At 45.4% G+C, this 144179-nt stretch overlaps 1 protein-coding gene across 1 annotated transcript; it reads right to left on the reverse strand.

Moving 5' to 3' along the window:
• Positions 1 to 21745: 21745 nt before the first annotated feature.
• Positions 21746 to 118013, reverse strand: C10H1orf21 (chromosome 10 C1orf21 homolog). Its single transcript, XM_032914843.1, has 3 exons — positions 117793 to 118013; positions 88586 to 88680; positions 21746 to 22017 (listed from the first exon to the last, which is right to left on the reverse strand). The coding sequence occupies exons 1-3, from the start codon at positions 117884 to 117886 to the stop codon at positions 21937 to 21939; spliced, it is 270 nt and encodes an 89-aa protein (XP_032770734.1). The 5' UTR covers positions 117887 to 118013; the 3' UTR covers positions 21746 to 21936.
• Between the last annotated feature and the right edge of the window lie 26166 nt (positions 118014 to 144179).

Below are 144179 nucleotides of genomic sequence, written 5' to 3' on the forward strand. Positions count from 1 at the left end.
GCACAACCGGGCGGGGCCTGGAGAGAGCAGCCTCTGGGACTGGGGTCCTGGCAGGGGTGTGGGCTGGAAGCAGATGCCTTCCCCAGGGCTGGAAATGTCACACGTCACTTTCAGCCCCGTTTTCATTTACAGTCCAGTGACAGCTCACAACAACGTTTTAAAACACGGAAGAAAAGCTGAAGAAAACAAAAAATAATAGGCTGCCCCGTTAAAGTCTCCTCCCTCCCCCGGCTTATTTCATTAGAAAAATCAGTGGAGGCATTAATGGCTGTCTCTGTCTCTAATGAGCTTTATTCTAATTAGGCCCAGACATTATTATTTCAGTGGGGAAAAAAGGCCTGGTTGGTGAGAAGCAGCAGAGCGTGACCGCCTCTGACTGCTGCTCGGGCCACATTCAGGAAGATCCCGAGACAAGAGAAACGATGACAGTCCTGGTATACGGGACTTTTCATTCTCCAGACAGAGTGTGCCCTGCCCCCCTGCCCCTCCTCCCCCAGGCACCAGATTCATCGTAGCCACACCACCATCCACCAACAGCCGAGGGCAGTTCAGACCCTTGGAAAAACTCCCATTTCCCAAGCTTCGTCTGCCTTTGGTACTTACATCACTTCGGTGATGCTCTTCCCCACAAGACAGGGATGAGCAGAGACAGGATAGAGAACCTGGGATACCTCTATCTCCAGGCCATACCAAACCCGCGCCCCAGAGGAAAGAGTGGCAACTTCCTCTGAGGCTCTGTCCATCTGCCTCCTGCTTCAGTTTAACGAGTGCAGCTAAGCCCCCATAAGACAGCAGTTCTCAACCTGTGGACTGTGACCCCTCTGCAGGGGTTGGGGGGTTCAATGAATGTTCCTCAGGGTTGTCTAAGGCCATTGGAAAGCATAGATATTTACAGTATGATTCATAACACCAGCAAAATTACAGTTATGAAGTAGCAATGAAAGTAATTTTATGGTTGGGGGTCACCACACTGAGGGACTGGATCAAAGGGTTGAAGCATTAGGAAGGTTGAGACCCACGACCATAAAACAGCCATAAGGCAGAGAATGTGGTGCCAACTATCCCAGCACTCAGGAGGCAGAGGCAGGAAGATATGAGTTTGAGGCAAGCTGGGCTATGCAGTATGACACGTTTTAAAACACCTTCATCCATGACCCCTCAGGAAACTACCTGTGGCTACCAAAAAGTCACTTTCATGTCACTTGTCAAATAGTGCAAAATGTTCTTGTCCCTTCATCGGTCAGCTCTTAAATACGTGAAGATGATTCCCTTCATGTGGACCAGAAGTGTTTCAGTTTGTTTCGGGCCTAAAAAGCACAATGATCCGTCCCTACACTGAGAGGCCAACATGGTGGCCTTTTCTCTAAGGATCAGACACCAGAGCCAATGGCAACCTTGAGAGCTTTGCCATTTCTTCCAGGACAAACCGAATTCTGCTGGACACCCAACTCAGAAAATATCCAGGAGGTGGCGACTTATAAAAAAACACTGATCCCAATCCACCACGGAGAAAACGGCAAACAAAATTAAACTTAACAATCCGGCTACAGCCTTCAGTTTGGAATTTCACGGTTCATCTGTTTCTTCGCCATCTACACAACAACATCCTCCTGCGGTTTCTATCCTCTGAAAGCATACTTTTTTACTCCGTTCTCTCTCTACCGGGCATCATCTTTCTTAACATTTCCCTGTTCAGATTTTTCTTTTTCTTTTGGTGATAGACAGATGTGCAGTAATTTTTTTTGGGAAACCTGGATGAACTTGATTCTAAGAGATTCTTAATTTTAGTGTCCTGTCAGTTTCTCAGTCCAAGACAGGAACGCTAATATAACCCACTTGGTGGGTGGGGGCTCTGTGGGTCTCCCCGAGGCCCATTTTGTACATTGGCAAATCTAGATTTGAATTCGTTTGCCTCGTGAAGAGAGATGTGACTCCACATTTTGTAAAATCTTTATAACCCGAAGAGACTGTGTTTAGGATTTAAAGTGAGGGTGGACGTTTGGGACAACAAGTCACACCCCTTTGTCTTGATTGACAGCAAAAGTCTTGGGACCATCAGCTTGTCTGTTGGATTACAGATGCTTCCCCACTTCCCCCAAAGGACAGTGATTGGTCTCACTAGTCACAGTGGAGAAGGACACTGCTTCCCACTCTTAACTGCCCCACAGACTAGGCCCACTGAAGACAGAGCGGACGGGTCACTTTTTAACATGGTGGTTTGTCGTCCCGTCCCCCCCCCCGCCCCCCAGGGCTGTGTCACTGCCTGCTGGATTACGAGGCTCACCTTCCTTTCCTTCCTGGCTCTCAGAACAGGAAGCACAAGGGGCAACTGTTAAGAACAGTGAAGGTAGAACATGGGCGAACCAAGTAGGAAGTAGAAAGGCCTCTTGAATACGTGTTCTGAGTCAGAACACTTCCACTTGGCTTCCCTCTTCTTCCAGGGAATGGTAATGGTGGCAAACTTGTCTGAATTGCAGAAAGGAAAGTGGGTGAGGTCCATTGGATTTCATTGTGTCTGGAGTTGTCTGCTGGTTAGCCTGACCCAGAGGATGTCCCGAGAAAGCATGCAGGGAGGATGGCTACCCCGTGGACTTCAGACAAACGTAAGGGGCCGAGGTGGCAGCATCAACTGTATGTAGAGACTGTTTGGCTCGATGGGTTATGAAACGCTGATTAAATTAAGATTTGTCACACATCTGACCAGCACTTCCTGGGGTCCGGCAATGCAGTTCTATCTGTGGCTAGGACTGTGGGAGCCTTGGGACTAGGAGTTTCAAGTGAAATCTAAAATAGGAATGTTTCAGGTGACCTGGTGCATGGCCCCCTGACAGGATGTTAGTGCTTCCTGGAGACTTCCTTCCGGACAGCTGCACATGCTGGATGCAGTGGGACACGTGAACAAGGCCACTGACCGCTCTGTAATCTGGTCTTTTGCCACTTGACATTTTGTTAGGAACGCATTCTCGTTTTCACGGTCTTCTCTTCACTCTGAGAAAGTTTCAGCGTAGACAAGGAGCAGAGCAGACATTATCTAGCTACCACTCAGACACAAGAACACCTCGCAACACGCTTCCATCAAATCTCCCAAACTAGGAAATGGAACTACAATGGCTCTGGCTTGGTATTCGTCGCTCCAGCTTCTTTTCTAGTTCTGATGCTGCAGTTTGAACTCAGGCAAAGGTATACACTCTATCACTGAGCTGTGCTCCCACCCCCAAGCCTTTCAGAGACTTCGATATTCCTGTAATATTGATAACATTCGATACACTATATCAACTAAATTATCCTTTTATGTGTGTCTGCACATTTAAATACCTAGCATATAATTACCTGCCACCTGTAAATATTTCATATAGAATATACCATACTAATGTGGATATGTGCACATGCATTTGTCATATGCCTGTCAGTACCTGGTATTGACCAGAACCTGGTGTCTACTTGTTGAATGTTAAGTATAAAAACGTATCATAGTATTTCTTTACAACATACACCTTTAATACAATTATTCTGTTCATTTAATAATATTATTTGAAAAATGGAACTGTGCTTATCTATTCATCTGGCTCAGTTCTTTTAACTGCCGCACAACGCTGGGATATAGAAGATTTAATTTGTTCCTTGTGGCTTCCAGCTTCTTAAATCTTCATTTTTGCTATTAACACAGACTGCTGTGGTGAAAAATATATAATATATATTATATATATTTATGTGTGTGTGTAAGAGAATTTTAATCACAAATCCTTTTATGTTTTAAAGTTACAAGTGTACTCCACACTAGTTCTGGATCTGTACTGGGAATTACTGAACTCATTAAGAAGGTGGGTGTTGGGTCAGGATCTTCTGCGGCTCCTCTGTCAGCCGTCACTCACTGGGTACCCACAGAGGAGGCAGCTGTGATTGGCCAGCTCCAAACTTCCAAAAATCAAGATTGAAGATATGAGTGTAGGACCTTTTAGTTCCCCTCTTACAGAGAGGGGACTGTCCACAGGAGGCAGAGTCCTCTGGGAATGAGCAGACTACGTCTCCACGCGGCAGATTTCTCCAGGAATAACAAGAGGCCCCAGAATAAATACTATAAGAATTATGCAAGCACAGTGGGCCTCCCAATTCTCCACGACTGACAGACACCAGGCAGCTCCACTCTTTGCGGCAGAGGAAGATGAAGCGGGAAGAATGGGGTCGGACATTCTCCACAGGTCCTCACAACTCAACACTCTGGATTAGAAGTGTCCGAAAGCAGTCCTCTGTTCTAATACTTCATCTTGTGCCCGCCCCCCGGTGCTTCTATTCTGCTCCAGAGAACCCAGTAACTGTGCCTAACTGAAGCTTATTAAAGGAACCAACGAAGCCAGCCTCACCACCTCTGTGATGCTGATGGTGCTTTTCTTAACCTTTTTTTTTTTTTGTCATTATTATTGTTACAAGCATGCTGAGGCTGACAGTAATATACAATTTAAAAGTCTCATAAAAGCAAGTTGTAAAAACCTACAGGAGTTTAACCAAGCCTCAAATAGGAAAAGAATCTAGATGAGGATAGGTCTGTACCCTGTCACCAATGGACTGACTCAACGTGTAGGTGATGTCACAAAACATGAAGATGGCCAGGCTGCTGGGGACGCCCCTTCTAACATTCTCTCTCTATCTGAGTAGAGATGCCTGCCACTGGGAGGACTGGCTTAGGCAAGGTCTGAGTTAACTCTTCATTTTCAGCTCCTATCACAGACCTCTCAAATGTTCAGTGGTGCACAGAAAATCACTGAACACAGGACATCTAGGCCACAACCCTAGCTCTGAGTATAGATTTTAATTCCCCAAGTTGGCGTCATCATCCAATCTTCTTGGTGGGAACTAAGGATCAGAGAGTTTAAGTGATCAGCCTCCGTCATGCAGCGGGAGCCTGGTCCTGCATTTGGCTCAGGTTTGAAGCTCTCTCGTGTGTTGTGATCCCCCTCTAGGCCCAGTGGATTGAATTTCCTAGCAATGTACCTGCTGTGTGCGCCCGTGTTGGTCCAAGCTGTTAAAAGTATCTCCTATCTATGGGAAGCCACAGATCTTCCCATCCACATGTCCATCTCTTGTAAAGTTTGCCCGCTGAAGCCCAGTGGTCTTGTCAGTACAGCCCACTTAACCAACAGATGGCTTATATTCTAAGCTGTGTTCTAGAAAAACAAACACAAGTGAGACTCAGTTTTTAAGGGCAGAGATTTGCTCAATGCTTCCAATATTTTTTGACTTCTTAATTCCAGTTCTGGAGTTGACCCCAGGGCCTGGAAAACGCTAGGCAAGTGTGCTCTAACCACTGGACTACACTTCTAGCCCCGTTTTTACTTTTGATTTTGAGTCGGGGTCTCACTAAATTGCCCAAGATGGTGTTTGCCTCCTGCTGTAGTCCATGCTGGCCTTGAAATTATGATCATGTTTGTCCTTATGAAAAGCTGAGATTTTAGGGTGTGTGTTACCACACTTAGCTAGGTATTTTGGCCAGGGGTAAGATGAAGCCATTCACTGATGGCTTTACTGCGTTGAGCCCACGGGGTTTTTTGGCCATGCCTTCCTCACAGCAATGGTGTAGCTTTTGTTTCATTCATCTCTCCATTGCTTCAGAACCCGAATACTTCTCCTGCTGATCTCCAATGAACCTGGCTGGCAGAACCTCATGGATTCTCTGGGACTTGAGCTCTGCCCAGGAAAGTGAGCGGACGCTTGAGGTTTTCTAGGCCCACTCATTCCCCTTGAATGCATTAACAATTCCTACGAGCCAGAGGGGAACACTGGGGCTCTTAAAGGCTGGACTGTGTTCACACTTCACTAGGAACCACTACACCAGGGTCACGATTATTAAGTCATCTGCGCAAGGCTATCAGCAGGAATAAAAACAAACCAGGCATGAGTCATATCCTTGCTCTTTGTGATCAAAGCTTTACTTTGGCTCTACAAGCTGGAGAGAGCTGGCGAGGCAAGGCGAGAGGTGAAGGGAGCAATGTGGCTGCAGTCTGATGACATGCTCGCCACGGAGCAAGAAGGGGTGCTGTGTGCGTGAGCTCGTGCACGAGTTTCCATACCCCCATGTGTGTGCGTGTGTAGGCCAGAGGCTGATGCCACTGTTTTAGCTAAACTTGCTGGTCAGAGACCCCCAGAATGCTCCCTGTGTCCCCTCCATCAGGGCTGGGTTACAGATGTGCACCACTGTGACCAGCTTTTATCACCCACTGCGGACCTAACTCAGTTCTTCATGCTTGAGCAAGCACTTCACTGATGGCGGCCCTGCAGGAGACCGTTCTATATAATGATCATGGCAGCCAAGCCCATTTCCAATTAACACACGCCACGACTTCTTTTGCAGGCCATGTGGCTTTTTTTAAGGCTTGTACACAATAGTCCCATGTTTTCTCATTAGTCAGAGACATGGGAGGAGCCTTTAAATACATTGTCAGAAAGGAAAGCATTTCTCATAAGCTGCATGTGTCGAACGTTATACTTGGTTCTCCAGCAACTCAGAGACTACGTGTCCCTAAAAGAGTTATTCACCCCAAGCTCAGCACCATCCTCATAAGCACGTCAGGTAAACAGTGTGGTTCTTCTGACGCCTGATGCAGTGCCCTGGGCTTGGGCCAGACCGACCCAACTCCATAGAACAGACAAAGGTCCTTGAAATAACTTCACATGCATGGAGCTGCCATATTCTTCTTACCAATCAGTATAGCTTTGACCATGGAAATCCCCCTTCAGGGATTCTCCTAGTTTCTAAGGGTAAGTAAACAGCTGTTCCCCGGGAAGAGGTCCCTACATAAACAAGTGTGCATCTTAGAACATTTCAAGTTCACACGGGGCTCTTCTTTAGATATTTACTTAAACAATAGCACCCCGAGTAATTCCAACCAAGAGAGTCACCATCTCAAAGTCATGCTGGGTGTGGGGGATTTTAGAAGGAAACTTTTAGGCAGAAGGAGGAAGGAAAGCGAGAAAGGAAGGAGAGATGGGAAGGGAGGACTTCCCGTTGCTTCCTAACTCTCCTGTACTGGTTACTTTTCTATTGCTGTGATAAAATACCAGGATCAAAAACAACCGAGGACATAAGGTTCATTCTGGCTTATGCTTCCAGAGGGGAATCATTCACCACGGCAGAGACAGTGTGACATCAGCCAGGTGCGAGAAGTCGGATGATCTCTCTCTCTCTCTCTCTCTCTCTCTCTCTCTCTCTCTCTCTCTCACACACACACACACACACACACACTCTTCTCACACACACACATTCTCTCTCACACACACACTCTCACACATACACACTCACTCTCACACACACACACTCTCTCACATATACACTCTCTCTCACACACACACTCTCTCACATATACACTCTCTCTCACACACACACACTCTCTCACACACACACACTCTCACTCACACACACACACTCACACTCTCTCTCACACACACACTCTCTCTCTCACACACACACTCACACACACTCTCTCTCACACACACACACACACTCACACACACACTCACACACTCTCTCTCTCTCTCTCTCTCACACACACACACACTCTCACACATTCTCTCTCTCTCACACACACACACACTCACACACTCTCACACATTCTCTCTCTCACACACACACACACTCACACACACTCACACACACTCTCACACATTCTCTCTCTCTCTCTCTCTCTCTCTCTCTCACACACACACACACACACACACACACACACACACACACGAAGCAGAGAGACAGAACAGGGAGAGAAAGGCGGCTACAGAGCCAGCCCTGGTGACATATTTCCTCCAGCCATACTCTGCCTCTTAAAGGCTCTACAATCTCCCCAGACAGTTCCACCCACTGAAGACAAAGGGTTTAACACATGAGCCTAGAGTGGACATTTCTCACTCAAAGGACACACACATATCAGTGCCTGGGTCCTGTGTGCTCACGGGTACTCTATAAGATTCACAGCAGTGAATCGCAGCAGCAGGAGCTGGGGCCCACGGACAGATTCCGTGGAGTCTACATTGGATAGGATGCATATTTTAATAGGGACGGTCTTTATAAACACTTTCACATAATATATTTTGATGCTTTTCTCCTCTTCCCCAATTCCTCCTCACCACCTTACCCACCCAACCTAATGACCTAAAACAAGGTCGGGTGCGGTAGTGTGCACCTGCAACCCCAGTATTGGGGAGGCTGAGGCAGGAGAATTGCTGTGAGTTTGATGCTACCCTGGGCCACACAGTGAGTTCTAGACCAGCCTGGATTACATCCTGGAGTCCCATCTCAACAACCGAAGCAAGACTAATCCCGAATGAGTCTGTGGTGCCCTTTAGCTCCGTTTATTAATCACCCAAGGGACGAACACAGGGAAGCAGAACGGATTACAAAGTGCCTTTAAGTCCATCGTCTTCACGTAGCAGTAGGGCGGGGCCAGAACCTCTCTGAGCTGGCATAGTGAGATGGTACCCAGGGTCTCCAAAACTCTCCCAAGTGAGGAGACTGTTTTAAGGTCTCAGGATCTGACTTACGGAGCAAATCCTGTGTTCAGTACAGGGAGTGTAGCCCAGGACAACAGGGGCCTAATGGAACGGAGAGTCTGCCATTTGCAAAGAGCGCCATGTTAAACTCACATTGTGTCCCCGGACTCCTCGTGTGTGCGTGCATGTGTGTGCTGTGGGTACGTGCATGTTTGTATGTGTGTGTGTGTGTGAGTGGGTTCACCTGTGTGTGTGCAGGTGTGCATTGCCATGCATGGCTTCTTATACGGGGACTGGGGATCTGAACTCAGGTCCTCACGTGTGTGCAGCTTGTGGACCGTCTGCCCTGCCCTAAGAAACTCACTTTAAAATGAACTCCTGGGAAAGGGAGGGGGACGTCTGTTCGTAAGTGTGTAATGTCATAAGGAAACCATTATTCTGAAGAGCAACTATATAAATAATCTTAAAAGAATTGAAGATAAACCTCCAAATCAGCCTCTCAACGCTTGGGAGTTGGGATGCTATACAGAGTAAGGAAGCCAAGGGCTAAGCTGAGGTAATGGGGTGGGGGAGGGATTTAGAAGCTGAAGCTGGCAGATGTGTGTATTAAGTATACGGGATTGGGGGCACTAGGGAGTTCTTAGAAGACCATGTTCCTAACTGTGTATGAAGGTCAGCTGCAGTCCAGATGAACTACCCCAGGTGAGAGCAGTTCAGCTACACACGGAGAGCTTTCCTATACAGACAAACTGACAGTCCCGGCCTGGCACCCTAGTGTGCTTTTACACTTGTTTTGAGGAGTGAAACTTCTATCCAGAGAGGTATCTATCCAGAGAGGAGGACAGAAAGGTCAATTGCAACCCATGCTCTATACAATCTAGAGAATGTGATGGACGAGTTAAAGGAAGCCAGGGCTTTACCCACAGGGCTGGCTCTGTAAAATTTAGGAAGAGAAAAGGAGTTCTTGGACATTTCTGGAAGAGACAAATTTTCACTGGCTCAAAACTTCTCAGCATGATTCTTAGCGCAAAGCTCCAGGTGAAAACGGCTTAAATAAAAACTAAAAAAAACCCAAAGATGACTTGAGCTGTGTTTGTAGTTGTCTTCATGCTTGTATTGACCAAAGAAATGCTTGGCAATGTTTTAAAAGCCCAGGGAAATTACCCGTGAGAACTCGACCTTAATTTTGGCTGTGTGAATGATATCTAGGACTTCGCTGAGTCAAACAGGTGCCCTGAGATGGGGGATTTTGAGTTTTGAATGCTTAGTGCTTCAGTAGTACTTACAATAGCACACGCGAAAGGATGGGTTTTAGAGAAGACAGGAGGACCACAGGGCAGGGCGTCATCTGTGGGAACCAAGGGAGTGCAGAGCTGATGGAGTGACAGCTTTCTTTCACACAGGCATCTGCTTGGGCTTGGGGCATAGCACAGAAGCAGAACACTTGCCCAGTGGGCACCATGTATGAGGGAGGCTCTGGGTTTGATTATCAGTGCCAAACACAAAAGAAGAAGAAAAAAAAAGAGAGAGAAAAGGTCCCTAATGGTGGGAACGTTGTTCATGTTGAACTTTTAAATTCTCCTTGTTTAGGAAAGGTTTGACCCAGCACATGGTCAAGTCCAAACAGTGCTTCTGTTGTGCCAAAGACGTCATGTTCTCTCCTAGGCGCTCAGATAGGAGCAGTGAGTAAAAGTTTCAGTCTCGGGAACTTGCTGAGAAGGGACGAGATCATCCTCATGCCTTGTCAGGGCTCATGAATGTTTGAAAAACATAACTTAAAAATCCAGCTTTCCGTTTTTCTAGTCTACACTGACCACAACGTTTTTAAATTTTTTAACTGGAAAAAAAAAACAAACCAAAAAGCAAAACCCAAAAAACCAACAATTAAAAAACAAACAAACAGGGACAGGGGCTGGGGATTTAGCTCAGCGGTAGAGCGCTTACCTAGGAAGCGCAAGGCCCTGGGTTCGGTCCCCAGCTCCGAAAAAAAGAACCAAAAAACAAACAAACAAACAAACAAACAAACAAACAAACAAAACTAGTAGTGGGAAAATCCAAATAAACAGAAAAAGAGAAGATCTTTATCATAGTGGGAACAAAATATTTCTTTTTTTTGCTTCTTCTCTCTACTAAACAAATTGATATCAGCATGCTGAACATCTTTGAACCAATATGGGAAGTTGGGTAATTGATCTGAAATGAAGTTTTCAATGTCAAGCCAGACATACGCCAATATTTTACTGAAAACAAACAAACACCCGCCCCCCACCACCATCATTTAAAATATTTCTACCCGGACAGGGAACTCCATGGAGCGCCGTTTAAGTTCTTTATCCACTTCTTGCTTCGCACTGGTGCTTTTTCCATGAGAGACAAGACTATGAGCTTACTCTTTCCCGAGCTCACTTTTGAAACCGGGTCTACTCTGAAATAACTACAAATCTGAGAGCATCTCTGTCGTGCATTAAACAGTGTGGCTGCAAGGGAGGGTTCTCAGCGAGAGATGTCCAGATGAAATGGCCACAGAAATTAACGCCACATATCCTCTCTCCTGTGAGTATCCTTACTTCAAATACAGGGAGGGGAAAGAGTAAACGCTAGGAGCAATGAGGTAGATGGGGGATATTGGAGGAAGAATGGCTCACGCGGGTAGTGGAGGGGAGGGGAAAGAAGGGGTCAGGAGAAGGCTTAGCCAAAACGACGTCTGCGCGGGGACTCGTGGCCCTGTGATGCAAGTGGGGGAGACAGTAGGGGAGACAGTAGGACATATGTGTTCTGAGCGAACAGGGGAGAATCCTGGAAGCTCCAGGTCTGAGTGGGTGTGGGCACGTGGGTGGGTAAAGTCGATGTACGGGTGTGTTAACTATAATTAAGCATTACAGTTCTTCAGAAGCCTTAGGAAACTCCACTGGTCTGTAAACAAATGAAAACATTTTTAAAGGAGATTGAACAGAAGTTCCCCACGTTTTCAAATAACGTTGGTCTCCAAAGACACCAGTTTTTAAGTGAAAATTTCAATGGCAGGTATGGGATGTCTCCGTACAAGTTACTCCTCAGAGAACACCCAGGGGCACCCAAAATAACACAGGCTCTCGCCATTGCTCTTGCTTGCCCACCGTAAGTAGATGGCAACATCCTACTGCTGGAGACACCACACTTTGGTTGCTGGACTGGGGAGTTAGCTCAGTGGTAGAGCGCTTACCTAGGAAGCGCAAGGCCCTGGGTTCGGTCCCCAGTCTTGAGCTGATCAGAAAGCTCCCCGCTGGCTGGCTTTCACAGAGGTGGAAGGTGCGACGAAGGCTGCCAGAGCATGAACGATATCAATGGTTTTGCCCATCACGGACTCTGCATGCTACAGTACCGATCTTCCAGGCAACATGCACCCACAGCTGCCATGGTGGCAGTCAATGGGGTAACCAACTACTCTTTCTCTTGGATTTGAGGTCTGCTCCCCGGGAGGAAATTCATGCCTGATATTGCAAACATGGCCAAAAACCCACGACCAGGGAAGTCACAGAGGAAAATCTGTCGACGTGCTTCTAAATGGTCATGTTGTCAAACTGCCTCCCATGTGTGTTTAGCTCCAGGGAACTGGGCTGTTTCCAGCCTTGCTCGGAGAAGCTCTGACTGCAGTGGGCACTGGTTAGTGCAGAGAGGCATTAGTGGCTGAGAGGAAGAGACCATGAGTGCTTAGCCACAGATGGGACGTCCATATCACCCCTGCCTCTGTCCAACACCCAGGGACCGTCATGTCGAGTGGGGACAGAAGATTGTAGGAGCCAGAGGATCGGGGGAGTGCTGTGAATTGTTACCCCCAGACATGACGTGGCCTTTGTACACAGAAGCTCACAGCAGCTGTGGTTACCCAAGATCAAGTCAGTCAATTCCAGCCCAGAAGGGATGAGGGCTTTACAAGACCCCACCCGTGGCTGAGGAGTTACTGACGGTTGATGGTTACTGGACAGGAGAGTCACTTCTTTTTAGGAGTGTGGGTCCAGGTAGGTTCCTTATGTCCCCCCATGTCCACACACTTATGAAGAACACTAAGGCTCATCAGACTTAGTGGATCAGAAATAAATAAAATCACAAAAGAGAACATGAAGTTAGGAGGGAGATGTGGTGGTGGTGGGGTCCAGAGAGGAGCTGGAGTGGGGAGCGAGAGGCATATATGATCAAGGTACAGTATATACGTGTTTGAAGTTTGCAAAAAATAAGTTAAAACACCTGCCTAACAGCACTCAATCTAGAAAAGGGGAGGGGTCTAAAGAGAGAGTGCTCCATCCATGAAATAATTAACTCGAAAAAACAGGACCAGAGTTCCATCCCCGTAAACCGCATAAAAAAGTCAGGCATGATGGTACATGGTTGTATCTCAGAGCTGGGGAGGTGGAAGAGCGGATTCCTGGAGCTCACTGGCTAGAAAGGCTAGCTTCTCCGACAAACTCTAGGTCCCACTGAGAGACTTTGTCTCAAAAAACAAAGCAGAGAGATTCTGAGGAATGATGCCTAGGATTGACGTCTGGCTTCCATATGCATGTACATGCATGTGCACCTCAACAAACATGTGCACTTGCAGATAGACAGATGGACAGACAGATGGACGGACGGGGACACACACACACACACACACACACACACACACTCGCATGGTAAAATAACAAGAAATGAAACCCAAAGACTGCCCTGTGATGCTTTAATTATAGCACATTATGTTTCAATTATTTTGCTCCTCTTTAGAATAGTGTTGGTAAGTTATGTCAGATTTGTAAGTTAGCATTGTCATTTGTTTCCATATTCCACTCAGGACATGGGGTTTCGCACTTTCCTGTCGATGCAAATCAATACACAGGCAGAAAAACAACTTGGAGACTCTGATGAGACAGGACTACGGAATTCCAGTCAGGACTGTTATAGGTACCCCTATTATCTGTTGGGAATAGGTCTCCAAGGCTCCCAAAGATCCCTAAAGCTGGGGATAGTAGCAGATCTTATACGCTCACATGTGATGTCATGCTGAAGACACATTTAGAGAAATACATCACTAGGCAATCCTGAGGTGCAAACGAGAGAGAGAGAGAGAGAGAGAGAGAGAGAGAGAGAGAGAGAGAGAGAGAGAGAACGAGCGCTCCCACAGAACTAGATGGCATGGGTCAATCACAATGCATGAGACAGATGTCAATGTGGCAAGGCCACCACTTCTTAATAACTTATATTTTGTTATAAGTAGAAGGCATACATTTAAAACAGCTACAAGTAACGTAGGCAGTGGTGTATAGCCCTTTGTTACCCAGCATCATGCACCATAAGTGTACGTGCTGTCCTTCCATGCAGTTGGTAGTGGAGTATGGTTTGCACGGTGTCATCACCGCAAACTTGCAAGCAATGCTGTGGTGTAATAGCACAGCTCCGACAGAACTGAGTGTGAGGAATTTCCAGATCTGTCACCTTAGGGGATCACCCTCGTGTATGCACACTGACTGGACGATAGTTAGGCTGTGTGTGAAAATACGTGCACACACACTTATGTATGTATAGTAAAGTTGAATGTATGAATCTGGCTGGGTAAGAGGTTAACGACAACGATTAATAATTATGACAATAGCTATGAGTTACTTAAGAGCTATGAATTCTTGGTTGCCCTTTTCACTAGTGTTTCTGGACCTCCCTTGACTCTTGAGTAATTGAAACTGTAGAAAGTGAAGCTGTAGGAGCACTGGATTAGCCAGGCAACTGTGGGAGAGTGACTCAAGCATTGGGAGTCTCGGCAAAATGCAGACAATAGCCCTCTGTGTTACGGTAAGAGCTGGTGTGCTCTGGAGGCAAAAAAGGTCACTGCCTAGAGGAGGGCAAGAATACAAACAAGTACAGGATGTCTGTAAAGAACTCAGAGGTGGCAGGCGCATGGGGGTGCTCGATGGACTCTTGCAGGCAGTGGCACCCCTTGCAGTGTGAGGTTTGAGCTTTTCAACGGGCTCTCCCTGATTGACCTACTAGAATGAGCTAGAGAAGCCTACGGCACTGGGGGCCTCTATCATCCCATCATCTCTGTATATACTCTGTTACGTTCTGGTCCAATCCTTTGCCAGAAGATTTAGAACACAGGGTTAAAAGCATCATTCTCCGAACTTGCGGTTAGTGCATTCATCTTGAAGTAATTCATTTGCCTCCTTACCTTTTCGATTTTTTCATCCAGCATTCTGAAGAATTCCTGTTGGCTTTCAGAGATGTGCATGCTGGGAAACAAAGAAGAGAAGAGTGCTTATTCCAACGCTTCCTTAAACCACACCCTCTGGAGTACACCACGGTGGACCTTGAAACTCTGGGACCCACAGCTCCTTACTGCAGACTTTCCCACTCAAACCCCCAAAGCTACTTTAGAATAGATGTCACGGCACTGGACTTGCAAACGTCTTTCCTAAGTCTACGTACGAGTGCTCATGACGTGAGGAATACAACTTTATTTATACTGTTATGACTGGGCACGGTTGGTTTGCCAGTTATTTTTTTTTCTTTAAAAACACATTTGGGATTCTAGAAGAAGAAAGTCAGGACATGCAACGTGTGGCATTTTCAGCCCTGTGTGTGGAATACGGATCTTACAGAGGCTGCAGCACCAGCACATTCAACTGGGAGCACCGGCTGGCGACACACGAGCAGCCTGACGCTGCACTGCCCCTGACCAGTTTCTGCACCTTTAAATGGCTGAAACTCCACTGGGATACAAGTTAAGCAGAGCCTTTGAATGGCCCTTAGTCGTGTGCTTGTTTGCTCTGTTGTATCTGCTTAGTTAGATGGAGGGTGTTGGGAAGAACACAAAGACACAGGGGTCACGGGTGGGAAAGGCGTGGCACAATGTTCTCTACTCATGAGGTCCTTTCAGCCTGTCAAAACCTGCAGATATTCCGCGGAGGCGAAGGGCCCTGGGTGAGAGACCCACACTACACTGGTTGCAGTGTCTAGGGATGAGGGTGGAGGGCAGGCCTAGGATGGTGTCTTTGCTTTAAGTTGAGTGTAGGGAGAAGCCCAGGCGATGTGCCATTAGACTGACACTTCACCCTTCAGAGGTCCCAGGAAGGGGTAAGCGTCCTGAAGCCGTGCAGGTTTTCCATGAACAGGACCCCCACGAGAAGCTCTCCTCTAGGTGTAAGGCCAAGACTTAAAAATCTGTGAGCACCTGACATCGGCTGTGCTATGGAAGGCAAACACCGTACACCGGTGACACCACTAATCAGTTCACAGTTTACAAAGCACGTTCACACCCAGCGTGTGATTTTGCCATCCTTTTATGAAATCGCTCAAATAAAGGAAAAGCTCTATTTGGGAACTGGGTCCTCTTTCCCATGCTGGTTTAAAAGACACGGCAGACATCTGGGATGAAGAGAACACAGTCAGCAGCCTCTCGGTGGAATCCCGAGCAGAAAAGCCCGTGTGTGCGCCACGGCGAGTTTTCCTAGCTCGCTCACGGCTTTACCTGCTTAAACGTCAAAACGTGCTGCTTATTTGAGCGATTCTGGAGGCAAACCTGCCCAACTGCACACTCTAAGGGTTCGCTGTAAGTTGACCAGAGGCCATGCTGGCAGCCTTAAATCACCATACTTTCCTGCAACACTGATACCCAGGGCCACCAGCATGAACGGGGCGGCTGTCAGCCAATCACCTGCAGCCCGAGTGCTTTAGTTCTGTGCCTGACCCTAAGACTGTTCTCTGTCTCTTGTGAGGGCGCTGGTCCTCTGTCAGCTCCATTCCTTTTCAGCTGCGTCTGCAGTGAAGGCGAGACTCTGAGGCTCCGTGAGGGCGCAGAACATGAACCGTCTGGCGCCCCGGTTTGCTGCCTGGGCATACTTTGGATTTTGTTCTTGGCCAGGCTCTGAGCAGTTGTGGGTCACAGGTAGCAAAGATGTTAAAAAACAGGTGTGTGTCTTCATATAGAACACTGAGGAGACACATGTCTATGTGGACGAATGTCCAGGAGACTCCATGAAAATGGCGTTTTAGGTTTTGGTGTTCATGGTGCAAACTTTCTGGTTGCCTGCCTGCCTGCCTGCCTGCCTGCCTTCCTTCCTTCCTTCCTTCCTTCCTTCCTTCCTTCCTTCCTTCCTTCCTTCCTTCCTTCCTTCCTTCCTAAGAACTATTTATTCAATGTACACGAGTACACTGCAGCTGTCTTCAGACACACCAGAAGAGGTCATCGGATCCCATTACAGATGGCTGTGAGCCACCATGTGGTTGCTGGGAATTGAACTCAGGACCTCTGGAAGAGCAGTCAGTGCTCTTAACCTCTGATCCAGCTCTAGCGCCCTGGTTGTTTTTCTTAGCATTGTAACAGCAAGGCAATTAATATCTAGTTGACTGATGGAATGCTATTTAGATTCATGTGACTCCTGACCCCTCACAGAGGCAGTGTGGTTTGTCACATGGGTGAGATTGGTGCCTGACCTCACGCTTCTCTTCATACATAAGCAGGCTTTCCGCTAACCATCGGCGGCCCTTGCCAACCTCCACTTACATCCTTATTTAATGATTACAACACGAAAACAGCAATGCCTGGTGGGCAGTCGTCCCTAGGCATGGGGGACAGAGGGTGAAGTGGGAAACCTTGACTCTGCAAGTGTGTCCGCCATTGCTGTGATTACAGGGAGCTCATGGGTTCTGTGTCAGGAACTTAGGCTGAAGGTGAAGGCTGTTGACACGGACGTGTGTGGAGACACAAGCACAAAAACCTCAGTGCCTTTAGTTTGCCCACTGACAAGGAAGTGCTGCCTCTGCCTTGACAAACCAGGCAGATTCACTCTCGAAATGCAGTCCGCTCCCTGCAGTCGGTGGAACTGAGGGAACAGAGAGGGGGCTTCTCATCGTCAAAACCTCATGCAGGACAGAGCTCTTTCAGACACATGCTTCTGCCAGAGGGCTGTGGCACACTGCCAGAGGAACAAGGTCCTAGCTACCTGTCCGTCATCTTACTTTTAGCAAGGTAGAAACAGGAAGGCTTACTCTGTTTTCCATGGGTTCATTCCGGAAGGAATTCTACAGAGATTCCTTTAGAGAATAAAATCCCATAGAATTTTTGCTCTGATGAGACAGGCTGCCTGGATACACATGGACTCTCCCCTTAACCACGAAGAGATCCTACCAATGCAGCAGTGTGATACCATAATTTACCTGATTTAAGAGACAAACTGCTCTGTGAGGACCAGGTCCCTGGGTACCACCTCTATTCTAAGCATCTTCTTTTCCTGAGACACAACTGATGACTGGGAGTTGGGTAGAGAGGCACAATCCACTGATTTTCTTAACCTTCCTCTCTACATACTAGGAAGGGACTGCTCTGCTGCAGGCAAGTTTATATAGCATGAATATGTGGGGTAATACTGACCAGACCCAACTCTTATACAAAGCTATATTCTGGTATCCGCACTCACCATCAAAGCTCAGTGAATACCCCAGGCACTGCAAAGCTCTGGAAAACCACTCAGAGGTTTTTCTTTCTGTTGCTTCTCAGATAAGTGACTATGGAATCTTAATGCAAAGCAATCCAGTGAAGGGATGACAGGCAAAATGGCCTCCGGAGCTTAAGGCATTCGGCTTCCATTTCTGTGACATATGCAATTTCCAAAGATGGGAAACTTCAGCCCATAATATATAGCTATAATATGGTTTAGATCTGATAATGACCTCCTAAAGGCACTGCCTCGGAGGCTTAGGATTCAGAGGGAAGGGTCTTGGGAGTGGGGACCATTAAGCTCATCACTGACTGAGGGTTACTGAGGAGGCTGGAGGCCAGTGGGGGAAGCTCCTGAAGGATGCCCTTTGTCTCTCTTTACATGCTCACGCTATCTCTCTGTCTCTGTCTCTGTCTCCTGCCTCCACTTTCCTGGCTGCCATGGGGTAAGCAGCTTTTTTGTACCACATGCTCCTGGCCGGGATGGTTTTGCTTCCTCAGAGGCCAAGGAACAGCAGAGCAGAAGACTATGAAGGAAATGAAGCTTCCTCTCTTCAGGTGTCTTCTCGGAAGTTTGTCTTAGTGATGGAGATCGGACTTACAAGGTGTCCCTGTCGCTGTGGTGCTTTTCGTTTGTTCTAATTCTAATAGTTCTGACACACTCCCAGCGGTGGTTCATACAAAGCTTCATTCATTCATTCATCCATTCATTCATTCAGAAAATAAACAAACAAATCAAAAACCCAATGTCAGTGCCCATGAAACTCAAACCCAAACTCATGACCAGAGCCTTGATTACACGCCACAGCCGATGGCTCAGGCTTAGTTCCCAGCCGTGTGTCTCTCTGCCCAGAGGAACCCTCTCTTGCCTTTTACCTGGCAGTGCCTCAGACTGTGCTAAAAAGCCAATTATTGCCTTGGGTTGTAGTTTTAAAATTTATAGTGCAGCATGCTCTGTGTAGGATGAATAGCAAGCTGCTGGGACCCGTGTGGTACTGCGCATTGCTGCAGAGCTCTGGGCTACACGGCAGACCCATCTTTCATTGGGCAAGCATCTTGTATTCCATGTATGCGGCCTCCATTTAAGGGCATTTGTCCTTTTATCCCTCACTCACAAGGCATTCCAAGCACACGAGATTGCACTTGCAACTTAAAACACACACACACACACACACACACACACACACACACACACACACACACTGGTGTGCAGAAAATGCGATTTCTCAAGACAGCACATGAGTTCATTTAATACGCATCTCTGAAAGCTGCAGTCTGGTCTGCCCCTGCACACCATGCAGTTTCCAGGTATCCACACTGACGGTGTTCTCTCTAGCAGTATGGAGCAGTTCCCATCCCTGCGGCTATCTCCTAGAACTCAGATCCAAGGGACACGTCTTAAAAACCAGCCCACTTCAGGGTGCTTGCATGGGAAGTGAGTGGCTGTGTGACTAGGTGTCTTGTGGTCTCCAAAGACAGACGGAGTACACAGCAGTGTCAGGCATCAGAGAGGCTGCCTGGGGACGGCCTGGTGACAAGAAGCATGGGTCTCAGGGGGAGACAGTCAGCTGTGCCATCACTCTAACACAGTGAATCCTATGTACATTTACACTGTTCATTTTTCGTTGAAGTGTACATCAAATCTCTGAGTCCTTCCCTAACCCGCTGAGGAAACTCACTGCCATGTGGGTCAAGGGCTTAGTCACTCACAGATACTGGCCTGTGTTAGTCAGGGTTCTCTAAAGGAACAGAACTTAGAGACTGAATGTGTGTGTGTGTGTGCGTGTGTGCATGCATGTATGTATGTATATGTATAGTGTATGTATATATGTGTACACACACACACACACACACACACACACACACACAAAGGAACAAAGGAAGAGGAGATTACAGGCTGTGGTCCAGCTAACTCAACAATAGCTACCTATGAATGAAAAGCTGAAGAACCCAGTAGTTGTTGAGTCCAAGAGCATAGATGCTTGAGCTGGTCTTCAGTATATGCTAGAATCTGGAAAAGTAGGTTCGAATGCCAGCGAGGGAACGGAGAGCAAGCAAAAGCTTCCTTCTGTTATGTCCTTCATACAGGCATTCAGCAGAAGACGTGGCCCACATCAAAAGACCTGAATTAAAAGTTTATCTTCCCACCTCAAGGATCTGGGTTAGAAGTGGATCCTCCCACTTCAAATGATTTAAGAGAGAGAGAGCGAGAGAGCGAGAGAGCGAGAGAGCGAGAGAGCGAGAGAGCGAGAGAGCGAGAGAGCGAGAGAGCGAGAGAGAGAGAGCGAGAACACCCTTCCCAGGTATGCCATTTAGGCTTTAGTTAATTCCAGATGTAGGCAAGCTGAAGACCAGAACAGCCACCACACAAAGCAGTCTGTTTTAATCTCAGGTTTTCAAGGAAGGCTCAACAATGACTTCTGCTATGGGCTTGATACAGCAGTCAGAATGTGGAGGAGGTGACTGTTAAACGTACTTGCATTCCCGGGAATTAACTTGGCCTTAAGTAGATACTACAGCGAAGATTAACAGCCTCTCAAGAAATATAACAAGAGTCTCGTGTGACAAAGTGATTTCGTCGCCAGCATGGAGTGAGCCCTGGGACAGTCTGCGAATGAATCAAAATCTATTTTCTAGTGCACTATTTTGCTAACTCCTTTTAAGACAGCTTCTTTGTCTTTGTAGTTTGGTTTGCCGGGAACTCAGTGAGCAGACCAGCCAGAAACATGTGGCAATCCTCCTGCCTCTGTTCCTAAGTGCTAGAGGATTGCAGTCATGGATGACCATGGCCAGGACATGACTGATTTTAGTAAAATGAGAGTGTCCGTATGTTGGTAAGCCATACTTGATAAACCAACTTGGTTTATCTTCACGTACCTTTGCCTGTGCAGTTGAGGAAATGCACAACTTAACTTTTCAAGTCAAAGATCTCTTAAAATTACATATTATTAGCAGCAATTCTGTAATTAGCACCCGGATTAGGAGAGAGCCTCTGGCTCAATTGTGTCTCTCCCAGTCAGGAGCCACCACTTCAACATAATGCTTTTTTATTACTTGGCTTTTTTTTTATTATTACTTTGCCATATACTTGTAGGCAAAACATTGATTTTATGTCTCTGAGTTTGAAGGAACATCGTGCCTTACCGTTCTGAGCACGGCCCACCCTGATGTGTGTAACACGTACCCTCCCTCATTCATTTTCACGGATGTGCAGCATCCCCATCCAAAGAGTACACCACAGCACGTTACCCATGGCACCGGTGAGGGACACTGGGTTTATCTTCTAAACTGCGATGGACACGTCCCCAGCCCGATGGGAAATGCTTCTCAAGGGCATATACTGGACACCAGCGGTGCTAGAGGGTGAAGTTTGCCTGGTTTCAACTTTACTAGACAGGAAACTGGCTTCCCGGACGTCACGCTGCCCAGTAACCCACAGCAGGGGTTGAGAGCATTAGCTACTCATATTTTGGCTAACTTTTGTATTGTCAGACTTACACTTTTTTTTTTTTTAAATCTAATGCAATGAAATAACTCGATTTTTGAACAGATCAGCCACTCAGGATTCCTCTTCAGGCAAGCGGCTGTTCACATGTGTTAGCCTACTCTCTGGGTTTTGCCATTTTATTTGCAGAATTATTTTCTATATTCTGGAAAACCTACCCAGCCATTTGTGTGTCATTCTCGGCTTTGTGACCGCTATAGTATATTCTGATGGACATATGCTCACAAGCTTAATGCGCCCATGGATTAGAACATTTCTGTAAGATTTGTGCGTTTTTTGTATCTTAATGAACTGCCCCCTCCCCACCTATATGAGAGCCACAAGGCTATCCCTCTGTTTTATTTATTTTACTAACTGGCCTGGAACTGTCAGGTTTGATATGCACTGAGGATGCTCTGAGACCATTTTCTTTGTTTTGTTTTTAACCATCTCAATAACTAAAGCTTTATAATAAGCCCCGATTACCCGAGAGGCAACTGGGGTTTTAGAGACAATCCGGGGAAAGCAGAAAGAGAACTTACTTTGCTCTGGGTTGATGGACGAAGCCAGGGATTTCTTTATTAGTTTTGAGCCTTGTGTTCGAGCTGGCACTTTTTTCCTGAAATGCAAGCACAAGGGTAAGAGGGAAGATAAGAACCTGCGGCCAGGCCATAGCAAGCGTTTTCCTCACGACCTCTGATCTACTAAAGCCCCTCCATCGAAGCTGTGTCCCTCACAAAGACAAAGGTCCTTGCAAAGGTGCTACACAGCACAGGCAGAACCCGCCAGACATTTGAACAAGGAAGGGCTGGAATGAAAGGAGGCGTTGTCTTGGCAACCACTCTGTGTAGAAAACAGCATGCAGCTAGGCTTTAATTACTGGTTTCTAATAGGGAGAGAATGGACAAAAGGTTCCAGTGTCAGGAAGAGGGGACCGGGACAACTGCAGGCACTGTCTACCTGTCCAGGTGAACTGGCTGTCCTGTAAGACAGTAAGATGCAGAGTGTGGGTAGGACGCTAGCTGGGACAAGGACGTCACTGCAAAGGGCTAATAATAGCTTTACTTACAGTAAATGTTGGGACTAGATTCTACTGGATCAATAAAAGTCTTTGGCTTTTAGCTTGACAAGATTATGTACTTCCAGCAGAGCAGGCACATGAGGAAGAGATATTCAAGTATTAAAGTGCTGGTGTACCAGTACCTATACTGTCTCAAAAAGACATCCGTCCTGTGCTTCAGAGACACATGCGACGTGCTTTACACACAGCTCGAAAAACATACCCTTAAAGTGGAAGGAAAGAACATTCTAGACCTCATTAACAGGAGGCTATTCATCCTTAAAGAACTTGAAATGTGGCCAAAATCGAAGAGACCATTATTTAATTTAGGAGCTAAAAAACCACAGTGGGCTAGCTCACCGGCTTCACCTCATGTGGTGTAACCCGAATGTCGTGAAACCCATGGACCCCAAATGGATTCTTCTGTGTCCCCATTTTTCTGAAGAGATGCCATTTCAGTCAGTGATGTTCCAGCAACCTTTATACCAGTTGTTATTTACCATCAAACACAAATGGGCTAACATAATATTACCAACTCTGAAAATAATGGTAATTTCATGTTCTGGAAAAAGGAGAACAATTACCGTTTCCCTACAGGTCACCTTACCTTCTTTACAGTAAAATAGTGTATTATGAACACTGAAGAAGAATAAAATAAGGTTGGTACGATGGTTCAGTGAGTCACAGTCCTCAGTGTACAGGCCTGATGACTTCGTCCCATCCCCAGAAACTACATGCAAGGTGGGAACTAACTCCCAAAGCTCCCTCCACGTACATGCTGTGTTGGCCATGCCCGCTAATGATCAACAGAATAAATTTAAAAACATGTATGAGCTATACACTATTTCCTCTGCTGGGGAACACAGGGAACAACACATAGTTTTGGGTCTTGCACACAGCAGCTACAGTAGCCCAGGCCACGTCCACTGCTACCACTGGGGCTGCGCTGCCTGATAAGGGTCTCAAGTGTCATGCACGGTGCTCAGGACGGAACAGCAGTGTGAAGAAACAGTCCCATCAAGAGACCTGCCTCTCTGTACCTCTTAGAGAAGAGCTGAGAGGAAACCTCCCTCCTGGGAGGGTGGAAAACACAGACTTCTTCCAAGTCGGATACTTTGTCCTTGAAGCTGTGTGTTTTCTTAAACACTGATAAGTAGGCAGGTGTGGTCTGCCACTTCCCCCTCATCGTACAATCTCCTAAATTCCTAGAGCTCAAATGATAACATCATCACTTTCCACATCACAGAGGCAGGGAGCTGGCAAGTCACACGACTGTAACCTGTTTATATTTCACTTACCAAACTACCCAACATAATTATATACCTCTTCAACTCTCCCTTAAAAGCCTATTATACACACTTATATCTGCTATTCATAATATATGTTAAATATATAATTGCTATGTTACGAACAAACTCCCAAATGGCAGGCTCAATGGCAAAACTTTCTACTATGCATTTAAGCTTTTATTTTATAAATTACAACTTATCAAGATCAGTAGTAACAAGTTATCGAGGATTTATTTTGAGGAAGACAGTATTCTAAGGAATTTACATATATGGACATATATGTCATTCATAAGTATTTACATACATTAACTCCTTTTTCATACCCACAACACCTCCCCAAGCTATGAGGCATTTTGTCACTCTTCCTTTTTACCCTCGAGATAGTGAGCCTTCCTTTCCTCACCTCCAGCACAATGAGATTACAGCATATAACACTATTCCTGATCACTTCGTCCCCATTTTATAGATTAGCAAACTGAGGCACCGAGAGATGAAGAACTTAACTGAGTTACATAAGTAACGAGTGGTGAGACTGGAATTTGAACCCCGGCAGCCTGACAGTGAGCTCACACTGTTGGTCACTAGGCCACAAGTTCTCAAATGTCTAGAATCACCACTTCTATCTATAATCTCCAAGTTCTGACACTTCGTTCATATTATTCTGAAATATGCATTGGTTGAAATCTCTGCCCACTCCAAGTTCATAATGGTAGACAGAAAGCCTTTCAACATTACAGATTGTGGTTAACGTCTGAATTTTATCACCAGCAAAACCCAAAACAGACTCCTGTCAATTATTTTCCTCAAAGTGGGAATCTCTCTTCAATCATTTTTTGAGAAAAAGGCATGGCAGATTCCCAGGTTTGAGCATCAGTGGTTTGCCCGCCAGGCGTCTCTGTTGCAAAGGAGCACTGCTCTTCCAGTAGAAGGAGGAGCTGCTAATTCAGCTAACAACTCCATCAACCGTGCTGCTCTTCTTCACGAGGACGCTGTTCTTGGGTAGGCAGAGGAAATGCTTTATGCAGATCTCTTACTGCACTGCGAGGCTGTTAAAAAGAGATGCCTCCAAGCACAGGATTTAATAAAATTAAATTTATATTGCTTCATTGAGCGCATTCTTGAGTGAAAATGGAAATTAGCTGTCTACTGTGAGTCATGATGGGGCGGCCGATACACACTACTGTTAGTGCTCGCTGTTGCTATGATGAAATACCGGAAGCGGTAATTTGTTATAAAAAGAAAAGGGGCTTAATTAGCTCAGTTTGGAAGGTGAAAATCCAAGGTCAGGTAGTCTCATCTGTGTGTTCCTGGTGAGGGTGCCCATCCTGGGCTGGGGAACCCAAGGGCTGTGCACACCACCCTTGGCCTTGGTTCCTTCCTTTCTCACAGAAAAAAGCTTACCGAGTATCTGGTCACGGTGCACACTTCATGTAAATAAAATTACCAGCCTTGTGGGGTCAATTCGCATTTCATAAAACTTCTATAGTATAACTGTAGTTCGGTATATAGATTGCTATAGTCATTTTAATGGTTCCATTGTTTCGAAAATATCTCCCGAACCATTTGGATGTACACAATCCTCATTTTCATCTGTAGATCCCAACCACCATGGCTGTCCCTATGAACCTGCATTTTCTATATTCATATAAGTGACATCACACGGGTGTGGGGGTGGCCATTGGTCTTGGCATCCTTCACCTGGCCTGTTTTTAAGATTTACTCACATGCAACACACATCGGAACTTCGTCTAATTTAAGAGTAACATCCCAGTGTATGAATAGATCATATTTCGCTCACCTAGTCATCACTCGATGGGCAGTTTAGACTGTTTTCAGTTTGGGGCTTTATAAAGAACGATGCCGTGAGCATTCTTGTGTACCCGCGAGTACGCTTTAATCTCTCCTGGGGAGACTCCTGCGAGTGGGACTGTTGGGCTGTACGGTGGTAAGTTTCGTCCCCCGAGGGAACATATTCTCATCCGCAATGCATTATGGGTCCAGGTTCTCCACGTTCCCCCTTCCACACCCACCAACTTCTGAATCACTCCTCCTATTCCCCTGGAAACTGTACCGTTAAAGTTTGACTTTTAAGAATTTGTTCTCATTCTTCCCTATGCTCTCCCAGGACATCCATGCCTTGCCACACACTGGCCCGATATATATACCGGTTGCCTGCACTTATCAAAGAAGGCCAGCTTCACGTTTGTTTAGACACACAATCCACTTGTACACCAGGGTTTGTCTGTCAGGGGACGTGAGGTGCTTTGCCCTTTTGTAGAGGGGAGGGGACAGGAAACAAAACAGGCTGAAGGGGTTGGGAGGGATGGAGACTCATGATCACCGCTGGAGGTGTTAACCCCACAGTGTGCTGGGAGCCATGGGACACCGGCACCAGGAATGAAACTGGGAGGAGCAAGAGACGACCAAGATGTTCTCTTCCTTAGAAGATAAAAAAGGGTTCATTGCTACCTCGCTGTTAAAAACTAAGTACCCTCCCTCCTACCTCAGCTGGGGACAACAGGGTCGGGCGGAAGCCACGGGTCTTCCTCTGTCCACACCCCAACCCTCTGGGATGCTTGCTAGAACACAGACTCTGGGCCCAGGCAGAGCACCCTGAAGAGAGGCTCCGCAGGCCCCGAGAAGTCTGCAGCCGGAAAAGGAGCCCTCGGGCAAATTCTTCAAACATCTGCGCATTCCACTTCAGGGTACAGACGCCTTCATCCTTCGGATTTCCCCCACCTGCCCTCCACAGTTCCTAGGGCTCTGCACAGATACCTCAGCCTGGCCATAGCGACTTGCAAGGGCAGCCACGCCCTAACAACGCTCAATGGCTCCCTCAGCTGGAAGAAGCATCCATTTCCCAGAAGATGCTTGCAAACTACTGTCAGGTAGTGACAAGCTTATTTAAATAACTTAGATTTTCTTTGCCTGGAATAATTTCTTTCTTTAGGAACAGAGCATACTGTCCTGTCAGAGTAAACTTATCATTCCTTTCTCAGTGGCAGAAGACAGCCGAAGCAACTGTAGTAAGGTAGCCGCCAAGAGCTCTTCCTCCCCACTGGCAACGCCCAGAGGGGGAGGGGTGGGGGGGTAGAAAATACCCAGAAGGGCCAATGACTCTCCTAACGTTCTCTCTCACCTCACCTCCTCCATGCGGAAGGAGGCAGCATCTGCTCAGGATGCTCACAGAAATTCACCTGCCAAGGGCTTTAATGCAGAAGAATGGGCATATTTTTCTCTGTCACTTCTTTGTCTCATTCATCTTGCGTGGGTTGACAGAGGTAGCTGTGAGGGTCTCTTTTCCAGTTGGGCTTAAAGTGTAGAGAGGAACCCTCATGGCTTCGAATGCCCAGCCTCAGGGGTTTCTCTCTTCCTTAGAAGTCCCAGTGGTCAGACCGTGAGGTCTGGAGCAAAGTAACAGTTCCTGGAACTGCTACAGCTTTCTGTGGGAGAAATGACACCTGACAAGAAAGGTTTATCCTGTAGATGGTGTCTCTCCCACACCCTGCCTGCCTGTCTGTCTGTCTGTCTGTCTACCTCCATATCTGAATCACTTCATTTCAGAAAGCCCATGGAAACTATGAAAAAACAAAACAAAACAAAACACTTTGCCAAGTCAAGAAAATTTGGGGCACATATGCACATTTGAAAAACAGGAATATATTCAGATACAAAATAATTTCACCCCAGGAGGGTGTATTTCATAGAATGCCAAGTCTGTAAAACACCTCCTGTGACATCACATATTTGATTTCTCACATAATATTAAAATGGAAAAGGACACTCTCTCTTTTTAGATAGCTTGTCTTCTGCATGCTTGTGATGAGCTGAGCCACTCCAGTTCCCCAGAATTACCGCATGTTGGGGTATCGAGATGTCCACTCCATCAGCCGCAGCTATTAAATGTGGTCCAATCAGCATCAGAACAATAGCACGAAGCCCCAAACGTCACTGTCATTGCTTAGGAACAGAGCTTTCTAGACTTCTCAGTATTTTGTTAAAGTCATTTACTGGTGATGAAGTTAAAATGTGAAGTCTCAGCTTTTTTGCAATTCTTTCCCCATAAATGAAGAATTCGGCCATGCATCCCACCTCACAGCAAACAAATGTGAAGGGGGGAAAAGCGATTTTCAGGCATCCCAATGCTCTCCCTGCAGTTGCTTTTTAAGGCAGACCGGAAACATCTAAAACAATCTTGTAAGTTAAACAGCCACAGGAAATAGCTCGGAACAGATTTAATTGTATATCAACAAATTTAGAACAAAGTCATTAAGTCACTATGTTGGTAATTAAAAGAAACAAGCTACAGTGTTACCAAATCCTACTGACAATTCTAAGTTAAGGATATTTTTAAAGGACGCTTCTTCTGCAGGTTTTTTTCAAAGTGTACACATATATTGGATCTATGTTCAGTTTTTTCCCCATGATGTTTTTATCAGCTAGGGAGAGGTAGCTTGTGCTGTGTAACAAATGGCCTCTAATATCAGGAGATTAACAGAAGAAAGTTTACCTCCTGTCCCGCTCCTTAGTCCGCGCAGGGCACTCAGGCTGAGGCTCCTCCCATCAATAGGACTTCAAACTTACTCTGCTGGAGGTCATCAAAGTTAAATCCTCATTTTCCTTGGCCATAATATGTTACAGAACATATACAGTCATAAGTAGGTGAAACATGAGATCAGACAGGTCTACAATGTGAGTCATAAGTCAGATCGATATGAAACACAAGTATTCTGTTGCTTTGGTTTCATAACCTTTTGGAGAGGTCACAGATGCTGCTTGCTGGCTCACTCCTCATGGCTTACTCAGCCTGCTCTCTTATAGAACTCAGGACCACCAGCCCAGGGATGGATTAGGCCTCCTCCATTGGTCACAGCTGGATCTCATGGAGGCATTTCCTTAACTGAGGCTTAACACGCACGCACGCACGCACGCACGCACGCACGGGATCGAGCACAGTCTTACAACACAGTGTAGCCCAGAGATGCTTCGAGGAGAACTGGATTAACTGCCACATTTCTAGTTTTTATAAGTGTATGCATATTACTACCTAACACAAATGATAGAATTTTCCCTTTCTGAACAGTCTGATGCATAATGTAACAAATACCATTAGTTGTATTAAAATGTGAAATTTTAAAGAAATACAGAAAAATGTCACTGCAAATTTGAACTGAATCAAAATACCATCCAAAATTCAGAACGGACTAAAGCACTTGGATGTGCGACCAGGGTGGCTAGCTAAATTGTGTCAAATGCAATCTGGACATAACATGTGTAGTTCATGCATTCCAGAAAAGTTCATAGAAAGCATGGACAGTCACACTCCATTGCTCCTTTTCCTTGAAACAAAACAAAATACACAGGAATGAGGGTCCCATTCACTGTGATCTTCATCAACAGGGTCAAAGGTCTTAGGAATTCAACCGTCTACTCTGCCTGTGTCCCTGTTCACAGCTGGTGTAGCATAAGTACCACCTGAGAGTCTGCTACATGCCTCCAGGCTTGGAAGAGAAATGAAAGATTCTGGATTTTATTCTACAGACATAATGGGGACTTCTGAAGTGTTTTAAGCAGGGACGTTAGATGACTAGATATGAGTTCCAGAAGCATCTCAGTAGAGCAGGAGAAGCAGAGGCAGGTTGCTTCCTGAGGACTCTGATGCAGGAATCCTGGTGCGGTCTTTTGACCAACTGTACAGAATGAGCCTCATCGTAGAGAAGACGCTAGACTGTGAAGTGAGAAGACCGCGGTATGTAGGCGTGGATGGAAAGAGTAGAGGGGAAGGAGTGGGGCCCGGAGATGCTGAGAGAACTAGGACTCCTTCAGAGACAAGAGTCAGAAAGTCCATTTGATCCCCTCAAGCCAGTAAGGAATGTATTGGATTACACCTAAGGGGAATGGATCTGATCGCACCTGGCTTCATGCAGGTAGTAAAGTCTGTCTGTCGGTCTGTCCGTCTGTCTTTGCTTATCATCGTGGTTTAATTTATTCCCTGACCCCACCAGTTCCAGATTCAATCCTTCCAACTCCATGGCCCATAAGGCAAATCTCTCCTGTGGTCCCAGTTACAAGAACAGTCGGAAAGCATTGAGATTGGCCACTTCCGTGATGGTGGTGATGTCATAGAAGGACAGAGGACTTTGCTGGGAAAAGAGAATGCAATGGTCAGCACAGCATTTGCTCTTCTGCTTACGGTCTCTCTGTAATACAAATCCTTTCTATTAAGATGCACGTAAATGTTTATGTAAAATATACTATTAAAAGACAATCTATGCAACACAGCCCTTACAGTGAGTGTATGCTATACACATATGAGAGGTCTGAGTTTAGAACTGGGAGAACAAAGATTTCTTTTTTTCCCCCTTTCTCCCCATAACTCTTAAATTTATTTTAACAGATATAAAAATGCACACCTTTGGGAGGCCCTGTTTTCTAGTTCTTTTTAGAGATTTAGCTCTTTTCAATTTAGTTCCCTCTTCCCACATTTCCCCCCTCGGAAGTCTGAGCCCACAAGAAACCCTTTCTCATAGCACCCTCCTTTTCTGGCTCTCTAGCTCATAGAAACGTCAGATCTGCTGTGCTATAATTATCTTACAGAGTGGATGAAGTTTGTCACTGGATTCCCAACAGTCGTGCGCTCGATAATCAAATCTGGCAGCGTTCCATTACATAAGGACCCACAGCCAAGGCTTTAGGTGAAGTCTGGTTGTAGGTATTGACTAGGCTGAAAAAGCTCTTCATGACGAACATTCACAGTGCTTAGGCTGTACAGAGCAAGCATGCCTCTTCCCTCCCCCACTTCGTTTAGAGAAGCGCAGAGCCAGAAATTAGTGGCGCTCACCTTGACATGCTTAAAAGGTATGCTGAGCCTTGTTTCTTCATTAGTTTAGTTACCCAGCCTTCCAGAAGCTTCCAGCAAAGCTCCTGTATTGTCTTTTTCTACAGTGGCCCCCAAATTTGGTGCACACCCCGGAAAGAAACCCGAGGGGAGGATTTACAGAGGGTGGAATGGACAGTGGTGGGTCTGTGCAGTATGGCATAGTGGCCGGTTGGGGAGGAGGCGTGTAACGCGTCCGGCCTAACTGAGGATCAATGTTAGGAGACTTTCCGATTAGGACTTCGTCCCTGAAAATGGAGTCAAGGCTTGCTAAACTGACCCCTGCGCTAAGGCTGCTGATCACACTGTTCTCCGCTTTCTGCATGCCCTTGAGGTCCAGCTGAGGTAAGCCAGGTAAGCAGGGAAGCTAATAGGCTGAAATGAATAGTGTTAGATGGTCTATGAGCTCCAGGGTACACTACAGCTGCAACCAATGTGACCGACCGACACGGACGATGGCTTACAGCCCTTTGCCATAAAGGCACCTTCGAATGGTTAGCCTCGCTAAGTTGCCTGCTCCCATCATGCATCTGGCTCATGACATGCTTAGAAACCTCAGGTAAGAATTCCTCTATTCTTGGAAATCCTGACTTTCCTGGACTGTTGCCTAAAGCCCATGAATGTCTTCCTCCATTAGAATGTGAACATAAATAAGCTATCCACAATCCCACCCACGCCCCCTGGGTGACGTCACTGTCTGTGCAAAACCACATTCTCCTGGAGTGCGTACGATCTTCTGTCATTTGTTCAGGTGACGGACACCTCTCTCTCAGGGCTGGTGCTTAAATGTACATCATCCTCTTCCTTTCTTCTCTTGAGTGCATGTGCACACACGCACTCACACATACACAGGCCTGTGTGTGCATTTATGCTAGAAGTCATTTGTGCTAGAAGCCCAAGGTTGACTTGGGAGTGTTCTTTAATCTTTTCTCACTTTATTTATTAAGGCACGGTCTCTCCTCTGAACCCAGAGCTGACCAATATGGCTACCTACCCAGCTTGCTCCAGGGAGCCTTCCTCTCTACCTTCCAAGTGCTGAAATTATAAGACCTCCGTTTATGTTTACGTGGGCTCTGGAGTACATTTTGGTTCTCATACTTCTGTGGCAAGCACTAAACTATCTCCCCCAGGGCTCTTATCTTAAAAGAGGAACAGCAACATAACCCCCCTTGCTTCACACGGCCTTGTCTTCTCCCATGAGGCATAAGTCAAGACTACGGCTGCTTGCAGGAGAGGTGCCTGGGCGACAGACTCATCAGGCTGAAACCCCTCCTACCCAGGACACTAGAGAAAGATTAGTTTTCCGAGAGTCCGTCTGCTGAATCCCTCATTCCTTATCTCTAGAACTCAGCAAGAATCTTCCTCTCTTTGAGTAAAAAAGTAAAAATAAAACAAAATGAAAGTGCAGGCTTATGGGCGTCAATCGACTACTGGGACACAAAGATAAGGTTGCTTGGTTCACCAAGGCATCTCTTGGCAGGCTTAACTATGATGATCTTTGCTGTGACCTTTAGATTTCAATATAGATTATTAGTTCAGATGTAGCTGCACGTATTTACAGTGACACGGCATGAGAGAGGCAATATTAATTTGCAACATTCATGACATAATTTAAACTTTTCTGGCGCTCTGACATTGATGTTTTCAATCACGAAGTCTCACCGGTATTTTCAATGCTGTTGAAATGCTGTCTCGCTGTTTTCGGGCGTATCATCCTCCCCTTGAGCATGTGCAGTAAGATGCACTTTGACCCTTTAAGGCTAAGTCCCTAGTACGGTACACCCTGCCACTCACTGTGCTCTCCTTTCAAAGTAACTGTTGGAAGCTGCCTATGCCAGTGTGCTGGCTCATGCCTACAATCTTAGCACATGGGGAGGCAGGAGGATCAGATGTTCAAGATCATTCTTAACTGTATCTCAACTTCAAGGCCAGCCTGTCTTACACGAGACCTTACAACACTGCCAATCTCTTCCCAGCAAGGACTGTTTCTGAGGTCCCACCAAGGGTCATGACTAAACTAGGTATTTTTTTCTTTTAGGAAAAACCAACACATGAAAAACTATGACCTGCTGGAAAGGATTTAAAACGTCCAAAGGAACCACACAAAACACGTCACTGTTTTAGGCTGCATCCCCCGCCCCCAACCCCCAAGTCTCTTCAAAACAAATGTGTGCTTGTTCCTCTGAGACTCAAAGAGAAGACAGCCTCCGCTTTTCCAAACAGACACAAACCATAATGTAAGAGGAACTTACCATGTAAGTGGCTGAAAGAACAGCTTCTGATTAAAACCCAAAGTTTCACGGTATAATTTAATTGATATGTTGGAGACCTCACGCCACTCTGCAAAATCTCGACAGTATGTTGCCGACACGAAGGCTCACACAGAGCACCACGTCTGTGGTCTAATCGTCTTTGGGGGGCACCAAAAGACAACATGTACGTTGGGTCTTCGTGCCTAATGCATGGTCTCACTTTCCCCTCCTGTGCTCGCTGCTCTCTGATTTCAGGCTACCAAAGATAAACTTCTAGACAATGCTTCATTTGCTTCTGACATGAGAGCATGCGTATTTAACTGATGTTCCCAGGGAAATTCAACAAAGGAAAGCCAGAGACACTGACTCTGCCTTACTGAAGGTTTCTCAACGCCAGAAAGGCAGTAACAAGGATAAAAATAATGGCTAGCATTGACGACGTCTTTCCCTTGTCAAGCATCACATTAACCCCTAGGCTCTAACTGATTTAGATACAGATGAAATCCAATCACAGGACTCAGTGGGCTCAGTAAATGTCGGCCATTATTCTTACTATTACTGTTTATTTAATTTGTATCAGTTCTTCTGACAACTACATAAGGTGAGGATAAGACAGAGGCCATTAAAGAACTGGATTCTAAGATAACAGGAATCCACGGTGAAGGAGTGGCCCCGAATGGACATCTCCTTCAATCCATACTTGGCGTTACTTGGAGGATGAGGGAAGGAGGAGTCCTCTCCTTTTCAAAGCTCCCTTTTATGTTCTAATATCCAAAGGTGAGACCAAGGCCTGGATGACAGGCTCATTTTTAAGGACAGAGTCCTTAGGTCACTGCTTAGAAGCTGTAACTGCCTTTCCAGGCCCAAACAAGTCAAGGCCCAGAACACGAAGGGTCAATGAGCTCTGAGGAACAAGGAGGAGAGACCAGAGACAACTTAAAGAGCACACCCCCTCTGAAGAGTGCAACTCATGACGCATACCTATCCTGCCATATAGTAGAACTACTTCCTAAATATTTAGGCATTTTGTGAGCCAACTACAACACAGAAATTGACATCATAATCAAAGCCTGCCCCTCCCTCCTTTAAGCTGTTTCATCAACTCTCGTTCTGTAGAGGCATAATTTAATACATAGTATCTGTTTGCTCTAGCCACCTAGGCTGCTGTTTTATAATCACCAGGCTAGAGTGACTTTAAATAATTATGTGGCAATGTTTCCCTCAAGTATCCTTTATCTGTGCTGAACAGGAAATGGGAGAAGTGTCAACTGGCACTGCCTGCTCTTACCCAAGTAAGGACCCACCCACTACGCTGCTTCAGAGCCACCTGATGGCTCCTCAATGACCTCCACAGATTGTGAGCACGTTACTGTGTAAGCAAGACACAGTAGTCCAGCCCAACGCCCCAGACTACGAAAAAAGGTAAGGAAGACGCCAAGATGACACTGACACCCTCTGGGGTGGAACCTCTCCTTCCGTTTTTGTCCTAAGAGACAGTCATCACTCTTGATCCATCTGCCTCTTCTTAAAGCCTCGGTTAAATGCCTCCATCCAAGTCCTTTAAAACCAGCAGTCATACTCTGTGTTTATATACAGATGTGATAGACTTGTTGCTGTGACAAATATCTGAAAGAAAGAACTTAAAAGGGAAAAGATTTATTTTTGGTCCACAGCCCTGGAACCTTTAGAGCAAGGTCAGCTGAATTCATTGCTTTGGTCTTGGGGGGAGACGGCACCGTGGCAACTGAAATTTATACAGAGAAAGCCACTCATTTCATAGTGTCCAGAAAGCAGACAGGCAGGCAGGGGCCAGGGACAAGGTACCCCTTAAAGACACGCTCCTGGTGACGACTTCCTCCCACCAGTTCCTATCACCCACCATTAATACCATAAAATCAGAATCCATCCTGAGCTAATCTACTGATCAGCTCAGAGCCTTCGGGAGACAGGTCATATCCAAGCCACAACAGCAGACAGCAACAGCAGTCACTCCATGTCTGCCGAGTGGATTCGTGATCGTTCGCTTTTCTTGTTTGCTACACTGTTCGGTAACAATAATTCCATTTGAAATAAATCTGGGCCCAGAAAAGGATGGAGAATCTTGAGGGTGATCCTTAGAACAGAGACGCAGGGTTGGTCTCTTTACTGTACCCTTGACTAACGCTCTGAGTACAGGAGAGCGGGAGAGAAAAGAAAAGCAAGCCGGAAAGAGATAGCATTTACCAAAGTTCATGGCACCATCCCTCCTCCCCTTTAAGCTAGGCTATGAGAGGTTCGTGGTGGGGTTTTCTCCTCAAAAAAACATGTTTCGAGTTATTTCAAGGTGCTGTTACCCGTTTCACAGAGGAACACAGCCTGTCCCACGGCAGCAAGGAACTTCCTTGAGATCACAACATCCAGAGACAGTGGCTTCGGAGACTGAATCTTGGTCATTCTCCAAAGAAGGTTATGTATGAAGATTTCCCTAGCCCACGTTAGGAAGCTTTCGCTGCCTGGTTACTTCTCTTTCCTAAACGGATGACCAAGTGGAGGGGGGATTCTCTCTCTGCAGTCAACCAAAGTAGAAGCGAGGAATAGAGGATACCCAGGGTTGCAGAAATATCATTTTGGACATATCTTAACAGGAAGCAATTTTGCTAGGTTATACAATAATCCCCTGCTGGTAGCTATCTGTGACATGCAGATTGGGAATAATGCCCACAATTGCCCATTTAATTTGACATGTAAAAACAACACGTTTCAAAGAAAATAAAAGAAGCCAGGATTGGCTTCATGGTTCGCCTGTCTAAAATTAGACATGCTAGGGGGCACTGCTGAACAAGTGTACAGGTTTTGTTCATTTGCTTTGAATTGTGCAGTGTGTTAGTTCATTCTTTTTTTTTTTTTTTTTAATTGAAATTTGCTTGGCTCCAGTCTGGTAAGTGTTAATTAACAAGATATTTTGCAACAGAAGACATTTAAGAAAATAGTCTCATTCATCCTATTTCCAGGGACTTTCTTATTTGTGCAGAAGCATCAGTCACTGTGTCTTTCTCCTCACATGTCCGGGAACTTAATGAGAAGACAATGGCATACAGGTGGTAAACCGAGGGTGTGAGGCTTGCCTTGTGCAGTAGGTAACAGAATGTGTGACATAAAAGACGAACAGAGTCAAGCTTAGTGGCCCCAAAGTATTATCGGTCAGGAGACCTTGTCCTGACCTCTTGCACACTTGTCCCTAAGTCACGATGTGGGAAACACACAGGGAAAGAAGGAGAGAATGGTGTGGTGTGTATGCTGGGCTTCTAGCAGGCTGTTCAACACCACTCTTGCCAAGGAACTAAATAAACAAGGCAGGATAAAACCTGGTGGTGTCACTGCCTTCATCGTTCATGTCTCCCGAGCTTTGGGGCACCTCCTTACCTCTGGAAGTACAGTTGATAATCACCCAAGGAGTATCTAGCTAAGGATTGGCATTGCCTAACCTTCCGAATCCCTCTTTAGGGCTGAAGACCCCAGGATCAGAGTAATCCAGGTGTCTTACTATCAGTTGTTTACAATATTCTTGTCGCCATTCCCAAGATGCCAATGATTTCTTCTAAATCTCAGGAGCAACACAGCCTGGAGAGAAAGCCCTCTCCTGCAGATGAGGACACTTACCCACCAGAGGATATCCCTGGTAAGGAACGTGATTAGTTGTTTCCTGAGAGCCATCTTGTCCCCTCCAGCAATAAGGAGTTCTTTGGACTACCTCACAGGACTAGAATAGAAGCAAGGATGGACCAGACCATATCTTAGGCTTCACTACAGAGGCTCTTCTGTCTGCGTTCTTCAGGAGGAAACCTGAGGCTCATGTCAGTATCCTGAAGATGAGTTTCGACACATCTATGCCCTCTCTCTGTTTCTCCTGCCAGGCACACTGATTAAATCCCTACTCATGTTATCTGAGTGGCTACCAAGTCTAGTCCTACAAGACCCCTAAAGCTGGGTTTGCCCTAAAACTGATTACGAATGACACAAATTTAATTACACTGGCTCATTCTTAATTGGAAACCTCCCCAACACATCAGAGGCTAAGTGACAAGCGGGACTAACTTCGAAGACCAAATAATTAGGAACTAAGCACACATCCACCACATTCCTGTCTCTGAACTCTCACTGGTGGTGTAAGAAATTATTTACTGTAGAACGCTAAGCTCCAATATAAAGTAATTTTAGCAGCACATGGCTAGTGGGCTTTTTTTCCCTTAACTGGTAAAGATACCTGATTCCATAATCAGTTTTCAGTACCTCCTCAAAAGTAAGAGAGGGACGGTCATTTGTATGGGCTAGAAGGCTCTGCGTAGATAAAAGGCAGCATACTAAGGTACCATCAGATCCACAGGAAACTCCATTTCCCCAAATTCAAGAAGTCAGAAAGGACTAATGACGATCTGTGCTCCCTATGAACAAACTAAAGCCCATGCTGGCCCCCAGGTTCAGTATCTCAAGTGCCTGCGACACATTTCAGAGTCCATGCCAGCACCCGAAGAGCTTTTCTTACCTCCTCCCTGCCCTCAACTTTCTCAGCTCACTGGCTTCCCTCCAGTTAGCCACTCATTCTCCTTACAGCCCTGCTATTTCTCTGTTTTAATGCTTTCTCTCCTGGTCTTTCTCTGTCTCTCCCTTTCCCTCCCCTACCGTGCTCTACTCTCTCTGACTCCAACACCCCTTTGCTCCTGCTTCTTTCCTAAGCAGGTCCAGTCTGCTCCTTTCTCTCTCTGCTCTAGAACCTTCCAGATGCCTCCAGCTGTTCTTTCTTCTCCCAGATCTACAGAAACAACCTTCCTCTTAACTATACCACGGGAGCAGTCACGCCATCAGTTTATAAAGGCATCAGTACCATACCTTAGGGGAAGTAACGTCTTTCTGCATAGCACTGATATCTTAAGACAGCCTCCAAAGTAGTGTTAAGCAGAAGGATCCCAGGGAACATGTGCTGGTCGACCCCTGACCAGAGGAATCAGATCTAGCCAGGGTCACAGAGGCACTCCTCTGTAGTGCAGGGGAGATACCATTACATCACTCTTGAAGCTGAGAGTGAACAGCAAAGCTTCGCCTCCTTTTCTTTGTGTAATTGCTGCTGTGACCTGACAGTTTTTGGAACACGGGGGCCCAGTGGCTTTTCTCCCTACGCCCCACCACACCATAGGAGTCCCTTCCTTTGCTGCTTTGTCTGGAACTCTTTAATTTGTTCTTGGAAATAGTTTCCCCCAGCGTACACAACATAGCTCTTTTCAGCTGGCAATAATAAAACTTCTATTTTGATGAGTATACTAAAAAAGGGTTTTGGTGGGTGAAAGCTACTCCTAGATGATCAAAAATAAAGAAAGAAAAGGCAAGCCATAGAGGGAATCCACCCCTAGAGGGTCAGATTTCAAGAAATTGTGAAAAGTATAGCCACTCACCAGACTAAGTTAGACTCCTTAGAACCTAAAGTGACATTTAGGGAGCCACTGAGAAAATTCAGGCGAGAAGTGATTGGGTGGGGACTGGAGAGAAGGTCTGTGATCAGATTATGCCTGTGACCAAATCATAACAGTTGAAACTACAATGCCAAGCATGGTCTCCATGCTGCCACTGGGAGTATTTGCCAACCAGATTAGAGCTGAACAGAAATTTGGTGTTCTCTCACTTGGAGGCAGGGCAGTGCTCATGGCTATGCCTCTGTTCTGGGTACAGGGATGGTTGTTAGAAGTCCTCAGGCTAGGCAAACCCAATGTTTCACAGTTCATTCTATTCTATAAGTAGCAATGATTAATGTTGTTATTTGTGAGTGGGGTGTGTGTGTGTGTGTGTGTGTGTGTGTGTGTGTGTGTGTACGCACTTGTATGTATGAATGCTAGTGCATGTGTGTCACAGCACATGTGTGAGGGACACAAGACAACTTTTCGTGTTGGCCCATGTCTGTGTCTTCTACCTTGCCTGAGACAGGGTCTGGAGAGTACACGTGTGAAGATTCTCCTATGTCCACCTCCTACCTCCTCACAGGAGGGATGTGATTAAAGACGCCTCATTGCAGTTCCAGCTTTTCCATGGACTCCAGAGATTTGAACTCAGGACCTCGTGCTTACATGGCAAGTACTTTTCTCCACAGAGCGAGCCATCTCCTTAGCCTCCTGATTTAGTCTAAATCTGGAAGATGCCTTTGTCAAAGTGACCTCCATTAAAATCAGAGGTTTCTACAAAAGCTGTACGTGGACCCCTACTGAGCAAGAGTGTTCACGGGGAGCACTGGAAACACGAGTGCTTAGAAAATGGTTGCTTAGCTAAAGTAAGGGGGGAAAAAGAGCATTTTCAAAAGGCCCGTAAGCACGTCAGAGGTTGACATTTACAAACAGACAACTGGCGAGCACTAATTAAAAATAATTTCCATCTATTCTTTAAAACAGGCAATTTAGGAGCTGCCATTAGTCACCAGCTCCTCGATCCATGATCAAAGGATCATTCAAGGTGAAGTAAAGGATTCATTTCGTGGTGGCTCTGTGCCAGCTAGAGGCTGCCTCTGTTTCGGGGACTGGCGTCTTCTGAAGGAGACAATGCTGGTTCCATGAGGGCATCTGGAAAGTAGGGACTTTGTGCTAAGAGTGTTTGGAGTCACAGGCTGTAAGGAAGCAGTGAACCCTCACCCCCACTCTCCACCTTCTTCATCTGAAGGGAAGACATCACACTAGGATTCTTTGAGCCCACTGGAAACATTGACATTGCATGAATTTTTTTTTTCTTTTCTTTTTTGGAGCTGGGAACTGAACCCAGGGCCTTGTGCTTGCTAGGCAAGCGCTCTACCACTGAGCTAAATCCCCAACCCCGACATTGCATGAATTTATCTGAAATAATTCTGACCTTTTTTTCTTCCTCCTCTTCCTCTTCTTCCTCCCCATTCCCCCTTCTCTTTCTTTCCTTTTCCTCTTGGGTCAACAGACCCAGAAGTTTGCTATTACTGAAATTCATTCGTTCATTCACTCTTTATTCTTACAAGGCCAGTATGAAACACTCTCTCCAGACTTTCCGAAAGTGCACTGTGCCGTTGTCTTTGGTTCCTAGAAATCCCAAATGTGAAATAACTCCCGAAGTAACGCACTAAGGATGTCATGTGTAGAGAGCCGAGCTATGACGAACATCAAAGCGAAGCCAGTAGACCCTTCTGGTTTTGCCCTTTCTACTGAACCAAGAGCAACATGTCCCATGCCTACTTGCCGGCCAGGCGTCGTCCATGAATTCTTGCTAGCCCAAAGGACAGGGCATCATACTGACTGCCTTCCCCAACAAACGCTCACTGAGAGCACAATCTTTACCCATGTTTTATGGGAAGTGAAACCCAAACGCAGACAAGGGTAAGTAACCCACTCAATTTTCATGTTTGCAGTGTGGCTCCTGGCATGTCGTAGACTCTTACTGAGTAGGTCCCACTTAGCCCTAGCCTCCTATACTCTGCAATCCCACCCACAGAGCCTGAGGAATTTCCGAGCAGCTCTCAAACGATTGGCTCTTGTCAGGTATAGTGCAAAGGATTTGATACGTCATAGATGAACTGATTTAACACTGGTAACTATTCTCTGAATAAGTAATGACATGCTGTTGCCAACATCATTTAGCCGGCCTCTCCTTTTCTCTTCTTTTCTTTTCTTTTCTCTTCTCTTTTTTTCTTTTCTTTTTTTTTTCCGGAGCTGGAGACTGAACCCAGGGCCTTGGGCTTGCTAGGCAAGCGCTCTACTGCTGAACTAAATTCCCAACCCCCGCCAACATCATTTAGGAGGAAGAAACAGAGCCTAACTCCATATTAAGGATTTGCCTCTTGATGTGAGCTGGCTGACTGGAGAACTTGGGGATGTAGGAGATCCCTTTTCTTATTAAAGAAATATCAGCACGTCACTGGATCCTGTATGAGAGAGGCTGGAGGAGGGCAGACAGTTGTACTCGGCCATCTTACTTTACTCTTAAAGATTTCTTAATAATTTTTGTTCGTAACTCAAGGGTATATACATATATTGACTCTGGAACCTGTTATAAAAGTCGGATATTGAAAACATAAAGTCCTAGGACCGGTTACTCTAGGAAACAAAAGAGACGCACGGTTTGCCAAGGCAAAGTTCTGGAAGCTTTGCGAGTGAAACTAACAGTTGTGACTCACACAGACCGGGGGGTGGAGGGGTGCTATTTACTGATGCACACTGACGACTTTTATACACTGTAGCACACTTGGTAAGATGTTCTCATGAGTGAGTGTTGGGATGGAGGAGATGAGAGGGAGCGGGTGGAGTTGGAGCCTTAGCTGAGGCCACTTTAACAGCTGCTAATGAATTAAGGAGAAGAAGAAATGAGTTAAGGGGGAAAGAGAGCCAGGATTGTAACCCTGCCCTTGGAAAGCTGGCTGTGGCCTCCGTAGCAGCTGCCCCCTTTCCTCTTATCACTTGGAAGGCTGAGCAGATAAGGCAGGGTGCACATGTGGCTTTGTAAGCAGACGCTTGCCTGCATTAATATTAAACAAAGGGCTCATCTCAAGGAAGCCTGAGGAAGACTGCACTCTGGTGAGGTCCCCTCAAGTCCCCACATCCTAACAGGTACGTCCAATCAGTCATCTGATCTAGAAAGCAAGGCCCTACTTATAGTTAGCCTGAGGTAGTGCTACGAGGCTATTTCAAGTTAAAGCAAAAATTGAAACATTCTCAAAAAAGCACCAAGATAATCTAAATACTTTAAAAAGCACAATGAAGTCACAAAGGGAGTAGTTCGAATCTGGTTTCTCGGACCAACCCAACACTTTAAGGACAGTAATGATTAATTCATGATGCCCTCATTGCTATTCATGAGTCGGGAGGGTTCGCTGTGTACACTGGTTTCCAATCTGAGAGTGAGGGAATGGGAGGAGAGGGCAGTGGACACACATGCAAACAAATCAGAGATAATTTCTAAGTCCCTGTGATGCCAGCCAGTGTGGAGAAGCTACATATTGTTTAGAGCGAGATAAAAACCAAGAGGGGAAGAAAAAAGCCATTTCTGGAGCCGAGTGGGAGGGGAGATGACTTAAAGGTTAGTAAGTCTTGTGATGCCCAGGGCTGCTTTTATCACGGAGTGATTCAGTTGGACAAAAAATAGAAATAGATTCTTTAAGCCAAGACAGCCTTCCATTCATCTTTTCCTTTCTAAAATTATAACGACCTTCTGTAACAATAAGGCTCAGGCATTTAAGAAGCAAGTGTGGCCTGGGTTCCTCCCCTAGCCTGATGGTACGGGGCCCACACACTGCAGGGATCACCTTTCCCCGATCTGTAAATCCAAGTCCGTTTTCCTTTGTGTATTTTCTTTTCACACCTTGAGCTATTCCAAAATAAAAGGTAGCGGGTTTTTTTTTTTAAAGAATTTCTGACTCAAATCATTCCATGGCCACATAAACCTGAGAAAACAATGGGCAGCCATTACAGGGGCCGTGTCCTGAAGCAGAGCCTTCCTTCCTAGTGTGTTTATAAACACCAAAGGGGCTGTTTCAGGGGCCTCTCCTGCCCAGACCCAGAAACAAAGGTTCCTTTGCCACCGAGGGTTGCTGGGTATAACGTTATTGTATCAGAAGCATGCAGTGAGTGAGCAGGCCTGGGGGGGCGCTGTTCTTAAGTGGGAGCCTCCACTGGGTCGTTGACTCCCCCACCCTGAAGCAAGTAGCATTTACTTCTGCAGTGTACTTGGCCAACGCTCCAAAGTGAGAGGCGATACCCTGAACACTATGAAAATGTGTGCGTGCGTGCACGCGTGCGTGCGTTCTTGCGGTAGGGAGCGCAGGAACCCTGGGGAAGAAAAGAGGCAATTACTGATTAGGATAATACTTCTTACAGATCTACAAGAGTACAGTTGGGAGCAAAGCCAAAGGGAACAGCTAAGCTTTATCTGTTCTTAGCAGGAGTCCACCCTGGGTCCATAGAGTTCGCCCCAGGGGTCCACTGTGTCTGCCAGCATGGAAGGCCTGTGGGCTGCTCTACACAGCGCTGATTTGCATGAGGTTCCAGTTGCTCAGCTGCAAGATGAAAATTATTTTTCCTGCCTGAGGCACGTTTAGCTAACACAGAATGCCTCTGTGTTGGGAGGAAGCCTTCCTTACTCTGACTTCTTACTTGGGTCAAGCCTCCCCCAACAACCTCACAGCACCCTCATTTCTGAATGTCACCCTCTGAATTGAGGGTGAAACCAGAAAGTGTGGTTTTAGTGAGAAGAATAATTTAGGAGCAATGGAGGGCTGACCAGGAAGCTACCAGGGGTGTTTGCACATGCTTGTGTGTGTACATGCTTATGTGTACGCACATGTGTGCACACTGGCCTGCCAATGCCAAAACTCAGCTCTCAATTCAAAGAAGAACAGAGATAGTTTGTTTTGGAGGCAAAGCTGAGTGACCATGGTCTGGGAACAACGACTTAGGTTACCCCAGGCTCCACTGCTCCAACATGGAAGTTGTTATGGTAACAGAACAAAGAAAGCTTGTAATGAGAATTTTGGTTTCTTAAAAAAAAACATTTATATCACGTGAGTATGTTTTGTCTAATCCGAGGTGTGGGATAGGGGGCTGCCATTAACTATAGTTGTCTTGTGCTCTAGGAGGGGAACAGTCTTTGCCAGCTGCAGGTAGTTTAATTCTGGGGACTCTGGAGAGTGTATAAATGCCAGAGCCCCCCACCCCCTCACCCCACTCCCGCTGCTCCTGATAACTGTTGCTGTGGTAGAGATCCTGACAATGAAGACTGGACTTGTCCCAGGAACTCAATGCCCCCAATCAGCAGGAACTACTCCATTTTGTTTGCTGAAAGAGGTTTACACCCCGTTCACCTCTAATCCTCTTTCTCACCTTCCTAGTGTTGGGGTTGGAAGGGGTTAGGCGGAATAAGGGTTGGAAACGGAGGAAGAGGTAGAAGAACTCAAAAAAGTACGTAAAAAAGTGCACCAACAAAAGGTGTAAACCAAGGCATTTCTAATCCGTTGTGGGCGATGGCACAAGCCTTTAATCCCCGCATCTGGGAGAAGGAGCAGGAGAAGCTCTGAGTTCCAGGCCAACTTAGTCTACACAGCAAGTTCCAGGCCAGTGAGGGCTACATAGAGAGACCCTGTCTCAAAACAGTAAAAAAGTGAGATGAAATGAAATGAAATGAAAATGCACTGGTAGAAGCATCTGAGGGGTGGCTTGGTCGGCAGGAGAAATCTCAGCTCTAGAACTCAGATGCTACCCAGCAGCATTCTTATCCCCATGGTTAGTGGGAGAATGGGGTTTTGTTGAGTTAATACTTTAAAAGGTTTGTATCTGTTTACTGGGGGGCACTAACTCTGACAAGACATGGTGGACAAGAAACGGCTCTTGAGAGAGCTAAAGATGGCCCGAGGTAAACTGTAATTGTCTCTGGAATGGTAACATTCCAATATCTCTACAATCACTGAAGTTTTAATTAGCCACTGTAGACAGCTTTTATTTCAGGAATTCTCCTTCGGGCTGTAACTGTGGTGAGGCCAAGAGCTCGTTCCTGCATCACACCAAGGTTCTACAGAAGAACAGGCCTTGGTGAGCCTTCCACAGGCTCTAGTGAGCCTTCCACAGGCAGTGGCATATGGACACCCACCTCTCTGGGCAAGGACCACACAAGGGTCTGGCGGCCTTGGTGTGGACATGAGCACCCTCTGGCACAGCCTCTAGCTCCCTGGGTAGAGGAAGCCCAGCCACAGATCCTCAGAAGGGGAGAGCGGGATTGGGGAGGGGCCGAGGGAGCGGAGGGTCATCTGAGAGTGACATTTATCTTTGGCACACAGATCAGGTATGTGGCTGCTGACGCTCTTTTGATGACCAAAGTAGTATTTTCACTGTAGTAAAGAAATAATCTCTCATTACATTCACTACATGCTGCTGAAATTTGGAATATTACCTCTAAAGGTTTTGCCTCCTACACATCTACAAAGTAGGAACGGCAAAATTAGACATCCTTGAATGATTTTCAGGGGCGCATGCCCTCTAAATCCGTGGACAGTCTACTCATGAAGTAATGATGGCTATTCCCAGCTTCCCCCACTATCGACCCCCTGCAAACGGTACGGTCTCCAGGGCTGTCTCCTTGGCTACCTTCTAAGGGCCACTGGCTAATGGAACGGGATCACCTCTTCGGCTTGCAACATCTCTATCCAGAAAGCTTGTATTTATTTCCCTTCTCAGCAGAAGACTGTGAAGGTCTGACTCACTCTTTGCTAAAACGAACAATGATTTTTAAAAAAAACAAACAGGCCAACCTCACAAAAGCGCTGCCAGTGTCCTCAGCAAAAACCATCACTTTGTTTTATTAATCTGTGTCTCTTACACCCCGCTGAGGTTAACTTCCTCCTCTCCTTTCACACACCCTATTTCCTCCTGCAACCTGTCCATCATCTCCTCAGCCCACTTAAAGGCCGCACTGGGCGAGACATTTCAGGACTGTCAAGACCTTCCTCTCTGAGGCATCACTGTTTGGAAACACTTGTGCAGTGTGACTTATTTTGTGTGCCGGGCCCTTTAAAGGTCCCTATGTCCTTCAGTGGTGGTTGCCTCTTGGAATTCTGGGAACAGGAGAGGCTATAAAGAAGCCAGCAGAGGCTGAGAGAGATTGAGTAGGATTTAGTAGGGGTTGGAGAAGGGTCTAGGAGACAGGAATGGGATTGGAGAAGGATTGCAGTTGGGTCAGAGAGCAGGGTCAGAGAGGACAGTTGGTGCTGGAAGAGAGAAGCCTGAGTGGGGCCAGAGAAGAAATGAGATTGAGCTGAGTGAAAACAGTTGAAAGTGACTCGGGTTAGCAGAGTGGGCAGAGAGGACAGTTGGAGACAGCTGAGCCAGGAGAGGCTGAGCTGAGCTAGAGAAGGTATCATTAGGCAACGGTCAGGAGAAGGACACACCAAAAACCCATACAAAGCAAGCTTGGGAATCAGAAAGGGAAGAAAGGCTGACTGAGCTCCTGGGGAAACAAACAAACAAACAAACCCTACATAACCATCACAAGTTATTTTTCTCAGTCTTTTAAAGTGTTTGTGTTATCCAATCTATGGCATTTCAAATTCACACATAATAGCCATCAATCACCCCTGCTTTGCCCAGAGCTCCTTTCTGGCCAATGCACTCCTGCCCAGAGGAGGCAGTGGGCTCACCCTCCCTCTAAGCAGCAGACTGCTACAGGGAGGGCAGCTAGCCAGGAACAGAACCCGGTTATGCAACTGAGCTTTAGTAAGGAAGCCAGGCAGGGAGGCAGCTGCAAGAGTCAGGGCTCAAGTACCCCCAGATTCTAGAAGTACTTCCCTTTGGATCTGGGAATGCCGGCTCCAGCCCTGGTCCTACCTTCGGGTTACCTGAGATCTTGCTAGGTTACATCTTGGTTGATTTGTGGGAATTAGAGTTGATTTTGTTTCTCATACTTAGGATGAAGTTTAACGATAATTTCTCTTGTGGTTTGTTCTGCTTTTTAACCAAACACTACCTCATCCCAATATGGGCCAACTACCAATTGTTTTCTCATAGAATTTAATAACATGATTACAAAGGACAATTTTCGAGTTCACCAGTATTCACTGGTAGGTGGTTTGTGACTGATCAAGGGGTATTTCCCCCGATGGTCTGCAATGCTGTGGTGCTCAAACACTTGTGCATCAGCCTGTATCAGTGTGTGGGTTCTTCTCTCACTTCTAATCACGGTCACTTGGCTGTATATGCTAGGGTCTGCAATAGCATCTTCCCCTTCCACAAAACGTGTTATCAAATGGTACCTTCCTTCTACCACGTCATTGACCACTACCTGGGCTTCAGATCCATCCAGTGAATCCATCCATCCATCCTACCGAAGCCGTAGGAACTAAACTGGAAGGCCAGCCAGAGTGTCTGAGCTCTGCCTATCAGCCATGCCTGGCTAAATAAGGCAGCTAAGAGAAATCCGATCAATAATTTCTCTGCGGCATTATAATTTGCCTTTGGAAAAAAACTGGTTTAAAAAAATCAGGTGGCCTACAAAACTAAAGCAAATGCATTTACTGTCCTTTCAGAATATTTTTTAAAGCAAGCAATACAAAACCTTGCAACTCCGACTAGCACTGTGTTTGGCTATTGTTTTTAGAAGGTAATATTCAGTACTTGTGGGGCCCCTGAGGGAAGTCACTGTAACACCCTTAGCCAGCCATTACTTTCTGACCCTTAGTCATCATTCTGAAGGCACCTTCTGCAGACGATTAAATATTCTGGTTCAAAAGAAACAATGTATACATTTATCCAATGTAGTACCACTTATGGACTTAAAAACAAATGCAGAAATCAATCATTTTAGTACCACAGGATATTTTCCACTAAAATGACAAGTGATAGCTCCAGGTGGGGGTATGGAGCTGAAAGACCAGCCAGGAATATTCCAGAACTATTAGTGGCTGTTAGTCTCTTTCTTTCTTATGTGTGTCAATTTCCACATACCACAAAAGCCATCAATCAAGCAGAGAAGGGCAACAAACCCCCCAGTGAGTTAGCAAAGCTACTGTGGAAAATCTTCAGGAATTCCCTCAGAAAACTAAAACCAGAATTACTATGTGGGGCAGCAAAAGGGCTCAGTGAGTGAAGCTCCTTGCTGTTAAGTCTTATGACCTGAGTTCTAACCCCAGTCCCCACATGGTAGAAAGAGAGGAGGACTTCTGTACATTGTCCTCTGTACAATGAATGAATGAATGAATGAATGAATGAATGAATAGAATTACTGTACAATTCAGCAACCCTCTTTTGGGCTTTCCCCTAAAGACTTGACATCAGCTTGTCAAAGGGACATCTGTACTCCGTGTTCACTGCATTTACAACAATAGAATAGCATCACAGTCTCCATCAACAGGTGAACAGATATGATGTATAAAAATATACCTGTATATTGCAGAATACTATTCAGCCTCTTACAAAGAAGACTGTTGTGTGAGATAATGCAGATAGATCTGGAGATCATTAAACACTACCTGTGGACTCTTATCAAATAATCAAACTCACACCAATGACTGAGAAGTGGGAGGGATACAGACGTGATAATCCAAGGATACCAGGCCACTGTCAGACGTGAGCGGTAAGTATGACACATCGTGCTGAACACAGCTAGCTGTTAAGTATTGTTCATGATACTATTATATGTTCACCACGAAAATACCGAATATTTGAAGTCATAGCTTGGTTAACCAGCTTAATTTTATCATTCTGTGCTTTATTAAAATCATAACATCTCTTTGTAACCCATAAGTGATACCCTTATGATAATTATGATTTATCAATACGTAATTAAAAAAAGATAAAACCCACAGATGTTATCTCATAGGCAAGGAATGTTTGAAGATCACATTGTTTTATGAACAGAGAACTGCAGACTTAAATATTTAAGGCCAACAACTAAAAGAGGTTTAACTGTTGGACCCAACACATTTCCTCATGATTTTCCATTCAAGTATAGACTTAATACATTGCCAGAGAAGCAAACTGCCAAGAAACAAGGTCTTAGACTTTTGTATATAATTAAAGGGCGAAGAATAAGTTCCTTCACCGAGACTTCCAGTCGTGTGATTAAGCTGCTTTACAGATGGGGAAACTGAGTCCCAGCTTAGCATTCAAACGTCCACAGTGAGGATGAGGCTGTCCATCCCACCAGGTGTGCCTCACTTGTGTGTGTCCACTGGCATTCCAACGACTGTAACCTTACATGGAAATACTTGTGACTTACAGAGCTCAAAGTGCACAGGCCCTGTTACCGCCATGGCAGCCATGTTGGTAACCAGGATGTTGCTTGCTGAGTATTGTAGTCTTTCCTCCAAAGAGAGGTGCTGTGAAAATCGGTCAGAATTGAAGTCTAAATTGTGCTAGAGACAGGTGAAAACACAGGTCCAAGGTGTGAGGGTAATGCACTTCAGCACTCAAGTTCACAGACTCCCTGAGCATCGTCTAGGTCCTGTGGGTGTTCAGGGCAGACTCATGCTCAGAACTCAGTACATACTGTTCAGTCTCCTCTAATGAGTCTGTGAGGGGCGTGGATCCGATTGAATCACTTAGAGGTTAAACTGTTTATTTCCTGTTTGTGACACAGGGTTTTTATTTTGCAGACAAAGCTGGCCTTGAACTCACAGAGATCTGTTTGCCTTTGTCTCCCAATGCTGGGACGGAAGGTGTGTGCCCTTAGGCCTGGCTTAGTTCATGTTCTCTATTAGGACCAATGTAATCAGCCCACTCTTGGGAGTAGGGAGGGAAGGAGAGGGAAGGAGAGAGAAGGAGAGAGAATGAGGAGGAGAGGGAGCTGGAGGGAGAGGGCTTATGTGACTGGGTCATGTGGGTGGGAATTACCACACTGGCCTGATTCTTACCCGGTACCAGCCAGCCTGCTTACCCCCAGACCATGCAACACTAAGTACCACCAGGAACAGTGAGCAAGGCTTTGAGAGGCAGACCCAGATGCAGGGCACAGCAGAGGACAGGTTCTCCCTAGGCTATAACAACCTCTGCAATGGTCAGAAGGAGCAGGTGACATCGGTGTGACTGCTGATGGGGCAGCACAACGTGTCTGTTTCCAGCCATAGGACTATACACTTCAGGGCGTTACACTGCTGACGTCCTAGGTCAACATTTCAGATTGCTATGAATGTCAGACATGCATTACTCGGATTCTTGTCTGGTAGTTTCCCACACTACCCTCCTAGAGGGTGGTAGGTTCATTTTGATTATTCTCACTTAACCTATTCGGTTTTTAAAAAATCAAGATATTAGCTAAAAATTTAAATATCCAAAAGCCTGACCAAAAATTAGAGAAACACATCTGGCTTTATTCTCTCAGCTGTAGAGGGAGGTAACACCAGATGGGCTTTCTTTCTTTCTTTTCTCTCTCTGTCTCTCTCTTCTTCTCTCTCATGCACTAAACCTGGGGTGGGGAATCAAAGAGCTGCTTTAGGACTGATTTCCTAGATTTCTTCTTTGTGCTTCCTGGAAACCATGCTCCCATCGGCTAGTCTAAGAACTTACACACATAACGCCCTTTGTGCAGGGAGAGGCGAGAGATTCTGAATGTTTAGTAGTGAGACAGTATCATAGGCATAGCTTCATATAAGTAAAGAACGATGACAGTTAAAGGAAAAAGGAAGCCACACAGGTCAGAGCCCTATACAGACAAGGGCACCATTCTAAACATAAGCCTTAGCTTGCCCAGGAAGAGCACGCTCAGTGCCACTTCTTGTCCTAGAAGATCCTGACCAGGTCTTTTCCTTGTTTGCTTCTCTCTAAACTTAGTTCCTGGAAGTTCCAAGGCCTCTCCTACTTTGGTGGCCTGTGTGTGCGTGCATGTGTGTATGCTTGTATAAACATGCAGTGAGTCTCCAATCACTCTCCACCTTATCTTTTGATATCAGGAGCTTCTATAACTGGAGCTCATGAAGTGAGCTAGACTGCTGTTCCCACCTCACTAGGACTGAGACTGTAGACAAGGCCAGCTGCCCTTGGCTTCCATGTCGGTGCTGGATGTGGGGGTCCCTCATGTTTACTCAGCAATGCTCTACTATGTGGCCTGTCTCCCTGTCCCAACTCTGTTGACTCTTGATGTATAGCTTCCTTTGCCTAAAGGGCTATAGATGCTCCCGCCCCCCTAGTATTAGCAATTCGTCCTGAGATCTTATCTTAGGCTTACACTGATCCTCCAGGTCAGCCAGCGCCCAGAATCTGGGCTGTCAACTGGACAAACGGCCATTAAAGCAGAGGGGTGGGAAGGCTGCCCTGTCAGCTAAGACATGAGTGCTGGGACTGGGCTGTGTTAACTGGAAAAAAAAGAAAGTCTTTGTGAGCACTAGAAAACGGGCCCATCAACCTGCCAGGCTCTGCCAGAGAGTCTGCATGCACCTGGGGGCTGCCTGCCTTTCAAGGTGTCCACACGGAGGGAGTTTTCCTCCCTAATTTCTACAAAGGCAATGCACAATCTTGCATCGACCCTGCAGGTCTAGCCTCTCATATACAACAGGTCTTTTCATTCCCAGCCCTTAAGGGGCCACGCAGTCATTCATGCTTAGCTGAGAAGCAACAGGCTTTCTTATTGGGTAGCAAGAACCACCACGGCAGGAACCAGGCTTCCTGTTCATCACCGCTGCCACTGCTAAAGAAAATGCTAAAGTAATGCCTTTAAGGAAAGACATTACTGAAAAGGACAGTCATGGAGGCCGCCCTATTGGAAGAAGTACTCAACCTGAGGCATGAAGGAGGCGCCTAGATTTACATACAAGTCACAGAGTGAGGACCCCATAGACATCGAGGAGAACCCGGCAGGCTGACAGACGCAGCCACCCATTCGTAATCGGAAGGAGAATTTTCATTGAAACATTTCCCTCTAGGGCTGGAAGGAAACGTGCTCTTCTGGAAAACTGCAGAGTCAGGCTTGCTCTCCCTCAAGGCCAGCGTGGAGCTGAAGGGGCTTTGAGACAACACCCCAGGCTGGGAGGGAAGCAGGCAGGACAGAGTTCCAGTGGCTCAGGAGGCTCCAGATAGACTAGGCATCCTGGGACATGAAGTATTTGTGGAGACAAAAAGTTCCTGCTCTGTATTCTGAGGACATCAAAGCAGAGCTTCTCGGTCACACAGGCTGCAAACTGAGTGGCAGGCATACTGCCAATGAGAAGCTGAGGCTGGTGGGGGGCGTGGTTACAGCCTCAGCAGTATCTGCCTGCAGGCCTAGGTCTGGAGCTGGAGAGATCAGTGTGGGGGTTGGGAGGGAAGGACCAAAGCGCTCAGAGTAGACAGGGGGATAAGTCATCCCTACAGAGGGAGCTGCCTCAATCCCAAAGCTCTAAAAACTCCTCACCAGAGAAAGGAAGGGGAAGGAAGAGACAGAAGATTCAACTGCTGGTAACGGTTTTCCATTCTTAAAAAAGGAATATCATGCCAGATTGCGTGCACATCTATTTTTAATTTTAACGTAAAATGCAGGCAGCGATACATCACTTCCTAACACGATTCTTTATTTACTAGTGTGATTTATATATTTTCATATCTGCATACACAGATCTTAACAGCTTGCAACGGAGTCGACAATATAATTCCCCATCATTGCGTGGGCTGGTGGCCATGCGGCTCGGTGGCACTTCCCTGGGGTTTGTGTTGAGAGCTTGCAATCTCCAAGTGGCCTCCTGGAATTCCAGCGTCCAGAGTTCACACCTTTGGGTAGTCTCTTCCCATAGGCCAGGCCTCTAACCAATGATGTGTTACAGAAATGTGGGCGTGCCCCTTCCCGAGATACACTGTGAAAGGTGGGGCTTTCCTCTCGGGTCTCTCTGGCTTGCGGGCTCTACCTCTGGGATGATGCTCAGGCAGCTTCCCTATGAGCGCATACAGGCTGGTCCTGAGGCTCCCCATAGCCATGAGGGAACTTGGAATGGAATCCCCCAGCCCTACTTGTAGCTTGCGACAATGGAGACCTTGGCCAAGTGCAGGTCCATGAAATACCGTGAACCCGAAACTCCAGATTAATTGCCCTGATTCTGAACTCAGAAACGATGGCAGGAAATAAGTGTTTGTTTTATGCTAATTTCCATGGCAACTCCTAATAGAGTAATAAATAACTAGTACACCACACATGATAAAGGCCTAATGGTGAACTACCAAGATCAAAGGAATCCACACAAGCCAGGCACGTGCCATGAACTCCTTACTTGGGAGGCAGAGGCAAGAAGGTCAGGAGCGGAAGGCAAACTCTGGCTACAGAGGGAGTTTCAGACTACCCTAGACTAGATCAGACCTTGTCTTAACCTCTCACCCCCAAAGTAGTTTGCAGTAAAATTTGAAAAGATTTGGCCCAAACTTTTTTTTCCCAACATTGTTTTTCTTTTTTTCTTTCTTTTTTTACTTATTTATATAACCCTTCCTAATGCCCCCTCCCAGAGTTCTTTACCTCATCCCCCTTCCCTTTCAATTCTGAGAAGCTGCACCCCCCCACCCCCACTTCCCTGAGGCATCAAGCCTCTACAGGATTAGGCGCATCCTCTCTCTCTGCTTCATATGCGCCTGGGGGGCCTCAGACCAGCCTGTGTATGCGCTTTGGTTTGTTGGCCAAAACTTTTATCAAGGAATGTAATAACAATGAAGCAGGAGAGCTCTGGTTTTCCCAAGTCCTTAGAGAACTGTGTTCAACTAGTCGGGGAAATGCCATGTGGTTGCACTGACGTGGGTTTCTTTCATCTTAAAAGGTCTTAGCATGCACCCAATACATCATCAGAGATGCAGAGGCTTCTTACAGAGCCAAATGGTTTATTCCTAGAGACTGGAAGCCACCATGTCTCAACCTCCACACCACTACCATGACATGCCTAAGATCACCACACCACAATCACAAAATAATAACCACCAAAATTGGGTTTGAAAGTAGACACAGCTCGTTCTGAATGCTCTCTCTAAACCACACAGAATAGTAAGTGATCATGTGAGGTTTAAGGGTGAATGTCATGCTATGAACATCAGAAGTGATCTAAATTATCACTTCTGAGAATTTCCACTTCACTCAATTATCCACCACACGTACCTCTACTGACAGAAGTCATCAAAAGCATTTTTTAAAAATGAAAGCAAACATACCTCTTACAATGACACAAGCAAACATACCTCTCCACACCGCATCCGGGAAGTCCTCGTTTTAGAAAAGCATTGTCTAAACATCAAAACCGATTGGATGTGTGGTAGGAAATGGTCACTTTAATCTCTCAAGTGAGCAAGTGAAAGGCCTTGCACGGCTACCGAACTGACTTGTTGGCTCCTTACTTAGTACGGAATGAAGTCACAGTCCGACTCAATTGTCACTGGTACTTCCCCAGACAGCACTGGTCGGTGGCAGGAAAATCAAAGAGCACTGGCTCTGGTGGCAAGGGATGCTCTCTAAGGCTTAGACAGGGGGACATTTCACTGGCAGATGTACTCCCAACCTCTAAGTGAGTTCTCCTTTCTATCCATGGTCACAGATGGCTTTGGACGAAGCCATGGAGCTCTCATCCCCTGCCCTGTTTCCCCAAGTGATGTATTTTTGGGAGGCAGGAAGTCTTTGAGAAGCTCAACTTTGGAGCTTTGGGTCTCTGACTCTTTCACCCGAAGCTCGGTTGAGTCCTCAGGCAGACACTAAGGCTATGATCTCTCTCTTGTCATTGACACTTGCCCCATACATACTGCACTTCACGCAGGCATTTCCTACTTCTCATCTGTGAGTAAGCACTGCCAGTTAATACTGAGGAACTGTGTCAGTCTCTTGGCAGGGAGGGCTAACGGCTTCTCCTGGGAGGAGGTTTCTCCTCTCCTTAGCGGCTCAGAATCGACAGTGCTAGTCCCAGATGTTGCCAGTAACTTCAGATAACAAGAAGTAATGATACACTTGCTACAACTCGAATTCCTTCCTCCAAGTCAGTATTCATCCTATAGGTTACTATTCTGAGAGAATGATACTGTAGACTATGATTGGATCATCCCGGCCCCTCCTGCCAGGCTGCCTGCCTACATGATGCTAATGCGTAAGATTTCCTTCTCTGGGAAGGAGAGATACTGAAATGCCTTCTTCATACTCCTAGTATGAAGTAAAGTATTCGTAATAAATGAGCGGAGACATTAAAGCCCTTAGCCTGCTGCAGGCACGTGGTGTTCACTCCTGGTTTTATTCTGTGAACTCCCTGGTCCCATTCCTTAGGATCTCCACAGCCACCAGAGACCAGCAGGATGGCTGGGGGGTTTCTGCTCAATAGGCAGCTGCAAGTGCCACGGTGATGAGCATCCTGACAAGCGGCGACACTATCTTGACAGGCTAACTATGACTGCACTCTGTAGGGGAGGAATCTCTTCTGAGAACAAAAACACGAACACAGTTTGAGCAATTAATCACCTCCTTCTTTCCCTACAATGTTCAACTTAAAAAAAAAAAAGTCAGGAATTCTGCCCTTACCGAAGTGTAAAGGGATAGCTGGCCCAGGATCCAGCACCTCCACTGAAGTCACATTAAATACTATCGCCCCCCTGCTGGCATTCAGAGGGTTCATCTGGAGCATCTCTGTACAACAGTCTGAGACACCACTGGGTTCCACTCCTGGGTACATAGTTCCCAAAGAGCAAGATTAGCTTCCTAACTTGTACTTCCAGGTCTACCCTGCCCGCCATGCAGAAGAAAGCCAGGGTACTGCTGTTAAAGTATTCATTGAGTAACACTGTAAACACTCGAGGTTCCTGACACTGTCCAAGGACCACAATGACCTCTCTAGGTAAATATGTCACGGTCAGACATTCTGCCGGACCTGAGCAACGACTCACACCCTTTTCTGTTACCTTAAGACATCCACACAGGCGCTTATCAAGAGTCCTAGCCTGGGACCTAAGGAGGAGATGAGCTCATATTTTTGAGGTAGGAGGGAAAAGAGCAGGCAAGCTTTGGCCAAGTGGTCCACTGTGGTTCTTCCGATCGTTATAGAAAGCTTTGCCAGTTAGCATGATGCTTGACGTGGAAACTATGGATAACAGTCACTACAAACAGAGAAACATTTGTGTTTCCTAGGTTTAAAAAGTACCATACGCTAACTGTGGTAGGAAAGGCATAAAAGTCTTAGCAAATATCTTGACTTTTTTCTATTCCTCAGTTTTCTTATGCATAATGTGATTGTTACAAAGATTTTATGAGCTAATTTATGTGCATCACTTAAAAGATGTAACACATAGAAAGCACACACGTAATGTTATTTATTCCTATAACTGGCTTCCACACAGTGGGTTTATCCTTAACAAGTTATTTTTAAAATGTAACAACATACTTCGATAATAAGTCAGACATGGTAGAAACTTGGAGCGGAAAGCCGGTATGACGGTATTTCCAATATGACCATTTACAGTTTACAGAACAGAAAACCACTCATCATGTGACCGCATATGGAACGACTAGCACACTGAATGTTCTCAAAGTTAATTTAGCAACTGCAAGCCCCCCCCCCAAACAGCGACAACTGCCACATTCAAGAATATACGTCTGTCGATTCCTTTTAGAATCTTGATACATCTATAAGATACTCAGAACATAAGCTGTTCAGAGGTATACATTCACTTAAAAACTGCCAACAGCACTCATGAGTAACTACAGGAAAGGACGGCAAATAAACTGAGAAGTAATTAGAGCAGCACTGACTGGCATCTGGATAAAAGTGTTCAGAAGGAACAGAGGGACACACAGACTACACACAAGATTTATCTGGCACTTATTAACCATGATGGACATTTTACTTAATGAGTTCACTTTATGGAGACCGGAGAGGAGTTACCCCGGCTCCTGTCGCTTACCACTCCTGGGGTGGGGTGTGTGTTTCTCTCAGAGGGGGCTCATGTTGTGCTAACACATTTCTGAACTCACTGGTTTCAGATGACAACTCAGGTTTCACGTCCGCCATCGTTGAGAAACTGCTGCAAGTCATGGCCTCGCTCAGAGACACAGACGAAGAGACCAGCAATCCAGACACGTCGTGACACGGAGCAGAGAGGAACCTGTGGGATTTTGCATTGGCTCAAGGGATTCCCTTGGATGTGATATGTATCACCGCCACTGCCACCCTAGGTAAGACAAGTCACAGGGTCACTGGGGTAATGACGTGCCCGTGAGCCCAAGGGGAGAAGGCTGAGGATGCTGACAGTGAGCACCCAGAGTGACTTCGACCGTCCCAGGAGCTTTACAGGATTCCCTGTAATGGGAAGGGTGAAGAGTGTCTGCGAAATGCCTCGGGCCCCTGGCTTCCCTGATGAATTCAATCAGACACCAAACAAGAATGAACATGGTCTTTATCGAACTTTTCTAAAAAACTAAAAGAGAAACACTTGCTAACTTATTCACTAAAATAATCCTAACTCTGAAATAATCCTAACGCCAAAGCCAAAGCCGCTACACTACACATAAGTCGACTACAGACGGACACTGACATGAAACTAACACCGTGTTAGCAAACTTAATTTACTATCACTGGGGTAAAATAAAAAGGATTACAAGTCAAAACCGTACTGATTTTGCTCCTGGAATCCAGGATGGTTCAGCCATGTATGGATGAGGAGTGAGAGAGGGTCAGCTATGACACCATTTATTAACTGAAGGAAGGGATGGGCCCCAGATTACCCTCTTAGCTGAAGCAAAGAGGACTTGGCAAAATCCAACACTTATTCATGATTTAAAGGTCAAGAGCATGTCCAATACAGAGGTCAATGCTAGCAGCAAACCACCGAACTGAGAACAGGACCCCCTTGGGGGGAATTAGAGGAAGGATTGAAAGAGTTGAAGGAGCTTGCAACCCCATAAAAACAACAATGCCAGCCAACCAGAGCTTCCAGGAACTAAACCACTACCGAAAGACTATACATGGACTGACCTAGGGCTCCAACTGCATATGTAGCAGAGAATAGCCTTGTTGGGCACCAGTGGAAGGAAAAGCCCTTGGTCCTGCCAAGGTTGGACCCCCAGTGCAGGGGAATATGGGGGAGGGCAGTAAGGGGAATGTATAGGGGGAATACCCGTATGGGGGAGGGGGAGGGGAGGGAATGGGAGCTTATGGACAGAAAACCGGGAAGGGGAATAACCTTTGAAATGTAAGTAAAGAAATATATCTAATAAAAAATTAAAACAAAAAAATAAAAAAAAGGTCAACGATGTAGGAAAAGAAGATAAAACATAACCAGAGCTACATATAAATCCCACAGCAAACAGTAGATTCAATGGCCAAAAGCTAGTAACTCTTCTCTAACATTCAGAATGAAGAACAAAGAATAAAATAAAAGTCTGCTTTCATCACTTTGGTTTGGTGTACAACTTGAAGTCCTTAAGCAATAAGCTAAGGAAGGGAAAGAAGAAAAGTATCAAAGTTGTAAAAAGGTATGTTTGCAGATGACAGAATCTAGTATGGAGAACCTCACAAAATAAATTGTTAAAAGTAATACATAAAAAAAAAACCCAACAATTGGCATTGTCCCAAAACCAATACCAAGCACAGTATGGTACTGATATAAAGGAAGACACAGAGAACGACGGAATGGAACGGAAGGCCCAGAAATGAGCTCTTGCACACTCGGTTGAATGATTTCTGGCAAAGGAGCCAAGATAGTGCAGGAAGGATGCATATTTTCTCTGAACAACTGATGTTTGAAAAGATGGGCATGTGCGAAGCTGGGCCCTAATCCCATGCACAGACCCAAGTCAAAAGGATGAGATGTATAAGGCCCAGGACTACAGAACTCTCAAGACACAACAGCATAGACCCAAGTAAGTGCAGCACACATCCCAGGGCCACAGCGAACACTGATGCTGCAAGGACCAAGGGCTCCCGCTTGCTGCTCCTCTCCACATTGCCAGATAGGGCACGTTAGGCTGGAGGGAGCTACTCTGACCTTCAACTCAGCACAGCTGTGCCATGTTGGTCAGAGACGTCTCTTTCTGCAGAAGGCAGCCATCAATGCCACGGCCTCATAACTGGTCCAAGTGCTGAGGCTTAGTGACTGTAGAGTGGACAGTGCTTAAGGAGACCTCTACATGAACTCTCACGAGGCTCAGAGGGTATTTCAAAAGAGGGAGCAGAGAGAATAGAGGAGTTGGAGAATGGGGGAGGGGGAGTGGTGGTTGAGCAAGCGCTATTGATAAAAGAAAGCTGCAGTGCTGCACGAGGGGGTCACCTGTCTTCAGGGATAGGGCTGGCTGGCTGTTCATTCTTGTGGGCAGTACTGATAACTTAATGAGTTATTAAAAGCAAAACCGGGTCATAAAGGTGGGAGGAGTACTGACTGGGGACTAGGAGGGGACTTGGGGATGGATATGACCAAGACATATTGTGTTTATCTATGGAACTGTCCCAAAATAAATAAAAAATTCTATTAAGGAAAAAAAACTGACAAAACCCCTTTTCTTGCAAGACCTGAAACTATAGGAAGACAGTAGAGTCAAACTATTTAAAATATTATACTTGACAAAAAAATATATACACTAAAGACCTGTACAACAAATTAAGATAGAACGAACATCATTAAAAAATTTTAAAAAGTCAGCAAAAGACAAAACAAACAATATTAAAGGGAAATTTCAGAACAGAAGAAGACATAAGAAACAGATCCAATAAAACTAATGCCCAGAATACATAGAAAATTCCTAAAACGGCCAACACCTCCAAAGACCACTTTCTTCTCGACATCCAGTCCAGGACCTCGCCTGCAGGACGGGGCCATCTGCTTCTTGATGGGTCTTCTCTGTTCTTTATTTTTCTGGAAATGCCCGCGTAGACGCACACAGTGGTGCTTCCATGGTGCTTCTAGCTTCTACACCTCACCAAGATGACAGTGAGGATTAACAGTTGAATATGTTCAACAGACTATTATCCACACGTAAAAAAGGATTCTCACGCGGCATAGTGAGGGTTAATCTTGACGATACTATGCTAAGTGCAAGAGCTCATCTCCAAAAGACAAACCCTACAGATTCCAGTGACATGGCGTACTTGGAGCAGACAAACGTCAAGGCAGAAGACAGAATGATGAGTGTGTGTATGTGTGTGTGTGTGTGTATGAGATTAATTAATCTAATAGAATTTCAGTTTCTGAGGATAGAAAGGAGATGTTGGTGACTTTTCCATACTGTGTATCTACTTCATCTAGAAAATGACAAAGACGGGATCTTCTATATGGATTTCACCACAACTGAGCAAATGTCCACCCCAGTTATAGTCAAGCGTTAGATGCAGCATACACCCGGCTTCAATAACGTATCTTTGTTATGCTTTCCTATCTTGGGCTTTGAAAGGGAGGGAATTGGTAATCTTCACCCAACAGAAACAAACTCTGTACTGATTTGATATAAAACAAAGAATGGATATATAGATAGTTAAAAGGAAATTAAAGCCACAGTCCTTTTTTCTCTGGAGTTAAGAGAATGTTTCTTGTTTGTTCTCTCCTTTGAGGGACTATGAATCCTACCTGCCAGGAAAAGTAAAGCATTCCAGCGGGGTCTCGTGAATCTGGCAATGTCTCCCTGCTGATACTGTCAGAGGTTTCCCCACTAGTTTATAGGCAGTTAGACACGGAGCCTGCATTGATTATTATAGCTCTCAAGTATCTAACCCTCACACATGCTACATAGCACATGACGCTTATATTACAAGGCACGGCAGCGACTCCCCACATCTCTCCCAGCAAGGTGTAACCTGTTACTACATTCTAGTCAGAAAGGTATGCACAGAGGCTAGGGAATGGTCGGGTCTTTGAAGGAGTGCACTCATCACCCCCCCTCCGGCATTTCTCTCTTCTATTTGGCTCGTTGGTTTGTGGAGCTGCGGACAGGCAACAGAAGCAGCATTTTAAAATCCAGTTTGAAAGCTGTCTGTTGGATACGGCAGAGCAACAATACAGAAGGGGCCTGGGTCTCTGAATCTAGAAAGCTTCCACACTACCCTGCAGACTGTCTGTGTGCCAGTGTATGTGTAAACAAAATAAATGCTTATAACAGGGTGATACTGTACTTGTGTGAGCTGGCTTACTCTCATGTGAGAGAGGCTAAAAGAAGACTCCAGTGGATCTGGTGGTAGACAGCAGGCTTTAAAGCAAATAGGAAATTGAAGTTTGTGACCAAGGAAGCAGACACACCAGACAATTCTCAACCCACTTCTTCCTCCAAGCAGTCAGTGATCCGTTCTGCACTTGACCTCAGATACAACTGGGATTCGACTTTGATGGTAAAAACAAGCAGCTTTTGGCGAGAACAGGGGAAGACACTGCCTCACTTAGGTGGAGTCTGCCTGAGGGGCGGGGCTAACTATCTGAGGGGCGGGGCTAACGATCAGATTGGGGAAGAGGTTTCTTTGGTTTGTTTACTTGTTTTGAAATGACATTCAACAGAGAACGGGGATGCCTGCTGTCTCTCCTGCACTTGCGGCTGTGGGTGAGGAGTTACGAAATGGCTGGGAAGTGCTTCAGGAGGCAACTTGTCTACCTGGTTATGCTTGAGATCCTGACTATGGAAGCAGGGGATAGGCGGGGCTCTTCTCTCCCTGCTGGAACAGCTCTGTTAAGGTTTCGCTTGGGAAAACCTCTTGAGAGGGCTGACTTTGCATCACGTGACAACTGAACTCGAAGGCTGGATTTTACACATCCTTCTTTCCGTGTCCCCTTTCAGCCGGCCTGAGTCATTTTTCCACACTCGCACTAGCGGGGATCACAGCGGTGGGGGTGGGGCTCGCTTTCCTAGGACAAACTGCTCTTGTGCCTCACTGAACTTTGGAGTGCTCAGACTCTTCAATGCTGTCACTGTTTCAAAGCTGATGTCACACACTGGATTTCAAAATCCCCCAGGGACCTCTGCTGCTTGAGAATGCCTGAGCTCTGACCTCATAGGACCCCCAGCCAACCCTTCCAGATTCTCCGCCCCCACTGCTCAGTTTGCTGGCTAAGCATGGCCTACACTCCCCTTCAGGGTTACCTTTCCTCATAATCCCTCTGTGCACTCTCTCTCACGATCTCCCAAGTGTCTTCTTTCTGGGTGTCCTCGCCTACTCTCTCCGACTCTGAGGGAAAATAATCTTGGGTCTGGGATCTCCACAGCATCGTCTGTTTAACCATATTTTAGTTTCTTTTTTTATGTTTCCAAAACATCCCGACAAGTTGCAAGCACCTCGGGGATGGGATTATCCTCTAACTTTATTCCTCAACCATGGGGCAGTTCTTGGTTTTTGGAAGCTGTACGGTCAATGTATGATTCCTGAGTGACAGAGTGAGAGAAAGAGGGACCCTGATATACTAGTATGTAAATTAAAAAATGAATACGACAGAGGAAAGCAGTTATGGTCGGTAGTACTGCCTTTTGCTTCGTCTTCTGTGCTGAGACAGAAACCAGGCATTGATAATGCAGAAGCACTGAATGAGAGGCCACACTGGGCTCAGGAGATGAGAGAGAGAGAGAGAGAGAGAGACAGAGAGAGAGAGAGAGACAGAGAGAGAGAGAGAGAGAGAGAGGAGAGCCAGCCAATGTCACCTCCTATCTCCTTAAAGCCATGTGACTGACATTCAGAAAATTAAAACAGGAATTCCACCTCACTCCAAAGTAAACTGCAGGCCACAGTTGGCAAGCAACACTCCTCCATGGTTCTCCTTGTCTAAAGTCATTCAAATCGAAACAAAAATACCCACCACACAGACTTCCCGATGCACGCGGCTCCAAGGAGCTGGTGGCTGTGCACTGTGTAAACCAGAGTGACAGGCAGTGAAAGGCTGTGTTCTGAGAGAAGGTGGAAAGGGAGTGTCCTCAGAGTGGTTACTGTGGGGCAGGCAAGTGGCACATGTTAGGGGTTCAACTCAGGGCTGAAACCTGAAAACCTCAGGACTCTGGGAAGGGGAACCAAAGCCCATAGACGTGATCGTAAGGATTTCCCTACTCTGGTGTTAATACAACAGCCACGAGAAGCCACTGACTTTGCTCAAGACCTGGCTCTAACAGTGGCAAGAATCACTGGAGCAAGCAGGGTGGGACGGAGAGCAGGGTGGGATGGAGAGCAGGGTGGGCCAGAGAGCAGGGTAGGATGGAGAGCAGGGTGGGCCGGAGAGCAGGGTGGGCTGGAGAGCAGGGTGGGCTGGAGGAGTGGTCACCACAGAGGGACAACACAGAGCTGCAGAGTCCTGATGTAGTGGTTTTATTTTTTTAATATAAAAACTGTACCTGGGAGCTCTCTCCTGTGTTTGGGTTAGATCAATATTATAAAATTGGCCTCGCTTCCCAACCGCTTGGGAGTTTCAGGACCTTACGAGCAGCACCTATCGTTTAATAAACCCTGGGAAGGGCGGCACGCTGGCTAGTTCCTTCAGCCTTCTCAGCCCTCGTGGAAGGTCAGCATGGCTGCTTCTGTTGAAAATCTGAGGCTCACACGGACTTGTCCGAGGTCGGACAGGCAAGGCCACGTGATCAGAGCCCACGGGCGCTTCTTCTCCACACACTAGAGCTGGCTCTAGACTTTTGCCAACATCGGATGCAAAATTCAGCTGAGGAAGATGAGAAGAAGAGAGAATTTCCTTTAAACAGACAAAACAAGACAAAGCAAAAACAGCACCCACATAGAACTATTTGAGAGTTAAGGCCATGGGTTACATATATGAATAAAAATCAAGACAGGAAGAAAACTGTTATTTTTAGACAAGCGCAACAATGGCATGAAATTGGAGCCATGCTTCTAGTCTGTTATGGGGATAAACACTGACAGTGACCAGGTGGCTAGGGAAAGATAAACATGGGCCCTAAAACTGGCCCAACTACAACCCTAGCTGTGCCCTGCCAACTCCTGAGGGTCAGGGCGTAGACCAGCTCTCCGCCCCAGTGCTGGCAGAAGTGGACTTTAAGCTCCATTTTCTTAGAACTCACACTCAAATACTAGGAGAGAAAGTGTAAGAAAGTGGGGGGAACACGGCCCCAAATGATAGCCATGTAGCACTAATGGAAAAGGAAAGCCCACAAGACCTCAGAGGCAATTATAAATCCCTTGAAATAAACCTAGCACACATTGTGAAAAATAGTCAGGAAGCAGATGTTACTCACTCTTATGGGTCACCCCCACCCAGAGCTCCCAGGGACTAAACGACCATCCCAGGAGAACACAGGGATGGACCTATGGCTCCATCCGCATATGTGGCAGAGGATGGCCTTGTCGGGCATCAATGGGAGGAGAGACCTTTGGTCCTGTCAAGGCTCAATGCCCCAGTGTAGGGGAATGTCAGGGCAGGAAGGTGGAAGGGAGTAGGTGGGTGGGTGGGGGGAGCACCCTCATAGAAGCAGGGGAGATAGCGGGTTTCTGGAGGGGAAACCAGGAAAGGGGATAACATTTAAAATGTAAATAAAAAATGTAATTAAAAATAAAAGAAAGAAATGAAGCAGAGCAGGACACACCTGCTCTGTGACAGAGATAACATCCCCACAGCTTAGGTGACAGTCAACTTGGTGCTACAGGTTGGTGGGTGAGTGGGACCCAGGCACTAGAAATGGACGCAGAGTGGTGAGAAATAAGCAGCTATGAGAAAGGAGGGAAAATGGCAGACACAGCCAGCGCGGGTAGCCCTGAGAGGCCTTCAGAGAAGTGGGCGAAGAGCAAAGGAGAGAGGCAGCTCTCTAAAAACGCCAAAGGCAAATCAAGACCGGTGAACCACTGACCAGAGCCTCTGCTGCGTTAAGCATGGTGCCAAGAAAAACCATACAGGTTGGAAAAGTGTACAGTCCTAGACACCCCCACTTCAGACGCTGTGGAGAGCAAATGAGAGGCAATGAGGAGGAGTTAGGGTCTGGGGAAGGGATAAGGCCTACAGACTAGTTACACCTGGGATGAATTCCATCAGGCTTTTGTGGGCAAGGGTATCTACAAAAATCGGTCTGCTCCAAATACCAGGGACGGAGAAAGAGAGGAGTTTCTCAGTGGGGAGATGGGGACAGTGACAGGCCTTGGTGACCACAGTCTCTCCTGCATGGGGTAATAGGTAAGTATGATGACTGATATGATGATTGATTAAAGAGAAGGCAGTACCTATTAAAAAGCACACGGGACCGGGTATGGTGGCTTTCAACTGTAATCTTGCGAGGCAGAAGCAAGGGTGTCAAAAGTTCAAGGCCACCTGAAGCTACATGGTGAGCCTGAGATCAGCCCAGGATATCTAGTGAGACCCTGTATGGAAAAAAAAGTTATTTAGCACCGATCATGATGGATCAAATGGTCCAATGAGCATTGATCAAACGGCCTGATGAGATTGCTGAGACCAAAGGAACAGAAAATTGAGCATGAGTGAACCTCAAAAGAAAGAAAAAGAGAGTCGTCTCTCCTCCCCCACCCCTCACCACCTCAGGCAGCTGGGAAAGCCGGCCCCAGGATCAGAAGAGCAGAGAGCTGGCCCTGCCCCTCACTAACTGCAGCTCTTGTGAGAGCTGACCCTGTCCCTCGCCTGGGAAGCACAACAGAGCTGGACGTGGTGTAGGAGGGATGGGTGGCTCAGTCTAGAGGGTGAGAGCTGGCTCCACCACTCATCTGATGTGAGGTGGAGTGGGTACAGGGGTGCTGCCCCCCTCCCCCGCCCCTCACGATTTGCCTCTTGCCACCTGTGATGGTGGCTGTAGCACTCTGTAGAGCAGGCTATGTACCTCGCCTGACCAACACAGTGCAGTGGGCCCTGATGGAGAAGGCATGGGTGAACCAGGCTCAAGGGTGTGAGAGCAGGAGCTGTCCCACACCCTGAGTAGCTGTAGCACTTGGGAGACTGGGCCCCAAGCCTCAACTGGGCAACACAGTGGAGCCGGCTCTGGAAGCATGAGTGTGGTGGGTGAGCCGGCTCCGAGGGCATGAGGAGCAGAGCTGACCCTGCCTCTTGCCTGTGGCCATATTGGGTAACCTAGACTGAGCAGGTGGGCCCAAAACCTACATCATCTGTGAACTGCTGGGGCACGTGCTGATCTAAAACTGCAGCCTCTCCATGACACAGGGAAACAATAAGATAATCAGAAGAGGGCCCCATAAAAACCCAATAATGATGATGTCACGAAAGCCAGAGACATTAAGCTAGGCCGATGACTCAGTGCAGTGAACATTTGCAGGTGAAGATGTGTGGACAGAGGGGTGGACTGCAGCTTCCACAGCGAGATGTTTTCTATGCTTTGCTTTGTTTAGTTTTTTGTTTTGTGTGTGTGTGTGTGTGGTTTTTTTTTTTTTTTATTTCGGTAGGTAGAAAATGTAACAGCAGAGGGTGGGGACAAGGGGACGAGGAGATGAGAGGGACTGAGATTCAAGATGTGAAGTCCACAAAGAAAGAAAAGAGAACATTAAGATCGCTAAGTAAAAGTGGATGATGTTACTAACGGGTAACAGAGGCATTTAAAAGTCAGAAATCCTAGAATTAGTCTTATGCTGCAAGTGGACTCGAGTTACTTCATCCAGAGGTGGTCACTGTCACCAGCACCATCACTGTAAGCATCACCACCTTCTTCATCCCTGTCAAAACTCTAACACTGTCACAAATGCATTGTCACCCATGACTCAGCACTTACGAGATGGCTGGCATCGTCTTGTTTTAAATTTCAAAATGAATCTATGTGGTGGGTGTAATTATTGTCTCCATTTTTGCAGATGTGGAAACGGAGGTTGAGAGCGACCAAGTTATTTTACCAATGGTCCTGAGTTAAATGGGATTATAACCCGTTCTTAAGTGCTTAACTTCCCTGCAACCAGAAGAATGGGGTAGATACGTATATACTTCTTTTAAAAATCACTATCTATCTATGAACATATGCATTCCTTTACTTACGTGGTTGCTAGGGATGGGACTATGGGCCTCATTCAGGTTAGCACAATGCTCTACTACCGAGCGATGTACGCTGCACGTATATCCTATTTACACTCTATTTAAAGGGGCAAAACCATCACAGCAGCTGCTATTGACAAAGGACCCATATGTGCTAGGCACTGCATTAAGCATCTTATATCTGATCATTCTCTAACAGGAGATGCTGTAAATCTTTGGTGGCATTAGCAATGCACAGGGCCACCTAGCTAGTAGGCTGCACAGCCACATTTGAATAGTGTCTCTTTGACACATAAACTGCTTCTCTGCTATGCTACCTTTCTGGGGACATTAGAGCTAAAAGGACATGGGGTTGACTTCAGTTTTGACAAGGCCCAGTGACTGCTTCTGCCAAGTTTACTGAGGACCTTCAGGGGGAGCCCAATTTCGAAGACGTCCCCCAAAGCCCTTAACTCTTTCTGCGACCTCCTTCCTGCCGCCATCCTCCAGTGCTCCCTCATCTCCTTGAGCCTTTCACTCTCCTTCTCTGGGCTGCTACATCTTCCCGTCTTCTCCTTTATAGGTAGGTGTACACGTCTTTGTATGCCACTCCGCGTCGTGCCATCCTACCACGGTAATGAGTAACACGCGTTCCTAACACACAGCTCTTAAGAACACTCATACATGTGTCTGCACGTGTGTGGCATTGATAACGTCTTTGAAAACAGCTCAGGAGTCACATTCCTCAGCAAGTAGTCACAGTCCTGCCTCTGGTGTCTCACGCAGATCACATGTGGACACTTCTCAGGGACCGAAGCTATTCCCCCATCCACACACCTTCACTAGCAAACTATAAAATCCTGTGTCTTTCATTTCCTTTCCGTCTCTAAAGCATAAGTCTGGCAAAGAGTAGATACTCAAGACGCATTTACTAATTGAATAAGAAAAATGGAATCAGGAAGAAAAGACGGGGGGTTATTAAATTAGGTGAAAACATATTTCAAAGAGTTAGTCATCAAAGCGCACAGAGCAAAAGTGGCCTTGAGGTATCATCTGTATTTACCATTACGTTGCCAAAAGTTTTTAAAACATGAAATGCTCATTTTTAGATCTGGGCTGAGACTGGCAGTCTCCATACAAGGCGGAGGCTCTAGGCAGTGAACGTGGGAGACAATAAAGCCATTCATGACCATCGAGTCAGTGATCCCACTTCTGAAGACTTATCTAAGGAAATAAATCAAGGGAAGGAACGCTGTATTTGGGGGGCATGCTCACAGAAACACGGTGTACTACGTAATGATGAATGACAGGAAACAGACTAATACTCGGCTGCAGGATAAAAGCAAAGGGAAATCAATCTGAAGTACTTTTACACACCCATTAAAATTTAACACGATGACAGTAAAGGAAAATGGAAAATGATATAATACTAAAAAAATACAAAATTTATGCCGGCCATGACTGTGCAGCTATAAAAGCTATTATATGCATCTAACAAAGATAGATGGCTCTCCACCCCCACCCCGATGAACAATTATGAGGACAGAATTACATATGTCCTTTAAATCAAACTCGAAGACGTAGTGGCCCTGAAAGTGGAGTGGGACATACACTGACTACTGGATTTCATTTTATTACATGAACCACCCCAGGCAAAGGAGCTCAGCTTCTCTGAATTTACTGGACTCATTGTCAAATAAAAACAAAACAAACAGTTTTCAATTGCTTCTCGTATTTCATTAAATTAATGGGTTATAAACATGCACACCTGACTGTGATGCCTAATGTTCCTTATTAACTAGACTTTAGAATCGCCAAGGAGTCACACTTGTGGTTGGGGCTATCAGGGTGCTTTCGGAAAGGTTTAACTGAGGAAGGCAGGGCTGGCCCAAATATGGGCAGCACCATCTCATAGGCTGGGATCCCTGAGTGACAGAGGAGAGGGCAAGCTGAGCATTAGCTCTCCCCACTTCCTGACTTCAGGTGAGAGGGAAACAAGTGTCTCCTGCTCCCTCACCTGCTCTCTGCCACTTTCCCTGTCAGGATAGACCCAAAGAAAACCTTCCTTCCTCACGTTGCTCTGGTCAGGTTAAGTCTTACCACTGAGAAACATACCAGCAGTCAGTAGCGCTTCACAAAGATTAATTCGTTGAACCTTCAAAAATCTTGTAAGATAGTGCATGATTCTGTAGTCTGGAGTGGAGTTAAGTATAGCAAAATAATGACTTTCAAAGGCTTCCAAATGGCTATGGGATACAAGGTCACTCCTGTTTGCTATACCAGGCTGGGGGCTGAGGCTTTCCTTGCCCTGTGTCATGTCCTCAGGGAACTTAGGCTCAGAGAGGTGCGTAAAGAGCACTCTAGTTAAGAGTGCAGAGGTCTGAGCCTGGGCATCTGGGTTCACAGCCAGGTGTTTCACCATCATATGACCCTGGGTCCAGTTTTGTCAGGGTGTGTTCAAAGCCCTTCAGATCTTAAGTCTTGTACTCCGTCATGTCAGGCCCGGGAGAGTTCTGATTGGCCGCCATGATTCTCTAAGCCCCTGGCCTTTCTTCCTGCTATCCCTCACCCTCCTTTCTCTCACTGCCCTCCAGTCTTCGCACAGTTTTCTCACAGCTCCTCAGGTAACTGACTGACTGTCCCGATGACCACTGCTCATTTGGTCTGTGCTCAGAGCTTGGACATTAGTAAGTGCCATCTTTTAGACTTCTTTTCCAGTCTGTTTCTTCTGGAATATGGACATCACAAAGAGGCCACGTTTCTTGCAATTTTGTGATCCCTTTTACTTCTACTCTGGGCCCATACATGATTACTTGTAGAATGAACAGAGCATCCCAACACAGAGGTTACTCCCAGCAATGAGGCAAATCTTGCAGCACTGCTCAATATACACAGACAGGTAAAGGAGCATGTGGCCCTCCACCGCGGTTTCTACGGGACTTTAGAGTCATGTGCACAGTGTCACATGTCCACCTTTTAGACCCATTAGGAATTTCCATACAGACATGCTCCTCGTGGGTTTGCCTCTCAGCAGCAGACAGAGGACTTTTCGTACTCCAGACCACACCCAAAACCAAGCCAGGAACTGAGTCACTGACTAACGAATTCTTACTATGTGAGTGAGTAGATGGACAGATGGATAGAGTCAAGACTCTTTTTTCTGGGTTCTGGGTTCCACTCACTGTGTATTTTAGATTTAGTTATTTTATTTTCATGTATATGAGTGTTTTGCCTGCATATAAGTATGCATCATGAATATTCCTGGTGATTACAGAGGTCAGAAGAGGGCACTGGATTCCCTGGAACAGAAGTTATGGATGTTTGTGATAAAATACATGGGTACCAGAAACCAAACCCAGGTCTATGCAAGAGCAACATGGACTCTTAAGTACTGAGCCATCTCTCCAGCCTCTGACATCCCCATCTGTAACATGCTGGATTACCTCAGTAGCACACTGTAGGACTCCTTGAAGACTGTGAAAAAATAAACCAACAAATCAAATAAAAGGGTCAACCACTGGTCCCTTTGTGCTGAATCTTGAATCTTTCTGTTTCTTGTCAGAGATTGGGAAGTTACCAAGAGCTTTAGCCCTGTAGAGATTTCCCTCCCCCCATTTTAAAAATAGGAATTTTACTTTCGGAAAAGTAAAAGGCTATTTTTAACTTAAGCATCCTTTGAAAGCAGAGAAAGTGAGAAGATTCACTCGGTGAACCTGCTCTCTCCGTACCCTCTGTGCTGCTCAGAAGCGAGGCGCTACCAGAAAGCTCTGTGGATGAAGATGCCTTCAAAAGTGGAAATAAGACGAAAGACTGGTGAGTCCAAAGCTGACCCTAATTATCAAGGCCACCGGGGTAACCAAGATATGCCAAACATTTAGCTAATTAGCAGGCTCTTGAGACAAGACAACTGCCTAAAGATAGACACGGCGTTTCCTCATTAATGTATGATTTAGACAAGCAATTATCATTCACTATAAACTCTGAATTTGTTCTTTCTCAAATTTCATATGCCATATGGGCTAATCTAAACTTGAAGGCTTGAAGTTAAGATTCGGAATCTTCCACTTTAAACGCAACAACTCAACAATGACCACCATATTAGGACTCTTAGGAGAGTCGACAGTTATTATGATACTGTACTTATGTTCAAAGACTAAAATTGGAATTCGAATGGTTCCATGGGTCATGGGTCACAGAACAGTTAAACTGTGATTCACAAGCACTGAAGTGCCTGGAATCCTTTAGAAAGTTTTGAAGGCAAAGGCTACAGATCAGTGGTTGTGACCTGTGGGTCACAACCCTTCCACGGGTTGAACAACCCCCTTTCACAGGAGTTGCCCAAGACCACTAGAAAACACAGAGAATTGCATTACAATTCATAACAGTAGCGAAATTACAGTTATGAAGTAGCAATGAAATACTTTTATGGTTTGGGGTCACCACGGCGTGAGGAGCTGTATTAAAGGGTTGCAGGACTAGGAAGGTTGAGAGCCACTGCTCCAGATGTAAATCAGGAAACAGAGTTGAGAGGAACAGCAGCTACCTTTTATTAAGAACCTACTATGTGCTACTGTCTATTAGGTGTTACAAAGAGCATATAACTTATGCCTCAGAGTAACCCAGACCTGTGACTGTCATTCCTGTTGTGAGGAAGGAGAGCAAGGTTTGTGGCATTTGCTGTTGGGTCAGGTTGCTGAGTTAGAAGCAAGGTTGGTGCTTTATCTCAGATTCACTCTGAGACCTGATGGACAACAGGTCCCTCTGTCCCCTGCAGTAGAGAATGTGCCCGTGGGTACCAAGTGCTTCCAAGGGTGCGTGCATCCCTCAGGACAGATGCATGAGGTCCTGTTTGTCTTGATCAACTTTTCCTTTTGAACAGGAATTAGATCGAAGGGCTCGGTACAGATGTCTGAAGTCATTCCCCGCCTTCGAGCAAGTTAGTGATTATAGCAGGACTATAGCTCCCAAAGGTAGCTGGGACATTCTCCCTGTCCCTTTGCCATGCCTGTCACTCTGCCATCAAGAAGTGGGGTCTATTTTCCTCTTCTTTACACCTGGTAGGCTCTGTGACAATTACAGGGAGTGCCACTGCCTGTACAAAGCCAATTATCTGGTGGAATGTGTGACTACCGTCAGCCTAACCAGCTACAAGAATCCCACACCATGTAGAAAAGTCCCAGGTGGAGATTTGACCTCCAGGTGAGGTCACAGCCTCTATGAACTGCAGCCCTGTGTGCAAACCACCGTGATCACCTAGCCAAGCACAGCCCATGTCCTAAGCGGATAACCCTGAGATCCCAGCAGAAGCTTCAGAAAAGAAGAAAGGTGCTAGGCAGTGTAGAGGCCCTCCATTAGATATAACACCAGCACATCAGATCGGTATTGATGGCAAAGCCTAGAAGAATCAACTGTACCTCTCATAAGCAACTAGAATTTTATCTTGGGAATAGGTTGTGTACACTAAAATACCATACGTACTTCAAGTGGTGGTTGGGCTGTCATCTCAAACTCGCTTATTGAAAGTTAACTTCAGAAAGATTCGAGGGACTCCAACAATGTCTCCACGGAAACATTTTACTTACTGTTTGGGTTACTTATCCATAGGTGTGGGTGGGAGGGGAGGGATCTTTAAAAACTTAGGTCTTTATTTTTAGCCCAGAAACAAGGGTAGGGCTTACAAAATGATTCAATACACTGGGAGCGACTTTACCACCGAACGGCAAATAGTTCTTATTTTCTAAAAGCAACAGCCCAAACGTAAGCTTGCCCGTGGTGAGCTTTAGAATATTAATAGCTCGATTTATTTTCATTTTCCATGTCAAGTTCTACCCAAGACAGCCAGAGGGAATTCAGCACTAGTGATTCCAAGTAAAAGCCCAGCGTCTTCCAGTTGGCAAGATGCGCTGACGAGTCATTAAAAGTTCCCGCTGCCTGCTAGCTCACTCCTCACCGCCGAGTAATATTCCACGGCATGGATGTGCCATAGTTTGCCCACTCATCCGCCAAAGACATCTTGGTTTCTTCTAGTGTCAGGTGATTGTGACTAGAACTCTTACCAGGAGTCTGGTGGCTTCTGTGTGGTTTTCAATCAATTCAGGAAATAGTCTAAAAGCATCACTGCTGAACATGGGGCTGGACTATATTTAGCCCCGCAAGTTCTATTTTTGTTTGGGAATGTTACATTTCTACGCATATGAGGTATAAAAACATAACCGGTTCTCACGGGACTTGTGAACGATTTCCCTTAGTTTTACTCACTTCTATCTTTTGCCAAGTGTGCTTTAAAGTAACTCGAGCAAGTAGTATATTTATGAACAAGGAGAAGTTAATTTTGGAAGCACAGCTAAACAACAGGCATGAATATGCTCGGCACTGGTGACACATTGGCTGACCCCTCTCCCCGCGGCCAACGGGGACTGTTGGATAGCAAGCTTCAGCGCTGTGGGGGTTAAGGAACCTCTGCAGAGCAGTAACAAGAGCACACCTTCTCCTTCTGACTACAGCTGCTGCCTCCTGTTGTCCCCCGTAGGCTCAGCATTGCCACAGACTCTGGAGACCCTGGACAACATCTGGGAGACCCAGAGTCACGCCAGCCTTGTGTCTCTGTTCTAACAGCGAGCCTTCCACTTCCGCTTTGTTTCTGGACCAATCCTTCCTTCACATACTCCTTCCTGTCTCCAGAGTCCAATCTCACTTCTGGTCAGAGTTCCCTTAAACATAAAAATCCATCAAGGAAGTGTTCACTTCAGCTTAATCAAACCTCCAAATCGCCAGGTTATGGGAAGTTTGTCCACATGTGAAAACCTGTAAGGTAGCACCCATTCAGACAAAGAAAAGCAAGACAGCTCACGGAGTTTGCAAAGAGATTGTTGTCACTCTCAAATGTTGTATTTTACACAGTAGGAAGAAATCTGGCATCAGCTATCACGCAGAACGCTGAGTAAATAAATTAAATTAGCCCCATCACGCATGGGAAGCAGGCAGTTAGAGCAGCATTTTCATCTGTCTATTATGATATTGACAGGCTAAGCAACACGCCCTTCTGCTTTTAAAGGAGAAGGATGAATATTTTATGCCATGTTCATTTATTCTTCCCCGTCCCTTCCTCTCTTCTTCCCTCCCTCCCTCTCTCTTTCTGCTTCCTTCAGAGTTTCAGAATTAGCAAGAACCCTTTGAAGATAAAAGCCGTGAAGCTGGTGAATCTTTCATCTCCACAAAGTCCAGATATTATCTTCTCACAAACGAAGGAGAGACTCTGACCAGAGCCCAGCTTTTGGACACACGATGGCTTCTTTGGATACTCTCGCTTCCATGGTATGAATTATTAAACTGGGGTGAAGCCACCTTGTGAGTTTGTCAACAGAGGAGTGAAATTTATACACTCTGGTTTTTATTTTTAGCGTGGCAGAGGTTATAATAGAGAAATCTGAACAGCCTGCGGAAACGGCACACCACTGTACTATGGCTCTAAGCACTTGGATGACATTGGCTGTCACTCTTTTCCCAGACTCCACTGTTGTAACGGAGCCACTTGCAGACAAAAATGTCCACGTGTGAGAGCAAACAATATCTAAATGACCTGAACAGATGGCTTCTGTCAAGTTTTACTTAAACATCAGGATCACAGTTGGAAAAGGGAAGCAGAAATCTAAATCCAAGCACTGCTGTGTCAACTCTATCATGTTCAGGGCTATTCCAGAGGCTGGCTATGCTGGGTAGATGCAGACCGAGAACAGATCTGCCTAAGACCATTTAAGGAAAGCATCTTCAAAAGCAATTACTCTGACAACAATGCTGGGAACGGAAGTTATCACCACCCTCCACCTTTAACTTAGAGCAGCAGGGTCTGCTCTCATCAGTCTGTAGATGAGAATGCTCTATTATACTACATAAGGTGACGACTACCAGTCAACTCGGAACTAATGTGTCACCCAGTGGCTACATAAAACCAGATGATATGCCAACATATCATATTAGGAAGTCACAGAGACCTCCTAAAGTACTCCACCAGCCTCCCAAGTCACTGATGAATCCTGTCCCCTCCCCAAGACTGGCTCAACTTCTCCTTCTGCTCAAACTCTTTCCAGTCACCAGCTGATGACAAGCCAGCCCACTATGACTCTCCTAAGATCCCAAGTGAGGCCCGCCATTCTATGCCAGTTCTCTCCTGCCTTCCTGAGGCCTCACTAGGAGACTCCCCTTACTTCTTCTTGCACTGTGCACATCAGTCTCCCTAGAGTTTCCTGAGAGATACCACTTGGCCTCGTCAATCCTTCCATTCCTTCAGTGTGCCTAAAGTACCCCAACTGACGGTCAGAGCTGAGTTCACTGAGAGAAGGATTTATTCAAGAGATAGACGGTTCTGGGAGCACACACTTTGCTCACTCACACTCTCCTTGCTAGTGCTATATGCATTAAGTATGGGAAAGAGAAAAAGTAACCCGAAATGGATTCCAGTCATGTTCTTCTATGCTTTCTTTTCACGATGGCCTTGCCCGTTGTTTCAGAGGCCATTTTTGAGGAGCTGGGGTGCAGCTCAGTGGTGCAGCACCTGCCTTGCACACGTGGGGCTCTGGGCCCAATTCCTAGCCTCTGTACCCCCCAGCCACATTTGCATCATTAATTTCTGTGTATAGTAATGTTGTGCATAACTGATCCTTTGTTTCCTGCAAGTACACCAAGAGGATAGGTTTTTTTCTCAAGGGTAGTGGATGAAATGATTATCTAGAACCTACTTTTGTTTCTGCCGTAAAACACTGGTAACATCGGTGGATCCGGTGACTGTTTAACTAGGTAGGACAGTGGTGGCCGGAGCTTGCGCTGGGCTGTATGAGTGGGCTGTTATGTTTTCACTCCATAACATGCTGTTCCCAAATCAGGAGCCAGGCCTCTGCTCCTCACGGGAGCACTCAGAAGGCTGAGCCAACAAAGCCCTCCTCCTTAGAGACTAAAGTACCTTTGTCCGACTTGAAAACAAATTACCACAGTGCCAGAATAATCTGGGGAACCTTGAATGTACTCAGCTCAGCCGGAAATGGTCCAAGATCGATAAAGAGACACAGTCAGCAGTGGGAGAGAAGGACACCACCAAAGTCCTCTGCTCGCCCACTCTGCCCTCCTCTGGCTGACGGTTACCTGGAAGGACTTCAGCCTGATGTCCACCTATACTACATGGGAGGAAGAGGATGCCTTACCTCTGGAGAACCTGAACTCTTATGTGCTCGGGCCGAGCCTGACGCCCAAGCGGTAACCACATTATTTATCTGCTGCTGTGGTTTAAATACCGAATCTCCTCCACAGGCGCATGTGTCTGCACACGTAAATCCCTAACTGGTGGTTCTGTTCTGGAAGGCTCTGGAGCATTTAGGGTGGAGTATTGTTGAAGGAAGTAGGTCGCTGGAGGGCAGGCCCTAAGGCTTGACAGCCTGCCCCACTTCCTGTCTGGTCTCTGCTTCCTGCTGCATCAATTATCAGGGATACACGTGTCACCCTGGAACTGCCCAGGGCCTTCCTCTTCAAGATGAGCACTATCCCCAGGAGCTGTGGCCAAAATGAACTTTCACTCCCTTAAGTTGCTTCTTTCTGGGTATTTGGTCACATCCAGGCAGGTAACTAATTGTCCTTGCATAAATAAAATACAAAACATGTCTTCTTTTACTCAGTTGTGGGAACTTTTCAGTGTCTAAAGGTCCCTAAGCCAGGAAGTCCCTCCAAGTTCAGACACCCCCCTTCCCACCAACTCACCTAAGCCCCATCTGAGGACACATCTAAGCTCTGATGGAGTAGAGGAGCTCCATGAAGCACCCCACTTCCGTCATTGCCAGCTCATTCGCCTCGTTCTAAAGAGTATCAGGGATGTCTGAGTGGCCCGGGAAAACGAGATGATTCAGAGTCAGCGCTCTGCACTATTTGGTTCCTAAAAAGAGTCATCTAACCTTGCATTTGAGGACAAGTGGTCAAAGGCAGTCGTCAGTAAGATCAGCGGGCTGGGCTCTGAACAGAGAAGTCGTTTTGCTGCTGTAAAGGCTGCTCTACAAGTCACAGGAAAGGTAAACATAGTGGAGAAAGTTAAGCCAGCGCAGTCCACATGGACTTCTGCACTGCTAATTATGAGACCATCTCTATGGGGACGCTTACGTGATTAGAGCACACGCTGCATTAGCACCCGGAAGTTTCTGTCTTCGCTCACATGCCCTTCCTTCCTTACAGAATGTAACTGATAATCAGACTCATTTGGTGGCCATGGTCTTGGGCACTCAGCTCCCTGGTAATCAAAACTACCCCGTGGAATCACAAATATTCTCTGGTTTGTGTTTCCAGTTGCTTCTCGGTTCAGTGCTTTGTAGGGCAGGAGCCCTCTTGCCAGGGGCACTTTCTTGCTTCACCGGCTAGATGCCACTGCTCTAAAAAAACTCATGTGTCTAGCCCACTGTCTCTCACCAAAGATGTTTCCTGATTTCAAGTCTTTTTGGTGATCTGTTGTCGTAAATAAATAAAAATAAAGTAAAAGTAAAAAAGTATAAACGAAAACCGGGGGTGGAATGTTTTCCCTCAGGGTGTTTTTCCCTGCTAGGGTTCCACACCTCGCTTCCCCAGATATCTTCTGGATATCTTGGCAGAAACACAACCCAGCCACACACTTTCTTATACTGAGACTCTTACACAAAAGAGCATACAACTGGTGTTTTTACCCTGCTAGGGTTCCACACCTCAGTGCCCCAGATATCTGCTGGATATCTTGGCATAAACTCAGCCCAGCCACACTTACTTAAATTGAGACTCTTTCTTAAAAAAAAACACACTCATTTAGCATTAAAGCAATCCAGCGTCTAGATTTGGCAGATCCACATTACACTGTCCTAATCCCAGTTCCCTTGCACCTTTTATTTACCAAGTCTCCAGCTTCTTCTCCCCCCTGGTACCTCTAACTCCTCTCAGTTCCCCATCGTCTCTCCAACTCCTTCTCTTCTTCCTCCTGGCTTCCTTCTCTAACCCCTCCTCCCTCAACTGTCAATCCTCACCCCCCCCTCCTCAGGTTCCACTCGCTCAACTGTCTCCAACTGTCAACTGTCAACCTAACCTCTGAATCTAATCCCCCTCTCACTCCCAACTCCTACCTCTGCCCAAATCTCACGCTCTTGCCTTTATTTAACAAATTCAGAGAAAACCCCAAGGCAAACCACAACATTTCCCCTTTTGTCCAGTTAAAAACTTTTTCCTATACATAGGTGAACTAAGCATCATTATTACCATTCTGCAATTTATAAAACCAACAATATGCTGATCACCCAGTCCACCAACTCTGTTCACCAAACCATGTTATCCACACCACATCTTGGCAAGGCAAACCACAACATTTCCCCCTTTTGTCCAGTTAAAAACTTTTTCCTATACATAGGTGAACTAAGCATCATTATTACCATTCTGCAATTTATAAAACCAACAATACGCTGATCACCCAGTCCATCAATTTTGTTCATTAACCATGTCATCTATACTAAAACTATACTTGACTATATCCTGGTTCTAGATCCTATGCCACCCTAAAACTACTCTAACAGATTTATCATCTTTCTCAATACTAAACCATTCGGGTTGTCTATGAGACTACTAGTCTCCAACCACATCAGAAATCCAAGAATGATTAATATTACCTGAAAACATAGGAAGCACAAAACATGGCTTCCAAGCTTAGCCAATTTTATAAAGACTGCTGATCACCTGGACAGCCCCCTTATTCCTTAATATGCTGGAGCATCAGTCTTCAGCCTTCTGGCCCAGGATCATCTGACAGACCTTATCAATGCAGATTTTGAAGGGCTGATCACCATGCCTCGGCAGAGATTATCAGTCGACTATTCTGCATAATTTGTCCCTTTCTGGACAGTGTCTTGTCTGTAGATGAATTGAAGCAATTTGCTCAGTGGCTGCGTTACCACGATTTGAGCAACTCCATTGATGCTCAAGTTCTTCTTCGAGTCTAAGGGGCCCTGTCAGGGGCAGACAAGTCTCTAGTAAAATGATCTAGATGAAGAAATGTCCATAAACAGGTTATTCTTTGGACTTCTGATGCCCTTGAAGATTTCCTATCTACATAGGCGTTTCTGAACTGTTAAGCATAGAGTACCGTTGGCCCTCTCTAATCGAAGTGTTTACAAAACCCATCTAAACTGACTTAGAACCATAACCTTGCCATCTGACCCTTAGCTGGTACTGGTTAATCAACTAAAAATAATGTATAACAGCAGTTATAGGACCGGGTCTAAGACTTGTATTCTTAGATGCATAGTGGAGGCACAATGCCCATGTTAAAGTAGCAATATTAATCTCAATTATAAATCAACAAGAAAGTATACCATTGAAAACCTCGCATTTGTGTAAAATGCATTCTATACCAATGAAAAGATTACAGCTTCAACTTTGTATCAATTACAAACATTTCTATCAATGTAAAATATAGCTGTAAAATTTTGTTTAAGAGTAAGTTTGCCAATCTATCTGTTTGTCTATTTCTCTAATTTCTATGTATTACTATATCTAAGAAGGATACAAAAAAGGAAAGGAAAAGTAGCAATCCCTGAGTTTACATTCTCTAGTTTCCCCTGCCCAAAGCTACATTTGTATTGTATCCCTTAAAAGAAAACATATCCACAGTTCTTAAAATAAACAGAACCATCCACCCCAACATAAGGAAATGGGACGACGATCTTCCTTGTCTGCTTCCAGCTGGATTGGGGCGAAGAATTCCCTTCTGGGGCCCAAGGGGTATTAGGAAAAGTTGGCTTTGTCGAAGTAGAGCTAGCCGGGATTTGCCTGCCAGTCATTCTGTGCTGAGAAAGTTCATCGCTTAGCTGACATCTTGACTATGACAGTCTGAAGGGCTGGATAAGTAAGATGTCCATTCTGGGAAAGTTCTGAAAGCAGGCCTTTAAATCAAGCATCTTCAGTGTAATTAAGGGAGAATCAAACACAAGTTGGACTGGAAAGTCCCGAATCTCAGCATCCCAGAGTGTGTATCATTTCAGAGCTATCTTTCTCTTCCTTCATCCTGCAGCACACAAAACTTTACAAGCATTATATAGTTCTATAAGCATTTTCAAATGGGATAAGCAGGGTGCACAGTTTAGTAAATAAAGATCAAAAAAAAAAAATGACTACATTTTTTCAGGTTAGGTTAATCATATAATCAAACCATAACATAATTTTGTAATACATACGTATTACAAGTTATGAGGAATTTGCACTCAAAATATCACTGGCTGTTTATAGACATTTCAGTCTCAGCCAGTTCATACACGGAGACCTAAACAACCTCATATATACATCACCTATTTGTTGATCGTCTTAGTCTCCTTTTTCTTCTGTGTTGCCAAGGACTTCAGGAGGTCTCCCCCTGTCATTTCTGATTTTTATCAGCTTGGAAGGAACCCACAGCTTTTCTTCTCCTGTAGAAACATAGGCATAACCCCTTCCCCAGCGTAACACATTTCCCATTTTCCATTCTGACGTCAGAATATCCTTAATATAAACAGGCTGGTTTAGTTCAGTAGTCTTTTCCACAATCCAATGTCTTTCAGCAGCTGTGCTGTTTTGTTCATCAGCATTTAAAAAATTTAAGGTTAATAAAGCACTATGTATCCTATCTCTGGGAGTTTTTGTTGACCCCTTTTGCCTGTTAAGCATCTCCTTTAGACTTCGATTAGATCTCTCCACAATCGCTTGTCCTGTAGGATTGTGTGGTATACCTGTAACATGTTTTATATTATAATAGTCAAAGAAGCGCTTAATCTTGTTAGAGATATATGCTGGACCATTGTCCGGTTTAATTTGTATGGGTATTCCCATTATAGCCATAACTTCTAACAAATGTGTAATTACAGAATCGGCCTTTTCTGACGTTAAGGCAGTTGCCCATTGAAATCCTGAATATGTATCTATAGTATGATGTATGTATTTCAGCTTACCAAACTCTGTAAAATGGAGAACATCCATTTGCCAAATTTCATTTCTTTGGGTACCCTTAGGGTTAGTTCCTGTAGGCAATGGAGTTTGATTATATAACGAGCAAGTAGGACATTGCCTCACAATCTCTTTGGCTTGTTGCCAAGTGATAGAAAATTCTTTCTTTAAGCCTTTGCTGTTAACATGGTGTTTTTTATGGAATTCTGAAGCATCTAGTACACTTCCTATCAGTAGCTGGTCAATTTCATTATTACCTTGTGTCAGAGGGCCTGGCAGACCTGTATGGGATCTTATGTGTGTTATATATAGTGGGTAACTCCTATTTCTGATTTTTTGTTGTAGCTGAATAAATAGTGATGTCAATTCGAATCATCCTGAATAAGTTCCGTAGTCTCTATGTGCAAAACAACCCTTTCTGCATATTGAGAGTCAGTTACTATATTAAGAGGCTCTAAAATCTGACAACACCATGAGTATTGCATACAGTTCAGATTTTGAACTGACTTATAGGGACTCTCAGTCACCTTGTTTATATTTTCCGATTTATATCCTGCCTTCCCTGACTTACTGGCATCAGTGTAAAATGTAGGGGCTCCAGATATTGGAGTTCCCTTTACTATACGAGGGAGGATCCAGTTAGTTCGTTTTATGAACTGAAGTCTTTTGCTTTTAGGGTATTTGTTGTTAATGTCTCCTAAGAAGTTACTGCATGCTCTTTGCCAATGTTCATTTTGTACCCACAAAGAGTTAATTTCTGCGTTAGTAAAAAGTACCACAATTTCAGCCGGATCCATTCCAACTAATTGTCGAAGTCTCAATTTTCCTTTAAGTATCAATTCAGAGACCTTCTCAATGTAGGTTTTCAGTTTCTTACTCTGTTTATGTGCTAAAAATATCCATTCTAAGATATAATCTTCCCTTTGCATGAGAATTCCTGTAGGGGAATGAGTAGAGGGCAAGATGACTAATATGCAGGCCATCTTTGGATCAATACGATCCAGATGTTAATCCTGCAGTTTCCTTTCTACCAAAGTAGCTCTTTCAGCCTCAGCTGATAGTTTCCTTGGGCTATTTAATTTTTTATAGACATGTAGTGTTTGAAATAAATTGCTCAACTCTTGAGTGGTCAAGCCAATCACAGGCCTCAACCAGTTAATGTCTCCAAGTAGTTTCTGAAAATCATTAAGTGTCCTTAATTTGCTTCTTTTGATTTGCACCTTTTGTGGCCTAATTCTTTGTACACTTATTTTATACCCTAGATAATTAATAGAATCCCCTCTTTGTATTTTCTCAGGGGCGATTCGTAATCCCCAGCATGGTAATGTTTTTTTTACTTCATCAAACATTCTTTCCAGGATATTTATATCTGAATCAGACAATAAAATGTCATCCATGTAATGATAAATAATAGATTGGGGAAATTTTTTGTGAATTATATCTAATGGCTGCTGTACAAAATATTGACACAAGGTTTGGCTATTTAACATTACTTGTTGAAGGACTTTCCATTGATATCTTTTTTTTATGGGGCTCTACTTATTATGGGTAGGCACCGAAAAGGCAAACCTTTCCTTTATCGCCTTCATGTAGAGGAATAGTGAAAAAGCAATCTTTTAAGTCAATCACTATAATAGGCCACCCCTAGGCAACAAAGAAGGCAGTGGGATCCCAGGCTGCATGGACCCCATCGGCTGAATAATCTTATTAATTGCTCTGAGATCTGTCAATACCCTCCATTTGCCAGACTGTTTTTTAATGACAAATATTGGAGAATTCCAAGGGCTGGTGGACTCCTCTATATGCTGAGCCTCCAGCTGCTCCTGGACTAGCTGCTCTAATGCCTGTAGTTTTTCTTTTGTCATGGACCACTGATCAATCCAGATGGGTTGGTCAGTCAGCCACCTTAGTGGCAAGGCTGTTGTTGTTTTAACAGCAGTGGCTCCTTGGGGTAGCACTAAATTGTCAGCCTCTGCTGTATCTTGCTTATGGACAGCTTGGACAGTCTCTAACTGTCCTTGATAACATTCCCTGACTAATTTAAAGTTTTTATTAGGAGTCTGATGAATTTTAGGGCCAGAACCTGAAACTGAGGGGATATTAATTTGAGTTTTCCACTGCTGTAGTAGATCTCTTTCCCATAAATTAATGGCTATATCAGCCACGTATGGCCTTAATTTTCCTACCCTGACCTTCTGGTCCTATACATTTAAGCCACCTGATGCTTTGTTTTATTTGGGATAAAGTGCCAACACCTTGAAACTGCATATCCACTCCTTGAAGTGGCCAACTAATGGGCCAAGATTTTGGAGAGATGATGGTAACATCTGCTCCAGTGTCAACCATTCCTTCAATTTCGATATTATCTACCAGTATTTTTAGTTTTGGCCTTTGGTCCTCTATAGACATTAGCCAAAATATTCGCTTTTGAAGTCTTGTTGTTTAATCGTTCTGAGGAGGAGAACTCTCCTGTTTGGTATTGGGGCTCTGAGAGGCCCCCTTGGGAGTTTTTTGTCAGGATGCGTCCCATCTGTCTGTTGTTGCTGTACACTTCCTAGTCAAATGTCCATATCTGCCACATCTTTGACACATTCTAGGAGGCACAGTCCCCTTTTGTATCACTTTGGTTTTTATTACAGTAATACCTGAGATGGCCCTGCTCACCACAATTAAAACATTTGAAATCTTGGGTCATCTCTAGCTGTCCAGTGGCAGCTTCTCCTATCAAAGTAGTATCAGGAGAACAAGATCCAACATCAGCTGTATATCTAATCCACTCATCTATTGGTGCGGACCTTGCCTTTAGTGGTCTAATTACTTCCCTGCATTTGGTATTTGCATTTTCAAAGGCTAAAGACTCAATTATCGCTTTCTTGCCGCTGAATCTGATACACTCCTTTCCACAGCTGAGGTAAGCCTTTGTAAAAAGTCAGGAAGGTTTTTTAGGACCTTGTATGACTTGAGTGAATGTTTCAAGTCTTTTTCCCTGATTCTGCGACTTTGTCCCAGGCCTTTTAAGGCTGACAATCCACACCATGACAGAGTTTCTTCATCATATATAGCCTGCACCTCTACTTCAGCAAAGCGGCCTTCACCAAGCAGTTGATCTGTGGAAATCTCTGCCCCTAGCTCTATTTTGTCTTGCTATCTCCCTCACTTCTTCTCTCCACCATGAAATCCATTGCAAATTTTCAGCAGGCTCTAGAATTGCTTTACCATATCTTTCCAGTCTTGGGGATTACTCTATTTTTAATAGCCCAAGAAATTAAGATTTGTTTTACAAATGGCAAATGCATTCCAAAATTAGTTACACTTTCCTTCAATTTCCTTAATTCTAATACATCCATGGGTTGCCATTCAAATTCTTCATAACCCTGTGGATGATCATCGTTTGGAGGCCTTTGTTGCACACTAACTGGATAGACTAAAGTTTGTTTCCTAAAAACCTTAGGTTGGCTTTCCTTAATTTTATCTTCTGTCTCTACCTGAGTTTTTTCTTTAGTTGTAATTTTAAATTCCTCTTAAAGTCTGTATCCGTGCTTCATATTTCTATTTCTGTCTTTCACCCTGTTATTTGAGTTCCTGAATTATATGTTCAAGGTTTTGATTACAAACTTTGAATTTTTCTTTATATTGTACTTCTAATAATTTGTTATCCATTATCTTTTGATTGATTAATTTTAATAAGTTATTCTCTAAGTCTTGCTTCCAAACCTCATTACTTTCTCTCTGCTGTTCAGTATGATCTGTGAGCTGTTGTATGTTCTGTTCTAACATCCTTTCTAGTTTCTGTCTATCACTTTCATTTTCATCTTTCTGTCTCTTATTCTGATCTATAATTTTCTGTGTCTTCAATTCTAGTGTTCCTTCTAGGCTACATTGCCAAGATTTAATTTTCTCTTTCTGTTGTTCATGTTGTTCCATAATTACCTGTATCTTCTGTTCTAAGGCTAGAAATTTGCTATTTAGGTCTGTGTGCTGTTGTATGTTCTGTTCTAACATCCTTTCTAGTTCCTGTCTATCACTTTCATTTTCATCTTTCTGTCTCTTATTCTGATCTATAATTTTCTGTGTCTTCAATTCTAGTGTTCCTTCTAGGCTATATTGCCAAGATTTAATTTTCTCTTTCTGTTGTTCATGTTGTTCCATAATTACCTGTATCTTCTGTTCTAAAGCTAGAAATTTGTTATTTAGGGTCCTGTCTTTTGAGAAGATATAGTAAATCAGAAGAATGAATATTGCAATACTGGTAAATGATAAAGTGTCTTTTTCCTCAAAATTCTCAACTGTCAGACCATTCAAAATATCATTCCATAAGGCCCAAAAGATATTCATTATGTTTCTCATCTTTAAGTATCATAAAGTTATATATCTCTCTTACATCAAAGTAGTATCTGATCTGAAGCCCCTTGTACCTTTTTTCTCCCTCTGCTTCAGAATACGTGCAGTCCTCTCGATTCTTCTCAGAGACCCTCCAGACCCAGTCAATTCCCAATCCACTAGTACTCCTGCCTATTCTGGGGTTGAGAGGGAAGTAAACTTTTATCTCAGGTTAGTTGAGTTCTAATGGTTTAGTTGGGCCATATGTTGTCGTAAAAATAAATAAAAATAAAGTAAAAGTAAAAAAGTATAAACGAAAACCGGGGGTGGAATGTTTTCCTCAGGGTGTTTTTCCTGCTAGGGTTCCACACCTCGCTTCCCCAGATATCTTCTGGATATCTTGGCAGAAACACAACCCAGCCACACACTTTCTTATACTGAGACTCTTACACAAAAGAGCATACAACTGGTGTTTTTACCCTGCTAGGGTTCCACACCTCAGTGCCCCAGATATCTGCTGGATATCTTGGCATAAACTCAGCCCAGCCACACTTACTTAAATTGAGACTCTTTCTTAAAAAAAACACACTCATTTAGCATTAAAGCAATCCAGCGTCTAGATTTGGCATATCCACATTACACTGTCCTAATCCCAGTTCCCTTGCACCTTTTATTTACCAAGTCTCCAGCTTCTTCTCCCCTGGTACCTCTAACTCCTCTCAGTTCCCCATCGTCTCTCCAACTCCTTCTCTTCTTCCTCCTGGCTTCCTTCTCTAACCCTCCTCCTCAACTGTCAATCCTCACCCCCCCTCCTCAGGTTCCACTCGCCAACTGTCTCCAACTGTCAACTGTCAACCTAACCTCTGAATCTAATCCCCCTCTCACTCCCAACTCCTACCTCTGCCCAAATCTCACGCTCTTGCCTTTATTTAACAAATTCAGAGAAAACCCCAAGGCAAACCACAACATTGATCTAATGTGCTGATATTTTGGGGAACTGCAATGCATTGTGGTATGTTTGGAAACATACTCACCGGCATCAAGTGTGACCACACTTAAAACTAAATTCCACTCGACATCCCTGCTGAAGTGCATTAGAACATCTCTTTTTTTAAAAAGAAATTTGACCCTTAACTATTGATGATTTAGAATAAAGGTGTTTTTAAAACCTGTTTTTTAATCTTTAGTTATGTGACTGAATATCTGTGTGTGGATCTGTGCACACAGTGCCTTATCCTGAGGCACCCAGAAGAGAGGCCTGGGTTCTTTCCAGCTGTAGTTTCAGGGTGTTAGGAGCTGCCTGACAGGGTTTCTGGAGTCTGGCTTAGGTTCTCCACAAGAACAGGAAAGTCTCTTAACTACAGAGCCATCTCTTCTGTACCATAGAGAGTGGGTGTTTTAAGTCATCCTTCAACTCTAAAGACAAGACAGAAATCAAAAGTTTGTGTTGAGTATCATTAGAGGGAAATGAGTCTTCTCATTTAGACAAAGATATCTTGGAAGGGTGAATAAGATCAAGGCAACACTTGTCAATCTAGGAAGCGCAAGTTCCAAACAAGTACAGGAAGCAGACTGGCAGCAGGCGACTTAACAGCTACTGGGGGAGGATGGCCTCTGAATGGTACGTGTTAATAAAGGAAAGCAAGACGGTGTTTTATTAAACAGTGAGGAAGGAGGGCCTCAGACGCTAGCAGAGGCAAAGGGTTGGATCCTGCCAAGTCTAGAGTAATATATGTTTAAATTATTTACATGCAAAACTGTGAACTCCCATAGAACGAAACTGAACGCATTTTAAGTTTCCTCCTGGCTGACTTCTAGTGCCCCCACCTCCTGGAATCTACCTACCTGAGACAAGGAGAAAATGTCACCATCTTGCATATGACTGTGAAGTAGTCAAAACCAGAAAACTGCTATTACAGCCCCTTAGAATAAATCAGTTTTCTAAGTTTTAAAGATTAAATATAATGGTGTGGTATTCCCCAGGAACTGTGCTAACATCGTATGTAATTTGCACAATTTCTCACTAAGGAGAGTTCCAGGATCATGCCCACTGTGCAAATCAGTTAGCTGAACTTGGTATGCCACTAGTTTGGAGCACATCTGTATCTATGAATCTTCGCACACACGACGAACATTTGTGGGAAAACACAGAGCGCTGCCATTTCAGGTTCACTTTTAAGACTCCTACCTGGCATCACAGTACACAGATCAACACGGAAATTGGCATGGTTTTCTCCAAAAACAGTTCCAGCTCCTTATTTTTTTTTTAATTGCTACCTAGGCTAATGTAACTACTGTTCTCCTACTGACAGACAGAAAGGTCTTCATTCAACTTTCTACCGATATAAACAGCACTATTAGTGACTGTCTCGTGCGAGCTTCCTCGTGCGTGCAGGCAGCCGCCCACTGTCTACAAGTTGTAGAAGTGCTGGGTCACAGCTATGCACGTTTAAACTGCCATAGACACCAACCACGACAACACTGTCCTCTCACTGGCCCATCAGCATATATTTTCCTACAATCAGGTCAAGATCTGGTATTATCAAATTTCAAGTCTTTGCCAATCCAATGGTTGAAAAAATGGGATCATGCTTTTAATTTTCATTTCCCTAATTACAATAAGTAGTAGAGATGACACCACCCAAACTGGTAATTAAAGCCACTGAGTGAAAGTAGGGACATATAAAATGTATGTGTACCCTAGACGTATTATTTTACTTTAAGATACCAAGATCCATATTTCTTTCGCATCTTCTGTCACAAGAACATGGATGGCTTTTCCTTTCCGGGAGGGACAATGAGAGGGGACCCCTCCGTACCTTCACTGACCATGTCCTCAGTTCTCAATGCACAGCTGAGACTTCTGTTTGATTTCTCAAGTGAGAAAGTAAAGGCCCTCGTAAAAGACTCTGAACGTAGAATTCAATTAAACGGCAAGCTTTTAATAACCCGCCTTCATCAAGACTTTTCAAAGCATTCCATTTAAATTTCACTGTAACAGCTCTCGCCCTGCTGGTGTTTCACTGGCTTGCATATTATTTAACTAAATTACATAATTACAATGACATTCAACCAGCACAAACCGGTTTGAGAGCCACCACACCTCTGGCTCTTGGAAACAGAAAAATCAAAGGAACAAAAGATCAAGTGTTTTTAGAGATCAGCCCACCAGAGACCCAGTGAAGCATGCCTTGCTGGTCAGTATCCTTCAGGTACACACAGAGAATGTGTCTCTGAGAGAGTGCGCAGTGTCCAGGTGATGGAGAACAACTTTGTGTACGCCTTTGATGCTCTACGCTCTACTTGGTCTATTTCTTCTTTTTTATAAAGAGATTACCCTTTTCTTGTTTATTTAAAGGGACTCTTTATATATTCCGGATATGAGTCCTTTCACCGTGTACTGATCACAAGTGTAAAATACATGCAAAATATGAACGAAACCCATCATATACCAGTGCAACCGAATAAATGTACGCTCTTAACTATTTTAAACTCTGAGAAGTCAATTAATATGATAACTGCCTAAATATTTGATCAAGGTGGGCTGCTGGGGAAGAATGTGCACAGTGATCGATAACAGAGCAAGGAGCTCGCTAACCCCGACTATTACACGTCTCGCATTAACTCAAAGGTGCGGTGCCTCTGACACCATGAACGTGACGAATGGGCTCTTTGGATGCGGACCTATTTTAGAATTATGCGGTTTTCCTTTGAAAGGCGACTTCCTCATGACAGGGTTCAGATGATGAAACTCTACTACTACTCATCCTGACTTGAATCCGCATCAGGAGGCGAGGGGGGCAGGTCCTCCTCCTGCACACCTCAATCCTACATCAGGGGTTTCAGCTTCACTTCTAGAAACATAAGTTTGCTGCATTTTCCCTGGAGCATTTCTTATCAGGATTAAAAAGGGACCTATTCCGAGACAAACAGGATACAGGCTAATGGTGCAGCTTCCAGGCAAGCTAAGAATAGCAACAGCATTTTCAAGAAATCTTGAACCAGGGTGTGAGCCTCAAATCAATGTGCGATGCAGGGTTTTTTTTTTGTTTTGTTTTGTTTTTTGTTTTTTTTTTCCTTTTTTCCTTTTACAACAGTCACCACAAGTCCCTGTTAAAGGAGAGCCTCCATCCTTACCAGGTTTTCTTGGTTCCTGGCTGCTATTTTCTGCTCTTCTTCTGCCCCGTTTTTCATGTATTTGACCTCTTCCACGGGCTTGATCCTATACTCATCTGAAAGACAGAGAACACGAAGGTCTTTTACCACAGTGGCAGAAAAGTGTCAGCAAAGCAAATGCCACACGCCAGACTCTTCCCCATGTAGCTTTTACACGGGGTTCATCTGGAGCAGTCTGGAAGAAGCATGCATGGACAGCTTGGGTCCCTGTCAGGAGGTGTTCTGCCTGGCCTGCTGGAGGCTGGCTGAGGTTCCCAATCCAGAGAGACCCCGTGTGACCACATCGAGCACACTCTGAAGATGGAGGTGCTTCCAACTCTCAAAGTCTCTGGAATCCAGGCACACTGGGGAGCACCACACCCCAGCCTAGGAGCACGAGAGCATCCTCCTTTATCCCTAGGAAACCGTTTGTGTACAGTGTCTGTAGCAACATATTTCAGCTGGGTGTTTGCTCCTTAATTTTTTCCACTTTTGAAAACTATAGTACCGTTTATGACTATAGAGTTGTAGCGACAAATAAGACCAATTGGAAATGGGATCTTTTTTTCATTTTAGGGCCCTTCCATTAAATCTGAGCAGTCTGTAGTTAGCGCACGTCTGTACTTTAATCTCTATGAAGTTTCACACACAGAGCCTAGTTCTAAGTGGGATTGGTTAGGCCCCACTGCAGAGAGTACAGGGGGCGGCAGGGGAACCTGGACTTGAGAAGAGAACACAGATCTCAGAGTCAAACCCGTCATGGGACAAAAAATCAGGGAAGCAGGCAGCCGAAGTCCTTCTCTAGGACAGAGATTTGGCGATGACAAGGATGACATTTTCACCAGGTTCCTGTCAACAGGAAATGACTTGGGCACACTGAGTTCAAAAACAAGTGTGATTTTGACTCATCTTTGGCCCAACTTGTGGGCGAAGAAAAATCACAGAAATTATGGAATTGGAAAACTTCACCGGCCAGTTGCCTCAAAAATGGTACGGAGTCGCCTCTAAGAAAGACAGCTCCCTACCACTCTCTCTGCGAGGCTAGGCGCTTCCTCTCCCACTGAGGCCAGATGGGGCAGCCCAGCTAGAAGAACATATCCCACATACAGGCAACAGCTTTTGGGATAGCCCCTTCTCCAGTTGTTCAGGACCAATGTGAAGGCCAAGTTGCACATCTGCTACATGTGTGTGGGGAGGCCAGGGTCCAGCCATGCTTGCTCTTTGGTTGGTGGGTCAGTCTCTTGAGAGCCCCAAGGGTCCAGTTTAGTTGACTCTCTTGGTCATCCTTCCACTCTACCTCTTAACACAGTGTTCCTGAAATCTAGCTAGAGTGACATCCATTTGTGCTTGGCAAATGTTTGTATTGTCCTTATGAAGCTAATGTATATGTGTATAAAAAGACCCAATGTTTATGACTCGGCCATTTTTGGTTTTTCCACTTAGTAAATCAAGGTAGATCTTGATTCTATTATTTTTTATTTATTTCTATTGTATGTTTGTGCATGAGTGTGGTGTGTATGTGTGTTCTGGATTCATGTGGTAGCCAGAGGTCAATCTCTGGAGTCTTCCTGTATCTTTTTTTTGGGGAGGGGGTACAGGATCTCTTGTAGAAACTAGACTTGATGATTCAGTTAGACTGCCTGGCCAGCAAGTCCCAGAATTACCCTGTATCTCTGTCTCTCCAAAAGTGGGATTTCAGGGGCACATCCTCCCACCTGGCTTTTTACATTCGTGCTAGGGATTTGAACTCAGGTCTTCACGTCTAAGTGACAAGCACTTTACCATCTCCCGTGCCCCATTTCAACTTCCTTCTAAAGAAATCTGAGAGACTTGTATAGAATTACAGCGATGAGCCTTTCAGGAATCCTGAGTCTAAAATTAACTAGTTCACAGACAGATGCGAATTGACAAGTACAAAGTAAAAGTATTCCACAGCCCGTTATGACGGCTCATGTGTGTTTTCCCAACACTCAGGAGACTGAGGTGGGGAGATCTTGATGTTGAGGCCAGTCTAAGCTACATAGTGAATTTGAGGTCGGTTTGGGCTACGCGGCACATGCTATCTCAAAACAAAAAACAAACAAGAGACTCTCATCCTCTGATTTGCTATTCAGATGAAAAAAGGAAGTTAATAATACCAACACGTTTAATTAAGGATTGTTTACTCATGAATTGCAAAAACACTGCTAATTAAAAAAGAACAGACATAATTATGTTCCCAGTATAACCATGCAGAGATCAAAATAAAGGTAAAAACATAAAAATTAAAAAAATTAAAAAAAAAAAACAACAGGCATCCCAACTTTGGTTTGAGGCATTGATAGTATAAGCCACAGCATAATGACATAATTGCCATGGTTTAATTGAACAAACACACGCTTAGTTGAGCCTTCAATTATTAAATTCAACAACTATCACAATCTGGTAGACCCTGTTCTACCCAGGGCCCCAAACCTCATGCAACAGGACAGGGAAGATTCCAGATCATTGTAGAACACAGCAGAGACTTCTGGGAGACCAGACAGCTCTCTGCACATTACACAGCACAGGTATCCCCTGGAAAGGGCCACCTTTCTTACCCTGCCCACGGCCCTCTACAGTCTGGCCCACCCCAGCCCAGTCTGACCAGATACTGAGCAGCACAGTAAACAATCACTCTCTTTCCTCAGCCCTCATGGGATCATAGCTATTAATATTTTTTTCCAAGGAAAGGGAAAAGCTCCTGGTGACCGGGCTTTCACAGTAACATTCCTGCGAACACGGGCTTTCTTCCTTTCTTTTCATCATAATACAATCCTGACCAATTTAGACAGCAGGTAGGTTTACGGTGTCCTTAGTAGCCTGGCTGGCTGGCCAGGGGCTCTGTTGGGACAATTCGATGTGACTACTAACGAAGAAACTAACATCTAGGACTATGAGCTTGGCTTATCACCACTAGTCACACAATGCACTATGCATAATCCATCTTGGAATCAGACAAGAAGTCAGCAAAACAAAACCCCGCAATTTAAAAGTAACCAAATACGTAATAAAATAAAGTATAATAAAAGGGCCTGTCGGATTTCTGAAGGCTGAGGCCTGAAATGGAGATGGGCATCTGGAGACAGACAATCCATTAATGAAGACGCCATACATTTCCATGGAGATGTGACCCACAGGAAAGCACTCTGCTTCAGGCCTCAGGGTGGGGTGGACCCAGCATTTTGGGTTATGGCAGCAAGACAGTCAAGGCTGAAATCTACATTTTCTTCCGTCAAAGGCACAGGTGAGTTAAATTTTGACCTCAGGCCCCTTTTAGCAGAGCCTGCACTGGGGGGACAGCCGGAGTCCTGACAGCAGCAAGGTGTGGCCACTGGCTGATGAGCAGAGGCTAGACTGTCTTTCTCCCTCACACCTGTCCCCTCTCTCCCTGCTGATCTTGTCAGGTGGCTTATTAAAATGCATGCCAGACACACAGGCCCTGTAAACACTTTCAGGCTTCCAGTCAAAACAGATCTGTGGTGGGATTCTGTTTGCCTCTTATTCAAGGCAACAGCACAGGAGTTAGGAATTGTTTGGAAGCAGCCATTGTAGAAAAAAGAGGAAAAGGGAAAACTGTGTCCAAGCTGGTTCAGATTTTCACTGTCATGGAAAACAACTGTCTTCATAGCTGGAGGACCCCTCCTAGAAAGCCTCTGCTTTCCTCTAGCAGCAATGCTTGTGAAAATTCCACTTCTAAGGATCCTGAAATTAGAAAAGCACTTGTCTCCCGCTAATTGATTAAAATCAGGGTGGGGTTTTGTTTGTTTGTTTGCTTTGTTTGGAGAACTCTAATTTGTTATTACTTGGTGTGTATGAGTGTTTTGTCTGCACGAATGTTTGCATTACACTAATGCAGGGAGTGACCTTTGAGGCAGAAGACAGTGCCAGCTGCCCGGGGGACTGGAGTTACAGAGAGCGGTTAGCCACCACAGTGCTGGAAGTGGAACTTGGATCTTATGAAAGAGCAGCCATCGCTCTGAACTGCCGAGCCATCTCTCCAGTCCCAAAGACAGGGTCTTAAAAGTATTACTATTAAGGAACCTGTCGCGGGCTCATCTGTAAACCTGGGAGACAGCAGCAAGCAACTGAGGGACAGCACTTATGTGCCCAAGTTGCAGGTACCCAAAGGCCACTGAAGAGTTGATTCCCTTGTAAACACACAGGGTCTTTATTACGAGCTCGCGAGCAAGGTGTCTCTCACTGTCCCCATTGTGGCGGGTCAGAGTAAGAGCCTCGAGTCTAAGGGAGCGGAGTATTTATTGTGGTCACAGCGAGCTTGGGGAATTTCCATACAGGTCAGCAAATTAATATTTAAAAAACTGCATTCCTGGCGTAATCTGCAGGAGTCAAACACAGGGCAAAACCACCGGACAACAGGATGGTCAGGTCACCTGTTCTCTGCAGGGTGTCTCAGGTTATCTCCATGTACCTTGGTCCTGCTGTTGTAGCCTGGCTGTTGCTAAGGTTGGGGGGGGGGTGTCATGGGATGATTGCTCAGGTGGACTTTGTGATTTTTTTCCTGGAATTGGAGATTAGCCCCTGGTCTCCCACAGAATGGGGCTTCTTCAAAACCAGAGTTAGTTGGGCTTTTCACTTAGAAGGGTCAATTCAGAGCTGAAGAGGTGACACAGAATCACAAGCAGGGACTGCCCTAGCTAAAGATCCTGGTCGTCTGGGGTTCACAGATGCCTTTAACTGTAGTTCAAGTGAATCTGTTGACTTTTTTTGGTTTCTGTAGGCATTCACACACATCACATGGCACGCATATACACACCTAAAAAGAAAAAAAAATCTTAAAAAAGGGGGTTGGGGGTTGATCCTTCCTTATCCCACTATTGACTGTCAACCATTTGGAAGTGTGAATCTGGAAGCAGAGAGAAATGCATGGGAGTCAAACCACTAACCTTTCTAGCAAGAACTCAAAGTAAACAACAACACATACACACTCACACACAGAAATACACACATACTCACAAATACACTCTTACACACACATAAACACAAACACACACTCAAACACAAATATACACATAGAAAAGACACGCACTTTCACACAAACTCAAATACATATATACTCACACTCTCTCACATACATACATACACAAACACTCAAATACCCACACTCACATATATACACACAAATACACACTCAAACATAAATACACACATAGACCTACACATAAAATCAAATACATATACACATATACTCACACTCTCTCGCATACACACAAATATACACACATGCTCAAATACACTCACATATACACACACAAATACACACTCAAACACAAATACACACATAGAAAGACACACGCTCTCTCACACACGTGCACGCGCACACACACACTAAAAGCTATGTCTTTTACACACAGAAAATACAGGAGAGAAGTTTTCTTTTCCGCTTCCTTCCTAGAAGCCCCTCTACTTTAAAGAGAGCTGAGCCAGGTCCCAAAGAGGACAGAGATTCTCACAGCCGGTCTTGGGAAGAGAGAGTCTTGTGATGTTGGAGGAGAGAGGGGGCGTTTCCTCTCCTCTCCTGGCAGAAGGCTAGAGCTGAGCCACCAGTGTAAGCAGGCAGAAAGGTGTTTGCAGTTAAACCGCCTCCTCTTCAAACCCCTCCCTGGGGCTGCCACTCTGCAGGCCTCCAGCGAGCTCCATTGCCCCTCCATGGCAAGACGTGCCTCAAGGTCATTCCGCAAACTTTTATCTTCTCAAACTTTCTTTCCTGCCCAGTCAAAAGGTTATTTTTGTTAAGGAAGGATCTGTAATGGATGCATTCCAAAGTATACAGCACCAAGGGAGAAACTGAGGCTGGATGTGTGCTAAGAAGCCTACAGTGCACCGCCTGTATCACACAGCCTTTTTCTTCCTGGGGGCTCTACTGAGCCTCCAGAACATTGGATCTCTGCTTTTGATCAAATTGGGACATTTTACATCTTACTCTCTGTTCCTTCCTCTCCTGCGTCTTCTCTTCACTTCCCATTCCACCTCCCCTTCATTTTATACACAGCTTATAAAGAGGGAAACTGGGAGCCCGGGCACTTTAACTTCTAGCCGTAACTCTTAGTTCCTCATGGTTTTCAGCTTCTCGCATCATTCTCTACAGTTGAGCATTATGTTCCCCTTTGTAGCCAGCGCTCGGCGTGTGACATTTGTTGAGCTGAAGTTTAGCTGTGGAGGCATTTAAAGCACGCAGAATAGTGAAGGCTTTGATCGTGCCAGCAGATCGGAGCTCACTTTTAACCGTTTCTCATTTGGAAAACTCCTATCAAATATACACTAGGTGCTGGGTTCTGTGATAAACTACGTAGGCGAATGGGGGACAGGAGTGTAGAAGGCATTCAAGGAAAATAGCTGTCTTGAGAGAGAGGGAAAACTACTCTGAAAATGTCTCCTGCTTGGGCATATCCCTCAGCACACAAAGCCTGAGGAGCATCTCGCTGCCAAGGTTCACCAGATGGACTCTAAATCTGGTGCATGAAGCACACTCCCCACTGGGGAACACGGACTGCCATCAAGTCCTTGAGCCAGGCAGTCCCTAACCTTAACTTCCTCACTGCCCTTGCATAAAGGGATCTCAGCAGCTCTAGTGCGATGGCTACCATGGGATAGTTTCTGTGAAGTTATACGCGCCCTGCGCCTCAAATTTCAAAGAGCTCTAACATGAGGTTTCCGCACATCCATAGATGTTTCTATTCTTTTCAGGGTATAAATCAAATCCTGATAAATAAAAACTATTTTCAACATGAAACCATTTGTCAATGACCTAGAAATCCCAACTGCTTGAAAGGAACAAGGAGAATGGTTTTTGGGCTTAAACTTTGTGGGATTGAACTTCAGAACACATAACCCTAGAAGGCTGCTAGAGAAGGCACAGCGGCTATATATATGTATGTATATGTGTGTATATATATACACATACATATATATGTATGTATATATGTGTGTGTGTATATATGTATATATATACACAGTTCTTTTAAGATACCACATAATCTAAGTGTGTGACTCTCACTAATATGAAATCCCTTGTGCCTTTTATGTGTTTATTCAATAGTGAAACCTAATGGTTGTTTATATTTAAACAAAGGTAAGCAAAAATCAGTTAAAATTCCTTCTAGTGGCATTAATGGTCCAGTTTCATGGAACACTGACTGGGTTATGATATAGCAGAGTTTCAGAACTGGGTCTGTAACAGAATTTACATAGTCTATTTGTATGTGTTTTATTTAAAACCTAAAATAAATACAAACACTGACATTCTTTTTTGAGCAAACTATAGAGCGAGGGCAGACAACACACAACACTGCCACAGTGTCACGCATGTCCTTTTCACATGAGACCTGTACTCCCCAGCCACTCCCTGGAGGGCCAGAAGCACAAGTTGTGTTTCTGATAGATTTTAGTGTTTCATCTGTATTCCTCCAGCAAACACACTCACGAGTTCATACCATGGCTGATTCATACCAAGTTCATACCAAGGCAGTGTGTGATCATCCATTGCAAACTGAGGTTCTCTGGAGCTGGCCCTTCAGACTGGGTACAACTTCATGCTTGTAGGGAGACAAAACGCTACCAAAGTGTCTTTAGTCCTCTCAGTAAACGCTACCAAACTCTGTATCTGACTGAAGGTCTTTGTCACTATTAGGTAAAACATTTGAAACGCACGTACTAGACCATTTGCTTCTATCAACAAGTCTAAGACTAAGGGCAGCATCGGAGAGGTCCCCTGCTCCGCTTGGACGAGCCTACCTGGCGTCCCCATCAATGAATTTGGCACATATTGATTCATGGCTTTGTTATGTTCTGTGTCTGTAAGAGTCCAAAAACCCCCAAAGCAACTCGGTCCTTGTGCCTCAGCCATGGTCACTCATGTCTGCTCCAGAATAATCTCATACTCCTTCTGGAGCAGGTACTGTATCCTGAGGCAACACCAGAAACCTCCCCGTTACCCTTTTGTTAAGGCAAAGGAGTGTGTGTGTGTGTGTGTGTGTGTGTGTGTGTGTGTGTGTGTGTCTGCATCTGGGTATCTTTGTGAAGAACCACGATCTAATGACTATGTCCACCTGACTTAATTCCTTTCACTGGATCCTGACTTCAGTGAGTTTCTGGTAGAGTTAAGATTCTCAGATAATCAGGACAGGATGCAGAGAATTGTTTGCCTCATTTGTCTGGATGTTAAGCACCTGACATCCTGGGACTCAAGAAGAAGGCTGCTTTGCCTAGGGCAGAGGGGATAGTGAGATTTGTGGTACAGATCGAGAGGCATAAGGAGCCAGGGAACCAGGCCAGTCTGCCTGATACCGGAGTTGCAAGGCTAAAGTGGAGGAGAGAGGTATGGAGAAGCAGGAAGCCCTTAGTAGGCTGGTCTAGAGGGACAGTTGCAAGGCATTCAAGAAAAGAGTTTTGAGGTGAAAGAATAAAAAATGCAGCTAAGAAGTCAGAAGTTTAAAAAAGCCCCAAATACCTCAAATTCCAGACCCTGCCCTCTACCTGTACTAGCTGACCATAAAGTTAGATTAAAATCTTAGAGAATAATCTTGAGAAACAGGAAGCTCCTCCCAGGAACTGGTGGACCATAAAGTTTAACAATCTTGAGAAACAGGAAGCTCCTCCTTGTGATTTTTCATTAGTATTCTTGACACTTTCCAATGACACCATCCCTGCCCCCTCAGGTTGTGGTTTCTCCCTTTAAATACCCTTTCTCCCAGCCTTTCGGGGTCGAACTCCACTGCCCCTGCATGGGATACGAGTCTCCACCCCAGTGCACTGGTTCCTATCAATAAACCTCATGTTTATTACAGCAAGGACGGTCTCACGTGAGTTCTTGGGGGGTCGCATCATCCCGAGACTTGAGTGAGGGTCTCCCTGCTCCGGAGGTCTTTCAGAGGTAGTCCAAAAGAAGAAAGATGGGAACAGCCAATGGCAGAAATTCATGGAGGAGTAAGTAAGTTTCAATGTGCTGTTCATGAATGAGATGGCGTTTCAGGTTTTAGGGGTCATTCAGTGAAAGCTTAAATGGCTTTTCAGTGATGTAGGGTGTTCCTTTTAATATGTCTCTGGACTGATGCTGGCCTCCAGGAGCCCTGCTTTCCCTGGGTTACGGAACTATTAAAAAGACTTTGGCGGCAGCGAAGTCATTAGAAAGAACGGGAAGAAAATGGACAGAGTCATTTTCAGCTGAAGTAATTCCCCGATACGTGTGTGATCGGACTTTGAAAATAGAAAAACACATCCGAACCATACTTCATGGTAAAATAATGTAATTTCTTTACTTCTGAAAAATACTCCCTGCTTCCCTCGTCCATAAATTTTGTTAATGAGGGGCGGGAATACCGGGAGCACGGAGGGAGGTCTGCTGGCTCAGCTCGCCTTCCCATTGATAAGCCTGTACCTCTTGCTGCATCCTCATAAAACCAAAGATCACCTCATGGCTCCCTCAGGATGTTCCCTGGGTGGGCCTGGCTCTGGCTGACTAAACCCCATTTTAATCATCCCAGTTTCCTGTTCCCTCCTCTACCCTTTGCACTTGGCCACTGGACTGTCTCTACCACCTCACCTTCCAAGATCCGTCTTCTGTTGACCGCTCCCCACCATCCATCCGTAGAGCTCAAGCCACCTTCACACAAACATCAATGTCTCTCACAGGAGGCTCACACATTCACTGTATCTTGCTATGGGGCACTCCCCCCTCCCCCCAGCCCCCTCCCTCCTATCCTCCTTCCCTCTCCTCCCCCCTCCCGCTGTAAGGTTTTTGCTGAGCACTCCAAAGACTCCTGGTGCTCTTAGGGTAGGGATGGTGGGAACGGAGGGCAGATGAGAGAACTCGCTGCAGACTCCCAGTGGGAAGTTATCTGAGTGCTTGCTTCGACTCCACAGACAGCAGTGTTTTAGGTGCACACTGTTCCTCTCCTGAAGCACCCGCTGTTGCTGCTACCTGGGGAGAACTCAGTGAATGCTTCTGAAGTGGGGGTGCGGGGAGGCCTGAGGCTGAGGGCAGATGGGGAATACACAAACAGGAGCTCAGAAGACCCGGAGGTGTGACTAGAGTGGAAGACTCGGAGACTGTGGCAGAAAGACAGAAATGACTGTCACGGAGAAGAAGGCAAACACAAGCCTCGCTGGGAGCGCTGGCCCCCAACCAAGGAATAATCCACTCCAACTAAACAAACACTACATGTCTGAAAGTCCCCTCTCACGCTTAGGTTGAGTGCACGGGACGGTAACTGCGGTCCGTGGGTCCCTAGAGACCAGAAGTGGCTCTCTACCATGTGCCTGTGCACAGCTGAGCCCCGGACCCTCCAGTAAGCACATCACCATCACCTCTACGCCTGTTCGTCACCTCTTAGCCAGAATCAAATGTAAAAACAAGGCCAGCACATTAATATGCAAAAGCTCTGACTGAATTACTCTCTCAGCCCAGCCTGGTACACTTCCTAAATGCTCAAGCTTCTTAGTCACCCCACACTGTGAAGCTTCAGAGAATGTCTCTGCTTCAGGAGGGGAGCTTCTGTGGGTATAAACTTGTCAGACCACTCCCAGCAGAATGGAGAAAACCAGGGGTGAGACGGCTGTGACAGGCACAGAGGCACATGCACTGTCGTTCTTCACACGAATCCCTAACTCAGACGTGGCTCCCCATCCCAACTCTAGTTCAGACCCCATCGCCGATTACTAGAATAATGGGATAGAGCTCTTAACTGCTCCTCCGCTCTCACACTCCCACAAAACACAAAGTCAGAGTCTCACTGCATGGCCCTGGCTAGCCTAGAACTCACTATATAGACTGGGCTAGCCTCAGACTCATAGACAGACACCTGCTTCTGTACCCCAGGAGCAGAGATTAAAGGTGCACCATAGTATGCCTCTCTCCCTCACCTACAGTTGATTGCCCACATGATAGCCAGGACAGTGCTTGGTAAAAAGTTCTTCCTAACTTTTTGACTGACAAACAACACTTACAAACATTTAGAGGGCATCGCTCCTGTATATGTGTAGCATGCAATGACCAAATCAGGGTTATTAGCCCACTCTGAACACCATTTATTTGTGGTAAAAACATTCAAATATCCCTGCCCCTGCTTATTTTCAAACACAAATGAAACTGTTATTAACTATGGTCAGTCACCCAACTGTGCGTCTGAGTATCAGATTTTCTTCTGTGGGACCATGACGTTGAACCCATTGACCCTTCTTGCCCTGGGTGATTCTTTAAGTTTAAAACCAAAGTCAGACTTCATCTACTAGGAACCCTCTCCTGCATGCTGGCCTTGGCTATTGGGCCTAGCTGCTCCTCTGTGTGTATCACCAGCGTCTCAAGCTTCCCTCCTGGGACCCACCAGACAGCTCCTTCTCAGACAGCTGGCCTAGCTCTTCTGTGAACACTTCCCTGTCTCTTCAGGCTTTGTTCCTTCAGGTGTTGGCAAAAGCCAACTCCTTGACTTTTCTGGCCAACCTCTGAACAAGTCACTCAGTCACCTGCTGGTCCCTTTTCTCTCTGTGTGTGCCCTCTTCCCTGTCTGATTATATCTCTGTCTTTTCAGCTCCTGTCTGGCTCATTTCCTACTTTATGGTCATTGGTTGTCTAATCACATCAGCAAAATGGGTATTGTTTAATTACATTCCTTTATCTGCTAGCAAAAGTCGAGCTTTCTTTTAGTAATATTTGCACAATTAGTATTCCTTAAATGGGTAGTTCTGATTTTGAGAGTTGCATTAGAACTAAAACCCCGCCGTTTCCTCTCTTAAACCTTGCTAATCTAAGAGCTGCGTCAGGGAAACTTGGTAAGGCACAGGAGAACAGCCCTTCTCTCGAGGCACTGTAAAGTAATGACTTGAGTGAAAGGGAATCAGAACTAGAAATTTAACAAAAAAAAAAAAATGCTGCCACGTGGATGACATAATAAACGCAAAGGCGCTGGGTACATTAAAACTAAACGCCCATATTTATATACAATCTGACAATTTCCTCCGTGGCAGCCTATCAGGATCAGCAGTGACATTTATATAGTCAAGCACGAATATCCATGGCTGGAAGAGAATTCAAATGTGATTTAGTTTGTTTTGAGTATAGTTTTCAAACTGGAAATGCACCGTGGTCTGCACAGAGATTGGGCCGGTTGCTGCTTTGCCTGAAGCTTGGGGGGCTTGTTCAGTGTGGAGGATGTAGATATGCAATTTCTGGTTTGCCCTTACTCCCCTACTTTTAATTCTGTTTTAACTTTTATTTTGTACTATATGTGTATGTGCACCGCCTGAGTGCAGTGCCTGGGGAGGCCAGAGGGGGCGCTGGATCCCCTGCAACAGGATGGTGTGCTGGAATGGAGACTGACGCAAGGGCAGTATGTGCTCTTAACTCCTGAGTTGTCCTTCCAGCCCCACTCCATTTCTTAATAGTCATACACATATGCTTATGAAAACATTTTAAATGAAAAAAGACCTGAATATTCATATACACGATGGGTTATGAGTCAAAGGAAGTGGACTACAGAAACTGTTTCCCATACTCTTCACCCTTCCCCACTTACGGCCCTTTTTAGCTGAGCTTTTATTATGAGAAACCTTAAGAACTTTCAACGGTAACTCTATGCATGTTTAAACAGTAAGAGTTATATGTTAGCAAGACATTTATACACATACTACTATTGTGACCTTAATTATCTGGTGCACGCAGTTTTCAGATGGTCTGAGGAGCTCAAGAGCCAAGCAGTGCCAAATATCAGATGAGTCTCTAGCAATCAGCGTCCAGACACAGGTACCCTTGGCCTTTCTTGGAATCACATTGCCTAGAGTACAGCACCCAAAGTTGGCTGAGGAGGAAGTTACAGTAGGAGGGCATGACTTCAGAGCTCTGATGTCACTGTCACCTGAAGATTCACAGTAGTCGCCACTTCCTAGTGACTATCTATTGCTGCCCATACGGCAGACAAGGTACAAAAAAAGCCTCACTTATACAGTGCTTAATAAACCAGTGTGTGATAAATCGAAACTCTTGATAAAGCAAGAGACAGGTGAATCAAGGTATTCTTCCACTGAACTGGAAGCTTCTAGAACAAAGGCACTGTCTCTGGATATCTTCCTAATCCCTCTCCTTCTCCGTGCCTAGCAGCCCGACTTCCTCGTTTCCTCTTTCAATAGCATGCATTGTTCACTGACAGAATGAGGTCTGGGAATCAAACAGAGGAGAGATTCTGACCAGATGTTACAAGAAGTGACCTGTGCGAACCTTCAGAAGACACCTAGTCTCTCGCAACCTCGCTCCCTTACCTGTGAGTGTGCACAAGACCACGTAGTAAAGCATGTACACATTCTTCAGGCAGGTCACAAACAGTGATCCCAGAATAATGATGACCACCTGCACTGGGGCTAGATTTCTGTCAGGGAAGAGAAAGTCTATCTCATCTCGTTCTGCTCTTTTCTGTGACTGTTTTTTTTTTTTAAAGACGTATTTATTTATTATATATAAGTACACTGTGGCTATCCTCAGACACACTAGAAGAGGACATCAGATCCCATTACAGATGGTTGTGAGCCACCATGTGGGATTTGAACTGAGGACCTCTGGAAGAGCAGTCAGCTCTTAACCACTGAGCCATCTCTCCAGCCCTTTCTGTAACTTCTAAAGCAGGATGCACTGGATCTTCCTGTCACCCGAGTGTCTAGGTCAGCTCAGCTGCTATACCACAGTACTTCCATGTGGCTTCTTTTGGAAGTTGGGAAGTCCAAGATCAGTGTGCCAGCAGGGGTCTGGTGAGACCTGCTTTTTCACAAATGGTGCCTTAATGTGTCAGTACAGGGTAGCTGCAGGCCAGCTCTCCTGGGACTCGTTCATAACATTCATGAGTGTTGTCTCGGGACCTAACCACATCTCCAAAGACCGAACCTTGAACATTAAATCGGGAGCTAGAATCCCGTTATGTTAACTTGGGAGGTGACATGAACATTCAGAGCAGGAACATCCGGGCACTGGTGGACATCTGGGCCACAGAACACTTTAGTGCTTGGTTTGTGTCCTCCGTTTCTTGCTGAACGACCTCCTACACATTGACAGTTTACTTGTAAAACCTGCGGGTGGGATGCCTGATCTAAACCCTTGGTATTCACTCCCAGCAAGCATACAGTGCCTTCTCCTGTGAACTCATTCCCATGCAACACTCTTAACCTCGTAACAGCCAATCAACACCCCTCACAGAGGACTGTTTGCTTAGGAGCGCTTAATTGGTCAGGGCAATTTTCCTCACAGTTTAGAACATTGTTATCAGGAACACAATTAAGCTGTGACAACAATTTATGATCACAAACTGCTCAACTGAAAATGCTTCACCGCTGAAGAACACTGAGGGGAGAGCAGGTGGCTTAAAGCTAGACCGCTGTACCACACTGTTGCTGTCTCATGGAGGTGGACACCTCACAGTTACTATGTCTCTCCTGCTGTCCCACAGGAATGATACTACAGACTCCTCCCACCATGTCTCAGTCTTCCCTTTTAGAAACAGGGAAAGATTCAGGACTCACTGAAGCAATGGGAGCAACTCAAATCTTAAGGCGGTGATGACTCCCAAAGCTTAGTGCTTTTGTGTGTGTGTGTGTGTGTGTGTGTGTGTGTGAGAGTGTGTGTGTGTGTGTGTGAGAGAGAGAGAGAGAGAGAGAGAGAGAGAGAGAGAGAGAACACGCACAAGTGTGTATGGGTATGCATCCACGTGTCTATATTCAGAGGTTAGAGGTCAATATTGAATGTCACCCTCCACCTATATTCTGAGACAGTTATGTCACTAAATGTGGAGCTCACGGTTTTGATGAGACTGGCTGTCCAATGAGCCCCAGGGCTCCACCTGTCTTTACCTCTCCAGCACTGCACCTTACTTTTATGTGTGTGTTGGTCTCGAACTCAGGTCACACAGCCATTTTACCAACTCCCTTGACGGTCTTCATGAAGACTATCTGCATGTAACATAGGACGTACAAATTGCACATATCATTTCTTTGAAGATACCATCGATTCACAAAAATAAGTAGGTCGCGTCCAATCCCACAAAGGACAAGGGTTACACTATCATACTGTGATTTCTCTGGTTTTGTCATGGTTTAGTAATAACGTAGTCTCGGCATACATGTGAGCCTGTGCTCTGGAATTATCATTTCAGGGTCCTTATGATCTAATATGAGGTAAGGGTGACCATCTAAGAAATTAGCTCCCAATCTTCTAGGCTCTTTTTCTAGCATTTTCCACATGTTCTGCCAATTTCCAATTTTGTAACATGATTCTTATACTGTCTGTGTGAGCTTTTTGGTGTTGGGGGGGGTAAAATTAGTGTAAAATTCCCAAATATTTAAGGCTCCTTTCCTGATGTGAGATTTTCTGATTTCTTGCTTATTTGTTCGGTTCCCCAGCCTCCTCTGGACAGACCTTGTCCTTGTCTGCACCGCACCGTGTCTGAGCCCTCTGCCTCTACTGGCGCCTTGTCTCGGAAGCACCAGTTCTTTTGTTTGCTCATCTTTTAGGCAAAGACTTTAATCATCCTTTGTGTGTGTCCTCCCAGAGCCTGCGATGAGGCACCCTCTGCTGTATCACCACAGGATACTAACAGTGTACGCCAAGATATCCATCTGTCACCCACTTATTAGTTCCCTAAAGGCAGTTTTGCCTGTCAGGTCTGTATGAGCCGCGATGCCTAGCATGGTGTCCAAAGCACGCAAAACAGCCAGCAAATGTTTTGCAGAATGACAAGGAACACGAAGGTTTGAGTGAAACTAGATGAGACCCCATCGGTCTACCCGAGGAAACATACCATCACACCATGACCCAAAGCTATTCCCAGACATAGTACACTTTCCTCAGGGAGCAAATCTGCACTCCCCGAAAATACAACCCTTTGGAGGTTAGAAACATTTAAATTACATTTATCAATATAAATAGTTGTATGGAATAAGAAGCATTAATTATAAAAAATAATTTATATTTATAGTTCAGATCAGCTGAATTCAAAATTCAAAATCGCCTGAAACTACCACAGGGAGACAACTATTGCTAATGTTAGCGAAGGCTCCTAATACCTTCTTTCTTTATGTTCCAGCACAGAATAGTACGTGTATTACAAATAAAACGTGCAGACAGGTATGGCACCATATGCCTCCAACCGCAGCAGAGACATTCGATTGCCATGAACACGAGACCAGCCTGGGTAGATCAATGGGCTGTAGGCAAGCCTGGGCTACCCTGTAAGGCTCAGAAACCAAAAGACAAATGGCAAGACAGCGGAGGTGCCTTCTGCCAGCTCTGAGGACCCGAGTTCAGTCTCGGGGTCTACGTAGTGAAAGGGAAAAACTGACTCCCACAAGCTGTCCTCTGGTCTCCATATGTGCACTGTGGTGCACACATAAATAGATCAATAAGCGGACCAGCAAACAAGTAAATAAAATTGGAAATGAAACTCTCGAGAAACCGTTATCGTTAAGCCACGCTGTGCGAGATCTCCTCACACTGCAGGGTCACTTATCCTCTGACGGCTCTACGGCGCACATGTTCCGACAGTGAAGGAGACCTTCGAGCATACAAGAGTGGACAACATCTGCCTGTCTAGTTATCTCCTAATTAAAGGGGGAAAAAAAGACCCAGCAAAACTGCAGGAGCGAAAGGCATAATTATTTAAATCCCATATGCACATTGTTATTTTGTGCTCCAGAAAATAAATTTCTGGTTTGACATTACTCATTAGAACATAAGACAGATGTCTATTCCGGCCTGGTTTGAGGTGGTAAAAACTGCTTTGTTTTACTTTCTTTTAGTGGGGGATGGGGATTGGGTGGGAATGGGGGTTTGGCTGGGAATGGGGGTGAGGATAGGGGCTATTTACTACTAAGCAGTTGAGTATTTTTCTGCCTGCTTATTGAACTCTTGTAAACTTTTCTATAAATTTGTGCCTAGTCACACATTTAGTCCAGTGCTCACTTAGGATGCTCTTTGTTTTAGACTTCAAGAATTCTTTTTTAAATTTTTCCCATATTGGCCTTACTTGCTTTGCAAATGGTATTCATGGTTTGACCGTTGTCTTTTAATTCAGCCTACAGTGGTTTGTTTAGTTAATGCCAAGCAGGGGTTTTAGACTTTTCAGGCAGCCAAAATTGTCAGCTTGTTTTTATGGGGTCAGATTTCATAGCATTGTATGGAAGACGTTTTGCAACTTAAGATTATGAAGGCACTCGGCCAATCTGGCTGGCCCGGGAGCCCCTGTTCTTCCTTCTCAGCCCTGAGCTTACGAAGTACATGATGTCACCACAGCTGCCACTTTGGAAAAAATTACTTTGTAAAATATTACTTTGTAAAATGTATTTTTACTCTGCGTTTCTTGCACCCATAGACTGTATTGTATCCATTTTCACCCCCCATTGACCCCATCCCCCTCTTTCCTTCTCTGAAACAGTTCTTCTTCCCATAATGCCCCTCCCCTACTTTCCTGTCTTCTCTGTGTATGTGAGACCTACTGTATTTAATTAGGCTTCCTGTGTGATGTATTACTGAAGCATGGGCAACTGATTACTGGCTACAAGACTGAAGAGTGTGTCAATCAACTATCAGGGAGTAGCGAGGGGCTCATTAGCTCCTCCCCTCTCCATGATGAAATGCTGACTGGTCCAATCTTGGGCATGTCTTGTGTGAGTAACCACAGTTACGGTGAGGAGTTCATGAGTGCAACCTCTGTGTCTCACCCAGAAGAGCTCTTTAAGAACACACCTCCCATCCCCCACCTCTTCTATCCTTCTCTGATGTTCTCCAGGCCATACATGGATGACTTTTTACGTGGGTCCTAGGGATGAAACTTTCCCCATGCTTATGTGGAAAACGCTTTATGGACTGAGGTTAACCCCTCAGCTCCAGATTTCTTATCTTACACTTACATCTTTAGATTCATCTGAAGGGCCAGCGAGAGGATGCCTAGAGAAACGACATTCACAGCCAAGCCTGACTATCTGAGTTCTACTGCTGGGACCCACATGGTGACACCAGTGAGGAGAGCACCAACTCCTACAAGTTGTCCTGTGGCCTCCACAAATACACTGTAACAGGTGTGCACAATGGTATACAAGCGTGCACGCACACACACACTCACACACACACATACACATTAACTAAATAAAACTGTATTAGATTTATCTGGAAATTCTTAGTATTCAATTTTAATAATATAACCATCCTTCACAGATAAAATAAATGCAAGCTGAAATAACCCCCATTCTGTATGTCATCCTGATTTTTCATTTAGTCCTAGATGCAGTTCTCTACGACAGGCACAGGCACCGTCAGTGTCTTGTTTCCTCACCCCCAATACACTGCTTCACAAGAAATACCCTTTAGAAACATCCCCAGTCCACATGCACAGGAAGACTTGGGAAGCCATACACACGCTCACACACTAATTTATGCCTGGTGATATGGCTTGTGTGTGTTTGGAGTCCTCTGAAGGCTTCCATGTTGACGGCCTGGTTCAGAGGTGAAGCATGCGGAAGGTCATGAAGGCATTGACCTCATGAGTGACCTCATGAGTGACCTCATCAGAGACCTCATCAGTGGACACAATGTTTTCTTTTTTAAGTTCATAATTCAATGGAACCACTGAGAGGTGGGGGAACTACAGCACGAGGTCTAGTTTGGGGAAGCAGTCAATGGGCCCTTCCTCATTTTCTCTTTGCTTCCTTGCCCCATAAGGAGCAGCCTTCTCTGCCACAAGCTTCCACTGCCATGACTGGTTCGACCTCAGGCCCAATGAACTGGAGCCACCCAATACCGGCTGAAACTGTAACCAAAGTAAGTCCCTACCCCCAAAGTTGTTTACTAGGGTATGTTGTCACAGCAATAAAAAAAAAAAAAAAAAAACCACACACACACAATGAATAACGTATACACTTATTAAGCTGTATGGTGGGAAAAACTTAAACCCATAGTTTAATGGAACTACGCCATCTCACTGCAGTGGGTCTGCCTGGCGCTGCTTGTACTCAAATGCTAACACTAGTTCCTCAAGACGGGGCTGCCCCTGCAAGCAGATTATCAGGTACTCAAGTGATGCAGGGTGAACCTTCTCCCTAGGTAACTGGTCAAATTAAGGCTAAAGCCTGTGATTGGGCAGTGGAGGGGAAAGGTGGGACTGAAAAGGTTTGAGAGGGAATTGCAGGTAGGGAGAGAGAGAGAGGGAGAAAGGAAGAAAGGTGGGTGGAGGAGGAAGCATTCACAGACCAGAACAGCGTGGCCAGGAGAAACAGCAAGTGACAAGGGACCTCATAGCTGGGAAATGAGTTAGTGCAGCCCTAGATCTGCCCAGTCTAGGCATATGGCTCAGAATTAAAATATCTGGATTGTGTGCCTTTTATACGGGCTTATTAGATTATAAAATCCAGCAAAATTTTGTCACATTTACCATTTCTAAGTCCTATTCTTTATTTTCCTGATTACACACACACACACACACACACACACACACACACACATACCTTATACAGACAGAAGTTCTGATTGGGTCAAGACAGAAGGAAATAATCATAGTAACACAAATAACTAAAAATCTAAAACAAAAAGATAAGTGTCATCGGACTAATGGATCGATTGTCCAAGTCTGTTGAATCTGACAACCGTAAGAAGATGAAAACGATTCCCCCAAGTTTAATCGCCGAGGACCGATCAACAGCTCTGAGAAGTCACAGCTGTGTACACAAGCACGCATGTCTTCAGGCTGCCAACAGGACAGTGGAGATTAACAGTTGGCACCCATTCACGGCTTATCATGTGTCACCAAGTAGTAGGGGACCGCTTATCACACAAGGCTTCTGAGGCCCCCAACTCCGTGCACAATGCTGGTTTCCTCCACGCTGCACAGAGAGGACCTAAGCCAATGAGCTCACTGGTCTGACAAGACTATGTGTTCATGAGGAGCTCAGCAGGCTTGGAAGCCGGTTTGCCAGACTTCAGAGCCGTGTGGTGAGCATGTCTGTACTTCGACTCCACCAGAAATAACCCTAATCACCACAATAGAATCTCCAGACATCCTCACTTAACAGCCAGGGCCGAGTTAAGGCAGGCGGTTAGCAATTACTTAACCAAAGCTCTTAAGCCAAGGCTAGTTCGGATTTAATGCCCCCAACAGATAAGCTTATTCCTGAGTTGGGAATCCCCTCAGTCAAGCTGCCTTCCTCATCATATGAACAATCCCACTTCTTCAGCTACGTGACCAAGACAGGCCCTAGCTCCAGCCTCCTCCTCTCCAGCACGGACGTAATAGTGATAGCAACCGCATGTGGAAAAGACTTAGAATGTAATGCCAGAGTCCAGAAGTATGTCTCTGATGCCGTGTAATAATTTAGTGGTGAAAGCAGCAGTCCTCAGCGTGGGTCTGATAAAAGGAAGCCAGTCCGCCAGGTGGGTGAAGTGACATGAAGGCTGCCAGGAGGTGCCCATGAAACATCCTTGGTTACGCCATCCAGGATTCCGGGAAGAAGTCACGGTTTCAAATTCTCCAATGTCATTTTGGAAGGAGACACTGAGAACTGGTAAAGGTAGAGAAATGCTCCCAGTTCCACTCCTGCTGATGAGTCACTTTCTGGAGAATTTCCCCCAGCACCACACGAGCCCTGCCTGAGCTCCGGCGCCTCACTGGAGGATGTCAGAAGCACCAGCACTTCACCACTGCCTTCCGCCAAGCCGAGCTCACCTCACTATAGCCAGAGGGAACCAGGCAGCTAGGGACAACCGACTGACTAAAGGAATCTGCTGGGACCCCTTGGGAATCCCGGGGAGGGCTCTGGTGGCAATCCTGGAACAGGTTCTGCCAAGTCAAAGGCTTCTTCCTGTTGGAGTCGGGCTGCCTGGAACACTGAGCAGGATATGATCCTACCTTTCACTTACAGCCACTTCCAATACCAAGAGAGCAGGCTTGTGGTACTCACTGACGAATGAAAAATTAACATTTGGGAATATTCCCTAGGAATAAATATATGTGTGTATGTGTATATGTATATCCATATACATATATATTCAAAAATTCACGTATATATAAATATATATATATAAACTATGAGTATACTCATATCTGTAAACAAGCTCTCTCGTGTGTGTGTGTGTGTGTGTGTGTGTGTGTGTGTGTGTGTCTGAGCTCACGGTGCATTTCTTGACTTCTATCACAGAAAACTTCCAACTATTAAAATACAGATGCAGTGGCCAAGGGGACCAGAGTGAAGAGACCCTGTCTGTCAACTGAAACACATCCACTCGGTGGCAACGAGCGCTTGAGAATTCTGAATCAGCCCTGTCTCACCCGACTTTCTCCTGCTGCACACTCGTCCACGTCTGTCTGTGTGGCACAGACAGAGCTAAGGATGGAGACGGAATTAAACTCCGGCTGGTAAGCCAGAAGTCCTCGCCCTCTGGTAACACTCTCCTCTCAGAGTAAACGTACATCAGGACGGATGAGAAAAGAAGCAAATGAGAATGGGAAACAACTTTCTCAATGCCTTCTCTGCACTGGACGCTGAGCTAAGCAGCGTGTGCACGTGAGGTTGCTCTCTCTCTCTCTCTCTCTCTCTCTCTCTCTCTCTCTCTCTCTCTCTGTGTGTGTGTGTGTGTGTGTCTGTCTGTCTGTCTGTGATCACCTGATAATAGAGTCTGGCACACTAGAGGCCCTCTCTCCTTTCAGGCTGTTTTGAAGATGGAGGAAGGTATGTGTCGCATGCTTAATATGGTGCCCAACACATTGGAGAAACAACTGTCCTTGGCTACTTGGTGTGCAACAGGCAGGTTTTAGAAAACACTGATTTAATTTAGGATCTCCAAGGCCTCCAGAAGCAACTTCCCTCAGGCAGTAGAGTTTTGATTCTCAAAGGCTTAAGTAACAAAGCAGGCTGCACTTTCATTACGAAAGCAGTTAAAACTCTTGGCCAGCATGTCAGCTTTCTATAATTTATGAAGTCTGTGTGGGCTTCTAGCAAAGCTTTCCGAGCCCTTATCTGAAGCATCATGACATCTTCCAAGACCACACTAGGATATGCTTAAGGCTTTTGGTTTTGCTTTTCAGTTTCTTATTGGTAAACAGAAATTATGTGAGGTAACAGATTTTACAGTGGCCTTTCCATGCATAGGTCTATAAAGTGATTTAGTCATATCCTTTTCCTTATCTTTTCTAGTTTATCTATTTTAGTCCCTTTTTTACTTTTAAGTCTCTTTCCCTAAAATTCTGCATATGAGAGAAAAAAACACAAACTTGTCTGTGTGTAAATGGCTTATTTTTTTAACATAAAGATCTCAAGTTCCATTCATTTTTCTGCACACAACTTCCTTTTGTGCTTTGTAACTAAACAGAACGCACTGCCTGTGTAGACTACCTTTACTTTAGGCAGTCACTCCCTTTGGGGTACCTGGCTGACTCCATAGCGTGGCTATTGTGGCTAGTGCCACAGTAAACATGGGTATGCGGGTTTCTCTATTCTTTTGGGTGATACATGATATATATGATATATATATATATATATATATATATATATATATGTATACACACACATATATGTGTATATATGTATGTGTGTGTATATATATATATATGTATATGTACATATATATATCAGTCGAATAGCTGGATCATATGGTCGTCGTTCTAAGTTTGGTCTTTTGAAGAAGCCTCCATACCGTTTGTTTCCACAGTGGCTGGTCTGATTGGCACTGTCAGGAACTGTGTTGTAAGGGTTCCCTCACTGCCCCAATCCTTGACAGCACTTGCTGTGCCTTTCTTCTTGTCTGGTGTAAGACTGAGCACAGCGAAGTTCTGAGTTGTACTTTTGGAGGCTAATAGTGTTCATCCTGTTTCCATATACTGGGCACCGGCGTTTCCTTTTATTGTTATTAATGTACATTACTTATATGAAAAAGTGGGTTCTGTGGTATTTCTATACAAGTACATGAAGAACTTTGAAAATTTTGAAACCTTCATTATCTGCATTGGTCCCACCTCTCAACTCCCGATGTTCCTTCCTGTTCCCTTATAGTTCCTAGTCCTACAGTAGTGTCTTTTTAAATATCCCACATATGGAAAACAAGTGATATTCCTGAAAGGCACCTGTTTATTTCATCCACCCTCTCTTTGATTTGATTATTGGATTATCTTTTGATGTTAGCTTGTTGAGTTTTTAGCTTCCACAACCATAACCTATCCCTATCCTTCTAACACCTCCAGCCTCTGACATTCTGGTTTCTGGTTGGTGGTGGTGGTGGTAGTGGTAGTGGTGATGGTGGAGGTGGTCATGGTGGAGGAGGAAGAGGAGGAGGAGGAGGTGGTGGAGGTGGTCAAGGTGGAGGAGGAAAAGGAGAAGGAGGAGGAAGAGGAGGAGGAGGTGGTGGAGGAGGAAGAGGAGGAGGAGGTGGTGGTGGTGGAGGTGGTCGAGGTGGAGGAGGAAGAGGAGGAGGGGGAGGAGGAGGGAGAGGAGGTGATGGTGGTGGTGGTGGTGGTGGAGGTGGTCGAGGTGGAGGAGGAAGAGGAGGAGGAGGAAGAGGAGGAGGAGGTGGTGGTGGTGGTGGAGGTGGTCGTGGTGGAGGAGGAAGAGGAGGAGGAGGAAGAGGAGGAGGAGGAAGAGGAAGAGGAGGTGGTGGTGGTGGTGGAGGTGGTCGTGGTGGAGGAGGAAGAGGAGGAGGAAGAGGTGGTGGTAGTGGAGGTGATGGTGAAGGAGGAGGAGGAGGAGGAGGAGGAGGAGGAGGAGGAAGAGGTGGTGGTGGTGGTTTTTGATACAGAGTCTCATTATGTAGCTTTGCCAGTCCTAGAACTCAATAGGTAGACCAGCCTGGCCTCAAACTCACAGAGATCCACCCGTCTCTCCCTTTCGAATGCTGGAATTAAAGGGATGTGCCGCCATGCCTAAACTGGCTTCTTAGTATTCCTAGTGGCTGCATTAAGAAAACAGCAGGTGCAAGTAATTTTTTTTTTTTTTGTTCTTTTTTTCGGAGCTGGGGACGCAAGTAATTTTAATAATACAATTTATTTAATCTGATGGACCCGAATCACCATTTGAATATATGATCGATAGTGATGAATGAGCTATTTCATGTTATTTTCCACATTAGTCTCTTCATTTATTACAAAATGGAAAAGTATCTCAGGCCCGGCCACATCATCAGAGTCACATGTGGCTAATGGCTACGGCCCCACACAGAGACACATTATCCTCTCTGTAATTATCTTATGAGCAAAGTGTCCTTAATGAATCTTCACTTTGTGCAATCAAAATTATGAGAGATACACAATGAATTATTACTTTGCCTCCTACTGCTCTGCAATTCTGAATACACCGGGAGCAGCCTATCATTTAATCTTCAACATGGCCCTGACAAATTGGTCCCTACCACATTTAAACAGGTAGCCGTGTATGCCATATTCCAATGCATGGACTGTCAAGCATGAGAATATAACTAAGTCCATGTGAGGGATAGCAGCCGGGTTGCTTGCCGGCTGCTTGGCCTTACAATACCATCCAGAAGACTTGGACTGCAATCGTCCATGCATCTCTATTTAAAGGGCTGGTGGAAACATCGGGTGCTCCTTAAAGCAAACTCAGCAGCGGTCAGAGCCAGTTTAGTTACAAAGTGGGGAGGGAAGGGTCAGCGTTCAACCTGATCTCTGGCCATTCCCTCTTCATCCTGCGCTTAGCCTTCTGGAAACCTGGGTCCTCTAAAGACCGTGCATCTCCTACCCACAGCTTGCTAACCAGCTTATAAGAGAGATCATACCCATCAACAAATACACGATTTATTTAAAAACACACACGCGTAAGACAGATAAAACTGGGCTGAGGAGACAGAGAAGCTTTGCAGTCCTCAGAAAAGGCTCGCCCAACAGTCTACCCTTGATATAGCATTTGAAGAGACGAAGGCAGTAGGGACGACACTGAGGAGCCTTCCCCACATGGATGAGAGCAGCCGTTTGCAAAGTTAGGCAACTCTATGGGAAGAGAGAACTGTAGCAGGGGCCGGAGGCCATTTTGGACAGTAGAGTACTGTTGTGTGTATGTGTGGCTCTCGCTGGTGTGCTTTGTTCGCTGGTGATTCCAGAGCCCCAGCCAATCCAGCACCACCTCGGATGCTGTGTGACAGTCAGTCGTTCTCATCTCCTTGAGGGCTCTCTACCTCTCTTTGAAAAAAGGGCTCCCAGGAGATCCACCAAAGAGAAACAATGTATCAACGCTGCATCGTGACGCTGACTTGGAGGTCATTTACTGTACAGATACAGAGCACTGACCCCCTGGGTGACAGGATGTTAAATGGCTAATAACAAGCAGACACTTATCTTGCACTGTCTGTGGTGACAATGGGATAGGAGACCTTCTTCTTGCAAACTAGTTCAAACAGAGAGACAGAAGCAGGGTGCACCTTGTCATATTTAAGCTGCAGCGCCCAGCAACATATGGGTGTTTACTTCAACACTGAGTTCTGAGAATTCTACTGCCTAACCCTGGTAGAGCTAGGAACGAATCTCTTGTGACGGGTGAAGGTTTGCTCACCTTTATGTTTCTGCTTTACTTAACATTATACTACAAACTTGTAAATATGTAACTGGAACTGACCAGACGATTAATAGTGGGGCAAATAAAGCCTCAGCATTAGGGAGATATTAAAAACAACAACAGCCGCTTCTTTAACTGTACTTCCTAGATTTGAACGGCATGGGTGCACAGAGCTAGCAGGAACTATGTAGACCTGGAATAGTTGGATGCCCCAAATTCTAGCTGCTCCCTGCATGCACACCCTTGCTACGAATGCAATACTACGGTCAGCACACACTTTTCCCTCTTGATTTTGGGCCTCTGCCATCTGCTTTGGCTAGTGGGGTGTGACGCAGGGCAACTGTCCCTAGAGACCGCCTATCTGTGTGGTTTGCAGTCTTGCGCTTCTTAGAAAGGAGACTTTGCCCTCAGTGGCATGCGGTGTACAGGACCAGGAGGGTGAGAGATGGGTTAAATGGCACCCGGCTGACTCAGCGATAAAACCAGCTATGGCTGTTGCATCCCACCGAGAGTTTACCCAGCAACAGCTGACTAGCTGACTACAAACACTGCATACTAGTATCACCCACTGTAATTTAATATGCCTTTCCTACGATTTAACCCTGACTTGGATTTCTTCACTTACATTTTATGCTCCATTCAAGCTGGACTCTTTCTAATTCTTGAATATGTCTCGTATTACTTCAAGCCTTTCCTTACCCAGCTCTCTCCTAGATCTTATATCCAACAAGTTCAGATGCTTCCAGGCCGGGTTTACCTGCCACCTCTACAACGAATCCACTCACACAGGCTCCCTGGTTGCTGGCCGAGTCTCTGTGAGCCACTGTGAATCCCCAGGCCCTTTGCACAAATGTCACAGTTGTGCAGATGGCCTTCTTGTGGGACTCCTAACAGTGGGTGCAGGGGCTTGTCCGATGCTGTTGCTTGCCCTTGGGGCTCCTTCCTCCTACTGGGTTGCCTCATCACTCCTTAAGAGGAGAGGAGATGCAAAGTGATATGCCACGGCTGCCTGATAGCCATGGGAGGGAGGACTGCCATTTTCTGAAAAGAAATGGAGGAAGATTGGATGTGGCGGCTGGGGCTAAGGAGTGAGAGGAAGGACTAGGAGAAAAAGAGGGAGAGAATTGTGGTCAAGAAGTAAATATATATCTATGTATAATATATAAATTATGTATATATATGTGTGTGTATGTGTGTATACACTTAGATATATGGAGAATATATATACATATGTGTATATATATATACATATGTGTATATATATACATATGTGTGTGTATATATATATATAGAGAGAGAGAGAGAGAAGGAGGGAGAAAGAATATACATATACATATGTATATTTACTTCCTAACTCTGTAGTGTGTATCATATATGTATATATATTCATTCCCCATATATATAAACATATATACACACATATGTGATATATATGTATATGTATTATACACACACACACACATATATATATATATATATATATATATAGAGAGAGAGAGAGAGAGAGAGAGAGAGTGTGTGTGTGTGTGTCTATGGGAGAAAAAGAATTCATTCTGATTCTGCCTTTAAAGTTACTATGATAGGTATCTTCTGCTATTTGGTTTATTTTGTCTCACAACACTTCCTTATCCTCTTACAAAGTCTTGGATAGCAAGAGCTATGCAATATTTGCCTCTGTAATCTCCATGACGTTTCGCAAAAGGCCTTAAACGCTATCCTGCAGTGGGAGCATGGGACGGTGGTGAACCAGAGCCCCAGATACGCGGGTGCTGACACAGAATGGCTGGGCAGCTTGGAAGCAGCCAGCTTTTTGTGATTCAGCCTCTACATATGCAAATTGAGACAGCACATATTTCACAGGATTGTTGTGAAAATCCAACATGAAAATGAATGCGAATGCCTCCCGGTATTGACATATGGTAACAGCTCCTGCTGGAGTAGCTCCACCATGAAAGTGATCATGACAGACCATCGCCAAGGCTAGTTTAAAAACGTCTTTGATGACGGATCATTTCCTATCAGACGTGAAGTATGAAAGGGTCACAGTAATGACTCCAGCTCCAATTAGCTGTTTTCCTACTCGGTGAGGTTTCAATGAGCTGGTGTCTGGCTTTATGAAGATGCTCAAATATCCATTATTTTCCCGTATCCTTTAAAACCTCCAGGCAGTTACCACAACAAATTTGTTACAGGAATAAAACTTCTCATTCATTAGAGAACATGGCAGTGCAACAGTAGGGATCCCAGTTCAAGAGCAATCATTACAGTGAATGGAAGGCCAGGCTTGGGGACATGGATCAGTCAGTTTAGAGCTGCTTTACAGCATGAAGACCCAGGCTTGTTCTCCATAACTCATACCAACAGGCCAAGCTTGGTGGCACAAGCCTATACGCCCAGCACTGGGGAGATGGGAGACAGGCCGGGTCCCTGGAACTGGCCCAGCCAGTGAGAGGCTCATTCAAACAAACAAACAAACAAACAAACAAACAAACCCACCCAAGGTGGACTGTGCTTGAGTGTAGGCATCTAAGATCATCCTCTGGTCTCCACACCCATGCACATACTTGCAGGTATGTGCACCCATGCACAGCTAGACACTGTACAACTGACAACACTGAGAGTGACTGGGACTGGGGGATGTGACTTTTACACGTACACTCCTTCACAGGCATGTGCGCACGCATACACACACTCACAGCTAGGCATCGTACAAGGGACAGCACTGTTTGAGTAACTGGGGATGAGAGAACTCTTGGTGAGATTCTTTACCCGGAAAGAAAGGAAATGGTGTTGTTTGCTACTTTTTTAATGTATATTTTCGGGCAATGGACTTTTCTGTTAAAGTCATTTAACAAAACCTGCTCCATGTGCCCTATATTATAGCCAGAATATATACACTCCATCAAGAAGAAATTGATCTTTTGAAGGACAAACCCAAAGTCAAGAAGCTCAAAATTCAGTAAGTGGCCAGGAAGGTACTGCCCCAGAGTGACCTAGGCTTGGTGAGCCTCTGTGGGGAGGGGTTTGTGGTTCAATGGGGGCCACAGGCTGACTGAAGGGGCAAACAGAACGCTATTCTGTTGATTTCCCAGAAATGAAGACCCAGAGTTGTGAGAGCTACTGAAGACATCTGAGTGTTTGTTGTGAAGCAGCTTGGTGTTTAAAAGCTGCCTTTCTTTGTTTTTTTTAATTATTTGGGCTTAGAGAAGAGGCGATTTGTGTGACCTTTGCACTAAGTATACTGAAATTATCCTCCGCTGAAGTATTAAATGTGGATTCACTCTATTAACCCTAGAACACACCCGCCTTTCCATTCACAAACCTCCCTTCGCCGCACTTTGGGCCCGTGTTTTCAGCTGTCGCCCCTGAGGACAGGCATCCTTGCCTGATACCTCAATGACTTGAGCCTCCCTAGTTCTTTAGGTGGAGGTGACATAAAACCTCTCTGACCGTCTCCAAGCCTCCCTGGATACTAATGACATCGACTGAGAAGAGGAAGGGACTGCGCTGACGCCGCCCATTCTCACCCATCTCTGACCCAACCGCAGAAGGCACGGATCGGTCTGGTCACTCCCTGTCACCAGAGGGCCTGGCCCGGAACCCACCAGGCCGGGCCGGGAGGAAAACGTGGGAACACTCACCGCCAAACACATCCCCGTTCTGGTAGCTCTTCCCTTTCTGTGCTTCCTCCTCGTTTTGAACAGTAGCAACATGCTTGGCAGAGGCACAGCCCATAGCTCATTCAGTCAGCTTCAGCTGGGCTGAACTGCAAATCATCTCTACAGGTGCGGGGACATTGTTTTCTCTCTCTTCAAGCACAGAGGAAATCCACCTTGTGGTGGTGCTGGCAAAGGGTGTGCACCTGCGAGAACAGAAAGCCGGGGTCAGAAAGGAAGACTGCACACGTTGTATTGCTCTCCCCAGGGGTAGTGGCTGGCCGCCATTGCACAGCCCAATCCCTGCCTTCCTCACTCAGTACGGTGTGGGCATCCCCTCTTGATCCATGCTTAAAAGGCAACCCGGGAAGGCATGCTGCATATGCCGCACGCTGGGAAGGAGCCATTTTCAAAGAGAGGGACAGAGCCCTCCAGGAATGAGAATGACCGGCTGTCACAGCATCCAATGTGCTTACGGATTGGCTGGCCTTCTGGAATCACCAGCAAGCAGAGAGCATTGGCGAGGGCCACACTGTACCTCTAGCTGCAGGCCAACGCTAGGTTTTATCTGTCTCAGGAGATCGCCTTTCTTCCCAAGACGGTGCCATGGGCTCGGTTATGCATCTGGAGTTGGCCTGAGTCAAGAATTAGACTGGCTGTGCTCACTCTCCATTTTAAGGATTGAGTTATACATGTAGGACGATGGAGAAAAGCAGAGCTCAGCCAGCTGTCTAGTCCCCGGCATGGCTTGTAGGTGAACTTGTCTCTCATAAAGGCATAGAACTGCTTATGAAAAAACCACTCGGAGCTGCCCCTCGTTCTGACGGAAGTGAGACTGCCTGCCTTGCCACAGGGAAGGTGGCTGCCTGGACTCTCAGGGCTTGCTGTGCTCAGTGCGCTCAGATACTGTTGCTTGTTTTGGCTGGGTTTTGTCATCTGTCCCAAACAGCCACTCCAGCCCTGTAAATGAGGTACTACAGCCTACAAGCTATTCCTGCTGAAATACGGCTCTTATCCAACCCTCTGCCTACATCCACCATTACCCACGTAACCCTCAGCTCCTCAAGGCCCCGGCAAAACCAAGGAAACGGCGTTCTTTACGCTCCCCAGCATCCACGTCCTGCCAGCACCACCCCCATCCTTGCTATGAACAGTCCAGCCTGCCAAGTCTCGCAGAGGGCACTACCAAAACATAGCCTGCAAGGTTCACCTTTCTCCAGGGCTGCTGGCCCCTAAGCCCTTCCTGGAACGCAAAGGATATCAATGGATATAGAAATCTGATCATTTAAGCCATAACCTCAGCCAAGAACACCTTCTCAACAACCCAGTTAATGTAACGAACAAGATTAAATTCAAAGGTCATGATGCAAAACCAGTCCATGCAAACATGAGCTGCAGTGAAACTATGACCACAACATGAGCTACCTCATGTATATAATACTGCAGTTCATTCTCTTGTCACTGATCATGAGGAGAAAGTATAAAGGTGCTTGGAGAAACATTACAGACCGTGATGCTTTGTCTCCTAGAGGGTTAATGCTAACACCTCCTTCACACACCAGGGGACCTTAAATGAACACATTTCATCCTTTTAAGGCTATACAGAATCTGGGCTTCTGGACGTACACACTAACCCTCACACATGCAAGCTACTCTATTACTTAGCAGTAATGTCTCTGAAACAACTCTACTTCCCAGGAGCCTGACAGGGTAGAGCTGCTGACAGTAAAAAAACGCACGCACGCACACACACACATGGCTGTGGCCGCATCTCTGGCAACGTACGATTCGAAAGAGCAGCCCACATGCTGACTGGGCGGCAGCAGCGACTAGACAGAGGAAGTGGTTTTCTTCAGGGGTAGTAAGGATCTGGTAGAAGCTGGCCAGTCTGAGAACGCGGCGACTGAGTGCAGACGTGAGGAGCAGATGAACGAAGGCCTGGGCTGGGGAAAGACAGAGCATGTTTGTGTGCTTGCTCCAGAAGGGTCAGGGCAGGAGGAGGCCAGCACAGTTAGTGCTGTGTGAAGAGCCCGGAGAAGGCGTGGCTTGCCGTCTCCACCCAACTTAATAAAGTGAGTATCATACGTCATAGGACAGTAGAATGGCTATGCCCTGCCTTCTTTGTTTAGTCTCTGAAAAACCACCATAGGAACAAGAGATAAGGAGGTGAGAAATCCTCCCCAGCCTGCAGCAGCTAAGAGTTCTTGCAGTCCCTCGCCCAGCCATTGCGGCTGAGGTTTCTGGACTCTGCCAGCACCTTCTCAGCCTGGCATCAGCCCTGTCCTCAGCTCAGCAGCAGAGGAGGAGGTCACAGGTGTGGACGGATGCCCCTTCCTTTCCAAGAAGGAAGTCTACGAGCAAACCACCTCACACGGGCATGGGGAGACAAACCACACAGACCGAAACCTCTCTCTGTGCCTCTCGCCACCTCTTCAGAATCAAGTGAAAACAAAAAGAGAAATGTACTAACACAATCACCGGGGTTCTCACCACGTCCTCCCCAGTCACCTCAGATGTTCCGCTTTGCTCTCTGTTCCAACTTCACATTTGAAATTTCATGCTTCCCGTGTGGTTTCTTTCAAAGACTTCTGAAGCCTTACTCTTGTCCAGGTGTGAATGTTTGAGACCCTCACCAGATGGAAATGGAGCAGTACCAACATGGCACATAACCATGCTTTTCCTTATACACATATTTACAACGACAATCACTTTACAGATTAGCCACTGTAAGCGAGGGACGGTGAATACTAGTAAGTGGGAACCAGGATACCGCGCAGAAGCTCATGGGAACCTGTTGTTCTCTACAGAACGAGTCAGGACTCTTAGGATCTTCGTGGACTTCAAGTAACTGAAACCATGGATACTGAGACCACAGGTGAGGAGAGACCTCTGTAACGTGGGGAGCTGACAGGAGTAACCTCCTGACCCCGAATAGCATTAAGGTGTTCCTCACTCTTCAGAGCTGTGCTCACATTCAAAATGCAGTAGGACGTAAAGAGTTAAAGTTATGTGGAAAACAAACGTATTGCTTCAGGCTGACAAAGACAAAACATGCCAGATGGTTCTTAAAAGGAGACCTATGTTAGTTGAGTATAGAGTGAGTGAGGGTCAGGTTAACAAGGATACTGAACATAATTTGTATTCATTCAAATGATTTCATAAGGCGTTTCAGTTTAGTTATATATGTATGTCCACTATATACATAACATATACACATTATATAATATATACATGTTATATATGTTATATATTATATATACATTATATTATATGATATACATTATATATTATGTGTTATATCATATATTATACATAATATAATATATACCTACATAGTATATATGCATTATATAATATTATAGTGTTATATATAATTATATGTACATAATATTATATAATTATATAATAATATATGTGTATATATATGTGTTACATATCATATACAATATTATATATTATGTGATAGACTATATACATTATATATGTTATATACAGTATATGTTATATATTATATATGTTATATATAATATACTATATACACACATATATATTATATACTATAACAACTCCTTTGAACTGTACTTATACTATAATACATAATATATATTGTATATAGAGAGTATTCAGTATGTATCACACAGGGAGGGGGAAAGGTAGAGGAAAAGAGGGGCGAGAGAGACCTTGAACTCCTGGGCTCAAGCGATCTTCCTGTTTCAGCCTCTCCCTAGCTGGAACTGAGGGCTTGTGTCACCACATCCAGTTAATTACGCTTCAATAAGCACTGTCCCTCAGTAGGAACTGGCTCTCCATCACCAGTCCGTGTGCAGTTTATTTCTGAAACAACACTATAGCTTATAGCATTATTTTGATTTTAAAAGTGACATTTTCAAGTTTTACAAGCATACTGGAAATATACTTTAATAAGTTTACCCCTTTGATGGTACTGGAGTCATTTGAGGGGCAGACCTCTAATTTGTAAAGTTAATCATGCACGGATCACAGAGGAAAAGTTTTGAATATGTCACAAGCACTTGTCCAATCATTCAATCATTTAATTAGCAGACGTTAATTGAAAACTCCTTAGTAATAGACTGTGATTGGTAGGTACCAAGCACACGGCGGTAAGCAAGATGAAATATGATTTCCCTCTCTGCCCCCACGGAATATAAATGATCAGTGGAGGAGGCAATTAGACCAGCTTCACAGCAGTGTGGTCCAGGCTTCTGCAGATTGAAAACAGGATGACAGGGCGTTCACCTCACAGGCACCTGACTCAGCTTTGAGAAAGTGAGCCTAGGGAGGTGCTGGGGTTGAGACCAGACCACAACTGAAGAACCATCATTAAAACGCCTTTGAACTGCATAACACACTAACCTTTTATACCAGTGTCGAATGTCAAAGTTTCACCTCCACTTACTCTCAGTCAACTTAAGATGTCTTCCTGAGAGGACATTAGAAACGTCTCCCTAAAGACGGCTCGGATCACCTGCTCAGGAGAACTCCCCTTTGGTTCACATAAACATCAGCTTCCTTTCGGCTTCCACCTTTCTTTCAGTTTTGCTTGAGTTCCTTCCCAGCCCCCACAGCACTCAGAGGCAAGGCTCTGGTGCAAACATTTTCACACATCGTTATTAACAGCGAGCTATGGATTGAAGTTGCGGATCACAGTGTGAGAACTGAACTGAAGCACCTCTTTGAAGTTTGATGGACACTTCTAAAACTGACTCACTCACAGGTTCACATGGTTTTAAGCAAGCCATGAGACAGGGCCATCAAGCGTCTCAGAAAACACAGAGCCAAATTAATTGCTTATGGCTTTGTGTATAACTCTCTTCAAATGACTGGGGGGGGGGAGGGTTCATATCATCTATAATGTCCTCAAAATGTGGGCACCACAATACCATGACCTAACCTAATTCAATGCCATTTTTATAGACCATTTCCATAATTTTTATAAAATCCATTAGCAAATGTATGAATCTAATTCGGTTTTTTTTTTTAATGAAGGACTTTAAAATTGTGTGAGCCTGCGTGTGCATCCTCTCCCCATATCATGTTTCAAAGTCCTCCAAGTTCTCCACACTAACTCACGGCACGCCGTGGAAAATCCCACCCATATGCACGCACAAATTTTATACACATGCACATCACAAGGAAAAATTAGGAGAAGCAGGGTTTCATTTTTCAAAAAAAAAAATCACTTTCATAAAACTTAAAACTAGAACAAAAAAACTATTTTTGAGGAAAGTCCAAGAGATAAATAACCACTTTGTTTAAACAAAAGGGCTACAGTGAAAGATTTTTGATTACATAATGTTATAGGTAACTTTACCTTGTACCAATCAATCAAAGACCTTTTCATTTTGGACAGGAATGCCAAAATATTTGAGATAATATTCTTGTGAAGAAAAGCACCTCTGGAAAAAAAAAGTGAATTAAAAAAAATGATAAACCTCATAAAGAAACTGAAGCCAGGAAAGAACATGGACATGAAGGCCCACACGAGGCTTGCAGGACTGGAGAGAAATCAAATTCTGACTGCAATAGGCACACAGAGAGCTATGAAGACAGCAGTTAAGGCAAGGGTGTAGCTGCATTATTAATAGACCAGAGTGAAGTGGCCCCTTTTGTACTTCTGATTAAAAAGGGAAGTCAAGACAAGAATGCCTTCCATTTATTGAAGAGATATATCTAAGCTCCATAAAGAAATGTATATATATATATATATATATATATATGTGTGTGTGTGTGTGTGTGTGTGTGTGTATATATGTATATATATGTATGTATAAATAACTAATCGGTCTGCTGGCCCATCTGCTGTGTTTCTCAGTAATGATTGTTAATACACAGCCCACTGGAAGGGGAGAAGAAAGAAAACTTGAAAGTGATTTCTAATCTATCAGTGTCCTTGGGCTACTGGTAACACCTCTTCATCCTTCAGTGTGGCTGCTAAAAATACAGAGATGCCACATTTGACACGAAGGTATCTAGAAGTCAAGCATCACAGACTGTCCTCAAACCTCCGCTCACACGCATTTGGTATCGTGACGATCAACAATACGCTATTAACTCCGAAGGCACATGGATTGGGGCTTCTGTTTTCTTAATGGGAGAACTCGCACCTCTAAAACGAACAGTCAGACAGAGGAGTCTCAGAGAAATATAGTAGCAGCAGGCCTATGCGAGCCGCTTTTCTGTGGGACTTTGCAATTGAGGCAGAGAGACAAGGTGGGGAGTGGGAAGTGTAGATAGACATGAAGCTCAACAACTCCGGTCTCTGCCATCACAGGCCTGCCTTTGGACTGAGGCTGGCCTTCATACAGCCAAGCTCCATTCTGTGGCCTACCTGACCTAAGGCACAAGGAAAAGGGTAAAGCAACCAGTTGGGAAAAAGCTTCCTCTCACCTAGATTCAATTCATGCACACAGTGGTTTGTTTGTTTTTGTTTTGTCTTGTTTTAAAACACTTTCTCCATTAGCAGATGCTTGTAAGTCTAAACAGCCTGGACGCTTCTCAGAAGTACTCCAGGGTAGTAGTATATAGAAATATCAGTATTGTTACTGATAACGTGTGGCCCATGGATGATGGCGCCCATGGGTGATGGCTTCAATGTGCAAGAATTGAACAATCCTGGCTTTCATGAATAAAATTAATTCTTGCAAGGGTTCTTGTAAGGAATTGGTTAGGGAAAAACTCCAGGAGTGAGTTATACCATGCCTTAAAACTCTGTTGTTGTGTTACCTACATACTGATATATCAAAGTCCATGAGTAATAGATGTGGCTTCTGGGAAGGTAGGCGGACAAACAGATTTTGGTTAAAACCATGCACCTACAGTCGTATGGACTCTCAAAAGAATTGCAGAAGACCAAGTTCAGTTCTGAGCGCCCATACTGGCTTAAAAATGCCTATAACTCTGGTTCCAGGGAGGGTCCAATTCATTTGACCTCTGCAGGCCGCCCCATGCACCTCCCCCCTCCTCTTTCTCATACATACAGATGCATAAATAAAAATAAACCAAATTCTAAAAAGAATTAAACCAAACAAGGATGAAACAGAAACAAATGCCTCTTTATAACTTGGAAATATAAAAGACTACAAGGATTTTATTTGAGAACTTAATTTGGCATTGATATTTGAGAGAGGATATATTTAATATGGCCAGAATTAGTATTACTTTTAATAAAATAGGAACACTAAAAAAGATCTTAGTCCTACAATTTTCAAAGCAGTTTTCCTAAAAATATAAACATACACCCCTCTTCCCTCCCAAAATAACTTTCTTCTTCCTTCTAGTCCCTGGACCAAAATAAATGAAATTCCCCACAAGAGGCTGGTGTTTCCTTTGGCCTAAGGGCTCTCATTCTAGGATCTCAGGCGTGTGTGGTTGTAAGAGCCACTGGCTCTCTGACCCCAGCTGCTTTGTGGAATTCTCGCTGAAACATCCCTACAGGAAAGCCTGGGCTACCTCAAATTCTGTCTTCTGGAGTCGTCACACTTTCTCTAGAGCGTGTCGTTTGTGATTTGAAAGGGCCTGGAGAGCTTGGAGAATGTAAACAGATAAAATGTCCTCACGTGGGGAAGATGTTCCTCTCAGACACACACCATCCTAATGAGGTAGAAAATTGCACCCAGCATCTCTGGGAAAGGATGTGCAGGCAATGTTCCTTACTTCACCGTGTCTTGGGTCTCGTCTGTACTCTGGAATCAGGCCTTGGGAATGCAGAGAAGAGCAGAGATGGCCTTCGGCAAATACCAAAGATGGCCCCCGGTGAGAAGAAACCAACCACTAAGTACCTATTGTCCACACTACCAGTGGCACGTTGAGCTTAAGAACAGAGGCAAAAGAAAGGAAAGAAATAGAAGAAGGGAGTTGTCGTGCAAGGTTATGGGTTTTAGTAACAGGAGGTTAGCAGGCCAATCCAAAGGAAGGTAAGGTGGGAGAGGGTTCTTTCCGCAAAAGGAGAAGCGCGTGGTCCTTGTGCAGCACACATTAAGAGCCTTGAGCAGTGCCCGGTGTTTCTGCTGTGCTGGGTATGGGGCAGTCTCTGTGTCGCTCTCTATAGACTGGGCTGTGTGCGAACACACTGGCGGGCAGGAAGCTATACTTGGTCTCAGCTCCAAGGAACACGAAACTCACCAGCTTCTGTATGCTTCCCCTTGCCAGGGAGATTTCTAAGATTACAACCTGTCCTGATAATTTCCCTCCGTATTCGGTCCCCCATGCTGACAGGCCAACGGTTGATAAAGGGCAGATGGACGAAGTGTCTTGGAAATGAATCTCTCTTCAGAGAAATTCGGCACACGTGGGAGGATGCTATTAAGGAAGGGAGCTGCCTTCAGCCTCATGTCTTAATTTACCTTCCTGGACGGTGGCATCTTTACTATGGCGCCAATAATCCAAGTTCAGAATGTTCATCTAGGCCAGCACAGAGAACTTTAAATGTATCCCCCCAAAAAGACAGAAAAGGAATAATGGCAGAATTTTCAAAGCTTTTGGTACCCGGATGTTGACCCTAATCTGCTCTGGGGACGTGTGCAATTTACTTATTTTGACAGTATTTTTTATTTTTTTTGACAACCTGCTTTCTACTTTTCACTAGGGTTTGGAGATTTAAACTAAAATAGCTCCCCAGCTCTGCCCATCCCTCCCCATGTGAACACACCTGCATGCACGTCCCCATTTTTAATCGGAATCAATACATGGCCCTCAGCACTACCAATGGACCTATCTGATAGAATCCGATAGAGCCTTATAAGGACAAGGCCTTGCAGAAGTTGGGTTGATAAATATCATTTCAGGTCAGGTCACGAAACCCAGGCCCTTCGGTCTAAGTTGGACTGTTTGTTTGTTTGTTTGTTTGTTTGTTTCTAAGCATCTCCATTTTCTCTCGTATTGTTCTCAAGAAAAGCATAAGGCTTCAGGAAACCTCACTGATTCTGCAGCACTCAGCCAAAAAGCCATTCTGTGTAATCACTGCTCTAAGAAGCTTGGAGACCAGATCTGAGAGGACAAGACAAAGTCAGCACAGTGAGAGCCATGCCCTAGAGCGGGTCAGCTGGCCCTGCCACTACCACATTTAACCTTAACTCTGGACAGAGGGGTCTCTTGACTGCACCTACAGTTAGTCTTTGTCACTGGAGTCTGAGTGGACAAACAGAAATGATGCTCCCCCCGCAGCCTTGGTGTTCTTATCTGGCCGCAGAAATTCTATTAAAGAATACACAGGGTTAAAGGTCTCAAGCTATGATGACCTTGTAGACGTTACTACAAATTGCGACTGACTAAAATAATTATTCTGAACCAACCCAGTGTTCCCTACTTGAAGTCATATTGTTCGTGAACACGGTGTTCTTGCCTACTTGTCCACGCATGCACTCAGAGAAAGAGACCACGTGACAAGCTCGACGGGACTGCACCACACGGGTTGGAAGGCCCACAGTGCAGCATCAAGACACCCTGGCTACAGGCAGTTCTCACTAGCGGCATAGAGGCTTTATCTGAAACAGCACTGAACACTTGGCTCAGTGGTTCACCTCAGAGAGGTCTTTCAGAAGTGAGAGGAGGATCTGACGACATTCCAGTCCAGCTAGCCCTTGTCCTAGCTGTGTCTGTAAAACCACCAGCAGGAAGCTCGCCTGCTGTGGTCTATGCCTAAAGGTCAGACACACACAGGGCAGGCTGTTTATTATGCTGTGCTTATGAGGAATGCCACCACGCTGTCCCCTGCTATTGCCAGCCCAGGAATAGGCTGGGATAATAAAACAAAATGTAGATCATCTCTGGACTGGCCTTCAAACTCACGTTTTCACTCTATTGTACTCCTGTGTTTCTGTTTCGCTTGGCCTGAGAGGGAAAACTGCATAGTCATGTCCAATGGATGTTTGTTTTGAAAGCATCAGAAAACGATTCAAATTTTTACTACGGAGTTTCACAAATCCCTAAATATCTCACCCGTGGACAATGTCATATGGAGATGGGGGTCTACCTACAAAACACTACTGCCCTCACAATGTCTGCCATGACAGTGATAAAATTAAGGCCTTCCTCTGACTTCAAATCCACCAGTACTCACTAATGCTTCCGGGGTAAAAGGCTTCGAGATACGCGGATTTCTAAAGTGAGACACATCTTCAGGCTAATTAAGGTCAGGGTCCTAAAGTTACAAATGAGAACACTGAATGCTGGGGAATTTAGATTACTACCTCTCGCCCAGACCTGCTAAACCACGACTGCGTCTTCCTACTGCTTCAGCAACTAGTCTGATCACATGGGTCTCACCAAGTACCTTCCCCCTCAGAATTCTGCCCTCCACGAACCACCGCTGTAGCCTTCACATTCCCAGAGAGGCATGTATGTACCACATCCCATGACTCCATTCTCTCGCTCATCTAAATTCTTTCTTAGGGCATTAGTTCGGTGGTGCTCCTCAGGCATGGCAGCATAGCAGACACTGTGAGGCAGTAGTGTTTTGAAGGTAGACCCCGTCTCCCTATTTTCCCCTGGACTATGTTGGAAGCTCTGACTAGGAGAGAACAGGGACTCAACAAATCTTCACAGTGCCAAGCTGCTACTCCACCTTGCCTCACCTTGGCCTAACTCCTGGAGGATGTAAGCCAACATCTTCAAAAGGCGCTGGAACCACGGATGGTTACCCAACTCAGAGCCCCACCCCACACCAATCACAGTACAAAGTAGCCTTCATGCCCAATCGCCTATCTTATAATTTCCAGAAAGATGCAGTGTAGACTCGATTTCTTGTTTCTTGCTGGGTAGTCCAGGCCAGCCTCAAACTTGTCACCCTCCTGCTTCAGCTTCCTCGGTGCTGGGGTTACGGTCAACAGTCATAAGCCATAATGCCTCACGCTAACTCCAGTTTCTAACAGAACTTAGAATATGTAAAGGTAGAAAGTAAGAGCTAGAGAGACGGTTGGTTCAGTGGCACAGGGCTTCTTGCAAAGGGTCTGAGTTTGGTTACTAGTACCTAGGGGGATCTGATGACTCTGGCCTCCGAAGGCACCTGCACACCCAGTATAAATATCACACACACACACACACACACACACACACACACACACACACACATATATACATACATACATACATACATACATACATAATTAAATGCATCTTTTGAAAAGAGTAAAAATGAACTTCTCCAAGAGAAAGCTTAAATCCTTGCCTTGTGACTTAAGGTTTTCCATACACACATGCCATTCCTTCTAGCTTTTACTCTGATACAATAGGTAAGCATAGTGTCTAGCTATGGAATCATGTGTTCTCAGCTGTCCCCTTAAAACAGAACTCCTCCTAAAATCTCTGCCTGCTGTCTAAACCTTCCCACCCTTCAAAGGCCAGAATACATCTAAGCCACAGCTCTTCCCTTCCCCTAACATTCTCAGCTTCTAACAGAACAGTGGGTCTGTGGGGCCCACTCAGCATGGGTCTGCGGGACCAACTCAGGACCCTGCAAGTTGCTGTAAGTCTATACCTATCTTTCCTTTGCCATCTAACTTGGACTACTTGAAGTCTTCTCTCTCTGACGTTGGCATTAACTTAACTCTCATTTAGGAAATCATTATACACAGCCTTGGGGTATCACCCATACTGTTGTTTTGCATTGTGAACTTTTGGTGCCGTTTATAAATTTTGAGGGCCAGTTATGCTGCCGATTACTCTGATCTTCTGCAACTCTTTGCAAAAAGTAGGAGTCTAACAATTGTCAACCTTAGATGCTGGTTAGAAGGCAGACACGTATAGGATGGGAAAACCATAGTAATTTTGCCTCTTAGAGAAACTTTTATGAAAAATACAACTAAAAACATCACTATCCCGGGCTGTTTAAAGAGGTCAAATGTTTGGTAAATGTTGTCTCTAAATAAGGGCTATTTCATTTTTAAAAATTGCTCATATGATTAAAATATCAATAAAGGAGACATTTTAGTGGGAAAAGTAAATAAAAGAAAAATGTAAAGACCCTATATCCCAAATTGATGTTTTTAATCCCATTCTAGGTCAGGAACACTAGATTGCAGCCTCGTCAGCTGGCTCTGGTTACAGGGTTCAAGTTCACGACCGACTGAACGTCTCAGCTCTGTGAAGACAGCCCACCACTCCCTGGGCATAAAGTCACTTCAAACCAGTGTCCTCCACTGAGCATGCCCGGGACAGGCGCCTTAGTTATCTGTTGAGGTAGTGTCCAACTATTTCATTCTATTCATTTTGTATCTCACTGTTTATCCAACTATGAACAGCATCTGTTTGCAACCATAAATAACACATTTGGAGCATAGACGATATAGGGGGCCCAGTTCTTCAGGGTTCAGTAACCTAGCAACAGAGTCGTGAGAGGCTTCTTCCTAAACCATTCCTATGTCTATGTATACCTGCCTGGCATGGGCTTAGAGAGCCACTGCTCGGGTCAGGTTTGGGAGTGACAAATTGATACTGACAGATTAGAAAAACAATTAGAAGGTTACAGAAGCCTTGAAGCCAGCTCCAAAAACCTGAGCATCGGGACTATGAAGAGGGAAAATACACGTGACTTAGGACCAGTTGCCAAATACACTTCTGCCTGGGCACCACTCAAACTAATAAGCAGCTGGAAGCTCTTAAAAGCCAGCACCTAACATTTTTATTCTGGATACCTGCAGGCCGGATATGCCCTTGTAGTGAAAATGAACAAATGCACTCATTACTGCCTACCTTCTGACAGACAAAGGGGGCAGGAGAGAGGAGGGCATCTGAATGCTTTCTTTTAATGAATGGATAAAAGGTGAGTCCTCATCACAAAGATATTTCCAGAAACAATTTAGCCCCTGTCCTCCTCCCTGGGGTCGGTTTGTTTTATTGGCACATCCATCAGACTTTAGAGGACTCTGGTTTTCTAGTGGTCACTTACAGTTAAGAGCCCTCCACTTCTTATGTAATAAAAAGCAGAGACATATTTATTGGTTCTCGTCTTCCCATCCAAAACTGAAGGGAAAATATAAAATAAAGCAACACAACAATGTGGTTTTAAAAAACTTAACAGCTCCAGTGGCAGTAAAATACATAAATCAAATGTGGAAGGCTGTTTCTTCGTATGTCAAAGAGACAGTGGCCTTCTCTACAGGATGGCACAGTCATTCGTTTCCCCCCAATGAAGCAAACAAGTCAAACAGGAGGAAGCCAGGAGCTCACCCTTCATCCCTCACGGGGTAATGAGTTCTTGCTAGATTAAAAGCACCCTCCTCCCCTCCTCCCCTGTTGTCCTCTCAAACAGGGCATCAGCTGAACAGTTGGACACCATCAATCTACAAGACAGGAAATGCTGCAGCCAGACCTGCGGCCTTTTTAAACATCAGCTGCCTCCTGTCTACTGGTGACTCTGTTTTGTAATGCAGGAAGGGCTGCCGCTGAGATGGGTCACGGGGAAGCAGCGATAACCAGATACAGATCTATAGGTGGCAGGGTCCGAGATGCAACTTCTTAGGCTGTGGATCAGAGCCCGATATGGGGTCAAACAATTAAAGCTAGTGGTTCTGAACATACAACACACACGCTTTGTACTACATGTGCTGTCCATACCATGCAGGGGTAAACAAAAAAAAGCTCTGCCTAGAGTGACGTGGCTGAGATTAGAGACCACTATCCACTGCAATATTTGATTTATTAATCATTCATATCAAGTCTTCTGCTGTTACAGAAACATTACGGCTTACTTATGGAAGGCAAGCATAAAACTGTAGGGGTGTGTATGTGTGTGTTTATGTGTGTGTTCCTGTGCATGCAAATGTGTGTGTATGTGTGTGTTTGTGTTCATGTGCAACAAGTGTGTGTGTGTGTGTGTGTGTGTGTGTGTGTCTGAGTGTAGACCAGATCAGATTTCAGTGTTAGGTGTTGTCTTTACTGAACCTGGAACTTACCAATCAAGCTGGCCAGCAAGCCCCAGGGACCTTCCTGTTTCTGCCACCCCAGTCCTGGGATAATAGGCACATATCACCACACCTGGCTTTGTGTGTGTGTGTGTGTGTGTGTGTGTGTGTGTGTGTGCTGGAAAGCCTATATTGTGTGACAGCTGCTCTTGGCCGTCAACTTGACACATCTAGGAAAAGGGAATCTCATTTGAAGAACTGTCTCCACCAGACTAGCCTGGGAACAGTCTGGGCATTTTCGTGGTTGCTAATAGATGTACGAAGCCCCGCCCACTGTGAGCAACACATCCCAAGGCAAGTGAATCTGTGCTATAAAGAAAGGCAGCTGCACTGAGTCTGGGAGCAACCCAGTGAGCAGCTTTCCTCCGTGGTTCCTGCTTACCTTCCTGTCCTATCTTCCCTCCATGATGGACTCTGTTCTACAGGGTGAAGTCAACCCTTTCCCCTAAGCCGCTCTTTGCCGTGGTGTTTAGCACAGCAACAACAAGACTTTACAGTTGAAGCCATCTTCCCAGCCCTGGAAAACAAAGACTTCAGCTATCCTTCCAACCATTATCGCTCAGTGCGCATCAAACTAGCGTTCTCAATCTATACTGTGTTAAAATGTCTGAATGCACATGCTCATGTTTGAGTTGCCGACTTACAAAGCATTAAGCGAGCTGGGTCGTGGTGGAGCCTCATCGGAGGATCTCCGAGTTCCAGGCAGCCAAGTTTACATAGTGAGTTCCGGGACAGCCAGGGCTACACAGAGAAACCCTGTCTTGGTTTAGGATTAGAACAGAATTTCCAACAGTTTCCAAAGTAAGTATTTCTAAACATACTTCTGCTGTTTTACACTATGCGATCATGTGATAACATGGCATTCTCAACATTGATAAGATCAAAACAGGCATCACATGTGAAAATGCTGAAGGCCTTCTACTTCTGACAAATGCAAACAATCAGCCAAGATTTAACTCTAGGTGAAAATAATCCCAGCAATCTTAGTAAACAAACCTGCCATCAACCTTAATAAATGGCAAAATTCTATGTCTATCAAAGAACTGTTTTAAAGGACATCTTCTGGTGATTTGTCATCAGGAAATGCCCGATAAATGTCTAGTGTGTAGACCTATAAAGTCCTGTCAGAATTTCTTCGTAAAAAGGGTTCGGGAGTGGGGAAAGATTTTAAAAGCTCTGCCTTGGAAATGGAGGCTGAAACTTGCCAAGGTACCAGAGATCAGATGTGAGGATGTGGACTGCTTTAAGGCTCAGAATCTTACATTCAGTTTTGTGGTACCTTCCTTCCCATCAGCTCCATCAACGGAAGCTGGACAACCACACAACTCTGTCGAGAGGATGATATGTTATCAGTGTCTGCTCACTGCCACCAGAAGAGGTGGACCCCACAGAGGGCAGGCCAGTCCAGAACCTGTGTGTCTGAGGCTCTAACCAGAGGTACAGAGAGTGGAGGGGAATGCCGTGGACGTTCCAGGTCACAGCAGGAAGTGAGGTGAGGATATCAGACGATCCCATCCCCAGCAATGCCCAGTGACAGTAGGTAATCACACCACAGCTGGGGACAGGGAAAGACATCGGTTCTTCCTCAGTGTCCCATGGTGATGGGCAGCTACAAAATTCAGAGCCACACTTACAAACTCAAGTTTATGCAACACCCCATCACGCACGCACGCGGTGTCTTTCGCACCAGCACCCAGTCAGTCTGTCAGGCTCATTCAGACAACTTGGAGGACAAATAACAGATGGTTCTAGATGCCAAGGAAGCTAACCCAGACCTGGGTGTCCAGGCTAAATGAGGGTGATGGTGGCTTCCAAGGAGTCGTTACCTCAATGTGATCTCTGCAGGAGAGTAACAGTGTGTGTGTGTGTGTGTGTGTGTGTGTGTGTGTGTGTGTTTTAAGAGTATTAGATAATAGTCAATGGCATTTATAACCTCTTTCACCTTGGTTTCTCCTATTAGCACACACAAGTCAGTTTCTTTCTTTTTATCTTATTTTGGTAGCAGTGCCAGCATGGACGTCTCCTGGCCAGTTTGATTTCAACTTAGGACAAACCTAGGCACACCTGGGAAGGCGGAACCTCAACTGAGAAAACGCCCCCACTAGACGGCCTGTAGGCAAGGCTGTGGTGGTGAGCCTAGCTCACTGCAGGCTGTGCTGGCCTGGGATGTGGTTGCCGTGGGCGCTATAAGAAAGCAACCTCAGCAAGCCTCGAGGAGCAAGCCAGCAAGCAGTGCCCCGTGGCTTCGGTTTCAGTTCCTGCCTTGGGGTTCCTGCTCTAAGTTTCTGCCAGGACTTCCCCAGGTGGCAGAACATGATCTGAGAGTTTTTAAGTTGAAATAAACCCTTTCCTCCCCAATTGCTCTTGGTCATGGTGTTGCTGTCATTGCAGTAGAAACCCCAACTAAGACAGGACTGCAGGGATTTCCACGTGTTACACATGCACTCCACCACTGAGCAACATCCCCAGTCTCAACCCAACTCCATTCAGTGTCCTCTGAAGCTGCACAAGGTCGGTGACGTCCCAGCCACACAGGGATCATGAGCCACCCTGCAACTGCAGGGGGCAGAACTTGTGCTGGTACCTGGGGCTCCCCGAGTGACCTCCTTCCTCTCACTCAGCTCTACTTAACTACTCTTCTGATCACCACGCACAAGATGATCCTGAATTAAATCTGTGACTAAGTCTCTATAGAGAACTGATAATGGTTTCTATCCACAGTGGAGCTGTTTTCTCCCAGGGCACTTCCTGCCTTTGCAGGCCTCCCCCCTCCCCCAGTCTAGATAGGGCCAAGTGGAGAGTTCTAGTAGGGAAAGTCTGAAACACAAAAAAGCTGGAGAGTAAAGCGGTAAAAAAAAAAAAATTAGCTATGTGTTAAGGGGTCATGGGAGGCAGAGAAAACTGGGAGCAGCCAGAGGAAGCACTGGGAGAAATAGAGAGACGGGAATGGATGCTCTGTTTCCCTGCCAGGTCACGTCTTCTTTCTTCTTTCTTTTTCATACCGGGTCCCAGTGTAGTACAGCTGACCTAGAACTCACTATACCCCAAGCTTCCCTCAAACTCATGGCAATCCTCCTGCCCCAGCCTTCAGTGTAGTGGGATTATAATTATGAAACACTGTAAGCCACTCACTTCGACCTCTTATGTTCAGGGCAAAGCATCTGGTTTGTGGGAAGCCTCAATTACCTCTACCCTTGCAAAGTGTCCACAGCCCCTCACAGGGTGTAGTCACAGCCCCTCACAGGGTGCAGTCACAGCCCCTCACAGGGTGTAGTCACAGCCCCCCACAGGGTGTAGTCACAGCCCCCCACAGGGTGTAGTCACAGCCCCCCACAGGGTGTAGTCACAGCCCCTCACAGGGTGTAGTCACAACCCCTCATAGGGTGTAGTCACAGTCCCTCACAGGGTGTAGTCACAGTCCCTCATAGGGTGTAGTCACAGCCCCTCACAGGGTGCAGTCACAGCCCTCACAGGGTGTAGTCACGGCCCCTCACAGGGTGTAGTCACAGCCCCTCATAGAGTGTAGTCACAGCCCTCACAGGGGTGTAGTCACAGCCCCTCACAGGGGTGTAGTCACAGCCCCTCACAGGGGTGTAGTCACAGCCCCTCACAGGGTGTAGTCATAGCCCCTCACAGGGGTGTAGTCACAGCCCCTCACAGGGGTGTAGTCACAGCCCCTCACAGGGGTGTAGTCACAGCCCCTCACAGGGTGTAGTCACAGGCCCTCACAGGGTGTAGTCACAGCCCCTCACAGGGTGTAGTCACAGCCCCTCATAGGTGTAGTCAGCCCTCACAGGGTGTAGTCACAGCCCCTCACAGGGTGTAGTCACAGCCCCTCACAGGGTGTAGTCACAGCCCCTCACAGGGTGTAGTCATAGCCCCTCACAGGGTGTAGTCACAGCCCCTCACAGGGTGTAGTCACAGCCCCTCACAGGGTGTAGTCACAGCCCCTCACAGGGTGTAGTCACAGCCCCTCACAGGGTATAGTCACAGCCCCTCACAGGGTGTAGTCACAGCCCCTCACAGGGTACAGTTATAGTCACAGCCCCTCACAGGGTGTCACAGGGTGTATCTATGGGCCCTCATGGGGTATAGTCACAGGCCCTCACAGAGTATATCCAGCCCCTCACAGGATGTATTTACAACCCCTCACAGGGTGTAGTCACAGGGTGTAGTCATAGCCCTTCTGCAACTCTTCCCACTCCTTTCTTAAGTGTCTGTCACTTCAGCCAAGGATGAGGGACAAATGGAAGCCAGCACTCTCCCCTCACTATTAGATGACTCCTTGTACTGTGACTGGGGCGCAGGTGTCCAGAGCATGCTTCCTGAGTAACAGATAAAGCTAAAAATGTAGACAGTGTCGATAAACAGAGACAGGCTATAACGATCCCGAGGCAGCTCTGGGATCTTAAGCCAATGCACGGTGCAAGGAACACCAATAAAATCTCTTTTATGGGAAATTGAGGGAGTCATTCATTCACAGGAAAATAAAGGAGAAAGTCGCATGCTGTTTCAATGTTCTGTGAGGCCAAATTAGGCACTTTACCACCGGTGCCAGTTCCTTAAGAGTACAAATTCAATACTTGACAGCGTTTGCTCTAAAAGCATGTAAGCAAGACTGAACAGCATGACAGAGTTTGGGGGCTGGAAAGATAGCTCAGTGGTGTGGGGACTGCTTTGCTCTCACGAGACCTGAGCCCAATGAAATTTTTTTTTTTAAAGAAACAGACTTAGCTTCTACCCTCTCCGGAAGGGAAAAAAAAGGCATAATTAGAGAAATAATTATTTTTGAGAGAGTTATGAACCCCTTCCTTGGAAGTTTGGCTGTTCAGTAACTAGACTGCTCTATAGAGCATTTGATTCAGCCAGTGAGGATGACGGAAGCCGACGTGGGGGCTTAGCACTCTGGTAACGTCCTGTTGTCACCGCTGCCCAGACAGGGGCTGAAATACTGACACACGGAAGCAGACATACAAACAGACACACTGAAAGCAGCCAAGGAATACTTCAGCCTGAAAACTACCCCCAGGTTGCTTTCTAAAGACCCAAACTTTCCTCACAGAAAATTACCTCTACAATACAGAAATGTAATAACACACAAATACCACCCTGACTTCCAGCCATATCAACTTTCGAGCTTTTGTGTGAGCATTAATCTCTTACGGTTTCGACACAACGCCTTTCACCACCGTGTTCCTTCCTGACACAAATTTCAGTGCTCAGACGCTGAATTAGTTTGACTCTCTTAAGTTCCTTTTATGGCATATATTTAGCAATGAATTAAAATTAACTTTTCGTTAGGAGAAAAATCTCCCAAATCTCTTGTGATAACTGGCGGCGAGCCAGACCGTTGTAAAAGTCAGACTTGGTGTAAATGAATGCAGACGTTAAATTGAATTGTTGTGGGGTTGCTTCAGATTACAGCAAACTCAACAGCATATCCATTTACTTTAGTGCACACAGGCCAGGCATGAGACGCTGTTTTTATTGTCGAGATCTTTAATTATACACGTTAACTTCTTTAGAGTAGACTCCTCTAATCTGCTTTAGCCAAGGGAACCCAGCACAGCCAAACAACCCACAATGAGATTGTGATAAACCTTCTCGTAGCTCCTAGTTGACCTCCTGAGGAGAAGCACGTGCTGCAGAAGACAGGCTGAAATGTTGCTCGCAGCGCCACAACTCACCGAGCATCCAGGAGACCCAGGGTTTGATGTCCAGCAGACACTTCCCCCACCCCCTGCACCCAAGCTGAACAAAGCAATAGGAACCTCAGGAACAACCTTACAAGAGAAAACAGTCGTTCCCCCTCCATGATCAGCAACCTCTGCTCTGGTTTCCAGCAAGAACAGGGCTCCTTTAAGCATACCCGCTTTTAGCATGGGACACTCATTCCTCACCTACAGACAGACAGACTGGACAGAGGACTGAACCTAGAAAGAGCTAATCTCTTTAAACCTGTTTTATCTCCCACAAAATAGGTAAATTAGCATTGACCTTGTTGGGTCCTTCTGGGATCCATACTTGAAGCAAAGTACCCAAAGCAAAAAGTGCATTACTGGGACCTTAGTAGATCTTTTACAGGGGGTAAGGATCACTAAAAAAAAGTGCTAAGTGCCTCTCTATGAGGAAGTGCACACACCCTTCAGTGGTAAAAAGGACTATTACTGCCTTGGTGACGTTTATACTAGGTGTTACTCCCAGAAAGGTGTCTCAGGACACTCAAAATTGATGCAAGCTCATTTTATCTTTACCTGTGCTAAAGCCCGTAGCCAATCAGATGGAGGAAAGAGAAGGTGGATGCAAGCGTGACAGAGGTTGACACGTTACCCATGAACGTGGCCTGGATAAGACACAAGCATATGCGAGAGTCCACAAGGGCCTAGTCACACGTGCAGTGCAGTGGCAGTACATGGGCAGAGCTCCAAGCCCATGTGTCTCAGGGACGATCCACCGCTGTGATGAAACATGAGCAAAAGCAACTCGAGGACAACTTTTTGTCATCTCATATCTCCATGTAATAGTCTGTCACTCAGGTGAGTGAGGGCAGGAACCCAAGGCAGGAACTGAAGTAGAAACCAGGGAACGCTGTTCCTGCTTACGGGTTTGTTCTTCATATAAGACTCAAAATCACCTGCTCAGTGTTGGTACCACCCACAGTGGGCTGAGCCCTCCCACATTAATCATTAATCAAGAAAATGCTTGCTAGACGTGCCCATAGGCCAGTCTTAAGGAGGCACCTTAAGACTGGCCTCACCAGAATATCATGATAGTATATTCATGGACATCAGACTGCCTGCAACCTCCCAAGTCTGCTTGAGAAGTAGAGAGAAAGAAAATCTAGGTTAAAAAAATATTTCAAGTTTGGCGTAGTTGCCCAAACCTTTGATCTCGGCACTCAGGAGGCAGAGGCAGGAGGATCTCTGGTCTACTACTGAGTCTCAGGTGAGCTAAGGCTTCAGAGTGAAACCCCATCAAAATCAAACAAACAAAAAGGGAATGATATAAAGAAAGAAAAGGAGGAATGTTTCTATCCAGCTGTTAGCCTGAACTCCCTTCAGCTAGGATCAGGTCTCCTCCCTCTGGATGTTCATAGTATTTTCCTTCTGTCTGTCTCACCAGGCCAGTGCTGTCTGTCTGTCTGTTAGTCTATGTACTACACAGCCTATGCCTCTAGAAGGCAGGTCTACTTACCTTGGTTCATTATTTGTCAATCATACTAACTTTCCTCTCAAGATGAAGGATGTAATTCTAGTCAACTATGTCCTGAATACCTTCCTTCCTTCAAGTAAGAATTTCCAGAATGTTCTAAGATCTTTATTACTGCACACAAGGCAACATTGTCTTGTGGAGAACTTGCTTACAACTCTAAAATATAAAGGGTGGTGTTATTGTACCTATGGTCATGGGAGAAAGTTGATCCAATGATCCTTTGACAACTCTCCAGAAGGCTACTCCAGACAATTTTCTGTCTTAGCTAGGCCTTTAACGCCTTGATTTTCCTCAGTCCACATTCATTATTAGACTAGCATAGTATAAGCCATACCCGAACTTATACAGAGGTCTATATTATGATCTGACTCCAGTGGAGCAATTTTCAGAGAGCAAAAGGTGAGTGATGAGAAACTTGCAACACAAACTGGATCCTAAATTCTTATCGTCATATCCACATAATAGCGAAGTCCTCAGCCTTCATCAGAGAAACTTCATTTGCTGCGGATGGTGACTAATACAGAGACCTACAACTGATGAAGGCTGAGAATAAGACCTGTGAAGTCCTCAGGCATAGAACATGGAGCCTTCTCCTCAGACTCAGGGGTCAGTGCAGAAAATGAGGTAGAGAGAATGCAGGAGCCAGACGCTGGGGAAGGTTCTAGAAAGCAGGGCTTCTAGATATGACATGGCTGATGCAACTGACGAAGCTACGGCGACCTGCACGAGACCTGCGCAGGACTGGGCCAGGCAGCATCTCGTCCTGGGAGAAGGGACCATGCTACCCACCATCACCAAGAAACCATATAAAGTTAATGTGGCTGGTGGCTGGTGAAAAGAGTGTCACTCTCTTCCGTGGTGCAGACACTGATGAACTGACCATCCACCCATGCTTATATGGGCAAGAGTAAGTAAATTCAGTGGGTCACACGCACAAAAGAAAGTAGGAGGCAGACTTGTTGGGAAGATGAGACAGGGCAATATTCAGTATCTACACAAATGAAAATACCTAAGACTGGGAACGAACATCTCAAAAAGAACACCATAGCAAAGAACAAACAAACAAAAACAGAAACAAAAAAAAAAAAAAAAGAACCAAATATTCTGATTTTTGAACAGAGGGAAATGGATCTATTTCCAGACTTATTTCCAGAGCACATATGAAGAGCCAGCAGATATGTGAAAAGGTCCTGGCATTCCTGGTCACTGGGAAATGTCCAAGAAAACCACAATGAGATAATCACCACACCTGCTAGGACGGCCATTTCTAATAGATAACAAAGCAACATGTGTCGGTGAGAAGGTAGAGAAATTGGAACACTGTGCACTGCTGGAGGGAACGCAACTCTACAGCTCTGTGGAGAAACAACACGGATGGTTCTCAAAGAATCAATACTAGAACCACCACACGCTCTAGCAATCGTTCTCAACACGTGCTCCAAGGCAGCAGGATGAGGCCTTCGCAGAGATGGCGGCACTCTCATGCTTCCCGCAGCATGGTTCACAGAGCCATATTACAGGAAAAGAGAGAAAATCAACTGTCTGAGAATGCACGAATAAAGAGGTATCTTAAATAGAGTATTATTACGTCTTATAAAAGACCTCACATGTACAAAGATATGCAGTAGATTGGGTGGTCTCAAGCTAAGAGAAATAAGCTTAACCCAGAAAGGCAAATACTGTATGGCCTCTTAAATACTGTGTGCCTTTCACAGCGATTGGGACGTAGGTTTAAAATAAAGGAAAATACTCAGAAACAGGGGCCAGAATAGTGATTACCAGAAAGACCTGTGTGGGTTTGGGAGGAAGTGGCTCAAGGGCCGCAGCTATGGAGGGTAAGTAAATTACATGTGCATTTTACACTGGAAAGTTGCTGACTGTAGAGTTCTGGTGCTGTTGCCAAACACACACACACACACACACACACACACACACACACACACACACACACAAACACACACACACACACACACAAACACACACACACACACACACACACAAACACACACACACACACACAGACACACACACACACACACAACACACACATACACACACACACACACACACAACACACAGACACACACAACACACAGACACACAAAACACACACATCATGCACACATACACAAAAACATACATACATGCCTGCCTTTTAGAAGGGACCTTGGTAAGAGAGTATCTAGATGTGTTACTTTGAATGTTGTGTCACTTCATTAGGCATACACATATCAAAACATCATGCTATACACTCTAAACAAAATAAAAACCCTGTGAATACAGTAAGGTAATCGATTGAATTAACAGAAAACTAAGTATCAGAGGAAAGGCTACAAGGTATGTCTCCATGGAGTCAGAAAAATTCTGCAGAGATCCTCAGATTTGAGATGGGGCATGGAGAATTTTAGCATTATAAAATTCAAATCTTGAGTCTGGGCCACCACACTTGCTCCCAAGGAGGAATGGGAAACAGGAGTGTCATAAAAGAACATGAGAGAAACATATCCTTCCTGAGGATCAAGTCTCTATACCTCAAAACTAAGTCAGACCGTCTGTAACCTACTGGCTCTGATGCGCTATCTTGGTGAATCAGAAAGTAAACGCAAGCAGCAGGTTTGGAAGGGAGAGCAGGTGTCAACAGGACACCTTACACAGACAGGAGCGGGTCTCAGCACGTGCAATACTCATCTCTACTCAGAAGAACTGACAGCTTCTTGCTGTGTCTGATCCCAGAGGTGACTTCTCAAACTCGGACACTGAAAGCCAATGGCCAGGCGCTGGGTGGTGTCACCTGCCCTCAATCCCAGCACTTGGGAGGCAGAGGCACAGGTAGATGGATCTTTGAGATCCAGATCAGGGAGAGTTCCAGGACACAGAGAAACCCTGCCTCAAAAAAACCCAAAACAAACAAAATCCCCCACAATGGACAACACTCCTAAGATCCTTAGTCACGGCGCTACGCGGTCACTCATACATAACCTCGCTCGGCAGACACTCATTCACGGCCTGGGATGTGCAGGTATTGTAGATGCTGGAAACAGAACAGACATCTCAGTAGCTATGTAGTAAATCTTAACATCAGCAAGCATGTGTGACACTGTGCTCACTGCTGTCCCCAAAGGGGGAGAGATTACTGCCCAAAGGATACACTGACTCCAGTTGCAGGGTGCAAGGAGCACCACTGTGTCACTTCCACGTCCTATGTCTGTTTCTCAAGGTGTGATCTGGGGACCAACAAGACCCAGAGAGATTATTTCAGGAACACAGATGCGGGCCCTTACCCGGGACTCGGAATCCGACTGCTAAAAACCTCTATGCACACTGGAGGTGCAGACGCGCTGCTGGAACTGGGTTTATTTATAAGCTCAGCTGCTAGACAGCTCACCCAGCAAGTGGTAAGGCAGACATCTAAGGCTCTTTCCAAACGTCTGGTAGAGCCAGGCTCTGAGGACTTGACTTTGGTGAGGTTAAGCGGCAATGGAACACTACTGTGTCCGTAACGCCGTTTAACTCTGGTTAGGCTCACAGTATTTATTCTCTCTGAACGCATCTGAAACTTAATAAAGGGAGCCAATTTCTAGAAAAGAAAGGTAACTTGAAAAACACCCCCTACCAACGCAATCACCCAAGATCAACTCCACAACATGGCAATGCCAACGCCCTGGAGGGGGCCCAGGAGCCCTTAACACACACCAGGTCATAAAGTTGGAGACTCACCTACCCATATCTTCAGCGTCTTTAACAACAGAACTTGGAGAAACTCAAAACGCAGATGTCAGAGCAGATCTATTATTAGATACCCACGGCCCATCACACCCCATTAAACTTTAATTCCCACTTTCAAAATCTAGACTGTTTTGAAACAAGGACATAATTTATTTAAGATTCTTTATGTAAGAGAAAATATGCACCGTTCCCCATTTCCTCCAAAGAACGCAATCCTTTCTGAGACCAGTGTTGTGCTTGCTCGGGACCAATGTCTTCTAAGAAATTTAGGGAAATCAAATCGCAGTTCCAGGTTCCTGTGCACAGAGCCCGCCTCTCCCATAAGCTTGTGATGGTGGGTTATGCTGCCAGCTGCTGCTCCCCGGCTGCTGTTGGACACACCATTAAACTTCCATCTAAGAATCTGCGACTACAATTACCCATTCTACTTATACCCATCCTGACAACAGAACATACAAAAGAACGTACCTATTTGTCTCAAGCATGGCGTAGTAAAGTAGGTAAAAGCTGGGTCATCTGAACCATTCCCATCCATTCCTTCAGCTCGCAGCTTCAGCAACTAAAAGGGCTAACCTTCAAACATGAAAAATTCTTTACTGTGTTTCCAAAAGAAACAGATTTCACTGTGTGTGTGTGTCTGTCTGTCTGTCTGTCTGTGTGTATACCTATCTGTCCTTGTGTCTATGTGTGTATCTGTCTGTCTGTGTGTCTGTGTGTATCTGTCTGTCCGTGTGTCTGTGTGTATCTGTCTGTCTGTGTGTCTGTGGGTGTACCTATCTGTATGTATGTATGTGTGTACCTACCTTGTGTGTGTGTCTACCTATCTGTCCGTCTCTGTGTGTGTCTGTCTGTCTGTGTATACCTATCTATGTGTGTGTATGTATCTACCTATCTGTCTGTGTCTGTCTGTCTGTGTATATCTATCTGTGTGTATGTATCTACATATCTGTCTGTGTGTGTCTATCTGTGTATACCTATGTCTATGTGTCTGTGTGTGTGCCTGCCTGTCTGTCTGTATACCTGTCTGTATGTGTATAGACCTGTCTGTCTGTATGTGTGTGTACCTGTCTCTGTGTGTGTGTGTACCTGTCTGTCTGTCTGTGTATGTGAGGGTAAGTGCACCCCAAAATCTATAGGCCCCACGCTATGCAGGCTAAATTCATATCCACAAAATGTCTTTGTTTTTAAGTTTAGGAACACAGTTCAATCAATCTTACCAAAGATTGGAAAAGACTAATCTCACCGCCATTAGTCTTCTCTGTGGGACTGTCTTTCAAGCTGTAATTCAAAAGCCCCTCCTAGGCAAACAAAGCTATGAGCTTCATTCGGACGAACTCCAAAGTGGACAAGGGCAGGAACATGAGGCCCTCCCCTCGCTGTCCTTTCATTTCCGAGGTTTCATATAGAAAACCAGCTATTTCTCCAAGAACAGACCAAACATTATAATAAATAGAAAATAACCTAATCTTAATAATGAACAAATCATTAAAAAATTAGTTTTAGTAGGGATTTCAT

Source organism: Rattus rattus, chromosome 10 (genome assembly GCF_011064425.1).
Source record: "Rattus rattus isolate New Zealand chromosome 10, Rrattus_CSIRO_v1, whole genome shotgun sequence".
In the NCBI taxonomy this organism is placed as follows: Eukaryota; Metazoa; Chordata; class Mammalia; order Rodentia; family Muridae; genus Rattus; species Rattus rattus.

Bases quoted from the DNA above. Each gene is read 5' to 3' on its own strand.
- C10H1orf21 (XM_032914843.1), bottom strand. From the start codon at position 117,886: ATGGGCTGTGCCTCTGCCAAGCATGTTGCTACTGTTCAAAACGAGGAG. The intron at 88,681-117,792 runs GTGAGTGTTCCC...TCTGTCTTTCAG, and splicing joins GAACGGGGATGTGTTTGGCG to ATGAGTATAGGATCAAGCCC. The intron at 22,018-88,585 runs GTAAGGATGGAG...CTTGCATTTCAG, and splicing joins CCAGGAACCAAGAAAACCTG to GAAAAAAGTGCCAGCTCGAA.